At 49.1% G+C, this 142,188-nt stretch overlaps 6 protein-coding genes and 1 long non-coding RNA gene across 9 annotated transcripts in view; 4 read left to right on the forward strand and 3 right to left on the reverse strand.

Annotated features, from left to right (window-relative positions):
* The first annotated feature begins 14,332 nt into the window (after positions 1–14,332).
* On the forward strand, positions 14,333–16,873 carry LOC109435389 (uncharacterized). The gene is made up of 2 exons (XM_074318759.2): positions 14,333–14,585; positions 15,679–16,873. The coding sequence occupies exon 2, from the start codon at positions 15,698–15,700 to the stop codon at positions 16,538–16,540; it is 843 nt and encodes a 280-aa protein (XP_074174860.2). The 5' UTR covers positions 14,333–14,585; positions 15,679–15,697; the 3' UTR covers positions 16,541–16,873.
* A 26,986-nt stretch (positions 16,874–43,859) lies between these two features.
* On the reverse strand, positions 43,860–79,237 carry LOC109435381 (uncharacterized). 3 transcript variants are annotated; one of them, XR_016021785.1, is made up of 10 exons: positions 78,249–79,237; positions 77,674–77,731; positions 70,936–71,147; positions 69,953–70,110; positions 60,220–68,824; positions 59,281–59,415; positions 58,719–58,776; positions 52,899–53,477; positions 46,689–47,532; positions 43,860–45,735 (listed from the first exon to the last, which is right to left on the reverse strand). It is a non-coding gene; the product is annotated as an uncharacterized LOC109435381 (long non-coding RNA). The 3 variants fall into 3 exon arrangements; XR_016021783.1 differs by lacking the exons at positions 69,953–70,110; positions 70,936–71,147 and adding an exon at positions 71,464–71,549; XR_016021784.1 differs by lacking the exons at positions 69,953–70,110; positions 70,936–71,147 and adding an exon at positions 71,464–71,549 and having other exon boundaries at positions 79,156–79,232.
* Positions 52,436–53,018, forward strand: PRR9 (proline rich 9). The gene has a single exon (XM_019713234.3). It carries the CDS (start codon positions 52,456–52,458, stop codon positions 52,780–52,782), a length of 327 nt encoding a protein of 108 aa, XP_019568793.3. The 5' UTR covers positions 52,436–52,455; the 3' UTR covers positions 52,783–53,018.
* Positions 79,238–87,475: 8,238 nt separating the features above from the next.
* LORICRIN (loricrin cornified envelope precursor protein) lies at positions 87,476–89,123 on the forward strand. The gene has a single exon (XM_088799617.1). The coding sequence runs from the start codon at positions 87,562–87,564 to the stop codon at positions 88,885–88,887; it is 1,326 nt and encodes a 441-aa protein (XP_088655743.1). The 5' UTR covers positions 87,476–87,561; the 3' UTR covers positions 88,888–89,123.
* Positions 89,124–107,360: 18,237 nt separating this feature from the next.
* Positions 107,361–116,169, reverse strand: PGLYRP3 (peptidoglycan recognition protein 3). The gene is made up of 8 exons (XM_019713209.3): positions 116,112–116,169; positions 115,693–115,800; positions 114,666–114,867; positions 113,548–113,666; positions 112,457–112,609; positions 111,041–111,239; positions 108,678–108,796; positions 107,361–108,021 (listed from the first exon to the last, which is right to left on the reverse strand). Exons 1-8 carry the CDS (start codon positions 116,167–116,169, stop codon positions 107,843–107,845), a joined length of 1,137 nt encoding a protein of 378 aa, XP_019568768.3. The 3' UTR covers positions 107,361–107,842.
* An 8,352-nt stretch (positions 116,170–124,521) lies between these two features.
* LOC141568499 (peptidoglycan recognition protein 4-like) lies at positions 124,522–134,695 on the reverse strand. Its single transcript, XM_088799618.1, has 8 exons — positions 134,644–134,695; positions 133,910–134,008; positions 133,050–133,251; positions 131,532–131,650; positions 130,136–130,288; positions 128,702–128,900; positions 125,781–125,899; positions 124,522–124,706 (listed from the first exon to the last, which is right to left on the reverse strand). Exons 1-8 carry the CDS (start codon positions 134,693–134,695, stop codon positions 124,528–124,530), a joined length of 1,122 nt encoding a protein of 373 aa, XP_088655744.1. The 3' UTR covers positions 124,522–124,527.
* Positions 134,696–140,979: 6,284 nt separating this feature from the next.
* The window catches only part of S100A9 (S100 calcium binding protein A9), a 2,732-nt gene continuing 1,523 nt past the window's right edge, over positions 140,980–142,188 (forward strand). Inside the window, exons 1-2 of the mRNA XM_019713206.3 lie at positions 140,980–141,136; positions 141,520–141,685. Coding sequence (XP_019568765.2) covers positions 141,545–141,685 — 141 coding nt within the window. The 5' untranslated portion in view covers positions 140,980–141,136; positions 141,520–141,544. The remainder of the gene's footprint in view (positions 141,137–141,519; positions 141,686–142,188) is intronic.

A 142,188-nucleotide genomic window follows, 5' to 3' on the forward strand; every position in this document is an offset into this window, starting at 1 on the left:
ATCAAAGCCACCTGGAGCCTGTTACTTGGGGCAGCCTCAGCCAGAGCAGGGCTTTCTTCCCTCCCGCCCGAGTGAGTCAGGCCTGTACGTACACGGTATCTGCTTCAAGCCTTCCCTGACTGAGCCCTGGCCCCCAAATAGCCCTTATTCTTTTTAGTTTATTCTACTGTTATTATTATTATTATTATGAAATAGGGCTTCTACATATTCCAACATAAGTATCTGTTCTTCACTCATCCTCCCATCCTGATGTCCCAACACACAGAAGCCAAACACTTAAACACTCACACTCAGATACAAACACACACACATTCACAAACACATACATACCCACACTCACCACAGAGCTACACACAGAGTGCAACACACACACGCACACGGTACCTCTCAGAGAAGAACATAAAAGCAGATGCTTCAAAGAAGAAAAAAGTTCAGGCAGGTTTCAGAAGAAAGAGGGGTTAATACAGATGAGACGAAAAGTCAGTGTAAAGATCACTGAGATATAAACTGTTAGGCTGAAAGGAGACTCAAAGAGCACCTCCCAAAAGGGGAGGGTAATTCATTAAGGTCCCCTGGAAGTCACGTTTCTGAATCACACCCAGAGCCCACTTTTCAGTTTCCCACCCTCTGGCTCTGTCCAATGAAGCCCCATCTTCTTGTGTTTGCTGGTGACCAGTGGGTTTGAAAGGCTCTGTTGAGCGGGGCTGGGATACCAGGGAGCTATCGCTAGAGGCTGAATGACCAACGGAATTTTCAGAAGGGCTGCAGTGGTCATTGGGGAATGAACCCCATTTGTTGACAAGGTGGATGGTCCGTAACATCAAGCAGGTGGGAGGCAGGCAACAGGTAGCACCTGTATGATACACAAGCACTTGAACAAGTTTGGGAGGAACTCCAGAGCCATCTGGAGACTGTAAGATAAAAATTGTCCCGCAAAGTGTGCAGGTTGATGAGTAATTATCAGACTGACAGGAGAGAATGATGTCACTTGGGTCTGTAAGCTTTGCACGAGTTGAAGTGATTTCCGATGGCTGCTCATTGGCATGATGGGAAATGTCAGTGACATCCACAGGAGCAGTCACTGGGGACCTTGAATCGTGATATGTGGCTGGAAGGAACCATCTTAAAGGGGAGCTGTGCAAAATGAGTCAAAATCCTTTAACATCCACATGCCCTCTGCATTCCACTGGGAAATGTGCATTCATAGGCACAAAGATTTATTTATCAGAATGATCACTTCAACATTATATATTATAAGAGATCCAAGATGGCGGCAGAATAGATAAACACTCTGCCTGCTTCCTTCCATGAACACATTACAATTACAACTAAATTATAGAACAATCATCCTGGAGAACCATCTGAAGTCTAGCTGAACAGAAGTTTTATAACTAAGGATATAAAAAAGAAGCCATATTGAGACTGGTAGGAGGGGTGGAGACGGGGAATGCGCCCCAAACCTCCCTGTGGGGGCTGAGAATCAGCAGGGATATCTCAGCCATGGAGGTTCCGGCCTAGAGGAGTGAGGGACCCCAGCCCCCCACATCAGGCTCCCCAGCCCGGAGCACTGGTGTCAGGAAGAGGAGCCCCCACAACATCTGGGTGTGAAAAACAGTGGGGATTCCGACCATCCAGGTGGGACAGAAGGCGGCAGGAAAACCAGCCGTCCTCTTAAGCACAGACTCATTCGCAGGCCCTCACGTTGAATTCCCACAGAAGGACGGTGACTTGGACGGCATGGGAGCCATACTGGGGACAGACTGAAGTGTGTGGCTTTGAGGCAAGGGCTGGAGGATAGTCGCCATTTATCCTCTGTGAGGTCTTCCTCCCCAGCCGCCAGCAGGTGGGCGCCATCTTTCCTGTGTTGAGCCCACCCCCATGTGGCCAAATCTGAATCTGATTGGCCTGGAGCTCCCCGGGGACCCCTCCGCACTCAATTACCCCAACACCGGAAGCACTGTCTCTGTTAGCAGCCAGCCCTGCCCACATTGTACTTTTTCTCGGAAAACTATGGGAGGCTGACAGGCTCTGTGGGTGGTAACTGGCCTCAGGTGTGTTCTGAGACTTTTGCTGAGTAGCTCCAGGCTCAGCACTGGCACCAAACCAGAATTTACATTAACCGGGTGACCACAGCTCCTCCCTCCCCTCAGCTCCTTTCCTCTCCAGTAAGTAGGCTTTTCACACAGGCAAGAGTAGAGGGTAGGACACTGCTGCTGTGTGAGGGATTCAGGGACAAACTACACACAGGCTGGTAAACTGCAGCTCTCACCTGTGCAGGTAAAGAAATGCACGTTTGGTTCTCTTCATATCTTGGTTTCCTGACCCTCACACTCCTCTGTCCTAGCAGAGCCCTGAGTCTCCATGTGCGCTGGAGAAAAAAACGAAGATAGTATCTGGTTTAGGTGAGAACTGCTCACTCAATAAGGGAGTTCCCACTGGGCTGCGGGCTGTTTCCTCCCATTTCTGACTCAGAAGAGTCTCTTTCCTGGGGCTCTATGCCAACCGCTTTCCTAGTCGGCTTCCTGCATCTCCCCACGTAATGTGCTTGCTTCTCCGCCATATTGCTCCCCCGCGCCCCCTCTGCCATCTGTCTTGTTTCTGCTGTATGTCCAACGCCCCCACATACACACCCCTGCCACCTCCACACCCCTGCAGAAGCAGTGCCTGCCCAATGGGAGGAGCTTATTGGATACCTGCTGAGATGTTGAGTGGTCTATTCACCAGGTGATGCTGGGAATTGGAGGGGAACATGCTAAGCCTCACTCTTTGAACACAAAATTATAATTTTTGCTTAAAAGTTTACATTTTACCATTAGCAATAAGTACTGTTTCGTTTTCTATAAATCACCACAAACCTAGTATCTGAAAACAACATATAGTATTTATTATTTCATAGTTTCCGTGGGTTTAGGAGTCTGAGGTGCCGACATTTAAATCTAAAAAGCCACATATGCTAGTGGTGACACTATCGAACAGCCTAGTTCCAGAACCCCCAAAAAGGGCGTTAGGTCAATCCCAAGCTTCTTACACTGTTCCACCACAGGGATTCTCTGACCTTGGCCTCGGCAATGATCTTCATCATTGAGTAATTGTGTTTCTTTTTCTGCAGCTCAAATAAAGCTCAAATAAAGCTTTATTGTTTCATGACGGGTCCTAGCCTGGATTCACCCAAAACAGAGCCTCATATGCAACTAATTCCTTCGAGAACATAATCCCTGGGAGGAGGAACACGAGCTTAAAGGAGGGAGTGAAACGAAGCAAAAGGAAACACCAATGTGTTACAAAGTAGGTAACCACCAACGGCCTTTCCCTGATAATTTTTTGATGTGCATTTTCCTGCTAATTAATGATGCCGAGCGTCTTTTCAGACACCCACTGGCCATTTGTACGTCTTCTTGGAAGAAATGTCTGTTGAAGCCCTTGGCTCCTTTTTTAATCAAGGTATTTTCTTTTCTGCTATTGAATTGCAGGAGTTTCTCATATATTTTGGAAACTAACCCCTTATAAAATATATGGCGTGCAAATATTTCCTCCCATTCTGTGGGTTGCCAATCAATCTGCTGATAATTTCCTGTGCCGTGCAGAGCTTTTTAGTTTGGTGTAATCTCACTCGACCACTTTTACTTTGTTGCCTGTGCTTTTGGTTTCATGTCCATGAAATCCTCGTCAAGCTCAATGTTACAGAGATTTTCCCCATGTTTTCTTCTATGAGTTTTACAGTTTCAGGTCTTACACTTAAATCTTTAACTCGTTTTGAGTTGGGTTTTGTGGATGGAGCATGGTAGGGGTCCAATATCCTCTCTCTCTCTCTCTCTCTCTCTCTCTCTCTCTCTCTCTCGTCTGTTTTTGCATGTGGATATCCACTTTTCCCAACATTTGTTGAAGAAACTACTCCCTCATTGTGTCCTTAGCACTCTTGCCAAAGATCAGGTGGCCATCTATGTATGTATGTATATATTCATAGGCTTTCTATTCGGTTCCATTGGTCTATATGTCTGTCTTTATGCCAATACCATACTGTTTTAATTATTATAGCTTTGTAATATAATTTGAAATCAGGATGTAATGCCTCCATATTTATTCTTCTTTCTCAAGGTTGTTTGGGCTAATCTGGCTCTTTTATGATTCTATGTGTCAATTATGTTAAAAACAAAAGGTAAGTATTGATAAGATTATGGAGAAATCGGAACCCTTGTACACTGTCGGTGAGAACGTAAAATGGTGCAGCAGCTGTGGAAAATGTATGGAGATTCCTCAAAAAAATTAAAACTAGAACTACCATGTGATCCAGCATTGCCACTTCTGGGTGTATATCCAAAAGAATTAAGATCAGCCTCTCTAAGAAATATCGGCACTCACTCCCGTGTTCCTGGCAGCATCATTCACAATCGCAAGACATGGAAACAACACAAGTGTCCATCAACAGGTGAATGGATACAGAAAATATGATTTTTACACACAGCAGAATTCTGTCTGATCTTAAAAAAAAGGAAACCCTGCTATTTGTGACAACATACATGAACCTGGAGAACATTATGCTAAGTGAAATCAGCGAGACACAGAAGGACAAATATTATATGATTCCAATTACATAAGATATCTAAAATAGTCAACTCACAGAAGCAGAGAATACAATAGTGGTTTTCTGTAAAGGGGTGGGAAAACAGGGTGTGGTTGGTTATTCCATGGCATAAAGTTTCAGTTCTACTAGATAAATAAGTATCAGAGCTCGGCTCTATATAACAATGCCTATAGTTACAAATGTGTAGTGCTCTTAAACTTTAAGAGGGTGGCTTTCATGATAAGTTCTCACCCCCCCACACACACACACACACACCAAGAAAAAGACACAAGGAAACATTGGGAGGTACTGGATTTCTTTGATTGTGGTGCTGGTATCAGGGTGTTTGCATATGTCCAAAGTCATCTAATTGTACTTATTAAATATGGAAAAAAAATGTGTCTCAAAGGGTTTTCCCTAGGGCAGCATTATCTCTCAGTTCATGTACTCCATTGGTGAAGTGTGACTGCCAAGCATTAATAATTCAAGCCTGCACTTCCACAAATGCCTTAAAAAATCACACAGACACGTCACACTGTAGCATCCTGGAACCTAGGGTCAAGAAAATACAGCACAAGGAAATATGTGGGAATAGTCATGACTGACAAAAGAGCAAGACCCAGAAAATCTGGAGAGTGTTTAAAGGTAGGCAATATCATCCACAATGGCCCGGGCCATTGATATGGGAAAAGTAGCGGCCTTCCGACACCAGGAAAGGGGGGCAGTGGGAAAGACGAGGCACCTCTGGACGTGGGACTCACCATCAGAAGCGATGGCATGCCTGCTCTGTACTGGGGATCAGTGCATGTACAATGGTGAAAAAAAAAAAAACAAGCTTCTCTGAAGGGCAGAAAGAGCCTCAACACCCAGCCACCGAGCATGTTTGTCCAAACAGAAAGGAACAGAGTTGGGTAAAGTGACAAGTTGTAGAGGCTGATGACAGAGAGGCTTTCATAAAAGTGAACAGTGTGTCAGCACAGGGCAGGAGAGAAAGCCCACCCGGGAAAGAAAGACAGGAAATAAGAAAGGAATTGCTTCTAGAATCACAGTCCCGAATCAAATAGGACACGAGACAGCCCCAGCTTCGTACAGAGGAGCAGGAAGCAGATTCCTCTGGAGATGAGAATCCCAGGTGGAAAAGCAGTGTCTGCTCAAAGCTCCCTGTGTCAGGGGCTCCTGAGAGACGGGTTTGGAGAGGAGAGCTAATGAGACTGGAGCACAGCGTGAGGGTGGCCCTGGCACCATGCCAGAGGGAGGTGGCTAGTCAGACACTAGCAGGGAGGGAAGAAAATGGGTGGGGAAGGAAGCAGAGAGAGAGGATGGCGAATCCTCACCCTCTTCTCAGCTCCTATCATGAGTCCATCCTAAGAAAGTGAATCATTTTCAAATAGTTGCTTTATTATTGTCAAACAATTCATAGACATGCCTCTAAATAATGCTGTTCTCTGTCTCTCTCCCCTCCCTCACCCCCCTCCCTCCCTCCCTCCCTCCCCTCCTTCCTTCCTTCTTTTCTCTCTCTCTCCCTTCCATGAACCTACACATCTATCGGGGAAAACAACTGCCCACTAACTGAGCCTCTGCCAGACAGATGTGAGAATGAAGTACAAGTAGGGCCCTGGGAAACTGATGGCAGGAGCCCATGGCAGTGACTGCACCTAAGGGCTCAGGTTCATGGGAGGTAACGCAGGGGTGAAGCAGTGGGAAGGGAGGAGCCATCCACATACCTGAGTTTTAAGGATGTTTAGATTTCCCCTGGGTCACGCCTGCTAAGGGACTGTGTGCTGAGGTCAACTCTGAGTGAGAGACCTCTGTTTTCTCTGTTTTCTCTGACCATGACCAGAGGATATGGCTGATATAGGAATTCAGGGAATCAAATATCTCTTGTTCTTGTGTCGCCCCCGGAAAAAAAAAGAGATGGATGAGAGGCAAGATCTTCAGGGCGGTGACATCGTGTTGAATGGATGCAACACTGTCCATCCCCAACCCGCCAGCTGTCCCTGGTCAGCATGGTGTGTGTCTGCTGGCTCTCGCCAGAGTGTGAACAATTCATTTCCAATGCAGGCATTCTGGCCCTTCCTGTCCCCTCCCAGGCCTGGATCCATTCAGAAATGGAACAGTATACGGTTCACTTATTGTCCTTATTGAATAGTCACTTCAGTGAGGAGCAGGTGACTCACTCCCTGTTTTCAGGGGCTTCCCAGAAGAACCAGTAGTGCCTATTGCTCATCTCCACGTCCACTGAGAAAACTGAAATGCTCACCAGAATTAAGAAGAGCTAAGGATTATGGTCCTGTTCAGGAAACATAGTTGTTCCTGGTGCCAGAAGCCCAGAAACTCCCTCCTGGTTTAATTCATCACCACCCAAGAATCCGGTTGCCCATAGCAGTTGGGTGGACAGTGGGAACCAGCCCAGGTGACTTCTTTGTCAATGTGTAAGTATCCAAAAATGTTAAGCCAGAGATTTTCGTGACAAAAGCCTGAACAAAGGTAGAGTAGCCTCCCTCAAAAAACCCACTTCCTTCAGGCAAGGCCCATGGTCTGTATAAAACGCCAGCTGGCCAGAGACACCCCACCAGACCCGAGAGGCCCGACAACGTGACCTTCTCTCTGTGCCAGGTGAGTCTTGCCACTTGCAATGTCTTGATAGTTGCCTAATTGGATTTTATTTGATTGGGGTCTGTGTCATGCTAAGGATCTATTTATTTTACACGCAATGGTAATGTGTGTTTAAGGTGACGTTACAGATCTTTTTGACTTCCCACTCAGATGACAGCTATGGAACTTGGGGTCAGAAAAGGGCAAAGGTTTCTGTAAGGATCGTCTGGTCAGTTACAGGATGAGGACGACAGCCCACGTCCAGGGTACTTTTAGGGACTTTTAACCCTCCCTCCAATCATTATTGAGAATTCGCAATCTTGATACGTTTTTCTTTACTCCATGGACCTACAATCCATCAGAGAACATGAAACATGGGTGTGATTTGCAAACATATTGCATCGAAAGTGATTAAGAAAGAGGGCAAGGCAGGTATTGCGCTATGGCAAACCGAGGAAGGTGATTTGGATTTGGCAGAGAATGCCTGGGACGAGAGCCATGACGGGTATGCCTGTGCAGACAAGCAGCAGTGGAATGAAAAGCCTTCCAGAAAGCATGCACGGAAAGGACAGTGTGGACAGAGGGCCCCTAGGTGGGATTCTGTGGGCTCAGGGCAGGGTGCCATGGAGTTTCCCTAGGAGAGCGACGTGGGGGACATGAGAGGGTGGACCCCAGAATTTTCATGCTATCATGTTTCCACATTATTCAAAACCTGGGGCCTCAATCAATCCTGGGAACCAGCTATTGTGTGGTGCTGCCGACACAGGTTTTCAGAATCACCAGGGAGAAAGGGAGCACAGCTCAGGGCTCCACCATGTGGAGCAGAAGAAAGCACCTCTGAGATTCTCTTCTTGAAATCACCCAAGTTCCCCGTGATCTCAAATTCAGGGCAACAGAGAGAAAGGGCAGAGAGGCTGTCACATCTGAAAGGGCATGAAATACCATAGCATGGCATTTATCATACCGTGTGTCTTCTTCCTTGTTTCACCAAACCACTGAGTCGGTTTTACTGTCTCTAGGCCTGTCCTCCTCTGAAGCATGAGTTCCTACCAGCAGAAGCAGCCCTTCGTCCCACCCCCCCAGCTTCAGCAGCAGCAGGTGAAACAACCCTCCCAGCCTCCTCCCCAGGAACCATGTGTCCCCCAAACCAAGGAGGTGTCCCACACCAAGGTGCCACAACCTGGCCACATCACGGTGCCACAACCTGGCCACACCAAGGTGCCACAACCTGGCCACACCACGGTGCCACAACCTGGCCACACCACAGTGCCACAACCTGGCCACACCAAGGTTCCGGAGCCATACCACCCCAAGCAGCCCGAACCAAGCAAGCCTACGTTTCCCGAGCAGGGTCACACCAAAGTCCCTGAGCCGGTCCTCCCTAAATTCCCTGAGCCTGGCCAGTCGAAGATTCCTGAGCCATCTCCTTCAGTGGTCATCCCAGGCCCAGCCCAGCAGAAGACCAAACAGAAGTAAAGTGGGCCACAGCCACACGCCTGAGGAGCCGACCCCGAGCACTGAATGCCTCCGCTTCTGCTTCTGTGTCCTAATTGCCTAAAGTCCTTGTATCTGCATGTTCTCACTCTGTCTTTCCTATTTGCATCTAAAACTATGTGCTATGAAGCTCTTCCTTACACAAACTTTGGAGGGCCCCCGAGCCTCTAAATTACACAGGGGTCTTAGGGGTTTTAGTCTAAATTAGTCTAAATCACTGCTCAGGGTTCATCCGAAGAGGGAATCAGGATGGGAAGAAATGCATGTTTCCTGCTCTGCCTCCATTAAATCACCTTTGAGTCCACTCCCGGCTGCGTGTGTCATTGGGTGACTCAGCCCCATTCGCTGCTCTCCCATCACGAGTGGGACCTGTAATCAGAGGGACTTGGGGTGACATCACCTGTCCCGACTGGTCCTGCATCCTTCCGTACGTGTGACATCCCTATTGTGTCACAGAACTTTGGTCAGAGCCTGTCACCTGGGCGCCACACCTGCAGCAGGGCTGCCCTCCGGCCCTAGACTCAGTCATGCTCAGTTCCAGGGTGCCTGCCCCATGCCCCCTCTGATGCTGAGGACCTTGTCCCCAAGACAGCTGCTTAGTCCCCAAAACATCCCCCCTACAGGCTTGAACCTGACTGTTCTGGTTTTCACCACTCAACCCACCCCAACAGATTTATCCAGCGCCTCGAAGCTGGAGGCAAGTTTTAGGCAGGGACGCGGTATATGTGGTCCAGGCGAGGTGTAACCATCCACGGTATTGGGACAGTGTCATTCAGCCATAGAATGTCAGGCATGACAGGAGAGCGTCTAGTACAGCCATTCCATTCTTCAAGTAAAGAAACCGATACCCCAAACGTCCATTGCAGGAACCCAGGAATGATGTTTTTGCATCCCACCCAGAGCCCAGTTTGCCAGCCCCCCAGCCCTCACTCTCTTCTGCAGCCCGGTCTTGTTGATTTCAGCAGCGACCAGCAGGGTTGGAGGCCTGGGTTGAGTGGGTTGGAAAAGTAGAGCTGTCTCCAAGGGCACAGAACACACCATACAATTTCAGAAGGGCTACCCATAGTCATCGGGGAGCAAACCCCATTTTTGATAGGATGCATCCTTGTCGGGAGGAGAGCCCATGTGCCTCTCCTCCCCACACCCCCCATCCCAATTCTTGATGGTGATACCCCAACACTCCACTCAGAGCAGGACTCAAATCCTGCCCGCTGATCGACAGCTGACGTCATGTAACGGCTCAGCTCCTCTTCCCTCAGCAAACTAGAAAACACAAAGATGGGTCCTTCCCAACCCTGCTACAGCCCAATTTGCAACCGTGGAGCCGGGACTGGATCCCTTCAGTAAACTTCCATAGGGGGACAGGAGAAGCAAAGGAGTTGGCCCATATCTGACCCCCAGGAATTCCAACTTTTCTCAGAGCAGACGTGAAGAAATCCTTTGATATGACATCCCCCCCCCCCCCGCTCTGGGAGGCATTCTTAGCCTGTGAGGGTCCTTCCTTCATATTAGCCTCCAACGTGGGTTTTCTCGTATGCCCTCCTCTGGCTCAGTGCTCTTGCTACCTCAATCTTGTTGTAAGACCCCGAAACACAGGTTTTTGTAGTCTGGGCCCACGGTTCTCAGGCAAGACAACTCCATCGAAAATTTTGCAGGCTTCTGGTTTTTTCCCATCAGCCCCCTTGGCAGCAACTCTACTCAAAGCTCTTTTCCTGCCCTCATTATTCTCAACCACGTGCATTTCCCTGTGTGCTTGCTCCCCTTTTTCTTTTTTTTCCATGCACTGCTACTGCCCTAATGCTCTCTGGGACGCGGGTAGGAAGACTCCACCTGTAATCTCATCGGTGCTGCAAAAATTTGTCTTAAGACCTTTGTTGTTTTGCGCTTAACTCTGTGCTGAGATTTAGAAGGAGTCGGCGTTTTCTACCAATTTTCGATACCCTTAAGAATTCCTGTTTCTTCTATCTGCAAATTGGCCCATTTCTTTCACGAAGTCATTCATATTTTGCCGACAGGACTCAGTAGCAGCCAATATTCACCAAATTTCCGCATCTGTCTAGTCACTTTATATATATATATAACTATAAGCTTATTGGGCAAACAGTCTGCCTTTCAAGTACCAGGCGGCAATTTTACTGCCTGGATGTTTTAACGCAGTGCGGCCTTTAAGGAAGTGCCAGGGCAAGGGGGACAGAAGGAATTCCCGTCCAGTAACACGGGGAGCCCTCCACTCTGAACACATATAAAGCCAATATTCCCGATACATCAACCAAGAAAAATCCCCAGTGTGGGGGTCCAGAGGGGCCAGGTAGGGGCACAGTTGTCCCATTGGCTGAGACACCAAAGGAAGGGGATGTGGTGAGTCCTGGGCCAGTATTTAAGGCAGGAAACCACAGAGGGCTTTCATTGGACCCCATGTAACCAGCAAGATAAGACAGGTGCCATTGAGCTGGTAGTAAACAGTATTTAAGGGGGTTTTCCCCAATATTCAGTTACTCGCACACCAGCACCCCCGTTTTACCACAACTTCATGTGCTTGTACTTAATATTTGCTTCATATTATTTTATAACAAAGGATTTCCTTTCAAAAATCACAAGTATGTATTTACCAACTTAGAGTCACTCAGTGGTATTCTCACGACACGTGACAAAGCAAAGCCTGCTAGGAGAGCATTTCCTGGGTAAGTACACTTCCTGCCCTCAAAAGGCTTTCCGCTGTGACTTTCATCCCCTTTTACAGGTAACTCTTCCGCTGTAGAGTGGAAATTCTCAGACACAAGAAAGCCCAAGAACGTGAGAGACATTTGGGCTCCTGAATAAAAACATTCCTTCGCGCATCTTACTCTGAGCGAATGGCCGAGGATGAACTCATTCCCCTCTGGGCCTTGCCTCTCCTCCACTTCCTCTTTCCCCCCACAGAGACCCTGGAACATGGCAGGCAGGCTCTGACCTTGGAGTATTTGCATCGGAATCTCCTGACCCAGGACACTTTCCACAGCCATCCTAACATCTAGCCTTTCACCTGCTTCAAGGTGAACAAAGCATCACCTTCTCAGAGAGGACCCACCAGCCCCACCTCCTTGGGGCTCCCAAGCGCAGACACAGCTATTGCTTTTTCCACAGCATTTGCATAATTAGAGTCATCCTGTTTCTTTATCCTTTATTTCCACCGTCCCTATAGCGTATGAACTCCCCAGGGTCAGAGATTTTTGTTATTGTTCACTGACGCACCCCAACTGTCTAGAAGCCCGCCTGACTTGTTGCAGGCACTCAGGAATCAGTTGAAAGCATGACCTGGAATTCCTCCGACCTATAACGTTGGTGAATCCTCAAGATGTTCCCTTGTCACCAGCAATTTGTTGAAACTGCAAGATTAGACAAAGCCTCCAGCGCGGAGCACGCATTCTAGGGTGAGGTTTGGGGCTTGTCATCACCACATACTCCCTGACTTACCCTTCCAAGTGCCTTGGATTTCACTTGAGAAGTAACTGAATGCACTTGGTCTTGGGAAGCTCCACTGCCCTCCGGTGAGGCGGCAATCTCCCCCCGGGCTTGGCCTGAGTTCTTGAGATTCATGTCTGCTTGGGAGCAATCAGATGGTGCTTCGCATCTGAATAAAAAGAAGGTCTGATGCTTGTGGGCTTTTTCTCATGTGCTGAGAAGATGCAGAACTCTTTGTCTGGAGATGAAGGCCGATGTATTTATCCACAGCCTCCTGCCACCCCCTTCACCACCGCCACTGGGCCAGTCCGGCTCCATGTGCGTTAACTCTCCCCCACTCTTGGATTGCACACACAGGGTGCATTGCTCCGTGGGTGCTCTGCACCGTAGTGCCAAAGGGGCCTGGGTCAGGAAAGAAGAGGAGGCACTTACACGAAGCCTGCCCAAACCTACGTGGAAAGAGCCCCGCGACAGTGTGTGCATCAGAGGCAGAGCAGAGGGGATGTGTAAGGACGCCCAAAAGCTACGTAATGCCGTTCACCAATACAACCAAGAAGGGCCAGGCTTTGGTATAAGAAAACCAGCAGCCCCCTGTCATCCTGACAAGGATATCGGTATGAAAATCAGAGGCAGGTGGGAATATGCCAGTGGCAATCACAAGCCATATGGCTTCCAGAAAATTCATTGGCTAACCCAGAAATTCAGCTTTCCTGTATAGGAGGAAAAAGGCTGAATACCCAACTATTCACTGCCCGTTGGACAAAACAGCAGAAGGAGAAAGGAGAAATTGAGATGGTAGAAAGGGAAAAGCGTTGGCTGGGGGAAAGGAGACACAAGTCAGGAAGACACATCAGGTCTAAGCCGAGAGAGTGGGTCCAGGGCAGACATGAGAGGCAGGGCCCAGCCGCAGAGCCGAGGATCAGGTCAGCCAGGTCCACGGCTGTGCCACGGAGGACCAAGGGGCAGAAGGCTGGCTGCCCTGGGTCCGAGAAGCCCACCAGACCAACAGCAAGGGATGCCTGGAATTCCCTTTGCAGGGTCCTTAGAGATGGCGTCTGGGTGAGAAGAGCTGAACTGATAAAACAAGCCGTGAACTCAGGCATGGTGGTGACCGTGGCCAGCCCAAAGGGAAGCAGCAACGTCAACTCTAGGGAAGGAAACAGATGGGTGGGGGGTAGCAGAAACAGCTATCTATTGGTGAGCCCTTACGAGGCCGCCTCTTCTGAGATCATGCCATTCGCCTTGTCACAGGGAATGCTTCTCTTATCAGAAATGTCCTAGTTGTTCTCAAAGCCACCTCTGTGTCTCATCCCAAATAATTCCATCCATTCTGTAATTGTCCAAACACAATGCAGAGTGGGGGGGTGATGAGTATAATAATCGTTAGGGGGGGCCGTGGGAGGAGGTCCTGGTGGTGGCTGGCTGGCCCTGGGCTCGAATTCAGGGGAGGTGACACCGCTGTGGAGCCAGCAGCTACGCCACAAGCTGTAGGTGAGCGAAGTTCAAGAGGGAGGGACCACATAACACTTGGATTTGAAGAATGACTTGAATTTTCCAAAGAGCCCAGCTTGTGACAGATTATGTGTGAAAGGCAGGTCTGGATTGGTGATCCCAGTTTCATTTCATCTGGAGCGGAGTGAACTCTGCTATCAAGGGTCAAGGACCCCCAGGTCCCAGGTCCCTGTGCTGCCCCCAGGAAGGGATTTCCCAAGAGAGGCAGGGTCTTCAGGGTCCACAACAAGTGGACAGGTGGCAGGGCTAGTGCCCTGGGCTGCTGCACCGGACAGTCTCCCCGGTTTTCACAGACAGGCGTTCCCATCACTGAAAGTGGTTCCCATTCTCTGTCTTCCATTGACTCTGAGTGAGACCTTTCTTGGAGTGAAGGCTTTTTGGGGCCAAAAGGATCACTTGAGGCCTTTCCTCTCCCAGGACTGGTACCCGGAGTGATGGAGAAGCAAATGAGTACTTGTTTCCTTCTGGGGAAATCATGTCACCATACCCTGGCCTCCCAGAAGAACCAGAAACACCTTGTTCATTTCCACAGCCACTTCCTATACCACGCATTTCAACAGGCCTAGTTCATGCTAAAGCTCAGGGTCCCCCAGGAACCAGGGGTGTTTCTGGTTCCAGCAGCCCTAAGACTTCTTTCTTCTCTCCTGCCAGCCCACCCCACCCCACCCCACCTTCACCATAAACACTACACTTGGATGCAAAGGACGCTCCGTGGGGAGAAAGCCCAGGTGACATCATTGTGAGACAGCAAGTGCCTAAAAAATGTCAAGTGGGTGGTTTCATCACTAAAACTGACCCAACAGGTTGATGAGGGGCCTGGGGTGAATCACCCCAGCAGGCAAAGAATGAAGACACGGAAGCCCAAAAAGTCCCATTACCACGAAATAGGTCTCACTCACACTGTATAAAAAGCCAGCTGGCTGGGGACACCACACCAGATCCGAGTGACTGACCACACAGCCTGCTCTTCTCCGCGCACCAGGTAAGTGTCTTTCCATGGATACTTTATCGTTTGCTCAAGGTATTTGATTTTTACTGGCATTTCCTTGGTGTTCTTGCTATGTTTCCCTCGTTATTGAAGTTCAGTCATCAGAGTTCTAGCCTCTAGAGATATCTTTGCTCTAAGGAGAATCATTATTTGGGCTTGAAAGGACTTAAGATGTTATGAGTTCTGCCCCAGCAGTTCTCACTGTGCCAGCGGGGAGAGGCGTGGCTTGTGTAAGACCCGCAGTTAGCAGCATGTACGTAGAGGGACACTGTACTTCTTTCATTATTCATAATCTTAATACAGAGAATTTCAGTCTGTCAACAAATTGCTGTGTGATAATTTGTTGTGTTGGCATTTTGCTAAAAGATAATTTAGACAATGGGGAATTTATTCCATGAAACTATGATGTTTCAGGAAAATTAGACACGGGCATGAAGAGGAAAAATACAATGTAGAAAGTCACCTGCCTAAGGCGACAAGGACAAGAAAAGAACTGTGGCAGTTTGGGGACATGGCTGATTTCTGGAAGGTTTCTTCTAGAAATTCCTCCCCAAAGCATCATATGAGGCGATATGTGATGGTGCTGGTTGGGTAGTTATTATACTTGAACAAATAGCAATGAGGAAAACATCTGAGGCAGAGGAGGGTGTGTGCGAGACTAGGGGGGATCCTGTGGGGGTTTAGAGAAGCCAGTAGTTATCTCATAGGTGATAAGCCATCCTATTATCAGAAATGTGTGGGTGGGTTGGAGTCACTGGGATTTTTTTCAAATAATATCACATTTCCACGTGATCTACTATTGTGCTCTCACATTCCTGCCAGGAGCCTGCGGTTGTGTTGTGTTGTGTTGCTTAGTTGGGTTTTCAGATGTGCCAGGAAAAAGGAGAACACTGGGGAGGCCCTGAGCAGGTGGGGCAGAACAAATTGCCCTTCCGTTCCTCCTCTCCCAAGGCTCAGAAATCATCCAGGTGTTCTTAGAGGTAAAGAGAAAGAGGAGAACATGTGCTTCTTAGGAGACCTGAAAGTGGCATTGAACCTGGCTTCCTCCCTAGTTAATCTTGGTTTAAACCATCTGCTCCATCTCTAGTTCCAGCCTCCTCTGAAGCATGAGTTCCCATCAGCAGAAGCAGCCCTGTGTCCTACCCCCCCAGCTTCAGCAGCAGCAGGTGAAACAGCCCTGCCAGCCTCCTCCCCAGGAACCATGTGTCCCCCAAACCAAGGAGCCGTGCCACACCAAGGTGCCAGAGCCATGTCAGACCAAGTTTCCCGAGCCATGTCACACCAAGGTTCCTGAGCCGTGTCACACCAAGGTGCCAGAGCCATGCCAGACCAAGTTTCCTGAGCCGTGTCCCACCAAGGTTCCTGAGCCATGTCACACCAAGATTCCAGAGCCATGTCAGACCAAGGTTCCTGAGCCGTGTCACACCAAGGTTCCAGAGCCGTGTCACACCAAGGTGCCAGAGCCGTGTCACACCAAGGTTCCGGAGCCGTGTCCCACCAAGATTCCAGAGCCATGTCACACCAAGGTTCCGGAGCCGTGTCCCACCAAGATTCCAGAGCCATGTCACACCAAGGTTCCTGAGCCGTGTCAGACCAAGTTTCCTGAGCCATGTCACACCAAGGTTCCGGAGCCGTGTCAGACCAAGTTTCCTGAGCCATGTCACACCAAGATTCCTGAGCCGTGTCAGACCAAGTTTCCTGAGCCATGTCACACCAAGATTCCAGAGCCATGTCACACCAAGGTTCCAGAGCCGTGTCAGACCAAGTTTCCTGAGCCATGTCACACCAAGATTCCAGAGCCGTGTCACACCAAGGTTCCGGAGCCGTGTCACACCAAGGTTCCGGAGCCGTGTCACACCAAGGTTCCGGAGCCCAGCCACTCCAAGGTCCCTGAGCCGTGTCCCTCAACAGTCATCCCAGCGCCAGTTCAGCAGACCAAGCAGAAGTAATGGTGTCCACAGCGAAACCCTGGAGGAGCCGACCACTGGATGCTGAACCCCCTCTCCCACGCTGCCTGAGTCCCATTTGCCTTGCAATTAGCATGCTGTCACCCTGACTCACAATCCTTCCTCATTTGCACCCTGAAAACATGAGCTATGAAGCTTTCCTTCCCAAACATTCCGGGCCTCTGAGTCTCAGAATTAAGCTGAGGGTCTTGGTACCTTCGAACCTCAGATTTCAGCTCCTCGGGATTCATCTGATGTGAGACTTAAGGTGAAAACAAGTGAATCAGCTGTGTGCTATTCCCAATAAATTCACTTTCAGTTCCACCCCTGTGTGTTGTGGTCCAACTCAATGTCTCCACTCCTTTCCCTGGGGAGGTAGGACCTGTTGGCAGACAGGTTGGGGAGGAAGGGCTTCATTTCAGAGATGGCAGGTCCTGCTTTGTCCCCACTGAGTTTCCTGGGCTGGCCACGGGAAGCTGTACAATGCTACCAAGTGGCTGCTGCTTGGGCATCCAGGGCTGGCCCACGGCTGCCCTCTTGCAACTCAGTGAGTCACGCTGGAGTCTAGTTAGTGCCTGTCCCTGCTGACTCGGACGGACTCGACCCCTCAGTGTCCTGACCCTAACCCTGCCTCCCGGACCGCTGACTTAGCCTCTTCCAGTTCATTTCAAGGGCTGTTGTTCCACATACGTGAATCTGCTCCTCCTCACTCATTGCTTTCTGGTTGCCGTGACTCAGCTTCTCAGACATACCTGAAGACTCACAGCCTCCACTTTGCTGTCTCAGGAAATCCTCTTGCGTTCACTGAGTGCCCAGTCTGCCAGAAAGAGGACAAGGGGACTCCCAGTGCTTGTCTTGGGGGACTTACAGTCACCTACAGGGATGAACCTCACTTTCCACCCCACCCCTCCTACGAACAAACATACACACCCACACGTGCTGGACCAGGACTCTCCCAGACTAACCCAAAAGTATGCTGCTTCTTTATGCTACGTGGTACTAAAAGGGACATATTTAACTTAGATTGTAAAATGAAATAATGAAAACACCATGAGCATTTGGTATAACTCAAGCAATTGTGATACTTTGGATCATAATTTTTACCTGACTGCAGTCTTTAAAATTATGAAGTCTATTTGAAAAATGTTTACCCTAAAAGTTTTATCATCCTAAATGCTTTCATCGGTATCCAAGTAAACAGCGCCCCCTAGCGCCAAAATCAACTAATCAAACCAACAAAGAGAACCAAACGTGTCCTAACCATGATGTGTATTAGTCAGCATAGGCTAGCGGCTATAACAAAACCCCTAAACAACCACGCCACCCCACCCAGAGTCCTTTACGTCTAGCTTTATGAGTGGAGGATGTAGGAAGAGGAAGATCCTGAACTTACATTATGTTTAGATATAATATGATTTGATATGAAGAATTTGTTGCTATTAAAAACAATGCTATATCAGGATGCAAAATTAATATTCAGAAATCAGTTGCATTTTTATACACCAATAATGAACTACCAGAAAGAGAAATTTTTAAAAGTCCCATTTACAATTATATCCAATAAAATAAAATAAAATAAAATACTTCGGAATAAATTTAACCAAGGAAGTAAAAGACCTGTTCTCAGAAAATTATAAGACATGGAAGAGAGAAATTAAAGAAGATACAAATAAATGGCAGGATGTACTGTGCTCATGGATAGGAAGAATTAACATTGTTAAATGTCCAAACTACCCAAAGGAATCTATAGATTCAATGCAATCCCTATCAAAATACCAATGACATTTTTCACAGAACTAGAGCAAATAATCCTAAAATTTATTAGGAATAGATGTGGCAATCCTGAGAAACAAAAAGCTAGAGGTATCACGCTACCTGATGTCAAATTATACTACAAGTCTATAGCAATCAAAACAGCATAGACTGGCATAAAAATAGACACATCGATCAATGGAACAGATTAAAAAGTCCAGAAATAAATCCATGCTTATATGGCCATTTAATCTATGACAAAGGAAGCAAGAATCTACATTGGGGTAAAGACAGTCCATTTCAGAAACAGTGCTGGGAAAACTGGACAGACACGCGCAAAACAATGAAACTGGACCACCTTCTTATGCCGTATATGAGAATAAACTCAAAATGGATTAAAGACTTAAATGTAAGTCCCAAAACCATAAAACTTGTAGAAGAAAATATAGGAAGCAAACTCTTAGACATTATCCTTAGTAATATTTTTACTGATATATCCCCTCGGGCAAGGGAAACAAAAGAAAATATAAACACATGGGACTACATCAAACTAAAAAGTGTTTTCACAGCAAAGGAAACCATTGACAAAACAAAAAGACATCCTACTGAAAGGGAGAAGATATTTGCCAATAATATATCTGATAAGGGGTTAATATCCAAAATTTATAAAATGCTCATACAACTCAACACCAAAAAAAACAAACAATTTAATTAAAAATGGGCAGGGGAAATGAAAAGATATTTTTCCAAAGAGGACATACAGATGGTCAATAGACATGCAAAGATGCTCAACTTCACTAATCATCAGAGAAATGCAAATAAAAACCACAATGAGATATCACCTCATACCTGTCAGAATGACCATCATCAATAAATCAACAAACAACAAGTGTCAGCAAGGATGTGGAGAAAAGGGAACCCTTGTGCACTGTGGGTGGGATTGCAAATTGGTGCAGCTGCTATGGAAAATAGGATGGAGGTTCCTCAGAAAATTAAAAATGCAACTACTTTATGACCCAGGACTTCCATTCCTGGGTATTTATCCAAAGAAATCCAAAACACTAATTCAAAAAAATATATATGCACACCTATGTTTACTGCAGCACTATTCACAATAGCCAAGATATGGAAACAACCGATATACAATGGAGTATTACTCTGCATTAAAAAGAACGAAAGCTTACCATTTGCAACACCATGGATGGACTTAGAAGATATTATGCTAAGCGAAATAAGTCAGACTGAGAAAGACAAATACCATATGATCTCACTTTTATGTGGAATCTAAAGAACAGAATAAATGAGCAAACAAAACAGAAATAGACTCATAGATACAGAGAAAAAACTGATGGTTCCTAGATGGGAAGGGAGCTGGGGAATGAGGGAGAAGGTGAAGGGATTAGAAAGTACAAATTTATTGTCACAAAATAGTCACAGGGATGTGAAATACAGCATGGGGAATATAATCAATGATGTAAAGATTATGCAGGGTGTCAGATGGGTACTGGACTTATGGGGGGGGTCACTTCATAGATTATATCAATGCCTAATCACTGCACTGTACACCTGAAACTAATATAAAATAATATTGAATGTACAGCACAGGGAATGTAGTCAATAGTCAATGGTATTGTAATAGCTAAGTGCAATGTCAGAGGGGTAGTAGACTTGGGGGGTTATCACTTTGTGAGGGGTGTAAATGTCTAATCCTTACGTTGTTTTGCACACCTGAAACTAATAAAAATAAAGCAAAATAATAAATACATAAAATAAAAACGATGCTATATTTATCAGTGTGTGTGTGCATGCGTGTGCTATGGTGGATACCTAGGACCACAAGAAAGAAGGTACTTAAAGGACATATCCCTCTTTTTGCAGCTTACTTGACTAAGCGGCTGAGCCCTGAGAAAACAAGCTGCAAAGCAAGAGTTACTTTGTAAATCTACATAAACATATAAACCCCAAATATTTTCAAAGCTGAGGTCAGAACACTCAAGAAAGTAACTTCAGAAGTGAAGAAAATTGCTAGGTCCATGGTCCTCGGTGGGTTGTAGGAGTAAGAGCAGATGATACACATGGAGACGGGGCAGCACTTTGCCGTGTAGGGACCCTTATTACTTCCCTTTCCTCTGTACTCCCCATGTTTTAGGAATGACTACAAGTTAATGCAGAATAATCCACCAGTCCCCAAAAGCTATTGATATGCAATATCACATAAAAATAGAGTGAATTAGGAAAGAAAAGCACAGAATATGAAAGTGTAATAAAAAATAAAGTTTCAGAATCTTCTTGTTTCCTATACTAGTTATGTCTGAGCCACTTTCCCGCTGGAGAAACATGGTGGTAGTAGTGATTAGTGGTGGTGATGTGGTGGTGGTGATATTGGTGATGTGGCGGTGATGGTGGTGATGATGGTGGTGGTGGTGGTGGTGATGGTGGTAGTGATAGTGGTGATGTGGCGGTGATGGTGGTGGTGGCGGTGGTGGCGGTGATGATGGTGGTGATGGTGGTGATGATGGTGATGGTGGTGGTAGTGATAGTGGTGGTGATGATGGTGATGGTGGTGGTGATGGTGATGGTGGTGATGATGGTGATGATGGTGATGGTAGTGGTGGTGGTAGTGATGGTGATGGTGGTGGTGATGGTGGTGGTAGTGATAGTGGTGGTGATGGTGGTGATGATAAAGATGATGATGGAGACAATGATGACCAAGTGCTAATTAAGGGTCAGGCATTGTGTCAACTAAATTACCAGATTCATTCAATTTTATGCCTGAGGCAAGTTTATAAGGTAAATATCATTTTTCTCACTTTGCAGTAGAGAAAATGAAATCCTCAGGAGCTCCATAATTTGTTCCTCGAATTTTTTAAAATAACATAATTTTTTTAAATGACATATATATGAAATGATAGAGAAGTAATCTTTGGTATGACCCAAACTTCAGGTAACACTGATTATGAGATCCTGAGCCTTATGATCAAAGGATACAAACAAACCAAAATGATATGATATCTCTAAGAAGCAGGTTTCAAACAAAAGAAAATATTTATCCCATCACAAGCAAAAGTGTACTTTATTCAGGAAATGGAAGAAAAGCTACATTTGCCCAGGTGGTCAAAACCCCTGCCCAGATGACAGACACAGAAGCCATCGATAGAACCCTCTGCTGCCACCCGGAAGAGAGCTGCTACCCCTCCTTCCGACACTCTGGGATGCTGACACAGCTGAGGACTGCCCTGTCAGCTTCCTCCTGGACAGTAGCAGTGTAACAGCCTCAGGAAGGAAACCTTTGCTGTCAGCAATCATCACGGGCATATGAGAGGCTGAAGGGTGGAGAAGCTTCTTCTGTATCGAGGACGGGCTTTGAAGAGAAGATGAAGGAGGTGCTGGGGAACAAGGTGAGCCAATTATTCTTCCCTGATCCTGACGATAAGCTGTTAGTTGCTGTTGGGCAGACACTCCTGCTGGCACGAAGGAGGTGGCTGCACAGGGCATTTCACCTGGCACAGCTGAGGTTGGCATGGCTCAACGCACATGGGTGGTGGGCAAGGCTCAAGGCACGTTGGGGGTGGACATGGCTCAGCGCACACGGGTGGTGGGCATAGCTCAACGCACATGGGTGGTGGGCAAGGCTCAAGGCACGTTGGGGGTGGACATGGCTCAGCGCACACGGGTGGTGGGCATAGCTCAACGCACATGGGTGGTGGGCAAGGCTCAGGGCACATAGGGAGGCACACGGGAGGAGGCTGGCAGGGCTGCTTGCACTGCTGCTGTTGATAAGACATCTTTCTCAAGTCTTAGAATCTGAAAGAAATTATATGACAGTGTTCACAGGAAGGGACTCCTAGAGAGAGAGAACCCAAAGCTTAGGTAATACCATGAAACATTATCCCCCAATCTCCAGGAATGTGCTTTCATCTCTGAAGGCCCTTCTTCAGACTTTCTGGCTTCTCCCAAACTCTTTCGCCATTGCGTCATCAGCACTGCAAAAACCCTCTCTTTTCTCTTCCCATTTTTCCAAAGAAAATATCTGTTTGGAAGAACCAAGTCATGTGTTTTGGGCAACCTCACGAGCAATTCCTATTGTCATTATCTCTTGTGAGGTCCCGACAGGCTGACTTCGGTACAGAGCAAAAATACAAGGGCCTCACACCTTCCGAGTCATAGCTGTTGAAGTCACAGCAGAAGGGGAAAGACACCAAAAATATAGAAAACAAAATAATACCTACATCTTTCCTTCCTATCAAAGCGTTCCTACTAATTTCTTTTTCCTCATAGGATGTCAAAATAACTACAAAAAAAAAAAGTGAAAACAGTATCTCATTGTGCCCCACTTCTAAGGTTCTATCAATGAAGTAGCCTCAAACCCCCGATCGTGACATTGGACCCACCAAACTTGCTGTCTCCAATCACATTCAACATTTGAGAGCACCAAGAAACAACTGAACTCAACAAATCAGACTCACCAGCTTCTCCAACGTAGATCGGGACTGAGTACCCAGGAGAATGGTAATCGTAGAGCAGAGGGCCTCTTTATAGGGCTCGCTGCTCCACCCAGGAAGTGGAGTTCCTAAAACTGACCTGGCCCAGTAAATTTCCAACCCAAATGCAATTCCATCCATAACTGGCTTGACAGGAATTCTGAAAATAGACGGAATCCTGCTCCGGGGACTCGGTACGGGGTTATGTGCTCATGACTCATGGAGGCCCTGCTTTAGCTCTCAGTCAGTGACATATGGTCCTGAGAGAACTTGGGGGATTCTCAAACTGGTGGTCGAAGGCTCTCTTTCTTCATTGCAGAAGATGACCCTTTCCTATCTTCCACCTTCCCCGAGTCGTAAAACTGCCTGCCCTGTTCCCTTTCAACTGGTTGCCATTTTGTTGTACATGCTGGGCGGAAAAGAGCCTGGCTCCCGGTGACATCTTTCTCCTTACCCAAGTCCTCCTTATGATGCCTTTCCTTAGGATCTGAGAAGACTAAGTCCCCTCTTACTCTTCTAAAAAGGAGATCATCTCACTAGCCTTCCCGTAATGATACTTAGGAACACGCAGTAAAAAGGTGACCTCCAGAGTCCTATTTTCGCTGCATTGGTCCTTCAAATAGAGGACATAAAGCTGATTCCTGTGACCTTTATAAATCTGTACCACCTCGGCCCCATGGAATCCACTAGGACCACACATCAGCTATTGTAATTCAGATGTCCTAGCAGCTCAGTCCCTAGACCTACAACAGAGAGCAAGCTTTTTGCTCATAACTCCCCAATGTGACACATGACCTACATAATGTCTCCCAACTGACCTCTTTCCACTTGTTCAACTTTTGAAGAGAACTCAGAGAGTTGTGAAAATTTCTGGCTTCCTAGCCCTCTGAAATCATTGGAAGACCAAATCTCATAAGTAATATCACTCACATAACCCATTTTATATGGATTTTATATTCATTAATTATTTAACACATTTTGTTTGATAGTGTTATTGGAAAATTCAAGACAAAGTTCAAATCACATTATTAATAATTCAGTCATTGAAGTTAATTTTCCATTCATTTATAATTTCTTAATCATTAATAATTTCATTATAACTTTTACTCAATTTTAGAATTTTTTCATAATAATCACAGTGGAGTATATATCAAATAAACCTATTTCCATCTCTACTTTCCTCATACAGTTTTTCAGTGTGCTTGAAGAAGGTGTGTATGTTAATTTATGTGTCAACTTGACAGGCCATGGGGTACCCAGATATTTGGTCAAACATTGTTCTTGGTGTTTCTATGAGGATGCTTTATGAGCCAATTGTTATAATCTCTCTCTCTCTCTCTCTCTCTCTCTCTCTCTCTCTCTCTCTCCCTCCCTCCCTCCCTCCTTCCCTCCCCCGCCGTCTCTCCTGCCTCTTCTCCTATATCCTATATATTCTCGGTCTTTTCTCTGGAGAACCCTGGCTAATAAAGAAAGAGAGACCTAAGAAAATTCAGAGGCGGTCTAGTCCAAGTTCTCTTTGACAAGCCATGTGACCACAAGCAGGTCATTTCCCCTTCCTGGGTTTGAGTCTTTCTGCAGTAACCGGGAAGAATAATACCTGCCTCTGGGAGTGGGTGCTGAGGGCATGTGCCATCTCTTGAGCCTGTTCAAGCCTAAAATCCTCTCTTTCTTGCTTCCCTTAGAACCACAGACTTGACCTCTGTTCCCTGACTCAGGGAAGTTTCTTCTCCTTCCCATTGTTAGAGGTGCTTCTGTCTCAGGACAGATTCCAGAGTGGAATCCAGTGTCTTCAGCACTTTTCCTCCTTGCTTCCCTCAAGGATGTTCACTGGAGCCCTTTTATTTTAAAAAACGTATTCTGAATCACCACTGTAAAGAAATGGAGACAAGGGAACAAAAATCACAAGCATTCATTCAAAATCTCCTGACAGCTGTGTGGTCCCTCTGATTTCCTATAACAGAACAAATGGAGTTCTGCCTTCTTTACAGGTTAATGGGGATACAGACAGACACACCAGCCACTGGGGTACGTGTCCTGGTGCCCACCCAGAGGTGGCAGTCGACTCTCCTGAGAAACGTGCCCTCTGCTGTTACCCTTCCATCGGTTCCACCTGGAGCTCTCCTGGATCCTGGCCCTCACTTCCGCCTCCAAGCCTGCAGGTGCTCTCAGGGCCAAACTCGAGGTACCAGCTAATGTCTTTTTAGGGGCTCACACTCTCAGTCGTGATGCCTCCTGTGCCACAAATGAGAGGTGGCCCATGAGGGGACCTTAAAGTAGTATATGGAAAGTCTTTTGAAAATGTTTCACCTGCCTATAAGGGCCAAGTTCTAGAACATTCACCAGTTTCTAACAGTATCTCTGAAAGCAAGAATACTGCTTCTGATACAGGAGGTGACCTCGGTGGGGAATGGAATAACTCAACTGTCAGCTGTATGTTCATGTAAATTCTGCATTATAAAAAGATAAAATTTGAATATTTCATCTGCCATTTTATGGACATGATTGCCTATGGCCAATGAAATTAGAAAATCAAAAACTTGGCATAAAGTGATTGTAAATATAAAAATATTAAGAATATTATATGATAGGTATAATGTGTAATTATGACAAATATAGTGGGCATTATGAGAGCAACTAAAGTTTGGGAAACAATGTCCGAATATGTTCTCCAATTCTGGAGAGAGGTATGATTTCTGCCCTTTCAGAGACAGATCTCAAAAGTTCTTCCAGTTTCTCTGTTCAGTCCTGGATCTCAACTATCCTCTTTTCTTTTCTATCCCGAGTCATTGAATCATTTCTTTGTGGGCCATGGCTAGTGAAGGGAGCACATCTCGTTTAGGAATGAACTTACAACACTGGCCTTACATTACTGTAGAATGTGGGGACACATTTGTTAATGGGATCAGTATGTCTCCATCTCATCTGTCCCCACATGCCCCGAGATGGCTGGTAGGTGCCTGCCATTCCTTTACCGGGAATTAAATCCTTTTCATTTCATAAATAAATACCAGTTTTTTAATTGCTTAATACCAAAACTAAATAAAGGTACCACTTAAGACACACACCAGCACACATCATCGAGAGTAGGTCTGAGGAAGAGAATAAAGGTCAGAACACTGAAAGTCTGAAATCCGGGGGGGAATTAGGCTAATCATATGTATTTTTTTTCTTTCTCCCACTCTCCTTACAAACAGGTTTTAGGTCTTTAACAGACAGTAATTTATTTATTTTTATTTTTTATTTTTTTATTAGTTTCAGGTGTACAAAACAATGTCACAGACATTTATCATTTATACCCCTCACACAGTGATAACCCCCTCCCCCACCTACTACCCCTCTGACATCGCACACGGCCATTACATCGCCGCTGTCTCTGTTCCTAACAGACAGTAATTTTTTAATGTTTCCCTGTTTATTCTCTATCTTCTCCTTGAGCCCTCGGGACACCTCAACCTGCTACAGACCCCTCACTCCCCCATGTGTACCTCTTATCTGTCCAGGTTGGCATATACCAGTCACTCAAAACATGACGCCAAAGCATTTTGGGATCAGTCCTTTCATATCTCTTTACAATCTAGGGGCAGTCAGTAGGGTGAACTAACTGTTGCATATTAAAAATGCTAAGAGCTTCGCTGTCTTGCCCAATAATCAGAAAGACTTCCAGAAATGTGGTTTCATCACTGCAAAAGGAGGGAGAAGAGAATGAGGAGGAACTAGAAACTCCGGAAACAGTCGCCGGGTACGCACTGGAAGATCAGGATTATGGAATTAACCAAGCATTACATCCCCTCAGAAAACAGAGCAGGTTCCCAGAACTGTGATTGCGCCTGTCGGTAATGCAGGGCTTTGGGCCAAGGCTCACCATCGACCATGAGCATCCATCACTTCAGCGCCTTAAGGCCAGGTGTCTACAAACAGTGTCATCAGCTCATGGTTCATATAGACTGTGTCAGAGGCCCAAGGGAAGGGACGGGACTCAACTGGTCACTCACTCACTACTCACCCTAGCCTTGCATCACATATAAACATAGATCCTTAGAGAAATCTCTGATTTCTGCCGTTTAAAATGGGAGAATTTCCTGCCTAAATGAGAATGCAGTGCCAGATAATCCAGTGTGGGTCACACCTTAAGACGCTCTGAGGACACCCTTCCCGAAAGGTGTGCGGATCATGATGGTGAGGACCCTCAATTCTTGGTAGCCCTTGTGTCCCCAAAACGTCAGGCAAGAGTCGCTTTATAGGTGCAGTGGTGAACTTGAATGCTCAGTTCTTCAAGTTCAGCCACATGAAGATCCGACAAAGATGAAGACCGGCATCTAACAATCAAAGTGCCTCCAACTTTGAACAGTTGAGACCTGAGACACGGAACACAGATACTTCTCTCTGTCACACACACACACACACACACACACACACACACACACACACACACACCACGACACCTTATCTACCTACTTATCTATCATCTATCCATATCTCTAAAAAGTTTGCCTTTATGATCTTTAAAATTCAACCCCACCCTACTATCTCCATTTCCTAACCATTTCTATACAAAAATGACACGAAAGAACAAAATTTTTTTATTTTGTCCAACTCTTGATGCAACATTTTATATTTCACTTTGTTACTATATGTTCTACACATCGAACAAAATAATCCTTGCAAATCAAGATTCTACAATAAAATAGGGAAGAAATAAGCATAAGGAAACAGGAATTATGATTATATGTTCCTGATATTCTTAGAGAAATGGAAACTGCAAGTCACCTTGAATTTTTGTCTTCTGCTTTTATTTCTGAATGTAAGACTCACTCTTCATCATCCTTCCAGATTCTTGCTGAAATGGATGTATTATAGTACATCCATATGGTGGAATTCTTTTTTTTCTTAAAAAAATTTTTTATTAAAATATAGCTAACACAATACTATATCAGTTTCAGGTGTACACCATAGTTATTCAACATTTATACACCTAAAGAAGTGACCACCATGAGTCCAGCAACCGTCTGACACTGTACAACATTATTACAATATTATTAACTATATTCCCTATGTTACACATTACAGCCCCTGACTTACTTGTTTTATAATTGGAAATTTGAACCTCTTACTCCCCTTTACCTTCTTCCTCCCTTTTTAAAAAAAATTTTTTCACTTACAGTTGATGTTCAATATTAGTGTCAGGTGTACAGGATAGTAGTTAGACATTTATATAATTTAAGACGTGATCCCCCTATTAGTCTAATACCCACCTGACACCATACATAGTTATTACAATATTATTGACTATATTCCCTGTGCTGTACTTTACATCCCTGTGACTGTTTTATAACTACCATTTGTACTTCTTAATCCCTTCACCTTTTTCACCCTGCCCCTCAATCCCATATGGTGGAATTCTTAAGATCATTTTGTGATGTTTTGGAAGTTGATTTACTCTTATCAAAATTATCAACTTAGAATTTTAAAAAGCATGTGAGTATGTAAAGCATGATGAAAGTTTGATTGATATATATTGAAGAAAAGACAGGGAATCCAGATAACAATTTATTAAGCATGACTACCCTTGGCTGGTATCATTATAGATAATTATCTACTCTCTTGTTTTTCTTTTCAAAAGATTCTCCAAAGAATATCTGTTCCTGAGTAAAGAATCTTATAATGTCACTTTGAACACACGACAAAAGACAAGTCTGTCTGTGGCTCAATTAGGGAGAGAATACTCTTCCTCCTGTGCAGACCTGAGGTCCTGCGCCACCATGTCTGGTGAAGCACCAAAGTTGGGGCCGGAAGTGGATAGATGGTATTTTATTGTTATTCTCTTCACATTTGGTCACATCCCTGTTACAATCCCTTTCGAAGAAAAATCCCAATGATAATCCACCCTCCTTCTAGCATGGATATACACATATAGAAACCGCAGGCCCCCAAGAGAACAGTTCGACCAAAACTAGGTTCAACCAAAACCAGAAAGACTTCCAGAAATGTGGTTTCATCACTGCAAAAGGAGGGAGAAGAGAATGAGGAGGAACTAGAAACTCCAGAAACAGTCGCCGGGTACGCACTGGAAGATCAGGATTATGGAATTAACCAAGCATTACATCCCCTCAGAAAACAGAGCAGGTTCCCAGAACTGTGATTGCGCCTGCCGGTAACGCAGGGCTTTGGGCCAAGGCTCACCATCGACCATGAGCATCCATCACTTCAGCACCTTAAGGCCAGGTGTCTACAAACAGTGTCATCAGCTCATGGTTCATATAGACTGTGTCAGAGGCCCAAGGGAAGGGACGGGACTCAACTGGTCACTCACTCACTACTCACCCTAGCCTTGCATCACATATAAACACAGATCCTTAAAGAAATCTCTGATTTCTGCCATTTAAAATTTGAGAATTTCCTGCTTAAGTGAGAATGATACCCATAAAATAGGGTATCATGCGCAGGTTTAAAAAAAAAAAATGAAGGGCCAGCCAAGTGGCTCAGCTGGGTGGAGCGCCGTGCTCCTAACACCGAGGTCGCTGGTTCCATTCCCACATGGGCCAGTGAGCTGCGCCCTCTACAGCTAAGATTGTGAACAACAGCTCTCCCTGGAGCTGGCAGCCCACCCACTGCCTCAGCCAGGGGGAGCACAAGGCTCATGATACCAGCTTGGGCCAGGGAGCTGTGTCCTACACAACTAGACTGAGAAACAACCGCTTAAACCTGAGTGGGGGAAGGGGAGGCAGAAGAAAAAGGGGGGGGGGGGATGAGGAATGGGTTTATCCAGGGATCAGGTGGTTAGAAATTTTAAAGTTGGTCAGACTGTATGGTAAACCAGCAAAAAGTAGATGGTAGTAAGAGAGGTAATGAGGATTATAGAACATAGCAATATAATAATAATAATAAGTATACATTATAATACGTAATGTAATAGTAACATAAATAATAATAGTACTTACCTCTAAACTGGTATGAGAAATAAGTTTAAAAATAAAATGCATGTAAAGGATTTAGCACAGTCTATAGAAAGTACTCAAATAATGAACTAATATATTGTCAGGCAAAGAAATTGAGACAAAACATCAAGTTCAAGTTGGGCTTGATGGTTAAGAAAGTTATTTGCCTCATTTTTTAACATCTTTTGTATCATCTCTGTTTTAACACCAAAAGATTTTAGGAGAAAGCAAATAAAAACACCTGACTTGAATGAGTCGTAAAGAAATAATAAAATGCGCTAATACTGACACTTATCATGTGCTGAAAATCAGAGTGAAACTCTAAGCAGAAATGTAGAACATAGTATAGAAGTAAGACAATTTAGTTGTTCTCGTCTTTGGGTTCACTTAGACTTTCCTCTGAATACTATTAAATGCAAAAAAAAAATCCAAATACAATAAAATCCATTATGTTGATTTTGTTGGTTTGAAAAAAAAAAAGCATTTATAAATATTTATTATTCCGTATGAAAAAAAAAGTGTAATTTCTAATTTAGTTTACTATTACTATGATTAGCTGTTTAGCACAATTTTAAACTCTTTAAATATCACATTCCTCCTAGAGGTAGTTTGCCAGAATGTCAGCCTACGTCCTTATAAGGAGATAAGTAGCCATGAGCACTAACCTTCCAGAACCAAACAGTCTTTGCAAATTCTAGTTTTATACATGCAGACCTCGTTTCATTGCACTTCACTTTATTGAGCTTCGCAGATGTTGCATTTTTTACAAATTGAAAACTTGCAGCAACCCCGAATCAAGCAAGTCTACAGGCACCACAGCTCAGGTGACAGCATTTTTTGCAATAAAGTACTTTTAATTAAGGTATATACATCAGTTTTTTAGCCATAATGCTATTGCACACTTTTAGACTGCAGTATAGTGCAAACATAACTATTACATGCACTGGAAAACCAAAAAATTCATGTGACTCACTTTATCGCAATATTTGCTACATTGTATGGTCTGGAACCAAAACCACAATATATCCGAGGTATAACTATCTCCCTTAAATGTGGTATCAGAATATTTAAGGGAGTGATTTCCAAAGCTAACAAAACTATGAACTTATCCTGTATGGTGTGTGTTAGTAAGATTAGCAACACCAGGTAAGAAATGGAATGAATCAGACACTTCTCTTCATAAGAATCTTTCCAAGATACAGGAAGTATGAGCTTTTGCATGAGCCTTTGGGTCCCTCCACAAAAAGTTGTAAAAGAAAACAAAGAAACCTGGGTAAAAATTGTGAAATATTCTGGGAAGAAAAAGTTCTTTGGATTTTAGCATGGGGGAGGAGGCAACTGTTGCTTGGGCAGAGAGAGCTGACAAAATGGTGAGAGGGTAAGTTAGAGGAAAACTAAATGAAATATAAAAATTTCTCAAAAATCTAATTTATCGACACTGACTCGGATCTTACAGAGCTAAATACAATTTTTCCTTGTAGTCTGGTAATAGCATTCCTAGAAATTGACCCAACTGGTTTCAAAATATGTCCACACACCAAAAAAAGCCAACATACAAATGTTTTTAGCAGCTTCAGTCATAATTTTCATGCCTGGAAACAATCAAGATGCCCTTCCATAGCTGATTGGGTAAATAAATTGTAGTATATCACCTGTACAATGGAATAGTATTCAGTCGTAAAAAGAAATGAGCTTTCGAGACATGAAAGACACTGTTGAATGTTAAATGCAGATTGCTAAGTAACAGAAGTCAGCCTGAAGGGCCACATACGATATGAGTCCATTCACACGACTTCTGGAAGAGCCAAAACTACCCATCCAAGAAGCTCAACAAATCCAAGTAGGATAAGTCCAAAGAAACCCACACTGAGCCACATTATAATCAAACTGTCAAAAGCAAAATACAAGTAGACTCTCGCATACAAAAGATCCTCAATGATATTTTCAGCCAATTTCTCATCAGAAACTTTGGAGGCAGGAAATCCAAGATGGGGTATTAGGTAAACCCCACACCGGCCTCAGCCCAGGAACACCTCAAAATTACAACTAAATTATAGAACAATCCACCTGAAGAACCATCTGAAGTCTAGCTGAACAGAAGTGTTATAACTAAAAATATAAAGCAGCAGCCACATCAAGACTGATGGGGGGGGGGTGGAGACGCAAAACGGGCTGGCCCCAAACCTCAGTATGGCAGTTGAAAATTGGGAGGGATATCTCTACCACAGAGGTTCCCCCTAGAAGAACGAGGGAACCCAGCCTCACACCAAGCTCCCCAGCCCAGGGTACTGGTGTCAGGAAGAAGAGCCGACCCACAACATCTGGCTGTGAAAAAACATGGGGATTCCGACCATCCAGGTGGGACAGAAGGCGGCGGGAAGCCCAGCCGTCCTCTTAAACAGCCCCGCACAGACTCACTCACTCGCAGGTACTCACCTTGGGCGCCAGCAGAGGGACGGTGACTCGGGGAATGTTGGAGACATACGGGGGTGGGGGCAGACTGAGGTGTATGGCTTTGAGGTGAGAGCAGTTGCCATTTATCCTCTGTGAGGCCCTTCTCCCATGCAGCCAGCAGGTGGGCGCCATCTTTCCTGTGTTGCACCCGCCCCCACAGGCCACATCTGAATCTGATTGGTGTGGTGAGCTCTGCTGAAACCTGCCCCATCCAACTCCCCCAACTCCAGAGGCATCTTCTCAGAGAGCAGCCAGCCCACCCACATTGCACTCTTTCTTGGAAAACTATTGGAGTCTGCGGGCCAGGCCCCAGGAAGGAGGCAACTGGCTTCAGGTGTGCTCTGAAACTTTTGCTGAGTGGCTCTAGGCACAGCCCTGGTACCAAACCAAAATCTACATTAACCTGGTGACCACAGCTCTTTCCACTCTAGTGATTCGATGAGCCCCTGCCTCACCCAACTTGTGAACCACATAACGCTTCATCAGTGGCTCAAACTTAAGGGAGCTGGCAGGTGGCAGCAGGCCTCAGGGTGTCCTGGATTTTTGCAGAGCTACCCCAGGCCCGGTACTGGTGGCAGACGTCCTCAGTTCGCACTGTGGCCTCTCCCACGCACCTCCAGGTCAAGCACAAGCAGCAAACAACCACAGATTGCTTTGTAGCTCCTACCAGGTAGTCCCCAACCTGTCATAGGGAGAGGGTGACCTGGGCCTGCACCAGAGCCCCTCTCGAGTTCTAGCCAGTGTAAGTAGGTAAAATGAGTTAAAGTTCTCTAACTTTGTTACCTTTTAAGAACTTCTTGACTATTTTTAGTCATTTATCTTCCCATATTCAATTATAGAATAACCTTGTCAAATACCACCAACAAAAAATGTGTTGAAATTTATATATACATTCAATAGAACACAATTTTAAAATTAAACTTTTAAATAAGCTTATGAAATTCTACAGAATACAGAATTGTACACCTGAAATCTATGTAATTTTACTAACAATTGTCACCCCAATAAATTTTTAAAAAATAATAAAAAAAAATATTTTTAATTACAAAATTAAAAAAAAAGAAAAGAAATTCTACAGAAAATGACAGTTCTGAGATTCATATGCATTGAATCTATAGGTTAATTTGGGTACAGATAAATGGGAAAACATTCATGTTCACAGATTGGAAGACTTAATATTGTTAAAATTTTTATCTCTTTGCTAAAACTTATGGTGTAGAACATGCTAAATTACTTGGGGATTTAGACTCCGTTTGGCCACCCTTTGTTCTGCCCACCCTATTGAGCCTTTCTTTGTACCATAAGAAATTCTGAGCTCCCAGAGGGTTAGAAGTGGTGCCCATGACACTGAGATCCGGAAACAAGCTCCAAGCATGAAAGAGCCTCCTAGAACCAATAAGGAGGGTCAAACTGGAGATTACGACAACCTGGGAAGTTCACGTTATATTGCTAAGAAATACAGGGTATAAGATCCTTTTTTGTCTCTGAGGCCTGAAGAAGGGGAGAGTGCAATATTACTTCATGGCTGCTAGTTGGGGGCAGGACGATGTGACAAGATGGAGGAGGGTTGGGTCAAGTTCCAGAGCTTTCCTAGAAGAGGAAAGAATCCCCTGTGCAGGATAATTCTTTTCCACGTAAGCTCCCAGTTGGCAAACGTAGGGTGCGCTGATCAAATGTCTGCCAGACTGCACTGTCCCTTCACTCTGCACACTCACATCTGTCTCCCATTGGACTGTGAGTTGTTCTAGGGTCTGGTCTGGGTCTTAGTCATTACTGCATCCTTCCCCACTCACAGACCTGGCCCCTCGTCGGGTCAGGGTAAATGATATTAACTTGATATTTGACTGCTAACTTCAATGCTAGCGGTGGTGTGTGTGGTATAGATACTGACTTCCTTTACTCTGTAGAAGGTGTGGTGAGGAGACACGAGGATGGAATAGGACGTGTGTTAAGACTCAGCCTGACGTCCCTACAAAAAACTACATCTGGGCATTCCATCCCAGGGATTTCTTTCCTCTGGTCTCCTCACCTCCACCCAAACTCCACAAAAGGACCAGGTACATGAGTAAAATGCTCCTAATTCCTCTAGGCCCCTGCCCCACCCATTACGCACATACTAAATCTTAGAAATATTATTCACCCCAAAGCTACCAGACTAGAATTTTGCATGCAAAGAGGGAGTATGACAAGTGTTGAGAACTGGATGAGACATCGGGACACCAGAAATGGTGGGGAAACCCCTTTGGTTTCCTCCTGCACAGGCTGAGCCCAGGATAAAAGGACCCTGCACTCTGGGCTTCTTCGCACACTTGAATCACTGAGGCCTGGAACAGCCTGGAACAGCCTGGAACAGCCTGGAGAGCCAGGTGAGTGGGAGGCTCTGCTCTGTGGGACAGGACGCCCTCCAAGGGGCCACCGATGGGTTCCCGCTGGAGGGAATGAAAAGATTGTGTAACGTTATGGGCCGGGGTGGGATACAGAAAAAGGAATCAGCAATAGGAAGAGATAAATAAGCAAAACAGACCAGAAAATAAAGACCAGGTGGGAGAGGGAGAGAGCAGGGAGATGTGAGGTAGAGTGCAACACAGGAAGGCAGGGTGTCCTCCAAGTCAGGGGCTGGGAAACTCAGGTCCACGGGCCAAATAAGGCCCACTGTCTGTTTTTGTAAATAATGTGTTTTGGGCACACAGTCTTGCCCCTTGGTCTACCCAGCATCCATGCCGACTTGTACGTAGTAATGGCAGATTGAATAGTGGTGACAGCGTCCGTTTAACAGGTTTAGCCTCACGTGTTTACTACCTGGCCCTTTTCAGAAAAGGTTTACCAACTACTGTTCTAACAGAAGGTAATTTGAGATCAATGTGATTAAAGGTACAGATGAAAACGCTCCAGGTCAGCCAAACAGATGTTGGTAAAGCTGTGGCCAGAACTTAGCTTTCATAACCCCCAAGCTTTGTTCTCTCTTATGCTGCACCTTGAATATTCCTCGTGTGTCAGGGTCAAGCTTCCAATCCCAGGCGGTGAGCCATCCAGCGAGGACTGGAGCGGGATGCCTGGCAGGGGTTTCCGACTCACTTGGACTCTGCCCCAGTTCTAATTCTCCCAGACAGTCAATGTGAAGGGGCGTTAATATCCTTGAAGATGCAGCGATCAGCTTGAAAGTAGTTAGGAATGAGACAGAAGGACTAGAGACGTTGCTGACAAGGGCAGAGTAAGGGGAAGGCGTGCCTCCGCAGTGAAGAGGGGTACATTCCCAGAGAAACGAAGTATTCATGGTATCTGGAAGAAATCTCCCAACCAAACGCCCTGCATCCACGGGTCGTACAAAATTCAGCAGATGTTCTGTTGTCTCCCAACCCTCTTTCCGTCAAGCTGACTATTCTAAAGATATTTCACCTTTTCTCTTCTGGCACTTTCATGACACTTTCCAGATCTGTTCTCTCTCACTCTCCCTGCGGGGGGGGGGGGACGGGGACGGGGGGGGGGGGGGGGGGGGGGAGGGGGGGAGTACGCTCCGTTAAAAGGACAGGGCACCGTCCAGGCAGCAGCTCTCCGGGTGGGGCACACACAGCCACACTGGGCAGCTGTGGGGCAGCCCCCATGAAAACCATCTTTGTCAGCCACTGTGGTCCCTGGAGGCTTCTGTGGCGTGGGTGGTCTTGGGAGGCAGTAAAATAAACGGTCACAGCATTGATATTAAAGAAAGAAGTAATAAGAGGCAGGGCTTCTCGGTTGCGCTAATTTTGGAAATAATCTCCACTGATGTCTCATTCTAAAGTGCTTTTCTTCTTTCTTTCAGTTTATCTTTAATCTAAGGAAAATGTCCTACCAGCAGCAGCAACAATGCAAAGTCCCCTGCCAGCCCCCTCCCCAGGTGCCTGTGCCCTGCCCTCCCCAGGTGCCTGTGCCCTGCCCTCCCCAGGTGCCTGTGCCCTGCCCTCCCCAGGTGCCTGTGCCATGTCCCCCACCCCCCAGCCAGCAGAAGTGTCCTCCTGTTAAGTGCCCCCCGTGCCAGCAGAAACACCTTCCTAAGCAGAAGTGACACCTCTGAAGCCCCCCTCCCCGACCTGCTCGTGAAGATGCTGTGCCCCCCTTGTCCACCCCCACCGCCTCACTTCCAGCAACAAGGAACACAAACCACCTAGAAGATGCTACCTCCCTTCAGACTCAAGAAGAAAGATGCCATCATCGCTCCTGGCTTTTCCTTCTCGAATCAACGACTCCTCCCCGCTCCTCTCCCAGGAGACCACACGATTTCGTCCGAAGTGCCATGTTCTTAACACCCTCACTCCAGGCCAGACCTGTTCTTGGGGTCAGAACCAGGCGGCGTTTTTTCCCCAGCTGCGGTCCCCTGTACCACGCTGCCCCCTGCTGGTGATATGAGATCACTACAAGGACGCAGTTTTCCACGCTGGGCAATTGGCCTTTCTGGGATTCGACAACGTTACAAAGGTTTCCAGGAGCAAACATGGTTGAAAATTTTAAACAAGAACACTGTTTAAATCAATCAAAAAAGTTCCAGAGTTCTTCACAGCACAACGGCACACTCTTTAGTGATGGCAATGAGGTCTTGTCTGTCTTCCTCCCTAATAATTTCCACAACCCCTAACAAAGCTCATCCCTCCCTCTGGATCGTGAATCCAATAAAAGTATTCCATGCTCTGTGATGCCCCTGCTTCCCTGTTTGTCAATAAACAAATATTTATCCCTGCTTGTCGTGTCTCTGCTCTCTTGCTGGGGCTGGGAGAAAGCCACAGAGGGACAATCAGGGTCTGAGAAGGGAAGCAAAGACTCAACGGGAAGCCCTTGGAAGGACCCTGGAGGGGATCAGTCACCCACTCTCAGGACCCCAAAGGCGCAGCTGTCTCCCAAGCCCACCTCTACACCCAGCATCCATCCTTTCAAACTGAGAAGGACTCACCATGGAGGAGGGTGGAGAATGAATTTTATCTATTGATATTTCTTATATTAAAAATTAAAACTAGGGGTGGCCAGGTGGCTCAGTTGGTTAGAGCGGGAGCTCTGAACAACAGGGTTGCCGGTTCAATTCCCACATGGGATGGTGGGCTGTGCCATCTGCAACTGGGATTGGGGACAGCGACTGGACTTGGAGCTGAGCTGCGCCCTCCACAGCTGGATTGAAGGACAACTTGGAGCTGATGGGCCCTGGAGAAGCACACTGTTCCCCAATATTCCCCAATAAAATTGAAGAGAAAAAAAAAAGTCTTCCATTAAAAAAAAAATTTTAAAACACATTATACACAAGTAACAGCACACCAGCTGTCAGGATAATGATGTCACCATATGCCAGGTTGTTAGAGCAGTCTCCGGTGATAACAGCCGTTAGAAACTCTCCTGTCACCCCGACCGGCTTTAACCAACCCCCTAGCGCCACAATAGCAATGGCGCGAACCCTCTCAAACCCAGAAGCCCGATGCTATATAACCAAACGCCCGACCCCGGTGAGTGCTCAGTCTTTGGGAACAATCCCACTGAGCCCCACGGCAAAATAAAGCTGTGTTCGCCCTGATCTCTGCGTGCCACTTGAGTTTCTCGGTCCTTGCTGTTTTCTGCAACAAGGTAGTTTCTATGTCGTTTCTACAATGTATTCATGACCACACGAGAGTGAAGAACTCAAACAATATATTCATATCACTATAAAAACAGTGTTTACTCACAGACCCCACTGAATGCATCTTGGGAACGCCCATGATCCCCACATTTTGAGAACCACTGGATGAGTGGGTCGCTGCGGGGCAGGCCTCCAGGGTCCCTGGGCCTGAGACGACACAATAACACAGACGCGGAAGGACTAAGGACGTCCACCTTGGGTTTCAGCCTCCGTTTGCTGATGAAGCCAACAATTGTAATGCTTTGGCACAACGGCCAGATCTCCATCCAAATAAATATGAGAGTCCAGTGGGAATTGGAGTTTGGACCTGTGCTTACCCAGGGACCCAGTCAGTAGTACTGAAACCAACCCTGGGGTCATTCCCCCAGTTTCCAAATGACTCGTTGGAATAGAGAATCCCAACAACTGGAAGTCAGTAAACTAGCTCCCTCGTGTTAGGTAAGGGCTACTAAGGCAGAAAAAGACAACCAAGTCCCTAGAGCTCAACCTCCCACCCACATGGCAGATGGTGAAGACGCTCTCCTTCCTGACCCCACGTGGCAAAGAGACAGCAAGCCAACCTCCAGGGAAATACACCTCCTGGTTACCGAAATAAGGTCGTGCATATAAATCAAAGGGACCAGAGAGCTTCTTATTGTCCAAGCACGACCCTAACGGCCTGGGAGTCCTGCTTCTTCAACAAGAATTACACGGAGAGAGAGAAAAAGACAGAAAAAAAAGGAAGACTTGACCTGAAAAAACAGAGAGGGGGATCCAAGTGAAGTTACAACTGCTGACACGTGGAATCCCCTGGTCTGGTGGAACGTAGGGACCCAGGGGCCTGCGGGCCCACAGAGAGGAACCACTGAATGGTCTCAGCAAACGTTTAAATTACTATTGTTTGCCAATAACATTTACTCATATATTAGCTCCCCTTGTTCCCAACTGAAATCATTCATTAACAAGTAGTATTGAAATATCTACTCTTCCTGTGACCACCACCAGGAACTTTGGCTGGAAGGCAGGGGAGAAATGACGCAAAGAAGCTGGACTTCAGGGCCAAAATCAGAAAATGAGAGAGAGAGAGAGAGAGAGAGAGAGAGAGAGAGAGAGAGAGAGAGAGAGAACTGAGAGGTCCAGCAAGCCAAGGGATGACAAAGCCAGCAACACCCTGACAAAAATAATAACTCCTGTGTAAGTGAACATTTATTGGGGGCTCTTCATATGTAGAATTTCGTTTAATATTCACAACAACCCACAAGCAGAGAGAGGCAGGCAGGATGATGGATGAGACAGTAGGCTTTGCATTTACACATGTACCTGGCATGTTATACGTGCTTAATATAAGTTCCGTATTAACATAGGTGTTATTACCATAGGTACTATTATCATCACAGTTCACAGATGAGGGAACCGAGACTTGACAGGTTAAGTAAATTACTAGGGCATCACTTGGTAAGGAAAGGCTGAAGGCAGGATTTGAACCCAGGGATCTCACTCCAGGCCCCTCATTCTTAACCTGGGAGCTTTGAAACCCACTCACCTCCCCTTCCAGCCTCTCTCCCTTATGAGACGTAGCCGCCCGAAAAGCCTGTTCCGTGTTTCTTTGCGGTAGCACCGTGCTGCCAGCCAACTGCCAACAAAACCCGAAGTCAAAGGTGAGGCCGATAGCTGCAACACTAAATGTAACACTGCCAGGAGCCTGGACCTTTACAGGAGGCTTTTAGAGACTGAAAACATGATGGACAAGCGTCCTGGTGACAGTCCAATGGATGATACAGTCCTTCCATTGAGTGGGAATTTCTTGAGCAAGAAATGGGAGAGGGAAGAAAAGAGAGAAAGGAAGGTGACCACAGCCAGACAACAGCCCGTAGGAAGCACTGTACCTTCTGACATCACTGTCACAAATGACTGCCTCCGCCATATCCCGATTACTGAGCTTTGGCCCACAGCTGCACAGCAGGTAGAGCTGGGTCCCCTGAGGTGGGTGTGGGAACTGCTTCTCAACAGATTTGAAATGACAGAGCTCAAAATTATGGAGGAAAGAACATGAGTAGAGAGGAGGGGGCTGCACCATGACAATGGGTCTCATACAAATTAACCCTTAGGGCAGGGGGCTAAATTCTGACCCATCCTCCCCATTCATTTGGGTCTCAATTGCATACAATGTTCTTTATCCAGTGTGAATACCAAATAAACCCCATACTAGGATTCCCCACCCTCCCCAAAACCTCTCCTCTCCTCTCCCCCATCCTCTCTCTGGACCTGCTCACCCTCATCTACTCAGTAAACACATGTGGGGCCATGTAGCTGCCTACCCGTCTGTCTCCTTGTACCTGCCCCCAAAGAAAGGAGAGTCCTTTCAGAGACTTTGTTAACCTTTGTATTTGCACCTCTTGTCTCCCTGTTTGGCCCCAAAAAGACAGCTGGTCAGCCAATGGCGAGTAAGATTCCCCACGTGGGGGACAACTCAAGCCAGGCGCAGTCGAGTGGGGACCAACAGGAGAACCCACGGGGTTCACAGAGGTGGGCACAGCCCCCCACCTTCCCCAGGCTAAGGAGAGCCTCTGCCTCTGTGGCTGCTGTTCCTTCCCAAAACCTGCAAGGGAAGTGATTCAATGGTGTGCTCTCCATCTATTCATATGCATATAGGTTTTGTCCCTTGGGGAAATTGAGACTTATGGTCCAGCTGCCGCAGGCAAGGGTGATTGGCTTGAATCAGTTTCCTATTGTGGTGTATGGAATTCACAGATCCTGAGATTGAGAAGCTTTATCTCCTTGGCTTCCCCACCTAACTAATAAAAGCTAATGCGTTGGCCAGATTAGGTGCCCAGCCCAGACCCAGAGGCTGCCGGTCCCTTGGCCCCATTTAACTCTATTCATGGCTACTGTCTTTTCTTAACCCTGTGCTGCCCTCGCTCCCCACAACCCTCGTGGTGCTGGACACGACACACGTTAGACTGAAATGAACACAAGGTCTCAGGTCTGCCCAGGTACAAGGGTCATAACCACTCACAATGCTGCCCGGCAACCACACGCGACATCCTCAGACTCAAACCCGCCTGCTAACACAAGCCTGTTGTTTCCTCAGCTCCATAAGCACCGAAACACCTAGGAGTCACCTGCCTTCATTTTCTACTTAATTTCCGTTAACCAGCTCCCATCAGTTTGCCTCTCTGATAATGTCCCGCTCATCGACACCCTCTCGCTACCACGACCACTGCCTTCCGTCAGCCTCGGAGATTTTTATAATTTCTTTGAAACAGGCTTGTTCAACTTTCTACCGCTCCATCCCCCAAGCTCCCTCACACGTCGCTGTCAGAAATACCTTTCAACATCTGAAATATGATCATATCACAATTTGAACCAAAAGTCACTCCTGGCTTTTCAGAGAATGGATGCCCAGATGAACTTCCTGGAGCTGAGTTCAGTGCATTATTTGTCTGAGCCCCACTTGCCTTTCCACACGAATCTCCTATGACCACCCCAAACACACCCCTATTCCAGCCACAAGGACCCACTGGCCAGGACTCTGGAAAGGCAAGGAAGAAACTTTCTCAGAGCAAACCTTTCCACTCTAAGACAGGGTCTGGGGTTAACCCAGTAAATCAGGACCAGTCAGGTGCATCCAACTCGATTTCTTTACAATAGGCAGCATTTACCTTGGGTATCAAGGGGTGGCCATTCCCTGCATTTAAAAAAAATCGCAGTCCAACAGTGAATTAATTATAGGCAGAGACGTTGAGAATTAAATAATCCTTGGACTTGGGCCAGGGAGTGTGGGGCGGTAGAAAGAGGTTTCATATTAAAAAAATAGGGAGGAGAGGAGAGTCAAAATGGCTGTGCTCAATCCAAGGCCACTGCCCTAGAAGAGGGGGAAAAGGGGCAAGTTCAGAGGAGTTAGAATTGGGAAGCCTGGGGGAGGAAAGAGAGACCCCTTTGGTGCTCCTAGCAACGAGACCTCCTAGCCTTCGAGTTCAGTAGTCTTTACCATAGCCTGTTTCACAAGCACGAATTTTGAGAGTCCCAGGGAGGGGATGAGATGGCAAAGGGGGTGACTGATCACAGCCCATTCTCCTGTTCAAAGGCTTGAGTTGAGCTGGGAGCTCTGGAGTCACATAACAATCACTACTTCATGATGCAGTGATGAGGTCACAAGTGGGGCTCCCCTTTCTCCCCACCCCTGGCTTTCTCAGAGCCAGGCAGAGGAACCAGAGGGAAAATCCACCTTCCCAAGCACAGCCATCCCAGCCACTTCACTCGACTACTTGTCAAGTTCACTACCAACACAAAGGGGTGAGTTGCATTTACAACTGGAAATGCCCCCCGTGTTTACCTCTCCTTTCCTGGGAGTAACCTACAGCACTCCCGGCGCTGAGCAGGGTTCGATGCTGGCTCGGTTCAGGTGAAGGTTTCCTCTGATTTTCCGTAGCAAGAACTGAGCTACACCTCACCTGAACGAGAGATTCTTAACAATGTTGGAGTTCAACTTAACGATCTGTCTCTCCAGAGAGCCATTCTGATTGTAAGACTAAACTAGATAAATTTTTATTTTTATATTATTAAAAGAAATCAAAGTATGCCAATTAGATCCAACTTGCAAGAGATGGAAAATCCCTGTCTGTATCTAAGAACGCCAATGGTCCGCAGAGGAAGACCTAGCTCAGGGCAAAACTCAGCAGAGGGAAAAAGGAAGTCCTGCTTAGGAATCACATTCTGTGGCTCGCACATATTTTCAGAGAAATTAGAATTTCCCAGTTCATCTCCTCTCTTACCCTAGTCAGTGGGGGAAGAGTTCCTCGAGTGGCCCACGGAAGCCCAGCCATAGCAGCAATTCAACCGTTTTCCCATCTCCAGTCCTCAAGTGAAGAAAGCAATTCTCAAGGTTTTGAAGGCTTAGGCTGGACACACAACTGAAAGAAGTGTCCTGGGTCCCTAAGCTCAGCAATATGCCTTCTCAACCCATCTCCAGAGCGATGGGGCAGTGGCCTCAGGGAAGATCTTTCTTGTGCCATGGATGCCTTTAGCAGTTTGAATCAAACTCATGGACTCTTCGGGAGAATGTTTTTAAGTGAATTAAATAAAATACATGAAGTTAGAGAAGACACCAATGATATTGAGAAATACATAGTTAAAGAGGGTTCTTATGGTTGGTGGGGTGGTTCCAGGTTCTTGGGTTAAGAACGCCTGCTAGGGGCTATGGAATGGAGACAAGAGGAAGTGAAAAGAATGGAGAGATCAAGAAATGTCACCAATCCACTACGAAAACAAGAGGATGGCCCTTAAATGAGAATTTGGTCTAAAGCCTGAACACATCCTGGGAAAGGATTTATTTATTTTTTCTGACAGTATTATTTTATGTTACTTTCAAGTGTACACTGTACTGGTTAGACATTTATATAACTTACAAAGTGATCCCCCAATTAGAATAGTACCCACATGCACCCTACACGGTCACAACACTATCACTGATATAGTCTCTGTGCTGTACTTTTCATCCCCATGACTGTTTTGAAGGGAGCAGGAAAGGTTTTCTTAGGAACAAGGACGGGCAGGAGGTATGAGTGGGAAGGCCACACTGGTCCTCTCCCACTTTGCAGGGTGGTCTCCTCTACACAACCTGTCGCATATTTTTTTGCAGGGCCCAGAAAATCAAGAAAGAATGTCGAGTGATGATAAAAATAAACCTAGTGAACCCAAGCCTGAGCCTAAGAGCTGTGACCCCGGCTGTGAACAAAAGTGTGAGACCAAATGCCAGCCCAGCTGTTTAAAGAAGCTGCTGCAAAGGTGCTCTGAAAAGTGCCCACGGGAAAAGTGCCCAGCGCCACCGAAGTGCCCCCCGTGCCCCCCGCCGGGCCCCCGGCCATGCACTCCGTGCCCTCCGTGCCCGACGCTGTGCCCATGCCCGGCTCCCAAGCACTGTGCCAAGCCCTGTCCTCCTAAATGCCCACCGCCCTGCCCACCCCCCTGCCCACCCCCAGAGTGAGGCACCAAGGATGCCAGCCTGCCCCCACCTCTGTCACCTCTGCCATGTTCACAACCTGGGGCTGAGAGCTAAAGCCAGAAACTGACAAGTAAATGTGTCCCTCTGCTGTGCAAGGCTTTCTTCTCTGGCATTTTATTTTGGGGGTTTTGTTTTGTTTTGTTGGGGGCAGTCTTTGGTTTATCTGTGTTGGTTTCCAGCACTAAACCACCAACAAACAATCCCTGGGGAATGAGGCTAGAACCTGGCCCTCCACAACCAACAACCTTTGAAGATGGTGTCCTCCTGGCCCTGCCTGCTGCATAGACGGAAGTGGCATCTTCTGGGGGTGCGCCCAGGGAACACCTCCCCATTGGAACACAGCCTGGGAAAGCCATAAATACAGCTGTTACAGGGGCTAACCCCAGGGACACAAATGGGCATGAGGGCGGAAGAAGAGGGGGCATTAAAGGAGGTCCAGACAGGCTCAGGAAAAGCAGCCTGCCCTTTGCGTTCAGTCCCATGGCTCAGTGCTTGGGCCGAGCGCTCTGAAAACAGGCTTCGTGGGTTCAAACTCCAGGTCCACTCCCTAACAACTTTGTGAACTTCAGCAAGTTGCTTAACTTCTCTGAGCCGTGGTGTCCTTCTCTCTGTAAAAGAAACGATGACGCTAAGAGCGCCAGTGTTACGGGGTTGTCGTGAGGCTTAAAGAGTTAAATGCCAGGTGCCTGGTTTGCTGGGACGTTCTGAATGCATGGTGAGGGGAGCACGTTGTACCTGCCCAGGTGTGACACATCACACCTGAACTTAATAGCTCTTCCTCGTCAGGCTGTAAGTGTCCCGAGCAGCAGTGAGCATCTTATACCTGTAAGCACGGATAGATGCTCTTTCAAGAAATAATAAAGGAGTTGTGGATTACACTGACATCAGTTGGCTGGCTTTGACACTGAACTACAGTTATGTCACGTCACCGTGGAGAGAGTTCCAATGAAGTGTAAGTGGATCTCTATTTTTGCAGCCTTCTTTGAATCTACAACATTTCAAAAGAAAAATGTAAGTACAAACAAAATAAAAAAGGATACATCTGGGAGGCTCTCAAGTTGGAATGAACAGGAAAAGCACTCTCGGGAAATATGTTAGCGGGGATTATTTACAAGCAGTTCAAGAAGCATATGTCAAACTAACTTAATTCACAAAAGGGAACTTAACAGTTCATCTGGCCAAACAGGGTATTAGGATGGGGAGGGGGTCGTAGAATTAAAGAGAGAACTGCAGGAACCAGACGTGCAGGCCTCGGAGCATGGGCCCGGTGCAGTGGTCTCGGCCAGTCCCCACTCCTCCTCAGGGTGGGTCTCCTCCTCTCCTGGGCCCCCTCCATGTGGTAAGGTCCTCGGCCAGGTACAGACCTAGCTTGCTGATGGCTTGGACGTCAGCTGATTGCTAGAAGGGCACGAGCCCAGTCCTGTGACCAGGTGGATAAGAGAGTTTTGTCACACAGATAAAGCTGACACATCAGGACAGCCCACAACATTCAGGTGAACACAGGTTGAGGATTATCTGCTGTCGCAATGTGTAACGAGAGGCCAACTCTGGAGTGGCTCCCTGTGGGATCGTGGCACATGGACAGCTTTCCATTCATCTGAGTCTGGAAGATGGTTCAGGACAACAAAGGGTCCAGTGACAACAGAGAGTCCAAAACATGCCCAAGAAAAGACACCTGGGAACCCCACCAGACCAGGTCATCGCAGGAGCAGACGCTGAGGACACAACAGCTGACACGGCCTTTAAAAGGGTGCAAACCCCCCTCAATTTCCAGATGTGAAAACTATTAATTACTTTCTCAGACACGAGGAGAACTTTGGGGTCTCAGGGTCTCCTGCAAGCCTGGCACCCACACTCTAGGGCCATCACAGGGGTGCCTCCTGGACACTGAGAACTCCTGGAAACCTAGTTTAGGGCCTGTGGTCAGCTGTTGATAACAGGCGGAAAACTCTCCCGACTCACTAGAAATCAAAAAGAAGGCAGGGAGGGAAGACAAAAATAGAACAGTAATGTGACATCCTCTTTCACTTATTTAATGATCTCTTTTAAATAATAAATCTCAGTGCTAAAGAGTGTGAGGCGGTGGGTGGGGGGCAGTTAGCCCGTGATGCTCGTAACACTAGGGCTGCCGGTTCGATACCCTACATGGGCCACTGTGAGCTGCGCCCTCCGCAACTAGACTGAAACAACTGCTTAACTTGGAGCTGATGGGTCTTGGAAAAACACACTTAAAATAAATAAAAGTTTAAAAGAAAGAAAATATTCAAAAAAAATACAAAAAGTGTGCTAGGGGTAGTGAGAGTATAAACAGACAAAAAATCCTTTTAGAAAAGAATTGGAGGAATATGGAAAAATGTCTCAAAAGCACAGAGTGACTCAACCCTTTGGCCCAATTGTTCCACGTCTTAGCATCTGTGCAAAGAAGAATAATTCCAAAATGGAAAACAAAAGCTGATTATCACTGTGTGACTTAGAAACAATTTAAATATCTAACAGGGATTTGATTAAATCAATTTGGGCCTCTTACTTGATGGAACATTACCCAATTGTTAAAATGTATTAAAGGGGGGAGAAAGCAGGGTCCCAGTGGACTGGATAGCTTAAAGAAACTATGTTTAATCAAAAAAAAACTTTTTAATAATACAATAGTAATAATAGAAGGAAATCTGTGAGCATTGTAGTTATTTTAGAACAATGGACTTATGGGTAACCAGTGGGATGTGTTTATTTTTCACTAGTCTCTGGATTTTCATTAATAGGCTTTTACTGTGTAATGGGAAAAAAATGATATAATCATCACTACATATGAGACCCCCAAAGTCCTTTCATTTGCTCAATGAACAAAAAAGAAAAAAGGAGAAGAAGGAAGAATGCCTCCCTACACCTGAACCCACACCGTGGACAAGATGCCCACCTTGGGTGCCTTCCTTGGAGGTGTAGCATGTCACTCAGCCCCGGCCTCCGAGTGGCTCCAGGGCAGTGTCTGTCAGGGGCTGGACCCTCCCAGGTGACTCTGAGAACTCGGGCACAGACTGGGTGGAGGCCAGCTCTGAGAAGATGAAGACATCCATGTACCAATTTATTTTCTTTTCTCCCAGGTAAATGAAACCAAAGATAGGTATCTCGTAATGGCTACTTTCCCAGGAATTGCCCGGATCAAAGGCAATTCCAGGCCGATGGCTGGAACGTGATTAGCGCTACCTCCCTGCAGAATGACGTAATTACTCCCAGCCCACGGCAGTCACCAGACCCGACCCCCCTCCCCCACACCACCCCGTGGTAGAGGGTTGTACAAATAAATAAGCAGCACCAGGAGAATCTGCAGCGCCAGGCTTGATGGCTCAGAGATAACGTGATGGGGCAGGACCAAGCTCTGTCCTTTCATGGAAACGCAGTTCTGAGGGTCCATTACGATGGCGACCGAGGAGACTCTACCACAGACCCCTCAGCACTGTGCTTTCTCAAGAATCGAGCAGTGTACAGCCACCATGCAAAAGGACTCCTAAGCCCTCTCAAACTGGGCCAGCTGCGGTGACCAGCTGTGAGGTGGGCAAGTGCTATGCAAGGTCCACACAGAACCACAGAAATGTCTTGCTTGGAAGCTCTGAAGCTGGAAGGAACCCACTGTGCAAGTCATTTTCATGCATCCCCCACCTACATGTGTGAATGGCACCTGGGCAGATGGCAGGAAGTGACCAGTGACCCATCCTGCTTCCACATGGCAAATACTCCAGCCGGGACACGAACACAGGCACATCCTGGGAGACGATGACAAGTCATAACTGCTTCTGTGCCACAGCTATTGATGCTCAGCAGATAAACAGGTCGATAATACAGTCAGTCAATCGCCAAACACACACGGAGAGATGAGATACACGTTGATCACAAAATGCATACGGGTGTTTGCAGCTGCCCCTGTCTTGCAGCTGCGTGAAACCTCAGTGGCCTGGCCCCCAGAGCTCTGAGCTTTCTCCCAGGCTCGAGGGAAAAGCCCTTGTTATCATCTCTCTCCTGCATCACTCAGAGCCTCCAAACTGGCTCCTGAGGCTCCAAGCTCATCTTCCTCCCTTCCCCCTACCCCACCCCCGCCCCCCGGGGTAAGCCAGCCAGGGGGACGAATTAAAACTCAAACCTACACATCATCCTCTTGCTTAAAACCCTACACATCATCCTCTTTGCCTAGAAAACAGCTCACATGTCTTTCCCTGTCATGCAAAACTCTTCAGGATCTGGCCCCTAGCTCCTTCTCAAGCTTTATCTTGCCGCTTCCCTTCTGGAACCTTGCAGCCCGGCCACAGGTGACTGCTGGCATTTCCTGGCACACAGCACAGAGCTTCCAGCCTTCGTGACTTTACACTTGTTTCTTCTCCATCATCCCTCCTCCTTCCATTGCATCCTCCTCTGCATGACTCACGGGGGCAGGTCCGCATCCCTGAAATCAACTCAGGAGTCCCCTGCTCCAAGAAGCTCCCCCCACCTTCCACCCACAGGCTGGTTAGCTTTTCCCTGCCCTTCTCTCCTGTCAGGCTTCCCACACCATATTCTGGTCATCTGTTTCCATGGGGCTGTAGGCTGTCTGACAATAGAGACTGGCCACACACACTGTGGACATTCAATAATAAGAAGTGAGTGAATGTCAGCTGCTTTGGAGGCACTTTTGCAAACAGGAGGGGATGGCCCTGGGCTGAGCCCCTGGCCGCTGTGCTCCTTACCTCACCACACAATGGGCGTTCCCAGAGTTCAGAGCGGGGACGAGGAGGACAGGCTGAATATGGGGGCCTGGGACTGAGAGAAAGGCATCCCTAGCCTTGGTGACTTCCCCCAAAGGCCACAAGATCAGATCCTGCCCGCCCTCCCCGCTGGCCTCCCCCAGGCACTGAGGCCTGCCTCAAAGCAGATTTCTGGAAGGCAGCAGGCTGAAGGGAGAGGGCTTGTCACCATGCAGACACGGAGAGCGCTACACTCCCAGCTGTGTAGTCCGGGCAAGTTGTTGGTCTTCCGTGGGAGAAGAATGAGAAGAAAAGTCTCAGCAAGGTTTGGAGAGGAGTGACTGAGCAAGAGGACAGGTACAAAGCTCCTGACGTGGGAAACTCCCCTTAGAAAGCCAAAGTGCAAAGTGCTCGAGAACCTAGGTCGTCACTGGGGTTGTCACCTGTCACCAACTGCAGCAAAAGTGCCTTGCCACCTGCTGTGGGATGGACAAAGAGCGAATTATAGGAAAGGTGGAGAAATATCTTTAAAGGCAAATGGATTTAAGGGCCATCCCCTCCACCCCCCTCCACCCCGTTACCAAGCTGGGCCCCGGGAGCCCACGAATCACAGCAGGAGACAGAAGGGACTTTTGCATCACTGAATATGAGAGCCAGATGTGGCATTTAATAGACCTTAGTGTCACATGAGGAAAGAAGTCACAGTGAGATGGTGGTTGCAAAAGTCTAGGATTTCTAACCCCAATTTAGGCCAAGATGAGCCAGGACCCAGACACAAAAGGGAAAGGGACTGAAGACCGACATCAAACCTAAACAATGTGGGAACATCATTTCCCCCCGTTTCCTGTGTCTGTGGTCTTTCACCTGGGGCCATGAGCCCCTGAAGGAGAAGGCGGGTACCTACGCCTATTTCCTCATCAGCCCAAAACTGCGAAGACCCACTGACCAGTCGTAAGAACCACGTGGCTGCCTCCTTGGAGTTTATCAAGAAGCTCCTAAAGGGTTCTCCACAGGCCACTGCCTAATCCAGACACCAGCTCACCACCACTTGACCTTGAACAAGACCCTTTACCACTTTTGCACCTCCTTTGATTCATCTAAAAAGATGCAGTCAAAAAAGAATTCCGTGCCTCCTGTTGAGAGCACGTGCTGGGCTAAAACCCGGAGGTAGAGTCAGGTGGCCTCTCGGTCGCCTCTGGGTCCTGTGGCCCGTGATCCACAGCTGCTCCCACAACCTCTGATTCAGACACTGTGTGGGTGACACTGGAGGAAGGGAAGTGAGAGGAGGGGTGGACTCTCCCCAGGAACCCACGAGCTCAGTAAGCTCTCCAGAGGTCCCTGTTCCCCAGGAACGGGGGTGACAGCCACATCCTGTGCCATTTAGCTTTATGGGAGCTGCCGCCCTTTAATATGCAGACGGGGCCAGCCAAATGAATCAGAGGAGTCTGGGAACTTTTATGATTAAACAAAGGAGATCGTTATTTCATGGGAATGGGAAAAAAGGCCACATCCTGTACACACCTGACTCTCTTCTGCTGACCCTGTATAATTACACCCTGGCTCCCGATAATGACAGCTGCAGAAATCTGAAAATCTTAACTCTCAGGTGACAGTAAATCAGATTAGCCCCAGTCTCATTGGAGGGCTGGGGATGGTTAGAGAAACTACTTAGTCACTTTATCGTAAGATGTAGGGTGAGACAATCTCCCCAGAGCTGTCAGAGCCCCAGCCCCAGATGCTGGGCCACTAAGGTTGATTTTCGAGGACTCAGACCCTAATATTCCCACTTTGCACCTAGGAAAACTTAGGTCACCTCAGGTCATTCAGCCATCTGGTTGGGCCACTGCCACACACAGAAGACAGAGGATGGGACTTCCTGTGGGGTGAATTATAACCTAGTCAAGAAGGAAGGGCCCCCCTACACATGCATCTACACACTTACAGTCACAGAGACACCCCGGTCGATTACCACTGCAGGTAGAGTGTCACAGGATGTCAAAGCTCGAATGGACCCCCCCACCCCCATTCCTAGTGTAACTTCTCTATTTGTAAGATGATCAAAGTAAGGCCAGAGGGGGTCAGGGACTTGTCGGAGCTCACGCATCTTGTTTGGGACAGAGCCAGGTCTCCTGGGGCTCAGTGAGGGACACTGTCTCCTGCAGAAACATCTAATCAAACACTGAGTACTGTGGGGACAGAGTAAAAGAGACGCAACCAGGAGCACAGGGGGCATTGGGAAGGCTTCATGAAGGAGGTGGTGAGTCCTCAACAGATTCGGATTATGATACTAACGTTGTGTTAAGTAGCCTGCTGGCCCTAAGTGTCTTCCCCTAGCCTCTCCCCCACCCCTTTCTCTATCTATGGCACAGCCCCTACCCTCTTGGAACCTACAACCCAGGAGAGTGATAAGCTCTTGTACATAAATAACTGGAATTCCTAATAACAATACAAATGCCATACAAATAGCACACACAACAGATACTATGGGAGTTCAGAAAGGGGTGAAGCCATTTCCGGTTTCGAGTAATCTGGAAAGGCTCGTAAAAGGTTGTAGACTTGAGGAGAACCTTGATGAATGCTTAGGATTCCGACGGGCACAGAGAGGGCGGGCACACAAGACAGAAGTGACAGCCCAAACCGAGACTTAGAATAGAAAAAAGTGGGTGTGTTTTGCTTTGAAACTTTTCCTTTCATCCCACTGGCTTTGACTGACCTGAGTTCTAAGAAAAGGTTTTCCAGAAAGCAAGGAGACAACCTTGTTCCATCTTGTTTTCTTGGCCACTAGAGAAAACTCGGTAACTTCTAGAAGTCTCAGAAATCAAGGTTGAGAAGATGAAGATGACCTGCCTTCTCCCTCCTCTCTCTTCTCCTCTACCTTACTTCACAACCCAAGAGTAACAAATCACTGCAATTTTCTTTAAAACTTCTGTGCAGGAAAATCACTCTCTCCAGGAAGCCAAAGGTCCTTTGTTTGCTCGGAACGCAATCCATCGTTCTTGGGTCTGGAAGTGTGACTTCCCAGGCTCAATAAAGAAGTGTCCAGTGGACATGTCTGAAAGAAGCCGTCCGTGGCCTTGACCCAAACAGAACCCAGGCCTTAGGTCTAAAGCCTTCCCACGGATGGAGATAAGAGGAGCAAGGGGTCTCTTATCTCTCACCACATCCTGAACCACTCTGGGCAGACAAGGAACCCAACCCTAGTAGAACAGGCTGAGATAACGTTTTATGAACATTCTTTTGCTGCTGCTTCTAATGAGAGGTCTGCGAGGAACCCCTCCCTCTGAGGTCTGCTGAGGACCCAAAGGCCACAGTGGAAGCTGATTAGCTGGCATCCCAAGCAGTGATTCAAACTGTGGGCAGTTTCAGACAAAGCTCGTTATGGTGACTCCACAATTAGGGCCTCAGCCCACGTGGCCAGTCACTCCTGTGGGAGGCTGGACTAAGCGCTGCATAAAAGTGCGTACCTGGCCGGGCTCCGCAATCCCCATCCTCTGCTGAGTCTCATTGAGCGTCAGGTAAGTGGGGACAGCTGTGCCCTCTCTCTCCCTAGCTGCTCTGTCTCTGAGCTACGCCTCCCTTCCTGCACGGCACTGTGCTTTCTGCTGGTTTTTGGAGTGGTTTGCCATTTCTTGGGCCTCTCAAACCAGCCTGGGTATTCTGTCTAGTCTCTTGCACCTGATTTTCAATAACATGAGCCACATAGGAGGCAAAGAACCGTGGTGGGACTGGGGCGTGGGGCTCTGGATGTCCAGACAAAAGCTATGAGGATATTCCCACCTTATAGGCAGATGGGCATCAGAGGGGGCTGAACTGGGGGTCGAAAAGGGAAAGGGGTAAAAAGCAGCAGAGAAATGAGTTCGTAGGGTGTTACCTCCACATCCCACCTCCCCAACCCTAAGCCCCCGCCTGGTACTGTTAATGCAGATAACTTCAAATCTTGTGTTTGTTTCAGGCTCTGCAAATCGCCCTAGAATGTCATTCAACGAACACCAGAGCAAGCAGTCATGCTTGCCTCCTCCGTGTCTTCAAAAGACCCAAGAGCAGTGCCAGGCAAAGGCTGAAGAGGTGTGCCTGCCCCCCTGCCAGGACCCCTGCCAAGAGAAGTGCCCCGGGCAAGCTCAGGAGGTGTGTCTTCCTCAGTGCCAGGAGTTAAAGCTAGACAACTGCCCACAGAAAGGCGAAGACCCATGCCCACTCCAGTGTGCGGAGCCATGCCAGGAGCTATCTCAGACAAAGTGTGCGGAGGTTTGCCCACAGAAAGTCCAGGAGAAGTGCTCCCTGCCTGGCAAAGGAAAGTAGCGGCTCGTAATGCCATCTGGGGTCAAGAAGATGGCCGCAGATGACAACCCAACCCCAGCCCATGCTATGGTGATCTTCTCCCGTGGGCACCTACCTCTGGGTGCACGGGTTCTTACCTGCTGGCTTCCTCAGTATTCCAGGACTCGGGCTGTGTCTCTGAAGACAGTTCTCTCTGTATTTCATCAAGCGCTGTGGGTGAGCATTGTTCTCGGCGGTCTGGTAGGAGGTCTCAATGGTGGGAACACAGCGCTGGCCAGGGGAGACCACAGAAGCCTGGTTCAGCTCCATCGGGGCAAAAATGCACACACCCCGGGTGTGTAAGAGCCAAGGACGCCTCCCTTCATCTCCAAGTGCCAGCCTCCCACTGGGGCCTCACAACACACTGAATTTTGATGGACTGCGTACTGCTCACCACCACGTTGGGTGTGCAAAAAATAAAAAATTGGCTGATTTTATCTCTGCCTTCTAAAAAAAAGAACAGTAAATAATTGGACATGGGGATGTCAGTTGTGCTGTAAAAAAATGAAACAAAAAAAGGCAAGACAAGATGGGATGTTTGGGGCGTGGTGAACCTTGGTTCTCCACAGCTGGTCTGCTTAGGATCCCTTATTTCCGCCATGTACGTTCTCTAGAGATACGATGTGTGTCTGCGCGGTGCGGGCCGGTCTGCCCTCCAGCTTCTTTGCTTCTTCTCCCTGGTGAAGGTGAAATACAGAATAAAGCTGATCCTAAGAATGACACCTGACTTAACGTGTGCTCTTTCCGCCCCCGCTCCAACTCCCTGCTGGCCTTGTGATAATTGTGCTCTCCCTTTTTTTTCTCTCTCTCTTTTGGAGAATCTGGAGTAGGAATGAAAAACAGACCTCACAGCAATGCTGAAGGGGCCTCCTCGAGGGGCACCTGGGCCACCCCTCCGTCACCCACAACATATCCTAGGCTCACCTATGCGTACACTTGACACCCGAGAAAACCCATCAGGGCCTGCGACCCGCCCACACTTAAAACCCCAGGCCCGGGCTTCTTTCCACCGCAGCATCTTTCCTCTTTGATCCCTGCTTTCTGGGGGAAAGGGCTAAAATGGGGAGGAGAGTAGTTGTGTGGAAGAAGGGGTCCCCAGTCAACCTGTGACACCCACAAGCATAGCATCCCTGTCAGAAGGCAGAACCACGCGTGCGTCTGAGATGAACACAGACTCAAGGACCAAAATTGTCTGTCTGGCCATCTGGCCAGATTTCAGGCAAGCCAGGTGGCCAGGGTCACCTCCGGACACCCTGCACCCCCTCCAGCTGTGGAGGAAACATAAGCCTCTTGGCTTGCGTGAAAGGAGCCGCAAGACGTACAGGATAGAACGAACCACAGCTTCCTCAGCTGTGCCCTGCGGTCTGACCGGGCCCAAAGGTTATGTCAAGACCCAGACTCCTGAGGGGTCTCCTCCCATGCATCCCCTTCCTACTCAGCGTGGAGGGGCGCCCCAGTGAGGGCTGTTAGGCTGAACTGAGGGCCCTCCAGAGCTGGGATCGCCCCAGGCTCTCAGTCTTCGAGATGCTCTAAGGCCAGACAGAAAACTAGGGAATGTCTTGGGAAAAGAGGTCGGGCACCAATATGGAGCCCTCCGCCCCCACTGAGTCTGCAGATGGCAAGTGCCAGGCCCTGGGCTCCTCGCACTGTGTGACAGGATCCTGACCACAGCCTCAGGGGGCTCATAGGTTGCCCCTTCATGAAGGACCTGGTCTGGCCTCACAAAGCCAGGAATTGGCGAAGTCAAGACTCTAGCTGGAGGCCTGCTGGACGCCAGCACAGGGCTCTTACTTGCATCAAGCACCTGGGCACACAGAAAAGGCTTCTGGAAGCTGTCTCCTCCTCATGCATTCAGTCACCCACCGAGCAAGGGCCAGGACTGTGCCAGGCGCTGGAGAGATGCCAGTGACCCAGGCAGGCAGTGCCCCTGCAGAGCTGGAGAGCTTCTTTGCACAGGTTTCCAAAACCTCCTGGATGCCACAAGTCCCTGAACATCCCCAGCGGCCTGAATCCCAGTTCTCTTGCCTCCCTGCCTGGTTGGAACAAGTTTCCTTTTCCATTTGCCAACTGTGGCGTCAGCCAGCTGCTCCCAGGGCCCCAGCCTGAGGTCCCTGAGAGCCATCCTCGCAGTGCGGCTTCTGACAGGGCTGAGGGAGGCCCAGGGACGTGTCTCCAGCCTGGCTCAGGCCCAAGAAATGTCTTTGTTCTCCGGCACAAAAGGTGTGCACAGATTGGCATCCAAAATCAGGTGCTGAGAGAAAGCACGGGGCTGAGCAGTCGGGGGAGTCCCGCCATATCAGAGAAAAGACAACCCGCTGATTACAGGGGAGACCTCTGCAGACAGCAAGGAGACAAACCTGCAGATTGCAGATAGGGGAACAGACATTAAGGAGCCAGCAGGCCTTCATCAAGCTGTCATGGGAACCACCACACCTTCCCCGCGGCTCTGCCCAGGCTGCTACCGCTGGGCCCAGGGCCCTAATGACACAGACCTGGGCCATGGGGACAGCTATGACCAAGCACATGGCAGACAGACTCCCTCAGCTGTTGGTACCTGTGCTGAAACCTTTCAGAAACAGGGGGAAGGGAATCACCAAAAAGTCCCAGAAGTTAGACCTTCTAGTTGACAAATGTTGAAGAAAAAACAAACAGTTCAAATACACCTCTGGACCAAACACCCATAGCCACGTAAGCGAAACTTGAAACTATCCTGATTTCCCCAAAATGTTGGCTCTCACCATAAGCCAACTTGAGCTTTCCTCGGTTCAGTGTGACCTCATAGCTTCCCGGCCAATCAGCTGCCAACGAGGAAGGGCATGCCGTCTTCTCCAGCCAATCATAACACTCCTCACTGATCTTTGTACACCCAGCTCTCACCCTCACGGTCTGAGCTGCTGCCCATCTGGGCTGCAAATCCTCCAGTTTCCAGAACGATGCCTTTGTATGCACAATCAACTTTTAAATTTTCTCTAACTTGATTTGACTTCGATTTTTGACGCAGGTAAGTCAGTATGTGACAACAGTGGACCTATGGACTCCATGTGGCAAGAGGAAAAGATGCACACGGACAGGACTTCAAAGGAGGGCGCTGTGGATTCACCCATCCATTCAGTAGACAAGAACCTGCTCCGCCCAGAGGAAATGACTCTGGCCTCTAGAACATTCCTGGGAGGCCCGTTGGGGGCCCAGGCTCCAGGGGACCAGCGGAGTGTGGACCATAGCTTGAGGCTAAAGGAAAGGAGGACAGGTAAGTGACAGAAGTGGACCCTCAAATTTAAGCGCTTTCTTCATATGCTTTTTGGGCCCAAACACTTCAGCTCTGAGTGGCACCTTACAGTAACTTCTCGTGCCTCCCAAACCCGACCTTCCCAGTCAGGGACTAGCACATGTCTCCCTTTGTTGCTTGCATTTTTACCTTCTGGACCTCCTTTCTCTCCTGGACCTGAGTGATCTGTCTCTTCCCTGTGCACCTGACAACCCCTCGCAGCCTCCTTTCCACCTGAACCTGCCTCTCTCCAGCCAGGATTCTCCTCCTGCTTGTGTCTGCCAACCCATGGGTTTCAAGCTCACCTCCTCCAGGAAGCCCGTTTCTTAAGTTTACAGGGAGACACTTGGGCTCCCTGTAAAAGTTCGGCTTGGGCTCCATGCATCTGCACTGGTCCCCCGGGGTCAGTGCCCCTTGCAGCTGCCTTCTGTGTGAATGGCCTGTGTCACAGTCAGCATGAGACCCCCGATGGTGGCACTTAGCCATGCTATGTTCTTTGCTTGCCTTCACAAGGCCACCCCCCGAGCCTTCGACACTCAGTGTCGACCCACCAGCAGGCCTCATGTGGCAGAGACAAAGGAGGCTTCTTTCATCGATGGGGAGACCCACCATTCCGGTTTGCCTGGAACTGAGAGGGTTCCCAGGACGCAGGACTATTTGTGTTAACAGTAGGATCGTCTCAGGCAAACCAAGACAAAGTGGTCACCCTAATTGGGCACCTGCATGTAGAGACATGATGCTCGGTGCCGTGGAAGCACAGAGGGCCAGCAGGTGAGACTCTCACGCTGGAGGAATGTCCAGCCCAAAGTGGGAATAGGCAGAAATTTCTGGAGAACTGTGAGCCCACAAGGCTTAGAGCCCACTGCCTGCCCCCGTTCATAGCCCCACTGTGTGTGTGTGTGTGTGTGTGTGTGTGTGTGTGTGTGTGTGTGGCGTGGAGGCCACTGGATCAATAGGCCAGTGGCCAGGCTCGCCCTGCATAAGCAAGACCTGGCAGGTCATGTCCCCGAGAAGCGGCATGGTGGGAGGTACCTCCACGTCCTCCCACTCCGTCCCCACTGCCGTCATTAGCCCCAGGACACTTTGGCCAGTGGGCAGCAGGTCTGGACTCGCCCACTCCTGCTCTTCCTTCTCTCCCACAGACACTTGCCTCCCACCTGGAGATGGCTGCGAGAAGAGGCTGGCGGGCTGGCAGGGTCATTTGACCTCACGCTCCCCAGCTCCCTTACTCCCCAGCCAGCCTCAAAACCAACCTGCCCTCCTTTAAAAGCCCTGGGAACCCTTCATCCTCTTCCCAACAGCACCACCTACTGGCCATAGAGGCAAAGGGCTTTGGGTGGGCCACACCCAGCCTGGCCTGAGTCAGAGGCAGGTGCACTTACTGGAGACCAGCCCATGATGGGTGCTGGCCCAGAGGTGTAGCATCTGAGAGAGAGGGAGGAAGGCCCAATGTGCAAAACAAAGTTAAATAACATGGGTGGGGGTGGAGGGGGGGCAAACATGCATGGTGGGTCAGGACACCAATTCAGGAATCAGAAGCCGGGACTCCAATCCAGACTCCACCATGTCTATTCTTCCCTTTAAAAAACGTACTGAGAGCCTTGTAGGGGCCGAGCCCTGTTCCAAGCACTGGAGATACAATGGTGAACCAGATATACAGAGTGCCTGCCTCCCAGAGCTTACACGAACGCGGCAGACACACAAACGCAGCTAAGCAAATGCATAAATGAGAACACGGAGTACATGAAACAGGGTGATGGCAGAGTGTCTGGCGAGGAGGGGAGCTCAATGAGCTCGGGGTACAGGAAGGCAGATTTCTGCTCATGTCGGGAATAAAATGCCCAGCAATGAAATGGTCTGCTCATGGAGTAGTGAGCTCACCATCACTGAAAGTATGCGAGAGGAGGCCAAATGACTAGCCAAGAAGGTTATAGGAAATTTGGACTAGATTTTTTTTTTTAATCTTTTAAATTGTCCCAACTCCGGCACTTGAATTATTTACAGCTTGCTATGAATGTAGTGGAAAGAGCCTTTGCCAACCAGTCACAGAAAAGACATCTGCCCCAGAGGCCCAGGACTAGAAACACATCCCATCAGGGCAGAAAACTGGGCGTTGGATACAGAACAAGCTTCTCCTCCAACCCAGGGCAGACCTGGCAAAGACGAGACGTGGGAGTCCGCCTCTCCCCTCTGGGCTCGCTCCCCACTTCCTTCCTGCTGCCACAGCATCAGAAGACGGGGTTTCCTCCCCTAAGCGGTCCAAGAAAAAAGTAGTCCAAGCTGTTAGGAAAAGTACCCTCGTCTCTCCAAGTCTTGAAACTCCTTATGTTTTACTCCCTGATAATAAAAACTATTTGCTCATGACCAGTAGGCACATGGAAAAGATAGTTCACCTCCTTGATTATCAGAGAAACGCCAAACCTCAGTGCACACCACACACCCACTGGAATGGCTAACATTGAAAAGACAGACTACACAGCGTCCGTGAGGTTGCAGGAGTACAAACTGGGGCCACCCCTTTGGAAACCTCTCCAGAGACATATGAAATTGCCATTTATGGAGGTCAAAGACTGTTGAATATTGACAATGTCACAGGTTTCAACACAAAACATGTATTTCATTTATATAATGTACGAAAGCTGGCCAAGCAAACCTGGGCTGTAGAGGTCAGGATGGCGGTTACAGGTAAGTTGGAGGCAGGATGCGAGTAACTGAAAGGGAACAGAAGGGAGTTTGTATGTCACTGGTAATGTCCTATTTCTTGATCTGCTTGCTGCTTACCTTGGTGTGTTCAGCTTGTGAAAATGTGTTGAGCTATGCACAGCACAGGTATGTATACTTTTCTGAATGTATACTTTACTAAAAAGTCTAAAGTTTTATTTGAGCTCGTCGCATAATACATACACATTATGTAGACACAATAGGTAGGCACTATCAACCTGACATCATATAAGGTAGAAAATAAATACAAGGGCATCCGGTTGCACAGTGGTTAGAGTGCACTGCTCATAACACCAAGGTCGCCGGTTCGATTCCCATATGGACCAGTGAGCTGAGCCCGCCACAACTAGATTGAAAACAACGACTTGACGTGGAGCTGATGGGTCCTGGAAAAGCACCCTGTTCCCCAATATTCCCCAGTTAAACAAAAGAAAATACAAAATGTAAACAATTGTAAAGATTAGTAATAATTATAGAAAAAAGTTTGAACTTACTTTCCTGATCCCAGTGGATTGTCTTAAGCACCCATCGGACAAGCAGCTCCCTCCTACAGATGTTTTATAATGGAGTCCAGGGTTCCTCAGTGGCTGCAGGACCTTGGGCAAATCTCCCAGCCTCGGTTTCTGCACCTGTAAAACGGAAATGATGGTCTCCTACCCACACGTCTCCAGGACGGCAATCCTCAGGAGCAAGGGAGATATTTGTGAAATCTCTTTGTAACTGGTGAAATGTCATTGCGATTATTACTGTGACTTTGTGGCTTGTAATAAGAAATATACTATATGTGGTCTTCATCATTTTTGGCACAGAGCTCTTTAAACCCTTAGAATTCCCTAAGTGATGAAAGCCATGAGAAAAGCCATTTTGTTGTGGTAATGATGTACTTTTGGACCACACCTAAGGATGGGGCAGGTTGCCGGGGCAACCAATCACATGATCAGAAGGTTGGAACTTTCAGTCCCACCCTGACCTCCTGGGAAAGGAAAGAGCTAAAGGCTGACTCAGTGGCCCATGGCCAGTGATTTCATCGGGATGCCTATGTAATGAGGCCTTCATAAAAACCCATAGGACAAGCTTGGGAGAGCTTCCAGGTTTATGAGCACTTGAAGATTTGGGGAGAGCGGCATGCTAGGAGAGGGCCTGGCAGCTCCATGCCCTTTCCTCCCACACCTTGCCTTATGCATCTCTCCCATCTGGCTGCTCCTGAGTTATATTCTTTCATAATAAACCAGTACATTTAGTAAGTAAAATGTTTCTCTGAGTTCTGTGGGCCGCTCTAGCAAATTCATCGAAACCGAAGGAATGGGTTGTGGGAACGTCTGATTTATAGCCAGCCAGTCAAAGGGACAGGTGACAACCTGAACTCAAGACTGCCATCTGAAATATGTGTATTTTGGGGAGGTAAGGTAGGGGGGGAATCTTGTGGGACTGACCCCTTAACCTGTGCCATCTGATGCTATCTCTGGGTGGAAGCGTCAGAACTGAGTTGCGGTGTGAGGGCGCCCTGCGGGTGTCCGAGGATTGCCTGTGAGCATGAGAGAACCCCCACACACACATTGGAATTGGGTCCCAGAATCATCCTTTAATTACCATTAGCATGGAGTTACTATTAACATAGAGTTCCATGCTAATGAAGGGGGCCAACCCTACGACAAATAGCTTGGAATTTTGTTAGAAGCAGCTGAAGGTGTCAGGGAGAGCATTCCCCACCACGAGGACTACAGAAGCACCTGCCAGGAATGCTGCAGTCATTCCTGCACCCGGGAAGAGTGCAGGTCATAATAATCAACAATAATAACAATAATGGCAACTAGTACGGGGCAGATATTTTCCAAGCACGTCCTGAACAGTAACTATTATAATCCTTAGAGCAACCAGAAGTAGGTTGTCCTGTTATCACTGTTTTATAGACAAGAAACGGAGGCTCAAAGAAGATAAACAACTTACTCAGGCTCTCACAGATGATAGAGGCGTCTGGCTCCAGATTTTGTAGTGTATTTAAAACAGATGATTTCCATATTACCTTCCAACACTGGTGCTGACATTCATGATTGTTTTCCATGCAGTAAAGCTCAGTCTGATATCAACTAAACCTCCTTCACGAATCTATCATTCGACAAATATTTTTGAACACCCATGACAGGCCAGGCTCTATCCCGGGTACTGGGTGTGCCAGGCCCCTGACAATAAGGTTACCTTAGCGTGGGGACATCAGGCCAAGGGGCTATGCACACACGTGTGTGTGTGTGTTTATAGGAAAAAAGACATACCTCCCTGACCCTGTATCCCAGCAGGACCTCAGAAAACATGTGTATGATGTTAGGGTCTTATTCCAAGTGAAATGAGAGGACCCTGAAGGATTTTAAGCAGAGAAGAGATGTGATTTGATTCAAGGCTTTAAAAGGTGACTCCATCTGCAAAGTGGATGAAGGATGGATGATACACCCAGCAGGAAAGGACATGTTACTGTAGTTGTGGGTAAAGATGACAGATGGCCATGCGGACACAGAGAGAAGATGGTCTGAGAAGTGCTTTGCAGGAAACATGAACAGGATCAACAGGTGGATTCAATGTGTGGTGTGAAGGAGAGGGAAAATGGCATTAACGCCCCCAAGTCTCTGGCTTGGGGGGTGGGGGGTGGTGGAGCACTAACAGAGAGGTGAAGACCACAGCACATTTGGATATGGAAGCTGGAGCTCAGAAATATAAACATGAGAGTAATCAACACATAAAAGGAATTTAAGACGTGGCAGTGGCAGACAGAGATCACCCAAGGAGAGAAGTGGCCCTCGGGGCAGGATCAGTGCAGGATCCCGAGGCTGGATGGTGGAGGGGGAGCCAGCTCGGCCAGCCAGTAAGCGCATCCAGGGAAGAAAGATGGGGGGTCTGGAGAGACGGAAGAGAGGAGTCAAGAAAGCAAGGAGAACCACTGAGTCTAACCCCATCAACATCTCAAGAAACATGGAGGTTGCTGGTCCCTTGACAGAGTTGTCTGCGTGGTGGCACAGGATAGAGTGGGGGGGTAGGGGGCTGAGGGACAGAAGGACAGGAGGGGAACCTGAGACTGGAGGACTTAACAAATAGGTCTGGCCGCAAGGTGCTGTTGGCATGGCAGTGCCCCCACTGGGCTGGGAGCCCCCAGAGAGCAGGGCCTGTCCTCTCCCCTCCACCCCAAGGTCTGCATGAGACCTGGCACACAGTGGCTTTAAATACGGGGTCTCTGGATTCAACTGGACTGGTTTGCTGTTCAAAGAAACTCCCAGACCAGAGCCACCCGGGGTCCGAAGCGGCCTCAATGAAAGACATCTGGCGGCAGGTGTCTGGAGAGGGCAGGCTAGAGGGCAGGAGCACTGCTGAGCAGCCGCTTCCCAAACCAGGGGAGAAGCCACCACGAAACTCCCATTTATAGGGCTTCCAAGGGCGGAGCTGGAACTCGCATGAACGCTGTGCCCCAGTTACCAGGCAGCCCCGCCTGAGCCTTCAACACCCGACGCTGGATCAGGGCCCAGTGACAACCGAGCATCAGGCCCACCGGCTTCCGCATGGGGCTGCACGTGGAGCTCACCCAGCCCAAACCCACCCTCCACCACCACTCACTCTGTCCTCCTGGAACAGGGGGCCCCCTTCTCCTCACCCTCCAGAGCCTCACACGTGTATGAGGTTTGCACACTGCACCCCCTCTCACCATGTGCCACACACACACAGCTGGCCCTCCCCCGAGGTGCAGACGGCCCTGGGTGCTGGGACCATGCCTGGCCCCTTGCCCGTTGCCTACTGCCTGAGCCTGACCCACAGGTGGTGCTGGCCACGGAGGCAGAGGGAGTGACAGCTCTGCCCTCTGGTTAGGCACTGCCACCATTTCTGTCACAGGGTCCTTGGTCTAAAGCCTGAGGGGCCACACATTTCATCTGATTGGAGGACTCATCCTGTGTGATGACCCAGCCCTGACCATCACGGAACCCCGGTTTGAAGATGGGGCCTCCAGAGCAAGTGGAGAGACACAGTCCTGGCCCAAAATGCCCCCCCCCCCCCGCCAATTTGAGAGGCAAGGACAAACCCCGGGCCTCAGAAGACCCCACACCTAGCGTTCCTGCAAAGTTTGAGAGTACCCACCTCACACCCCCTTATCCTCAGCCTTTCCACACTGGTCATGAAGAAGGTATGTTATCAAAACTCCACATGCAAAACAAACAAATGAAAGACACCTGACAATCTCCTTATTCACATGTAAAGAGCCCTGTCCAAAACAGGAAGTGTTTTTCCATCCACGTATTGAATACTCCACTGATGTCCAACGCAGCCTGGGGTTCAGAGGTCGATTCTGACCCTCCCAGTTCTTGTATCATCGCAGCTTAATATACCTGCCACCAACACCATCACCCACACTTGCCGCGACCCAGTTTTAAACGCAAGAATGTTGGTGTCAGCAGTGGGGCAGGGGTCACGCACTGGGGACAGTGCCAGACTTCCAAGAATGTGGGCCTGTGCCCTGTTCACAGGCTCCCGGTAAAGCTCTCATCGGGGCCACCACGTTCCAGTTCCCCACCCCCGCCCCAGCTCTCCAGACCCCAGGTGACACTCTTAAGGCCACATCCTCTTGAGTGATGACACCACTCAGTGAGGCTGACTCATGGAAAACGTTGCCCCACATGCATTTGAAAAAAGAGGACAGTTGTGCAAGGTGTTTTTTTGGCAGGCGGTGAGGAGGGGCCGGACGTGAGGCAGGGAGGAGGAGGGCCCGCTGATAATTGTCGTTGCTGCCACTAAAATATCCAGGTGACAAATCCACCCTGATGCCCATTAGCCCCCGAGACTGCCAAAGCCAAAAGAGGGTGGGAGTCAGCGACTGTTCCAGCCGTGGCCTCAGACCGTGTAAAAGGGTCACTCAGGTTCAGCTTCCCATGAAAGCAAATCTTCAGTCCCACCCACCTGCCCTGTGGGCTCCAGTGTTGAGGTCGGTACAGGAACCGGGAACGTGGAGCCCATTCGGCCCCCTTGTCTGTGAAAGGATGGGATTGTACTAGATGCTCATTTAGGTCCCTTCTACCTCTGACATCCACTGGCTCTAAGCAGGAGTCGGGAGGGACCCTGGAGGGGGACATCACTCATACACCTATGAAACAACAGGGGACCGGCCAGAGCTCCCAGGTATGAGGTCCCAAGAGAGGAAGGTCCGGCCACGAGCTCCACACTGCCGCCTGGTGGCAAACTCTGGGTATAAAGAATGCTTGGCAGCTGAATATGAACGCAGATTACTGATGAAACTGGCATGCCATGTCCATTGGTCTGTTCATTCATTCTATACACATCTAATGGATGCCTGCTGGGCCTGCCATTGAACTTGGCCCTAGCAATTCAGAAAAGAAGACGACAAAGTCGCTGCCCTAAGGGGCTCATCGTCCACTAAGAGAGGCAAACACAGAAACAGAAAAAAACTTGCAATATAATCAAAGAAATATGACGTTAGAAAAACATCTAGCGTGAAAAGGTGGCAACAGGAGGGAGTGGGCAACTCTGCCCCGGTGGGTAAGGAAGTGAATTCACAAAAGAAAACTGGATGTGGGACCCTAGCTTCAGCTTGACCTCCAATTCGTGGTACGTACGACTTATGTGGAAATCACGAGTTCTTGGTGTCCTGGTGAAGAAGAAGAAACAGAATAGGGCGGGGGCTCGGCTCCACTTAACCACCATACCTGGCACCACCCAGCTCAGCTGCTTTTGGAAGATAAGCAATTTTCCAACCTCAAAACTTCCCCAAGGCCATCGACCCCCACCATTCCCATGTGCACACAAGCCAGAATTGACCGCGGTGGACCTTCCTAGCGGCCGTACTGAGTAGCACCGCCTTCTTGGGCCTACCAGGCATGTGCCAGGACCTCGCGTCGCCGTAAGCAGGAAGAAAGGAGAGGGCACCCCAGCTGACGTGGAGCCCTCCCTCACTCTGCCCTACATAATGCCCCAGCAGCTCCCTAGGGGCAGCTAGCTGGAGCCCATCTCCCTTCTGCACTGTCTCCCTCGAGCTTGAGCGTAAAACTGTCTGAGCGTCTGGCCTATCACACAGAGAGCCTAGGAACCCAAAGGTAACAAAGGTACTGAAATATGCGCCCACAAAGCTTTTGTCCGACTCATCCAGTCCTGAACATCAAAGAATCTGTACCGTGACTCCAAGCCCAAGCACAAATATAAAAAAACACAAATGTAACTCAGTCTCTACTGGTGAAAACCAACCGTGAGCTCAGGCACCAAAAAAGTGTAAGGGAAGTGGTGAGTCCTTAATGACGGGCAACAAGTTCAAATCTCAATGTAAGTGCAACATTTCAGGTGGAGGATGTATCCAGGTGTGCAAATCGCGGTGTTTTCGCACCCCCTTCATTATTACACTAACAATGCAGTCACACTCACCGGGGTGATGAATTCATGCCTTCAGGCCATGCGGAATTGGAAGATGGGTGATGCCGCTCCATACTGTGACACGATGCAGGGAAGGCCTCCAGGGACCAAGGGAGAAGGTCCTAGAATTTAGTTACTACCAGAGACTATGGATCAACGATTAAATGATCAGCACTGAAAACACTCATCTTTGGCAAGTTTTCTCCAAAATCCCATTGACTCAGTAATTCCATGAAGCGAACTTCTACCGTGTCCTGGAAGTGACTGGCAAGGGGGATGGGGATGGGAGATGATTTTGCAGCCAATTCAAAACAGAGGAGTCCGACCACAGCACTCCCTCCCCTCCGCTCTCACCACCTGCTTTACTCTGACCTGCTTGAGAGCTTTAGGTCCGACTAGTTCAGAAAGGCAAAGGAGGGAGGAGGAAGATGAAAAAGTGGAAGAACAGAAACATTTTTAAAAATTACGAGATGGAGGAGACAGAGATGGAATCAAAACTCATGTTCATTTTTATATAATTTTGGTGGTTTCTTTGTTGTTGTTGTTGTTTGTTTGTTTTTTAAGATTTTATTGGGGAAGGGGAACAGGACTTCACTGGGGAACAGTGTGTACTTCTAGGACTTTTTTTTTTTCCCAAGTCAAGTTGTTGTCCTTTCAGTCTTAGTTGTGGAGGGCGCAGCTCAGTTCCAGGTCCAGTTGCCATTTTCTAGCTGCAGGGGGCACAGCCCACCATCCCTTGCGGGAGTTGAACTGGCAACCTAGTGGTTGAGAGCCCACTGGCCCATGTGGGAATCGAACCGGCAGCCTTCGGAGTTAGGAGCATGGAGCTCTAACTGCCTGAGCCACCGGGCTGGCCCTAATTTTGGTTTTTTGAGAAATAAATATTTTAGTATTCAAAAAGCGAGTTCCTAAAATTGAAAACAAATAAATGTAATTATAATATCAAATTGGTAACAAACACACCAAGAAAACAATTATTTCAAATGCTTTAGAAGCATTTGAAATATTTTAACAGGCCTCATGGGATATGTTCTCAAGACAAAAGAAATCTCAAATTTAATTCAAGACTTTAAAGCAAGTTATTGTACTGATAGTTTTATTTTGAATCTAACATATATTGCAAAATAAAGCAAATAAGTGACGTGTTAATGTTGGTAGCGACTAAGTTCTTCATGTAAGAGAAAAGCAACGTGAAGTATAAAAATTTTAAAAAGTTAAAGTAAAAAAAAAAAAATAACAGAGGGGTCCTGAGAGAAGCCAGTCACATGATGACCAGGGGACCCTTGCTAAGGTAGTTCTGTAATCAAACCTTTTGTTTTTAAGACAAAATAATTCTGCTTACACTGTGGAACGGAAGACCAGGGGCTCAGTCAAGGGCCTCCGTGAGGGTTAGGGCTGTGCCCAAGCTGTACCTGCAGGTGGCCCCAAAAGCTTGGCTCTGTAAAGTGGCAGGCAGCCTTCCATGTGGGTTCAAGCCCTGGACTGACATCTCTATTTTTGTAGTAGGTTATCAAGCCTGCTCCCTGCTCATCTGCTTTCCAAATCCTATGCAAATACACTCACCAGTACTTCAGGCTCTGAGCTCGTACCTTCTAACTTCAGGGGTCCAGAATTCAGGAGAAGACTCAACCAAGAAACTAATAGTGATAGTCCTTGGCCCTGCAAAGGACGTCGGAGGGAGTTGCTATGTAACCATACCTCTCCCCAAGGTTCTCTCTGGGGACGAGATAGACAAGCAGAAGTCAAACATGCAAAATGTGTTAACCTGGCTGCTCAAAAAATGACCTTGTTTGGACCAAAACTCCACGCGCTGACCTGGGATTTCATACAAGTCTTAACCAAAAGTCTTAAAAACATGAGAAACTAGTTTTGTATGTTACCACACCCTTGATGGAGACTGGACGCTCCGTGTCACCCACTGTAAGGTCCCAACGATAGACGTTTCTTTTGGAAAAAAGTCTCCCTTATGGATGACGACAGCTCTGTAACTTACTCTGATATCCTTTGGACTCTAGCTACCATGACCTAAAGAAACGATGTCTGTTCTAATCTGTTTTCACAGCTTGTGAAAATAAAGATGAAAAAACATCAGGCCAAGCCAAATTGAGGAACGTTCTAAAAATACCTGAGCAGCGCTCCTCAAAACGGTCGGGATCATCATAAACAAGGAATTCTGAGAAACTGTTCGAGAAGCCGACAGAGACATGGCAGCTAATGTGGGATTCTGAGTGGGACGCTGGGACAGAAAAAGGCCATCAGGAGAAAACAAATTAAATCCAAATGAAGTATGGACTTTGGTTAATAATAACATAGGTCAATATCGGTTTATTAGTGGTGACAAATGTACTACAATAATGTAAGATGTGAACAGTAGGAAAAACTGGGTGCTAGAGCCACAGGAACGCTGTTCTAGCTTTGCAACTTTTCTGTAAGTCTTAGACTATGCTAAAATTAAAAGTTTACTTTTAAAAAGCTTGATTAAATAAGAAATAACTTCCATGTTTTTAAGTAGGCAAGTGCAAGAGCAGTAAAAAATACCAGTTCTCCCCAAATTTATAAAATTAATGCAATTCTAATCAAAATCAGTATTCTTCTTAGAAGTCACAAAGTTAGTCCAGAGTTTATTTATAGAAATAATCAGATGATAACAGCCAAGAAAATATTTCCCCCCAAAATTAGTGAAAGTGGACTTCTATCAACAGATATTAAAGGATTTTATAAAGCTACAAAAAACAATTGAAATGCAAGCATAGAAAAAGACAAAGAGATGAATGGAACCGAGGAGACAGCCAGAAATAAATCCTTTAGTCTATCATAAGTCATTGATAAAAAATTAAACCGAAAAGTGGGGAAATTAACTATTAAAATTCCAAATTAATTTCATTTGAATTCAAAAGGTAAAAGTAAAAAAATTATAAAACACTAACAACTGGAAAAATATGGGCAGAGTAGGCTTTTCAGTGTATTGCACAGGCAAGAACAACAAGGAAAAACACAATTTCTACGTCCACAAAAAGAGGCAAAATCAAATAGCACAAGACCTTAGTATATTCCAGAAATCCATCTGAAAAAGGTTGTGGTTTTTGTGCCTGCCCAAAACAGGAGAAAAAAATCATGAACAGGAATTTCACTAATGAATAAATAAACACCAATAAAGTCATCCAAAAAAACGCTTATTACTAGTAATCAAAGCAGTAAAATGGAAGCAACAGGTTTGCCTATCAAACCGGCAAACAATGAAATAATGAGGAATGATAATACCCAGTGTTGACAAAAGTGTGTGGAAACAAATGCTCTCACACAATGCCCGTGGGAGTTTAAATTGGGACACTCCTGCAGGAGGACAAGTTGGCAACAATAACGAAATATTAATAATAACAATAATAGCCAAGTTTGTGCTCATTGTGGGCCAGGACATGAGCTAAGGGTTTATCCTGTGTTAAGCCACACAGGTCACTTAGCAACTCGGTACAGGAGGCACTGTTATTACACACACTCATCAGGGAGGAAACCATGGTCCTCTGACCTCTTCCAAAGCCATTCGCCTGGCAGGTGGCAGAGTGTCAGTCCGCAGTCCTGGCTCCAGAGCCTTCCTTGTCTGTACGCAGGACGTGATGTGACCTGGGGATCCTGCTTCTGGGAATTTACCTAAGAAAACAATTGGCAATGTTTAAGGACTTGGGTGTCCGATGCTGTTTATGGCAACAATTGTATAAAAGCAAGGAAACGCAATAATGTCATTATCAACAGTAGAGAAATGATTAAATAAATTGAGGTATATTCATACAATGGGATAGTATTCAGTCATTAAAACGTGGGAGAGAAAAATGATCTTATTATTAAATGAAACTTTAAAAGAATAAATATGGAATTGCATGTTCTAAACACCAGTGTAATTTAGCCCTAAGATTATTTTTCTGTTATTATTGATGTTTTCTGTATTGTACAAACGTCCTACGTAAGCACGCATCGCTTTTGTAATGGGTTACATCCTTTGCTTGTTGTTTTAAAATGATAAAGAAAAACTGTTCCTTTGGATTCCTAGATCTGATCTGTCTTGCTTTCCTTGGTTCTGATGTTCAAAGGGTTCCTTGTAACACCGGTACTCTTTGCTACGGGGTTGAGGATGGTATATTCATAAACAGGCAAAAAAACATAATACAATAAAGCATTAGAGGGACCAGACAGCTCGGTGAGTTCCAGCTTAGGTCTTGAAGCCCCCAGCTTTCTCCATGGGCTGCTGCTTCTCAGACCTTCAAGCACAAGTCCAGGCAAACAGGGACCCAAGACCAAGAGGATGGGAGCAGTCTCCAGCCTCACACCTGGCCTTCCTCTGCTAAGCATCTTCCTAGCCCTGGGGTGGGCGCTGTGGAAGGAACTGGAATGTGGGGAGTGGAGGGGGGGAGGGAAAAGGGCCACCCCACAGCTGTGACAAGTGGGCAACCAATATAGTGCTCTGTCTGACCCCTAGGACCTCGAAGGCCAAGACCTCCAGTCACCTGGATCAAGCCACCCAGCCACCTGTGGGAGGGCAGTCACAAGTGCCAGGTCTTCTGAGCTTTCTGGTCCACACGGGCCAAGGTTATCCCATGTTCGCAGTGGGCTGAGCACTTCTCCCTGCCGGGGTGGCCCATGATACATGCGGCACGTTCTGGTCTATCAAACACATTCATGCCCATTATCTTGGTAGATCCTAGGAGCAGCCTGCCAGGTGCCTCTGTCACTAGGTCCTTGTGACCATGGTCTCTGCTGGGTCCCCAGCATCCAGAATAGCACCTGTCTATTTGCAATTGAACGGCAATGGATGTGGCATCAAATGGACATTCATGGCACCGTGCATCACATATTGTGATCTGTCGAATGGAGATATCAGGATGATTGTGGAGATAAAATCAGGTCCTGGTTGTAAAGGGCTCATCGAGGCAGCTGACACACTGTATGAGGTAAATGAAGGTATGTGAGGAACCGAAGAAAATGTGGAAGGCATCCCCCTTTCCTAAACTCAGAGGCATGGCTGCCTGCAGCATTCCTGAGACCCAGGAGCCTTGCAGGGTAGGGTGAGGCTGTCCCCCATTTCACCATAGCCCCCTCCACCCAGTGATTCGCACAGCTGAGCAGTGAAGAAATCCCTCTTTTCTTGTCATCGAAACCTTGCAGAAGGCAGTACCTGAGGGGCCCAGGTTGCCCAACCTCCCTTCTGCATGTCATCGGCGGGCTCAGGCACATCCTGCGAGCAGTTTTTCCAGAAGAAGTGACGGATTTGTGCCCATCTAGCCTTTCCCTTGGATGAAAGCCACCTGCCCTTCATCTCCCTGCAAACCCTGGAGGTTCACCCCGCTGCCTCTGCCTTGGGGACAGGGCGCTGCCTGGAGACACGTGGGCTCTCTGGGCCTCCCCATGTCCCTCCTCCTCAGCAGGACTCCTTAACCTGGCTTTCCACCCCCTCCATGAGGTGACGTGCCTCGCGCCTCCACCCAGGCATGCACCCTGCAACGGCCTGCACGAGCCCTGCTGTGATACACACACACCTTCACAGGGGCTCTTCCCTCTGCCTCGAATTCCTCCCCGCTCTCTTGGTCCCTCTGACATATTCTGAAGGACGCTAGGTCTAGGAGCCCCCACGACACTTCGTATTTCTCTCTAGAGTGTGTCCTCGTGGATGACCCTGTCGTGCCATCATGCATGTACTTGTCCACACTCCATCTGTAATGTGAGCGAGCTCCTGGGAGGCGGGGGCTGTGCCTGCTTCATCTTGGTACCTGCAGCTTCTGTCCCGGAGTAAATGTTCAATGAGTGCCATTTCCTTATGGCTCCAGCACAATTTTCTGGGTCAGAAGGAAATGCCTTTCCAGTCCACCTCCAATACTCCAGCATCTCAAGCTAAGACCTCTTCTCCTCAGGTGCCAGGTACAGACACCCCCATCAGTCTCTTTGGTGGGCAGCCAGCGTAGCTTCACTCCTCCATCAGGGTCTGCTCAATCACAAACGGGAATTCATATGCATTCACATTTACACTTAAGTATGTTTGCATTTATCTTATCTGTCAACCCGAGGCTTGAAACCACAGTTTCATTGTCACTTTATGGAGAGACACAAAATGAATGCCCCGGAGAGGAGCTCCATCGCAATCTGGGAACGGTGTTAATAATTCTCTGGGCCTAACAATCACCCATCAGCCCTAGAATAGTGCTAGCATTTATTGGCTGTTTTACACCTGCTGGTTAGAACACTAAGAGGACACATGAAGTAACTGACTCGGCATTCACACCTGTGTAAAAAAAATCTACCTCTTAGAGTTGTGCGCCCCTCAGTAATTACATGGCTTCTTTTTGTCTCCATTTCCTCCTGAGTAAAACGGGGACAGTTGAGGTACCTATAACATAACGATTAAACGAGTTGTTATATATTGATGTTTAGCAAGCCTCCCAAAATGTGACCTGCCCCCCATCCCCAAAGTGAGTCTGAACCTGAGGTTATTTATTAGTCCTGGCCACTGGGTTCTACTACCTCAGAGCTGCTATGTAGCTCAAACTGCCCACGGGACTGGAACTAAAACCAACAGGTGGAAGGAAGAGGAGACAGAGATTTACTCATTATAACTATGTTTTCCTAATACAGCATTTAAAGTGACAGGATGCAGCCATTTTACTTCTTCTCTGCCTCTGAGAAACTACCATTCAGGTGCAGAAGGAGGCATAGGTAAAAATATGTGCGAAAGGCTTGTTTGCAACAGTGACAGTCGGAACAAGCGACATGCTCGTCAATTTAGGAATGGCTAACTAGACTGTGGTAGATCCAACCTATAAATTACTAAGGAATAATGACAGCAATAATATAATATGACTGTCCACAGAGTACTGAGTCACTGTTCTAAGCGCTTACATGAGTCAATTCCTTTAATCCTCACCAGAGCCCTATGGATGTAGGTAGACTATACTCCCACTAAACAGAGGAGGAAACTGAGGCTAATGTGTAATAATTTAGATCACGCAAATAACAAGTGACGAAGCTGTGACCTGAATCCAGGCAGTGGCTCCAGAGTCCATCCTCTTCACCATTCCACTAATTTATTGTTGAGTTAAAAACAAAAACAAAAAGCAAGGGGCAGAAAGACACATAAAGCATGCTATTTGTGTAAAATATACACACAATACAACACTATATTGTTTCCAAATATGTACGTAAAGGCAAGAAAGTGATCTATTAAAAAATCATACCAAATTACAACACTGGTTGCCTGCGCAAAGGCAACAAAGATATAGGAACAAGGATCAGGAATGGTGACCAGAAAGGATTTCACCCTGATCTGAAGTGTCTAAAATTTGTAAGAGAATGTATTCCTGTATTATAGAAGGATTAGAAACTTACAAAATAAAAATAGCCAGAAGGAACTAGCTACTTCAGGATTAAATGAGTTTCCGAGTACGAAAAGCATTATGTAGCTTACATGCCACTGTCAAGGGAGTGTAGAGAGGGGACCCCAGCATCAGCGAACGACTGGACCAGAAGACCACCTACGTACTGGACCACCCAGCGGGTTGTCACCTCGGCAAACAAATGCAGCTTGCTCCAAATTACTCAACTTTTATCATCAAACATCTCACCCCTCTTTCCTCCCCCAGCTCTATGAAAACATCGTTTACACTTTGCCCAAATGTCGTTATAACTCCTTGTCACTTCCATCCATTCTTCTAACTCTAACTTCTGTACCCACAGTAAGTAACTGGAACTGTTCTGCCAGTCTTTTCATCATGGGAAGACGACTATGCATCAACTCCTAAATCTTGTCTTCTCCATGGCACTTCTCTAGTCGTGGCCACGGTGGTGGGGAGAGTGAGAATCATGGCGGTGACGGTGGTGGTGGTAATAATGGTGGAGACGGTCAGTGATGGTGGTGGAGGTGATGCTGGTGATGATGCTGGGAGTGTTGAAGACGGTGGATGCGATGGCGGAGCTGGCAGCGGGGCTGGCGGCGGCGGTGGCAGTGGGGTGGGAATGATGGAGGTGGCGGCAATGGGAAGAATTAGTGCAGGTAGCCGTGGTAGTACTTGTAATTGTGGTGGTGATGGTGGTAGGAGTGACGGTGATGGAGGCGATGAAGCTGGTGGAGACGGGAGTAGCGATGGTGACGATGAGCACAGGTGGCAGTGGTGGTCAGGATGGGTAATGATGACGCCGTGGTAGCAGATGGTAACATACAGTGTCGGCATTTGATGAGTGTAGAAATTAATGGCAACACAGACATGGTGGCAATGGCGTTGGGGATGAAGAAAACAGAGGTGCTGAAGTCAAACTAGGCACAAAGCAGAAAACTCCAGGGCTACCTGGCTACTGAGACTAAAGCCCCTCCCCCCTTTTTGCTGCTGCCATTTGACAGGACAAGGGTGGGTGAGGAGACAGTGCCTAGAAGGACACCTGGAGAAAAGGGTACGTGGACTAGAACGAGAGCAGCCAATAGGATGGTACTTCCCAGGTTGGGTGGTCTACAGGGCCTTACTTGCTCCTTCCCAGCCACCACAGTTTGTTCTAGAGCTCAGCCTTCCGTGTCTCCTCCACTTTGGGTTTGTCCACGATGGCAATTTCCTTTCATGCATTTGAGAGGAAGAAGAGGGTAGAGAGCAAAGGAAGTCCGCCAAGGCAGGCTCTCTTAGCCCACCCTGGACAAGCCTTGACCACACCTGTCGGACCTGGCCCTACTAGTTCCCATCTCCCCTGTGGAGAGGTCACCTAGCAGGAGTGTGAGGCCACATTCCAGCGGGGGCAGAAGGGCCCACTGGCCACACCTGGCCCAACACCCCCACAGACACTGAGCCCTGCTGACAGACACTCACCCTGTTCTGCCACAGATAGCGAGGTGAGCAATTAGGCTCAGGAATCAGAAAACAATTTATTTTAAAGAAAAACAAATTGCTGCGCCTGTAATCGCCTGTCCAAACAGCGTAAACACAACAGCCGAGGCATCTCTGGAACTCAGTGGCATTTCTCACACTCGTTCCAGCAAAGACAACAAATAATTTGGACTTGAACCAGGCTAATTCCATGTCCATCAGCCAAGAGTTTGGCTGCAGCATCTCCTGTCTCATATTTGAGTCACTGGGGGATTAGGCACAGTGAGCAGCAATTAACATCACCCTGCTGTCACCTCTTCCTGGTGACTTCCCCAGGTTTCCAAGACCAGGTGCTATGCTGAAGCAAGGCTCGGGGTGTAGTGTGGCACCCCTATGTCCTGTATGTAGCCAAGTCTTAAGCTTGGTGGTGACAATGGTGGTAGGCGCCACTAAGGGCTTCCCGGCAGAGGTGACCGACTCACCAGGGCAGGCTCATCCTCCAGTGAAATAACATCCTCCTAGGGCCACAAGTGGGTACAGTCCCCCTGGTTATGCTGTGCCCCTCAGTTTTGTTGGACCCACACTTAGCGGGCACCACTACATGACAAGCCCTGGACCAACTACTGGAATGATTGGTACATTTCTGTTCTACCCTCAAGGAGTTCTTAGTCCAGCAAGGGAGACAGACATTAACCCATGATGGAAACACACCATGAAAATGACTTTTTCCTTAATAGTGTATGTAGCGGCTCAGAAAGGGAGCACACAACGTCATGTTGGAAGACGCTTCCTGGGATAGCGAATCACTGTCTTGGCTGGGAACCTCCTTTCCATTCAACCCTAAACAAGGTTGACGTGGGGTCCAAAAGCCTGGGCTTCCCCTGCTGAAGGGAGGCACAACAGTCTCCCCCATTCTATCACGGAAGCTTAATAAACCAGCTTCTTGGGGTCCTTAGTTTTCTGGGTTCCTTGGAGATCTCGGTCTGGAAGATCACCAAGGCAGACGGACCAAACCAACAAAGTGGTGTGTGGACCCAGAGTCATCTTGGACTGAACTCTCCACATGGTCCCTCAACCCAATGCCAGTGGTCCAATGGGAGAGCATCCTGCAGACAGGGGACCAATCAGGCACCAGCATCTCTGTGCAAGGCTGTCAGAGACGGGAATCACCAGTCCTTCCCTCATGGAGTTCACCGTCCTTCCAAAGCCAGAAGGAACTTGGGAGGCCAGCCATCCCAGCCGTGTCTCGTGCAGACTAGGAAGCTGAGACCAGATAGTGTGGAATGCTGCCCGGCGTGTTCATGAAGGCCAGTCAGTCCCTGTCCCGCTGTGCTAGAATGTTCCACCAGGGCAGGGAATTGTGTGTGTGTATATGTGTGTGTGTGTGTTGTCTCTGTCAAGAGCAATGTGTGACAACTAGACCGCTCTCCGAAAGCACCTGCGGATGCTGACCCTGGTGCAGCATTCTGTCCCACAGGACAGCAGAGTTCAAAAAGCATGGGCTTTGGTGTCAGACAGACCCACCTGTAATCTGGGCTCAGTTACTTCTGAGCATGTGATACTGGACGCGTTCTGCATGGTCCTCAAACCCCACTTTTGTCACCTGTGAAATGTGATACTAGAACCACAGGTGGTGAGGTTTAAATGAAATCCCACGTGGAGAGCCTTTAAAACAGTATTTGGCACAACAAATGGTAGTTGCTACCATTGTACTAATAGCATTAAGTCCTGAATGGATGGCTCAGGACAATATGACGAGGACAAAAGGGACAGGCTAGCCAGACCCCTAATCCACTGAGATCTGCCCCTGGGAGACGCCTCCGGTCACTCCCCCCTTGCCCACCCCCCTCAGTGACACCTGACATTCCACCATCATCACTTGGCCCTTCTGACTATAATTCCAGCCCTTACAAGCCGTGTGCCCCTGGTGGTGACCCACATTAAACTACTATCAGATGTCTACACTCTAGGATTGTACAATCTTTCCTTGAGTCCAACCAACATTTACTCCAACACCTACTATTGTTCAATAGCTTTCCCAAGTAACAAAATTGTATAATCCTCACAACATCCACAAAACGCAGGCACATCAAACCCAATTTACACACAAAGACATAGGCTCAGAAAAGTTCAGTGACAGGACATGTGGTCCCACACCTAGCGAGTGATGTGACCAGGCTTCCACCCCAGGTCTCCTGATACTGATTCAGTCACCAGAATCTCACCACAACCCAGAAACCGTTTTCATACTGAGTTGGAGGCAGAATAGAAGAGTCTGGGGGCACGACGGTAGGCCTAGGGGTCAGAGGACTGCCCACCTCACACGCCTGCCTCCAAAGACACATCCTCGGGTTCAGAAAGGACAGACAAGGATGTGCTCTCACACTGTTGAACCTCCCCCTGCCCTTAACTGAACATGGCAGGACTTCTACACCACAGTCTGCATTTCCCCGCGGACGTCTGGAACCTTCCAAAGGGAAGCAGCAGGGCCCACGCTGTCATCCAGGGTTTGGGAAATCTCAATGATTCACATACTTCCTTCAGTTTTTCCCATATCCACGTACCACCTGTGTTATTATTTAGTACTTTTCTCTAGATCAACTCACTATTTTCACTTTGCCGAATTTATTTTAACAGCTGTATTACTTTCTTTTACCTCATCCTAGGCAATAATATCCATGAATACCATAAACCTGAAGTGCTTGTTCTAACACACATTAGGGCATAGCTACAAGCATTTCTAGAAAACAGATCCAATTTTATAAAAACATCTCCTTTGTATTCTATTCGTGGCATGAAGAGGTGATCAAAATAAAATCTATTCCGATAATCTACACAAATTAGCAAATCAATGAAAATATTAAACCCATAAAGATCTTTATGAAGGTCAAAAGTACCATTTTAATCGTATTTTATTCTTTCCCTTTGCAAATTATCACCCAGTTATACATTTACCTCAGCAAAATAAACGTTTTCTACCTCTGTCCACAGTCTACAAACATGAACAAGTTATTTTCTTCCTAAAAGGGAGGGGTGAGCGGGGGCGTGAGTGGGGAAGGGGGGTTACCTCTTCTACTTTCCATTCTCAAACGCTCAAAGGAGTGGTTTCTAGTCCAGATTCCATTTCCTAGTCTTTTCCCCCAATTAGAAATGTTTACTCCATGGTCTAGGGTTGGAATTTGGTTCTCTCATCTAATTGTGAGGTTGGTATTATTTTATACCATTTTAACACATTGCGTACGGATCACGAGAATCTTCGTTTTTTCCGTGTCCCACTGCACAAAGGAAGCTGCTTTCTGCAGTATCACACCAGGAAGGATTACTAACATCATAGGTGAGTAAATCCTAAAAAATTCCATAGAAAAATAATAAATGACATAGAAGCATTTACGCTTTAAAGAGAAGAGTGCATTTTAGAGTAGTTTCTTTTAAAAACCTGCCAGAACAGAGGGGTATGAGGGATTTAAACACCGCTGTACGCAACGTGTTAAGGTAAGGTCAAGTGACTTGCTCCAAATTCCAAGACAAGTAAGAAAAGAACTCAGGATTCAAAGACCTCGCTTAGCACAAACGTCAATATTTTCCTAAGGGGGGGAGAAGCAGCACACAGCTAGTAAAATAAGGAGGGTTTGTGATTCACCAGTGGCGAGCACACAGCACGCTACGTACCTTTTCTGGAAGCTACACACGATCCCCCTGGGATTATGAGGAGTAAACCGTCTTAATCCTGGAGAGCAATTAAATATTATGAATAATTTAATCACGTATTATTAACATCACAATCATCTTTATAATGAAATCGCACCAACAATTCAGAAACCTATACTGACATCCACTTAAAAACTTCAAAAACTATGTAATCTCAATTGTCTCCCCCTTTCGGTCCAAATAGGTCTTATCATTTCTTGGGAGTTGCCAGAATTGGATCAGAAAACCCCAAGTTGGGGAGAGAGGAAAAGTCCCCATTTCTGACTGGACTCAAACCGGCCATTACGAATTCTGAAACAAATCTGTCCTTCTTACCTTCTTTTTCTTTCTCCCTCCCTCCGTTCTCTACCTAATTCTTTTTTTTTTTCTTTTCTTTTCTTTCAATAAACATTAATTCAGTGCCTGGTGTGTCCACAGGCTCTAGGTTTACTAAGAGCTGCAAAGCCACCCCTGCCCTCCAGGACCAAACCATCTTGTTAGGGAGGTGAAGAAAACAGGACAGAGACGTAATGTCCTCCCCACCCAGGCTAAGTCACCTAATTTCCAGGCTGCTGACAATGCTGGAAGTGGGCAACCAGGAGTCGTGCGTTCATCCGTCCATCCACCCTTCTCCCAGCTTGCACTGCGGGTTGGGCAGGCATCGCGCCAGATGCTTGAAACCCAAGACAACGAACAAGGTGTCCCCTCCAAAGAGACCTCAATCTAGTGGGAGACAGGACCACTGTGCCACAAGACAAGGTGCTCTCTGTCAGACGGGGGTGCTGGGGAAGGCTTCTTGGAGGGATGATGCTGCATAGAGTATTGAAAGGTAAATAGGAATGAGATGAGTGAAGGAAATAGGACAGTCACCGAAGCAGGGAACGGACAGGAAAAAATACGAAGGGCACTGAACGCAGCCTGGCTCAGCAGGAGCGAGGCGCATCTGGAGCAAAACGCTTCTATGGGGGAATAGTCAGAGGTGGGCAGAAACTGCACCACAAAAGACCCTTCGGACTAAGAAACCTGGGCCTCACCCTGATGTGAGGACACTGGGGACTTTCAGTAGAAGAACAATGTAATCAGGGCCAATCCACCGCCATGGTCGTGGAGAATGGCGTGGGTCAGCTCCACAATGCAGCTGTGGACACCACCGAGGGGTGGCTGACAAGCGGGGGTCAGAGAGCAACCCCGGAATCCGGGAGGAACGCCCACAATTCTGTTCGCCTTCCCAGGAAATAGGGAACAGGTTGTGTGAGAGTCGGTGTGAGGAGAGATGAAAGTCTGTGGAGGTCAGGGCTTCTGAGGAGAGGCGACAGACACACACATACCCATGTGTACACACGACCCATAGATATACACCTATGTACACGCACACATACATACACGTGATGGCAAAATAATGAGGGCCAAAGTCCAAATCTGGAGAAACACTTTTTAGTTTTCCAATCCGAGCTCTGAACCCACCTCTTCCGAGCAGGTGTTTCCAGGTGCTTCTTTTCTCTGCATCGCCTCGTCCCCTGGGCACTTGGCTAGTATTGCATTCAGGCGTCCAAAGGGACCTCTTTTCCAAATGCCCACTGAGCTGCCGACTCCTCCTCTGCCCCGTCCCCACACCTTCTCACACACACTGAAAGGGGTTGCGTCCGACCACACGGTCCCAAGAAAATCCTGGCCGGGCAGCCTGTGAAGAGAAGGTGGCATTTAAGGAGACAAGAGGAAAACAACATTTGGGGGGAAACGATCATTCTGTGGAGTTACACAGTCCAGGGAAACTGAGTCACTGGTTATGCATGAGGAGAATCGGGAGATGAGAAGGAAAGGGTGGGGGTCCTCACACAACAAACCTTCCTCTTCACCCACTGTGCAGCCACACTGCACATATAAAGAAGACACAGTCCCTGCCGGCAGTCCACCAGAGACAACCGAGACCCCATGCAATTCAATAACGAGTTCTCCAGGGTCCAGAGGTCCCAGCACAGCCGGGAGGTTTAAGTGCTGACAGCAGGAGTGGGCAATGGCACACAGCCGTTCAGACGCATGGTTTGTCCGTAAAGGGACATGGGGATGGATATGTGCACAGTAACAACTCACATGGCAAATCAGTGCCCCAAACTGAGTTACGTACAAGAGAAGTATCGGTAAAAAAAAGGAAAAAAGAAAAAAGAACGATGCAAAAAATCGTCACCAAAACTTGAACACCAGTTGTATTTGGATACTGGAATGACAGGTGACTTATTTTTCTTTGGTTTGTAGTGAGCGTACTTCATTTTCTTTGCATGTTTCCAGCAGAATGGCTTACTAGAGGGTACGGAGGCCAGTTCCCCCCACAGGGGACTCACTGCCACCGAGCACTCAGGAGCCGTATTAACCCTTCTCGGGGACCCAGTGACATGTCTTAATTGCAGAAAAGCTAAAGCAATGCCGTCTGCCCACATGTCTTTCTTAATCCCGTGCAATTATATCCACCCTGGGTAATGACACTCTGCAAAGGTTACTCATGACACAGACCAACTTTCCTCACCCAGCCCTCCTGCTTGCTGTACCCCTCCCTCCTCCTCCAGAGTCAGCTCTCAGGGGGAAAAGTTCCCCAAATTCCCGATTTGAACCCATGGCTGGCACCCAGGGAAGTATGAGTGTCTGTGTTCTCTCGTGTCATCCCACCGAGTTTCTTCCCTGTCACTGCCTTGGACCCACCTCCTAGCTCCGTCCTCTCTGTCCAGAGAGGGCCATGGGAAGGAGGGGCGTCAAGGAAACCGACATGGAAGTCAGATGGGCTTTACAGGTGGAGGACCTGAGGGCAAAAGGACAGTGGCTTCGTGATTGGCCAGGTTTAGGGCACAGGCCCCACAAGACCTGAAGACCCCAGAAGAGGGGAGATTCTGATGGCCACCCTCCAGAGCATACCAGAGACTAGCAAACCTCGCTGTTACTCTGGGGCTGCTTCAGGCCCATGCAGAAAGCTGACCACTAGACCATAGGAGGTCAGGGTCACTGGACAGCCATGATCCAAGGCATATTCTGAAAAATAAGAAGCCGGAGACAATGGGGAAATCAGGCACCTTGGATGAAAGGTGGGGGGTTCCGGGCCAATTTATTTAAGCTCCTTTCCATGGAAAACTGAGTCAGATTACATGTGCCCCAGGATATGAGACCAAATTCTCACCATCTCTTTGGCTAATGAACAAACACTGACCAAATACTCACTCTGAGGCCCAGCCCTGAGTTGGATGGGACTGTGCAGATTTGGGGGCATCTGATCTTGTCGGGATGGTGCTCCTAGCCAGAGGGGAAAGCCCTGGGAACCTGCCCCAGATGTGGACAGTGGTTCCACAGGCCGCCACCTTGGGAGTCTCTGAGCACATGGATGGACCCAAATGAAGAAGGCAATGGAGACCCACCAACCAAATCCTGATTACTTCCGCCTCTGCAGTGGGAAGGTTTGCTCCAAGTCATCCACCTAATTTCCGTAAGTTGTGCTACTGAAATAAGGAGTATAGTTTGAAGAATGAGCGAAAACTAAAGGCTGCCCGGCAAGTGAGAGGAACCAGGTTTCCTGGTGACGACAGAGCCTGGGTCCAGATTCTGGTTCTCAGTAGTAAACGCTATTAACAATCTGTGGTTAGACAGAAGTCATACCCACGGCCCACGGCAGCCCCAGGGGATTCCTGAAAGTAGCACTCAAGTATCCAAACTGGATTTGAAACCAAAACGGAAAGAGCACTTACCCTCCTTTCAGGGAGCCCAGGAGAGAGGCACACTGGTGCCAGTCACCTAAAGTTAGCACACGTCTGGAAAGCTCGGTTAACGCTTTGGCTAAAGAGACTAAAAGGCTATCAGTTGAAAATGCTTGTGCTTTTTCCTGTGTCACGTTGATTTTCAGATTCCATTTGCCTTGGGATCCAGTTAACACAACAGAGGTTATGCACCCATGAATTTCAGTGGATGGGCTGGTCCAGGAGCCAAGATTCTTGGACCACCAACCACCACCAGGCACAAAAGTCCTAGAGGCCTCAGGAGGCACTGCCTCTCTGGGGCAGGACTGGAGCCCACAAGCGCTGCTCACTGCTTCTCCCGGCTCCCAAAGTTTGCATGTGAGCTCAGTAGATGGGCCCTGGGCCCTCAGGCCCCTTGGCAGCTGCCTACCCGTGAAAGGGCCTGGGGAAATCAGCAATGTACTTCCAGGCCCAGCAGCTTCCTTGAGCATGTCCGCTCAGCAATATATACTTTTACTGTCATTTTAATGACTCCCTGGTCTCACTGCCAATACCTAGAGCCATTCTTGTCAGGAGAAAGCAGAAAGTCACACCCTGAATCTACGTGAAGGTGTCCTGAGCTGGGGGGCCGGAGAGCCGGGTTAGGGTTGGCCCTGCTGTGTGGCCTTGGGAAGTGGTTTAGCCTCTCTGGGCCTTGGGGTCGTCATCTATCTCTGCAGATGTTGGAGTTGATTAGATGCATCCTTCCAGCACCTGCAGTCTACCAGCGCACACAACTGTCCCTGCGGAGCTGGGGCGCCCATGAGAGCAATCTCTGTTCCCCGTCTCCCAGAGGGTGTGCACCTGAGCCTGATGGGGCATCAGCCCTTCATTCTGCCGACACTGATCCAGAAAGAAGAGCAACATAGGGCGTGGAAAGAGCACAAGACTTAGCATCAAAAGCAGAGTCTGAATGCTGGCTTGGCCTCTGAACGGCTATGGGAATTTGAGCCATTCCATTACCCTCTCTGAGCTGCTTCCACGTGTGACAAATGAGGGTAACACATCACTGAGCACACAGGACTCTTGTGAGGAACAAACAAGACACGTATGTGACAGCAGCCTATAAACCAGTCTGTCCCCATGGGAAGCATTTGGGCCGGGCAGGCGTGGCCCCCAGGAGCACAGCTGACCCTGCGTGCATCTATCAGCCATGCGGGAACCCTTCAATCACTCAGCGTGGTCCTCCTCCATGCAAGGGAGAACCCGAAGTGGGTGGCCTCAAGAGTCAACAGGTCCTGATGAAGTCCCAGAGGGCTCTAACCTCTGCAAATCTTAGAGTACAGAAGAAAGTACTAACGGACCACCCTCTCAAGGGCAGTTATAACTTAAAATAGGAGACAACGGGCCGGCCCGGTGGCTCAGGCGGTTGGAGCTCAGTGCTACGAACTCCGAAGGCTGCCGGTTCGATTCCCACCTGGGCCAGTGGGCTCTCAACCACAAGGTTGCCAGTTCGACTCCTCAACTCTGCAAGGGATGGTGCAACTAACAACGGCAACTGGACCTGGAGCTGAGCTGCGCCCTCCACAGCTAAGACTGAAAGGACAACTTGAAGCTGAACGGCACCCTCCACAACTAAGATTGAAAGGACAACAACGTGACTTGGAAAAAAGTCCTGGAAGTACACACTGTTCTCCAATAAAGTCCTGTTCCCCTTCCCCAATAAAATCTTCAATAAATAAATAAATAAATAAATAAAAACAGGAGACCAGGCTAATGGATGTGTTATTAGCAGGCTGTCACTAGTGCCATGTTTCCTAAGGCCATGGAAAGGGAAAGCAGCCAGGGAGATGGAAGCAGTGGGTGGGATGAACCTTGGGAAGCTTCCTGGAGGATTTCCAGGAGCTGGGAGCCACTGCAGCTGGCCTTCTCCCAGGCACCTAGCTCCTCTCCCCACTCAGCAACCAGAGTCACCACTTCTTCAGCTGCTGACCAGGAGGGCTGTAGAGAGGAGAGAAATGGCAGCCCCAGGAGATGCCGGGACTCTAAGAGAAAACTGTTCCCATTCAACCCAAACAACGCTAAGGGCTTCCAAGCTCTGTGCCTGCCCTGCCAGCGCTCCCAACCCCTGCCCTGTGTCTTCATCCTTTACAAACCACACGGCCTTAGTCCCCTCAAGTGTGAAGACTATCAGCAGTCATGAGAAGTCACGTGTGTAGTTTTAGATACTCAAAGATTGTGATGAGCAGGCTTCTATTAGACTGGGGGTTCCCCAAGCTCAGAAGCTGTAATCTCCCCTCACACTGAGAATTGATCATGGATCTCAAGAACTGCCTTCAATTCCACCGGGAGGTATGGAGCACCTATGAATGAACGCCTCGCATCTCACTGGACACCAACACGTGCTCTATGGGCCGTCCCCTCAAAGGAGTCAAATCCAGGCAGGAGCCATGTCCTAAATCTGTCCGGCCGCAGAACTCAGGCATACCAGCAAGCACACAGTTAGGCTGAAATGTCTAAAGGCTATAAATCTTAAAAGTCTGCCATGTCAAGTCTTACAATACTCCAAATACCTAAGTGTAATAATTCTACAGACTTTCACCATTTCCTGATATAGTAAAACGAGGCCATCAATTACTGTCCACACAGATATCCCACAGGGACTACTTCTGGTCTAGAGGGATAAATGGGGAACCAGGCTCCTCCAGCCACGCCTCAGGTGAGGCTCACGGGCTGAGAGCCACAGGATCTAGCACTGCTCTCAGTACCATGTTGCATCAGCCTCTCTACGTGCAGACAAGGTACATGACTAGTTAGGTTTTCCTTATTAAACGCTATATAGGGTGGCAGAGGCAGACATGGAGTCCCCCCACCGCTGCCACCACCACCACCACCAATTTTACTAAGGAGATCCAACTTTCAAAGGCGCCTGCCTCTTCCTTAGTGTTTGGCACAGTGCCCAGTACACTGGTGTTGGCTGGATTCGTGAAGAAAGCATCAGGACCTTCATTCAATCTGATAGAAAGGAAATAACGCATCCTTCTTAGAACATAAACCCTCCAAACTAACACGGGCAATCTGAAGATGATTAGCTCTCTGAGGTCACCTGCAATCGAGTTAACCAAACTTCGCAGTTTCATCGACAAGTCTCCCCCAAAAAAATGTAGTAACCGTCACATAACAGCCCAATCTTCATTTTGACAAGTAAGGACATGAAAAAAACAACTATAACCTCTTGTTTCCATCCACTTGTAATGGAAGTGGTTATTTTAACACCAAAAAAAAAGGGAGGAAGAATGAAAGATTTTTCTTCTCAAGATCACACTGCTGACGTCCTTTTCCTTACATTTCCCTAAAAACTAAAGAACACACAGAACGGGCGGACACGGCCCACACAGGCTCCCCTTCTCCAACACGGCCCAACTAACTAAACCTTTCTTTTTATAACCATGGCAATCACCTCATTGGAGGCTGTTTCCGTCCAAAATCTCCATGGTGTCTCAGCTTCAAACTGAGAATCCTGCCTTTTCTCTCTTGGCTACGCTCTAAGGAGGGGAGCACGTGTGTTCACCTGGGTTCATGCTGTGCAAAACGAAATCAGTGCCACAAATTTCTGAAGGCCACATAATCTAATCAAGGTCACGTGAGTCATTAAAACTCCACCATAATTAACTTATTATTGGAGCTGTCATTACAACACACACAAAATGTGGGATCCTAAACAATAGCGATTGAGTTCGTGACGAAAGAAGGGGAGCGTGAGGTCTGCTGATCCAGGAGAAGGGTGACGTTCCTGATTTAGGGTCAACAGGGAAGTTAAGTTGCGAGTTATCTTCGTAGGAAGAGCTTGCCTCAAGCCTTCCATGGACTCCTTCCTGACCTTGCTGTCCAAGGGCAGGCCAAGTTAGAGGTCGGAATGTGTTATTATGGGAGAAAACAATAAAAAGAACAGCTTTACCTTCTACACTATAATAAACCTATTCCCTCTTCGCAGGCCTATGAAACAGGCATTACCATTCCTTGTTTGATAGACAAGGTAACTGAGCATCAGAAAGCTTGTTCATTCAACAGCCAACAAATACTGAGTCTTCTTGGTGTAGGCACTGGGGAAGGTGTTGTGACCCTGCCCAAGGTGACACAGCTGGCAAGTAGCAAAGGGAGCACCCAAACCCAGTCACCTAACTGCAGGCCCATTCCATTCCATGGCTGCCTGTCAGGCTGAGGTGAGTGTTGCCGCACAAGACCCAGACCCAAAGGCCATGGTGACAAGGACCACATAGTCAATCTCTAGGTTGCTTCTCTGCAAAGAAAGCCAGTATTGAGGATCAATTTTCTGACACCTGCTGTCTCCAGGAACCAATCAAAGCAGCCACCAGTGTCGCATTAGTTACAGCAGCATCTATGGGTACAGCCCAGACTGGGTGCCAGGGGCTCACACACTCTCTAGAGCTAGTGGGCAAGACCGAAACATCCCAGCAAAGCACGCGTGAAACCCTGGAGGAGAAAATTGGCGCAAAGGAGGGGCGGGTTCTCTCTAAAGTTACGAGGGTTTCCTAGCAATGGGATCAGAAGCCAAACAGTGCGATTTGAAAGGGCCACACTCCCTGGACCAAAAACTGAGCTCTCCAGTGTGACTCTCAGGCCACCTCGAGTCTGGAACCTATTCCTCAAGCATAGCCCTCTGCTTATGGCATGTGCCCCGTGCCAGAGATTTTGGAAACAATGCCCGTCATCCACTCTGGTTGGCCACCCCCCTTTGCCAGCCTGCCACACAGTTGCATCAGAGAAGAAGCCAGTCACACATGCGGATGTCCATCTCGAGAATGCCAAAATCTCCATGAATGCTTGCAATCACAGGAAGGTGGGGCGCCAGCATGGATCATGTAACTGCGGCTAAACACAAGAGGCTGGTCTGGATCAATGGATGAGTCACATTGCTAACTATAAATCCTCAGGAGCTCCGGTGCTCTTCACACAGCCAGCATCTCCTCTCCTCACTCACCCTTCCTTCAGGTAAGTGTGGGTTCCACTGGCCCTCGTCTTCCCAGCTGGTCCAACCCAGGCCCACACAGCCTAGGTGGAGCAGGGGACGGAAAGGCCAGGTCTCTCTCTGCTTTGGAAGCTACTGGACCTCTGCCTTCCCAACGACACTCATGATTAGAGGGGATTCAAGAAAAGAAAGGCGGGCTGAGCTACTGTGCAGGTGGTCTCTGGTGTTCTGGCCAGAATGTAAACTCCACAAAGCAAGATTATCTCCTGTCTCCCTGGCAGCCCCCTACAGGGGCAGGCCTGGCGCTGGGCACAGAGGGGCACTCCAGACAGGCTGTCCCAGGTGGCCTGTGAATGAGCTGGAAGGACCTCATGAGCCTGTAAAGAAAGGCTGAGCTTTCTCTCAGAGCAGGGAGAATGAGTTAAGACAATGCTGCAGATGGAGATTTCAGAAGCCACGGGAACCCAACACCTGTCTTACAGAGATGTTGTGAGAAAACAATGACTTGTGAGATGCGGGGACACAACTTCCTGTTCGTCATGGTCCCCTCATCCAAGCTTAGGCTTAAGCAAATGGCATAGGCAATAATCGCTGATGGTGTCTGGTGAGAGATGGTGGTCCACGGGAGTCCAGGCAAGACCACAGGGGAGCCTGCCTTTTCTGATAACTGGCCAGGGATCATGGCTTAGCTCAGGGGGATAGACCAAGAGTTTGAATTAAGAGCTTTTGCAGAACAGAACTGGATGCAACGGTCCTCTGACGTCCTGACAAACCGTCTGTTGGGCGAGCATGGGTAAAATCCCCCACCCTAGGTGGAGGCTTGTGCTAATTTCCTATTTGCACTCAGACAATCCGTGTTGGGACTGGAAGAGACCTGAGAGGTGAAGCGCCCCAACCTCTCATATGAGAACGTGGGTCGCTTACTGCAAACTCAGCCAGCAGAGGCCAGAGGCAGGCTGGGAGACACAGAAATGGGCCCTACTAGCTGCGCTATGTAAATCTTGGTGAAGACTTTCTGTGACAGGACGCAACTCTAAAAGCAGCAGTGCTAGGAGGCCCCGCGCTGAGCTCTCCCGGACCTGAGCAGGGACCGCATGGAGCCTGGCCAGGCAGCGCGGCTCGGACAGTGGGCTGTTGCCATGGCTGCAGCTGCCTCCTCCCCCGCGTCCTCTAGCCGACAGTCCACTGATGCTCTCTACCCTCCTTCCAGGCTTCTCCTCACAAAGGATGTCTTATCAGAAAAAGCAACCCACTCCCCAGCCCCCAGTGGTCTGTAAGACCTCCGGCGGCGGCGGCGGCGGCGGCGGCGGCGGCTGCGGCGGGGGCTCTTCTGGCGGCGGCGGCGGCGGCGGCGGCGGCTGCGGAGGAGGTTCCGGTGGGATCGTCAAGTCCATCGGCGGCGGCTCCTCCGGCGGCGGCGGGGGCGGCTGCGGCGGCTACTCCGGTGGCGGCGGCGGCTACTCCGGTGGCGGCGGCTGCGGAGGAGGTTCCGGTGGGATCGTCAAGTCCATCGGCGGCGGCTCCTCCGGCGGCGGCGGGGGCGGCTGCGGCGGCTACTCCGGTGGCGGCGGCGGCTACTCCGGTGGCGGCGGCTGCGGAGGAGGTTCCGGCGGGATCGTCAAGTCCATCGGCGGCGGCTCCTCCGGCGGCGGCGGCGGCGGCTGCGGCGGCTACTCCGGTGGCGGCGGCGGCGGCGGCTGCGGAGGAGGTTCCGGCGGGATCGTCAAGTCCATCGGCGGCGGCTCCTCCGGCGGCGGCTGCGGCGGCTCCTCCGGTGGCGGCGGCGGCGGCTGCGGAGGAGGTTCCGGTGGGATCGTCAAGTCCATCGGCGGCGGCTCCTCCGGCGGCGGCGGCGGCGGCTGCGGCGGCTACTCCGGTGGCGGCGGCGGCGGCGGCTGCGGAGGAGGTTCCGGTGGGATCGTCAAGTCCATTGGCGGCGGCTCCTCCGGCGGCTGCGGGGGCGGCTCCTCCGGCGGCTGCGGGGGCGGCTCCGGCGGCGGCGGCGGCGGCGGCTCCAGCCAGCAGGTCTCGTGCCAGAGCTACGGAGGCGGGTCTAGCGGCGGCTGCGGGGGCGGCTACTCCGGCGGCGGCGGCGGCGGCGGCCAGCAGGTCACGTGCCAGAGCTACGGAGGCGGGTCTAGCGGCGGCGGCGGCGGCTGCGGCGGGGGCTCTTCCGGCGGCGGCGGCGGCGGCGGCTCCTCCTGCCAGCAGGTCACGTGCCAGAGCTACGGAGGCGGGTCTAGCGGCGGCGGCGGCGGCGGCTGCGGCGGGGGCTCTTCCGGCGGCGGCGGCGGCTGCGGCGGGGGCTCTTCCGGCGGCGGCGGCGGCTCCTGCGTGCAGACCACCCAGAGCGCGTGCGCGCCCCAGCAGAGCTACTGCGTGGAGTCGTCTGGCGGTGGCGGCGGCGGCGGCTGCGGCGGCGGCTCCTCCGGGGGCGGCGGTGGAAGTGGCGCGTGCGTGCCGGAGTGCCACCAGACCCAGCAGAAGCAGGCGCCCAGCTGGCCATGCAAATAAGGCTGGCGGGACTCCGCGGAGGCGCAGGAGCTGGAGGCGGTCTCGGTGGGCGCGGACAGGCTTAGCGCTCTCTTGACCTTGCGCTGAGGTTCCCAGACCTTTCATGTCTTCATCCGCTGGTGGGAGCCGTTAAGCTTTCAGGCTGTTACTTGTCCTGCGTTTTCCCTCCGGGATTTCTGTACAGCGACCCTCCAACCCCAGTACCTCCTCAGCCAATAAATTTGCAATTCTGAGAATTTTTGAGTGTCCAGGAGTATTCGTAGCTTCCAAGTTCATTCATTCTGTTCCTCTGTTCGTTACCCACACATACATTCATTCATTAAACAAATATATTTATTTCCCTGGGTGGAGGGGAGGGGGAGTCACCAGAGGCAGGAGGAATTCCGTGTTTCCCCTGAAAATAAGACCGGGTCTTATACTAATTTTTGCTCCAAAAGACGCCTTAGGGCGTATTTTCAGGAGGTGTCTTATTTTTTCATTTACAATAATACGTTTATTCAAAAACAGTCATGTCAGCTTTTGGAACATCATAACATACGAAATGGGTCCTTCTGGCTGACGATCTTAACTGGGGCTTATTTCGGGGTAGGGCTTATTTTCGGGGAAACACGGTAGCTGGCAAGAGTAACCCAAGATGTGAACTGTTACAGTTTTAGCGCTTCAGATTGCAAGGTGATCCCAAAACCCAAAGATCTTGGGAAGAGACTCTGCTAAACAGCCCCTCCGTTCCCCAGTAGCCACGCTGGGTCTCCTCCTTGAGTTAAATGCTTTTTTTTAAGACAGGGCTGCCTTGGGAGATTCTCTAACACAGCATAAGTGCATGAGATGTTAAACACCAATACCAGAGTTATCGTGGGGAGACAGGAAGCTTTCCACTTAAGGAAGAAGCTACAGCTGCTCTGTTTCATTACATGGTACAGAACATCAGCCTGCTCAGGAACTTTCTAGGTCTTGTTTCATATCATGATTCTACCAACCCTAAGTAAATGCCTTTGTATTGATTTACTCAAAGCAAAATGCCTGCTCCATCAACAAAACCAAGGCGTTCCCCCTACCCAATCACTGCTGGAGAGAAAGACAAATCACCTGTCCCCAACTCTTCACCACCACCTTCCTCATTTTACAACAGTAACTTCCGGAGATGAAAACGGGTAGTAGCTTTAATGCTCCAATAGTCCAACCACTGCATTAATTTTGTTTTTTTAAATGAAAGGAACACTTTTAATTTTGTACCAGATGTAGTAAATGTATTTCTCCCTATTGCTCCTGCTAAGTATAACAAAAATATCTGGACATAATGTATAAAAAAACAGAAGAGTCAGACAGGTGGAAAGAAAAAGGCAGAACAGGGAGAGTCTTCAGAAAACTGACACAGTGGTAAGTTCCCTGGGTTTTCTTTTTGCCTCTGTATATCCTGGATTGGGTACTAGAAAGTCTGCAACCAAAAAATGCAAACAGATGCAGACAGAAAAATAGCCCCAAGAAAATCTGCTTTCTTTATCCAAGGATCAGGAAAGAGAAGACCTGTAAGGCAGAAACCTTTAGACAACGTCCACGCTACTTTAATTTTTTTTAGTGATTATCTTACTTGTTTTATTAATCTTTTTTTATTGGGGAATATTGAGGAACAGTGTATTTTTCCAGGACCCATCAGCTCCAAGTCAAGTTGTTGTTTTTTTTCAATCTAGTTGTGGAGGGTGCAACTCAGCTCCAAGTCAAGCTGTTGTTCTTCACTTTAGTTGTGGAGGGCACAGCTCACTGGCCCATGTGGGAATCGAACTGGTGACCTGGGTGTTATGAGCACTGCACTCTAACCAACTGAGCCAACCGGTCACGCCAACATCCACCCTACTTTAGCCAAACATCTTAGAAAAAAAAATGAATGGAAATATTGGGATTCCCAAAGAGATAACACCTCATGCACACACACCTCACTGTTGCAGTATTATCAAAAGCCTGCTATGGCTAAAGATTTAAAACAGTCTCCTAACATAATACCAAAAATGTCCAGCACACAATCGAAAATCATTCATCATACCGAGAACCAGGAAAATCTCAACTTGAATGAGAAAAGACACAGTCAATATATATACTAACATTGAAATGATACAGATTTGGGGATTATCTGACAGTGATTTAAAGAAGACATTACAAAAATGTTTTAACAAGAAATTATAAATGCACTTAAATGAAAAAAAATAAGCCTGGGCAAAGAAATAAAAGATATAAAGAAGAGTCAAGTAGAAATTTCAGAACTAAAAATATAATACCCAATTGTAGGATTAAGTTATAGAATTGAAACATAAAACACTGGATAGGTCAATAACACAACGGAGATGACAAAGAATCAGTGAACTCAAAAATAGGTCACCAGAAATTATCCAATCTCAACAACAGAAAGAAAATAGACTGAAAAACAAAACAAAAAAACACTCTTAGATGAAAGAAAACTAAGAAAATGTGTTATTGGTAGACCTGTCTTAAAGAATGGCTAATGGAAGTTCTTCAAACAAAAAGAAAATGATAAAAGAAGGCAACAAGACACATCAGAATTAATAGTATAAAGTGTAAAATTTTGGATAAATATAGAACAGTATCTTGGCGTTTTTTTTAAATTATGTTTGACAGTTGAAGCAACAACCATAACATTAATTAGTTCTCAACATACGTGGAGGAAATATTTCAGACAATGATATGATAAATAGGGAGAGTAATGGTAAGGTTTACATTTCACTCAAACAGGTAAAATTTCAATGCCAATAGACTACGATAAGTTATGTGTATATAATGCAGTATCTACAGCAACCACTAAAAAAAACTATACAGAGAGATACACTCAAAAACATTACAGATAAGTGAAAATGAAAGTAAATTTTTTATTGTAGAATAGCATACATTTATTCAAGTACACAAAATATAAGTGACAGTTCAATTAATTTTTACATCAAATGCATCCCAATAACTAAACCTCAGAAGCCTTTCTTATCTCCTTTCCAGTTATTAGCTCCCCGAAAGGTACCATTGTTCTGACTTTGATTAGTGTAGATTAAATTTCCTTATTTTTGAAGGTTATATAATCTTAAGTATTTTTTATATCTGGCTTTTTTTTTTCTCAATATTATGTTTGCGAAATTCATTCATGTGTTTGCGCTGAGCAGTAGCTTTTTATTTTTCATTATCATATAGTTTACCAGTATATGAATATATCAACATTTGTCTTTTCTAATGTTAATTGATGTGTGTTGTTTCCAGTTTTTTGCTATCACAAGATCTGTTTATGTTCGGTTTTGTTGGATACTTTCAGTTTTTCAAAGTACTGCATCAGATTTTGGTTATTTAAATTTTATTTATTTATGTATTTATGTATTTATTTATGTATTTATTTATTTATTTATTTTTGCTGACAAGGGAGCACTGTTAGTTTCAGACAGTGTTTAACTCAGCTCCTGGCTGCAGACTGATATTATCATCAGCCCACCCTTTCCATTAGAGCTTCTCTCCTGTCTGCCTTTATCCCTTGCTTTCCTCATTCTCCTCAGTCACTTCTCATCGCATACTTGCTTTACCTATCATTTCTATGATTTCTCTCTTCCTCTTCTCTTGGTCTAGAACTGTTGTTCTGTTTTGTTTTGTTTTTAATTAAAGTTTATTGGGGTGACAATGGCTAGTAAAGTTACATAGGTTTCAGGTGTACAATTCTGTAATACATCACCTATATATCACATTGTGTGTTTGCATCGGAATTCTTGATGGTGATGCTTTGCATCTCAGCAACACTTGGTTTTGCGTCTTTTTTGTTATAGCCTGGAGACTCTCCAAGTCGATGATCTATAATTCGCTTTTCACAAATCAAATCTTAATATATTGGATTTTCATTATCACTTATTACAAACTATTTTAATATCTTTTGTGATGTTTTTTTTCCCTTTAATCCATGACCTATTAGGAATCTATGGCCTAATTTCTAAATATTTGGGCATTTTCCAGATAGCATAATGTTATTAATTTCTAGAAATTTAATTTCATTGGGGTTGGAGAACATATTCTGTATGATTTCAATCCTTAAAATTTTAGAGATGTTTTGTGGCCAGTATGTGATCTATCTTAAAGAAAGTTTCATGTGCATTTAAAATTCTTTGAGAAGAATTTATAGTTCTTGGGTGTTTAAGTCAAGTTGATTATCGGTTAATGGTATTGTTCAATTTTTCTGAAACTTTACTGATTTTTGCCTGCTAGTTCTATAAATTACTGAGAGACAGGTGTTAAAATCACCAACTGTGGTTGTTCTTCAGTACATATACATTTAGAATTGTTCTATCTTCCAGATTAAACATTATGAAATGTTTTCCTCTATCATAATTTTTGTCTTGAAGTCCACTCTTTATCTGATAGTAATAGAGTCATTCCAGTTTTCTTATGCTTACTCTTTGTGTGGTAGATCTTTTCTCATATTATCACTTTGAAGCTCTCTGCATCTTTATATTTAAAATGCATCCTTGCAAACATCATATAGTAGGGTCATGTTTTTTAATCCGGTCTGAGAATCTCTGCTTATGATTGTTCCCCTGAATGTCATGTGTCCATTTTATTTGACTGTTAAATCTTTTGGGTTTTTTTTTATTATTATTATAAATTCTACCTACAAGAAAATGTAATACGAAGTTATTACAGTTTTATGAATAATAGGAAAATGGTGACCTACCCTTTTCTGGGAGGCAGAAGGCCCCCTGGCCCTGCAACCCTGTCCCCTATCTCCACGAAGACTCAGCCGCCTCTAGCCTCAACCTATCCGAGGCTCTGTAAAATGGGGATAGTCAAGCCCACCTCACACGGCCGCTGTGGAGCTCACAGTTATAAATATCCGTCTGGCTGGAGGGAGGTCACTCTTGTTTTAGGATCTCAACCTACTTGAGAGACCCTGAATGCCATCGGCATCCCACTAGTGCTGAGCACGGGCGGACTCGCGCGCCCCCTGCTGGTTGGCAGCGGCACCGCACCTTATCCATGTTACTTGATGTCTCTGCCACCTGAAGGTTTGAGGTTTCCTTCCCTCTCTAATAAGCGTTTGTCTCATTCAGCCTCAGTGCTGTACAGGGAGCCTTGTGGGTGATCCGTATTTTCTGACAAGGGCTCACTGGGCTCCGTCATAGTTTCCACAAAAGAGGGGCGGAGTGTCCCTGTATGACGTATGGACATTAGAGGAAAGTGCACTGGCTTTCAGGTCAGGCCCGCTTGAGTTTGCTGACCCCACCCTGCGCCCTTACCAGCTGGGCCACCTGGGATTCCTAATTGACATCTATTGGGAGCCACTTGGGTGTCATCTTTCTGAAGCCACTTGATCTTTTAAGAAAATATCAAAATATTAAGAGAAATAAAATGTGTTGGCCAAGACCAGCAAATAATTGCATACCGCTAAAAAATATTGTCACTCCATCACTGTGGAAAACAGACAAATTTCCCACATCAACCACCTTATAGGTACAGATGAAGAAACTGAGCTTCAGAGAGATTAGTTACTCTACCCAAAGGCACCAAGTTTGTTTTTATTTATATTGCCATTGCTGTTTATTTTAACTGTGATCATCGCATTAAACTCAATTTTAACCTAAGGGCCTCCCTTGACCTTTATCCGTGGTGAAATTCATCTCTCACTTTCCTGCTGACTCACACAAACTATTAAGCAACTACCATATTCAAGAACCCGGATAGACCCTAAAGACACAAAGATGAACGGCACACAGGTCCTAGACCTTCCGGAGCTAAAGTTCTAGCAGACAGACAAGCAGATAAAGTACCAATACCATTAATCCATTAACCAGGCCACCAATGTTTATTGGTCCCTAAGGAGTTGGGGGTGCATGCATCTCAAAATAAGACAGAACGTCCGCTTCCTCAAAGATCACAACCTCACTGATACGATAGAGAAATAAACCAAAATCCCAACGCAGCTTGAAAAGCAAGAGATTCCAGAGTCTCAAATTAGGGATCTCGATTTTGGAAAATTGAGGATATCAGCAGAAAATATGATGTTTGTGCTAGGTCTTTGAGAATCATTAATTAGGTTACCGAGCATAGGAGCAGAAGGAACAGCCAAGGAAATGAAACAACACCTTCAAAGGCAGAACTGAGAATGAGTCCGGTGTGTTCAGGGAACAGGTGTGTTGGGAGTCAGGAAAAAACCAGGGGACGAGGAAGGGAGTAGATGCACTCTAGGAGATCTGAGCACACAGCATGAAGGGCCTGGTTGCCAAGATAAGAAGTTTCGGTTTTATTCCATGGGTAGCAAGAAACCAGCAAGGGCCTGACAGATCAGACATGTTTTTTGAGTGTTTGATTGATTGTTTTCTTTTGTTTTAAGAAAGATTACACCATCGGCAAGATGAAAAATGACTTGTTGATAGTATGACTAGGAAAGAATTTGGGCGAGGCATGGTGGGAGTATTAACTCAGGCCACGGCATGGAAGAGGCAGGAAGAAACTAGAGTCAGGAGACATGTTTGAGCTCAGAACCGTACGACTTGCCACTAATAGCTTGTAAATAATAATTAATGCTTATTGAGGCCTGTTCTGCCCTTGGTTGGTATTAAGAATTTCATCTTCACTGCTTCATTCAGTCCTCACGATAACCTTATGAGTTATGTATTTGTAAATTGCAATTTTGCACATCTGGAAACAGAGGCTTGGATTTGGCCCCAGTTCTGTCCAGCTCCAAAGTAACAATACTGCCACTCACATAGGCTGTGCATGAAGAAGAAGAAAGAGAGACACAGAGTTTTCCAGCTTGGAAAAGGCTTTGGGGAAAAAGAGGTGCATTCACAGGGGACACATGTGCATTCACAGGGGGAACTGGGGTGGCCACTGCACAGCCCACTCCATATTCGGATCCGGGGCTCAGAGAAGGATCTTGGCTGGACCCGGAAACAGTGGGTCCGGCGCTTAGTGGGAAGTTAAAACTCTGCCAGTGGATGGTGTAATCTGTGAAAGAGTAGAGAACACAAAACAAAAGAGACAAGGAAAGAGCTCTGGGAGATTCTTACATTCCAAGTAGGTGGAGGAGAATCTGGAGGTGGGTGATAAGAGGAAGCCAAAGAGGTGAGAGGAAAACCAGGAGTGCCGTGTTCCCTTGCCTTCCAGTGGTTCCTGCCGGCTTGGCTTTTCTCTGCCAAGGCAAGCTTGGTGTAATCTGCAAACCTGGATTTCAGAATGTAGCTCCCACTACCAACCCAACAAACAAAAAACATCTGACCCGTCCGCCCCTTGGTGATTCTCTGTTACCCTCAAGATAAAATTTCAATGAAAACATTGAAATTACACCAGTTTAGGGTAGATCTCTCAGAAATGCCACGTTTTATACTTGAGTAAGAACTTTTCTTTCTGTATGTAAGGCAGACCCCTGCAAATGACAAGAGTCTCCCCCAGTGCCACATTGAGGCATTAGTGTAGGAAGCGGTCAAAATGTGTTTCAAAGTCCAAACAGGTCACGCCGGCCTGTTCACCCCTTCAGAATGCTCTGAGAAATGAGACAGGCTAGGTTTCCCTCACAGAAACCATTTTGCTCTCCCCAAGCCTTGCCAATCACCAATCTCACGTCTCAGTCCTGGAATGGTCTACATCAGTTATGTCCGATAGAAATATGTGAGCCACAAATGAGAGCCACAGAGATACAGACGTATACAGATTGGGAAAGAAGAAATAAAACTGTCTGTATTCAAAAATGGCAAGATTGTCTATGTAGAAAACCCCAAAGAAGAGACAAAAAAAAAAAAACCCTCTTGGAGTTTGTTTTTTTTTTTTTTAACAAACATAGCAAAGGCGTAGAATACAAGGTTAATATGCAAAAGTCTATTGCTTTCCTACATACCAGCAATGAACAATTGGAAATCTGAAATTTAAAATAATACAATTTACAATAGGACCAAAAACGATAAAATATTTAGGTATAAATCGAACTATGTATGTATAGGATGTATGTGCAGAAAACTACAAAACCCTGATACCATAAATAGAAGGTGATCTACACAAATGGAGAGAGATTCTGTGTTCACCAACTGGAAGACTCGATGTTATTAAGATGTCAGATCTTTCCAACTTGATCTATAGATGCAATGCCAGTTAAAATTCCAACAAGCTATTTGCAAATATTGCCAAACTGATTCTAAAGTTTGTACAGAAAGGCAAAAGACCTAGAATAGCCAACACAATATTGTAGGAGAAGAACGAAGTTGAAAGACTTATACTGCTGACTTGTTAAGACTTCTTCAAATCTGCAGTAATCAAGATTGTGTGGTATTGGCAAAAGAACAGACACATAGATCAATGGAACAAAATAGAGAGCCCAGAAATAGAGCCACACAGATATAATCAACTTACCTTTAACAAAGGAATAAAGGCAATTCAATGGAGAAAACATAGTCTTTTTAAGAAATTGTGCTGGACCCATCAGACAGTCCTGTAGGAAAAAAAATGAAGCTAGACACAGACCTTACACCTTTCACACAAATAATTCAAAGTGGATCATACACTTGAATGTAAAATGCAAAACTATACAACTTCTAGATGAAAGCATAAGAGAAAATCTATTTGACCTTGTGTTTGGCAATGAGCTTTTAGATGTAACACCAAAAGCACAATTTGTGAAAGAAAAATTGATAAGTTGGACTTCATTAAAATGAAAAGCTCTGCTCTGTGAATGACAATGATAAGAAAATAAAAAGACAAGCCACAGACTGGGAGAAAATATTTGCAAAACACATATCTAATAAAGGACCTGTATTGAAAATATACAAAGAACACTTAAAGCTCAGCGATGAGAAAACAAACAATCCAATTTAAAAATGCGCCAAATTGGGTTGGCCCGGTGTCTCAGGCGGTTATAGCTCCATGCTCCTAACGCCGAAGGCTGCCGGTTCGATTCCCACATGGGCCAGTGGGCTCTCAACCACAAGGTTGTCAGTTCAATTCCTCAAGTCCCACAAGGGATGGTGGGCAGCGCCCCCTGCAACTAAGATTGAACACAGCACCTTGAGCTGAGCTGCTGCTGAGCTCCCGGATGGCTCAGTTGGTTGGAGTGTGTCCTCTCAACCACAAGGTTGCCAGTTCAACTCCCGCAAGGGTTGGTGGGCTGCGCCCCTTGCAACTAGTAACGGCAACTGGACCTGGAGCTGAGCTGCGCCCTCCACAACTAAGACTGAAAGGACAAGTTGAAGCTGAACGGCACCCTCCACAACTAAGATTGAAAGGACAACAACTTGACTTGGAAAAAAGGCCTGGAAGTACACACTGTTCCCCAATAAAGTCCTGTTCCCCTTCCCCAATAAAATCTTTTTTTAAAAAAAAAGGTGGCCAAATTTCTGAACAGAAATCTCACTGAAAAAGATATACAGGTGGAAAATAGTATATGAAAAGATACTAAACTTCATTGTCATTGAAGAATTGCAAACTAAACCAATAATGAGACACTACTACACACCTGTCAGAATGCCTAGAATCCCAAGTCTGAGCTGGTCCAAGGGTGTGGAGCAGCAGGAACTTTCCATCATCGCTGAATGTGTTGGGAACACAAAATGGTACACGTCTTTTCGAAGATAATTTGGCAGTTTCTTACAAAGTTAAATATAGTCGTACCATATTATCGAGAAATCATGTTTCTAGGAATCTATTCAACTGATTTGAAAACTTACGTCCACACAAAAGCTTGCATGCAAATATTTATACCACCGTTATTGATAATTGCCCCAAACTGGAAGCAACCAAGACATCCTTTCAAACTGTGGTCCATCCAGACAATGGAATATTATTCAGCAATTAAAAAGAAAGGATTTATCAAGCCAGGAAGAGACATGGGGGAGCTTTAAATGCATATTGATAAGGGAAAGAAACCCATCTGAAAGGGCTCCACACTGTCTGCGTCCACTTACACACATTCTGAAAAAGACAATAGAGGGAGAGTAAAAACATCAGTGGTTACCAGGTCTTCAGGGTTTGGGGAGCGGGTTGAATAGAAGGACTGCAGAGGATTTTTTCAGGGAAAGGAAACTATTCTGTACGATACTGCAAATGTGAAATATGACACTACGTTTGTCAAAACCCACTGAACTGCACAACACCAACAATGATCCGAAATGTGTGCAGTTCTTAAAAAGTCATGTAGGAGGTAGGAAGACTTCCAAGACAGCAAGCAGAATGTATTTTTTTTTCTATATCTAACTGTATTACAAATGCGCGAAAAGACCTCACTGAAGGGTCGGGCAATGATGCTGGAGCGCAGGGAGAGAGGAGAAATAGTGAGAGACGCGGTCGGAGGTAAAACGCGGAGCCAGATTGTGTAGGAACTTTTAGGCCACAGTAAGGACTTTGGCTCTTACTCTGGGGGACACGGGAAGCCATCAGGGGGTTTTGAGTAGAGGAGAGACATGATCTGATTTGGATTTTAACAGGATCTCTCGACTTCTGTGTTGAGAAGAAACTCAAGGGCTGGGGGACAGCAGAATCAGGGAGAGCAATTAGGAGGCCATCACGGTTCTTCAAGCGGTAGATGGTTGACCCAGAGCGGCAGCAAGGGAGCTGAGAAGCGGCTGAATTCTGAGTATATTTTGAAGGTAGAGCCAGTTGGATGAGGGGGATGAGAGAAAGAAAGGAGTCAGTGACGGTCCCAAGGATTTTGATCTGAACAGCTAGAAGCATGGCATTGCATTTACTGAGCTGGAGGAGACTGCGGTGGGAGCAGTTTTAGAGGGAAGGCCAGGAGCTCGGCTTTGGAAATGAACGTTCTCCATGGCTACTAGACATCCAAGTGGAGAAAGCACATAGACTTTGATCCTAGTGTTAAAGAAAGACGTTTGGGCTATAAATATAAATTTGGGAGGTAAAAGCAATGAGTTTTGTTTTAAGGGGGAGAGGTCCCAAAAGGGAGTGACCAGGAGGACATCAAGAGAAGGAATAGAAAGTTGCACCTTACAGAAAAGGGACTCATCACCTGCGGAAGCTAATGTGAAGGCAGCTCTGGGAATGTGGTCGCAGGAACATCTGTGAGGCCACAGGAAGCTGAGAGAGGTCCTGCTGATGGCCCTCAGTTCTCCGCTGAAGGCAGGAGGGCCAGCACAGAAACCTGGGAAAGGAAGGGAAACGTGGAAATATTTGTGAGGACAGCTGAACAAGACCAAGTGGAGACTTGTCCTCAGGCAGCGCTGCAGACTCATCGGGGAAGCAGACCATGGCTCCTCTCGGACCTCAGGACAGGCTGCCTGGCCACTGGATCCTGCCACGCCAAGACCAGTTTTGTGGCCAGAAGTATCAGGATGCCAATCTGTGACACACCCCTCAGCAAGTGCCCCAGCGTGTTTGCATGTCCAGCCATTCCCCCTTCTTTCCTGTACCTGCACCACCTGGGCACCCCACCTCCTCACCCAGCAAAGCTTCCCCAGTCCCCAGCCCTGGCCAGGGAGCCAGTTCACCTACACCACCTGCTGGCCAAGCCAGGGCAGGACTCCACTTCCCTTTAGCTGTCTTCCCCTCCAACAGCTGCAGGAGTCAGAACCCACACTTGGACCCAAAACATGTCAGACCTGGAAAAGTCCTGGTCACCTATTTCTACCCCACCGATACAGAGAAGATACCGAGGACATGCATTCATTCCACAAATATTTATTTGGCCACTATTATGTGCTAATAGGCCTGACTCCATCTCAGGAGCTAGGGACACTGGGGAGGTCCTTGCCCTCATAAAGCTAACAGTCTAGTGAGAAAGACAGATATAAAATAAATAACCACAGAATTAAAGATTCAGGTCCAAATCGTGCAATGTTAGAAAGGCGCAAGGTTCTGAATGCGGATATGGCTGGTGGGACGCAAGGGGGAAAAGGGTTTTTCTGAAGATACGACATTTAGACTGGGAACTGAAGGGTGACTACAAATTGCCCAGGCAAAGAAATGAAGGGGAACGGGCATAACATTCCAGACAGAAAAGGCCCTAAGGCCCACAGCCCATGACCAGCAGGGGTCTCACCTCACGGGTCCCCTCCCTCGCCTCATTCCCACCCACCTCCAGATGAAAACATCACTAAGAAAAGACCATATGGGTCACCTTTAGTTCACACCGTGTGAGAACATGTGGGTATTTTATACTTCCATTTACTTGTAATGTTGCCGGTTCTTTCTCTCATTTATCTGCAAATACCAACCCAGAGAATTCCACTATTACCTAAATTTGACAGAATAACAAACCAAGAAGTTTGAACAAGAATCCTCGGTTTCATTGGAACTAGAATGTAAACCAAGCTTCTCTGTGATTTTAAGCAACAACACACCTTTAACTTCCTCAGACACCAGAAGTCTACAGATCACACTCTATCCACCCTCCACAAGCCACACATCAATCGGACAAGTCCTGTGCTTGCCGTATTGGGCTTACTATCGAAATTCAATGCTACTCCCTACGTGCCTGGTTCAGTAACAGGCCGGTGTGTCCAAAGTTAACTCGAAAGGTTCAGGGGCCATATCCAGGTCTTGGCCACGCTGTCAGAGATGCACGCTTGAGATGTAAATCTCATCACACACATGTAAAAAGACTAACAGAGCGACGGTAATGAGGAATGGAGTTAAGGGAGAAACCTGCGTTTTAGTGAAAAACCAGAATAGAAATTCCAGATTTGGGAGTCGGAAGACTATGGGTGATAAATGAGATAATGACTGTGAGCATTCAGCGATAAAAATGGACTCATTGATAATAATGAACAGTGGCGTTAGTACACCACACACGTGCACGTGCACACACAAACGCACGCCTGTGTTTCACACATTCTTCTCTCCCTCTGGCAGTCACAGAATTACAGGATTTGAATGATAGATCGTTCCTGTTGGCGTTAGTGGTTGGCGCAGCACACAGCAGAGACTCCTGGGTAATGGGCTACCGTCATCCTAAAGTTAAATCCTGGAAACACTACACAAGACAATGATGGTGAAGGGAAATAAGTGCTCCATCTGGGTTCGTGAGCACGTCTCCCCAGTTGTTCTTCTGTGGAATGAGGATCTCAGTGCCCTCCTCATGGATTCTTGGGAGGCTCAAGTGGGGCAGTGTACGTAGGAGTGCCTGGGGTTTGTTGCCCAATATTCGTGGATGCTTGGGAGATGACAACGAAGGATTTGAATAAAAATGCTGAAGATGAAACAGGGAGCGATGGCTCATAGAGGATGACAAAATCAAAATTCTAAAAGATGTCAACAGACTTTAAACTATGGGGAAACCCTACTCATATGACATGAAATCAAGACAAACCAGAGTCCTGCACGTAAGTTGAAAAACGGGCCTGGTGAGGGCCTAATGTGGGGAGAGACGGGTTAATAGCAGTTGTGATGGAAAGACCCACTGGGCCAGTGGGGCTGATGGTGTGACCCAAAAGGTAAAGCAATCTTGGAGCTCATTGCTATTATTATTATTATTATTACGGCATGAATTCAGAACTACCATTTCCATGGGCTTCTTACATGTATCACCTTGTGCCCTAAAGAATATCATTGGATAAAAGGGAGTAATTACTCTAGTGAACTCTGAGTGCGGGGGGCCCTGGGCATTTGGTCCATTTCCAGGAATGTGAGCAATCTAGAGGACAGCCTGATGTGCAGAGAAAGGGACAGACGCTCGACTCAGCCCTGGCTCTGGGACCTTAGGGAGGTGACTTAACCCCTCCAAGCAGAGCCTCAGTTTCCTCAGCTACCAAATAGGAATGACCACTCCAGCGTCATTCAGACGCAGAGCTGTCTCGAGGATTCAGTGATATCACAAATATCGTGTGCCGCTCACGTTGTCTGCACAGAGAAAAGACCAGCACATGTTACTAGGCCCTCAGCCCTCACAATTATCTACCTATAGTGTCTACACTGCGCTCTGCTGTCACCTGGTTTGACCCCAGATCGCTTTCCTTCTGATCCCAGCCTGGGCCACGTCCCTTCCTCTCACCCCAGCCTTCCCATAGGATGAGCCACGGGAGCTCAGCGAGGACGGGCCAGACACACCTACGGCACTTGGACAAGTCAATAGACCATCACAGCACCTGTCCCCAGACCTTGCGATCACACCGACTATGCACCAGGAGCAGACACAGACCGGAGCCCACTCTCATGGCGTTTATAATGTAGTGGGAAAGTCAGACAACAAAACATGGACGTACACAGAGAGAACAAAACACATAAATAAAGAATTACAAATGAACAGAGCGCCCAAGAAGGACTGAACAGGAAGACGTAATCTGGGGGTCTCAAGAGCCAGACTGAGAAGGGACACGTGAGCTGAGCCTTGCAGGATGAGTAAGAAGTCCCCAGCCCCGTTCCACGCAGGCAACATCAATCTTGGGTACCACAGGGCTCTCGGCCGCCCTGACAGGGAACCCCCAGCTCCCTACCATGGGGAGGCACTTCTTACTCTGGCCCACTGCCAATGTCCCCCAGCGGTCCCTGCCACACCCCCAGGAGCTCCCGGCCCCTCCCACCACTCCTCCCAGCTAATACGCCTTCCCTCTGTCTGAACCAGCTCTTCTCATTGAGGCCCTGTCAGCCCTGCCCAGCAGAACCTGCTGGGCCAGAAGCATACCTATCCCACTTCTGTGGGGCTGTGAACTTCTGGAAAACTGTGCCTTCCCCAGAGCCACCCCACCCTTGACCTTCTGCCCCCGCTCCCTCTCCCTGGCACTCCTGGCAGCCCTGGGACAGACAGGGCTTGGTTGGGGGGCAGAGTGGAGCTGACGGGTGGGGGTCCGAAGTGCTAAAGCCCAGGCCCCCTTTCCCACTCTTCCTTCCTCACTGTTATATTCTAGACGCTGATGAGAGCAGAAGAGAAAGGCAGGGACAGGGGCAGACAGACACAGACACCAGAGACAGGCAGAGAGACACTGAGAAACTCTGAGGGGGAGAGAGGGAGAACGAAAAAGAGAGACAGGCAAAGAGGCGCAAGGGAGAGAGACACAGAGGCATCAGGGAAAAAGACTGAAGGGTGGGAAGAAAGAAGCCAGGGAGACAGAGGAAAAGCCAGGGAGCACAGGGAGAGGGCCTCGGGCCTCGGCAGGAGACGGTCCCTGATAGGCCACCTGGGAGGGAGCAGCCACGGGGCTCCAATGGTGACAGGGGAAGGCAGGTGCTGGAGAGTGTGACCCCCTGATCCCACACTGATGGGAGGCCACTGGGGGGCAGGAGCAATGGGTGGCCTGGATGTAGGATGGACTTAACCTGTGAGAAATCTGACCTTCTACCCTAGTGGGCGGGTTTCAGGCTGCATGAAGACACTGGGATTTTCCACTCTGTGACAAATGTCCCAAGACCAGCCGAGGGAAGAGCTGCTGCTTCTGCTCACGCCACCCTGCCCGTGTGGCTCTTACCCCTCCATTCCACAGGCACATAGGTGACCCCCAGGTCGCTAGGCCCTGCGCTGGGCCCTGGAGACACAGAGACCAGGCAGGTGCAGGTGCAGCCTCGAAATCCAGGTCAGGAGGACCAAGGCGGGGGTGGGGGCAGGGGTGAGCCACCAGCAGGCCAAGTCAGGCACCCAGGGGAGGGGTGTCACGTCTGGTCTGGAGAAGCAGGCAGCCTTCTGGAAGAACTAACCTTGTGAACAAAACCTGGTGGAGTTGGAGAGGTCAGGAGGGGCGTGGGGACGGTGTGGGCAAAGCCCCCAAGGTGGGCAGGCCAGGAGGCGAGCTTGGAAATTGCCCACTTGGGCTCCTTCTGTGGAAAAGGGTGGGTAGGAGGGAGATCGTGGGAAACCCCAAGCGCTGCTGGGATGGTTTCCTTACTGTGTCGGAAAGGAGGCGTCATAAAAGGATGGTGACCAGAGGGGCGGTAAGAACGTGCCCGGCCCAGAATCGGAGTGTTCCTTCCTTTATTTAACTCACAGATGAACGTGAACAGGTGATCTGTGCCCGTTGGCTTCAGTTTTCTGTAAAATTGGGGGCTGAAGCAGATTACTATTCTATTCTGGAACCAAAGAAAAGTTCCCTTGGCACCTTTTGTTTTTTCCAGCTCACAAGTGTGAAAGACAGCTGACAAGATGAGCTCCGGAGACACCCCACACACACCAACAGTGCAGCGGACATGCAGAGGACGTGCCCCTCCTTCCCCTCTGCTGCTTGGTGACCTTCTGACGCGGCTCCTCCCTCCTCCTCAGGGCTGGGGCTCAGCCAGCTCTCACGAGCCTGCACCAAACTGCCCTCGGGCCGCTGAGGCTGGCACCCACGAAGGTACATCCTTCCTGACAGTCACACAGGACGCTTAGCGACAATCGCAGCCCCAAGACTGACGATGCCTCTGCTGACGATGCCTCCGCTGACTTTAAGGGAACTGTCTGCTGTGCCAACCGTGAGTGCTGAGGCCCTGACACATTGAAATCACGTAATCCTCCCAACAAGCCTGTGAGGGGGGTGTTAGCATGAACCCGCTTTCATGATTAAGGGGGAGCTGGGCAGGACGCAGAAGAGGCAGCTGCCTGGAACGGGTCGCCCCAGGACTCATAGGGGGCGGGGCGGGGAAGCATTTGCCAGCTGAGTGCTCTAACTTTGACTGTGTATTTAAGACTGGTAGAAGTACAGCATTTTGAGAAAACAATCATCCAGACCATGCGATACTGTGGACGTGAGGACCCCTTGATGAAGGCTGATGGAGTTGGGGGTGTCGACAACACCACGTCCACAGTCCACAGCCTCCTGGGGTGGGGGCTGGGGAGGCCCTGAGACCCTGAGGCCTGGGACGGGGTTTGAATCACAGGCAGGAGACTCCCTGCTGCAAACCATTACAAGGAGGCCAGAAGTCTGAAGGGCCACCATCCCCCGCCTCTCACGTCCACCCTGAGGCTACTTCCTGTGTGAGGGGCTGAGGGGCTGTGGGACTCACCCTCAATGTTGTAAGAGACGGAGAAACACGCAGCAGCTGCCGAAGGTCCCTCTAGGAAGTCCATGCCCAGCCGCCACCCCCACCCCAACAGGGAGGACAGGTTGGCTGGAGTCTGATAGAACCCCTCTCCCATCCCAGGGGGTTCTCTTCCTGGAGCAACTTCCCCTCCCCCCCAGTAAATCAGGGAGGGGCACTGAGTTCCCCTGGGCCTACTTGAGCCTGCAGACAAACCATTCTTTCCCTGATTTACAAGCCAGGTCGCCTGAGGACAAATGACAAATGGACAGAGTGAATCCAGAGAGGTCTGAAGGACAGTCTTTGAAAAGCATAAAGGGCTGTAAAAACGTGAGGCTGTTAAAACCTGCCTTGTTATAAGCGCTGTTCAAACACTCTGAAAGCGAAGATATGTAACCACAGAAGCAGCACAAAATGGTCCTACCCTCTTTAATGAGCTAATAAGTTGCTCTTCTGAGACAACAGACGAAAACCACGTGCCATGTAGCCCAGGCCTGTGCAGGAGAAAACTTTAACCTCCAGATTCACCCAGAATCAAAGCCTCTCCCCCCACTCCCACCCTCCAACCCCCCCATCACCCACCACTTCCCACCCCCCCACACACATACGGAATCAAAGGGACATAAGCAGAACTTGGACGCTGGAACCCTTCCAGAAGCAGAGGGTCCACCGTCCAGTAAGATCCGGTGTTGACAACCCTTTACCATAAACGGCCAAGCTCCAAGTTCCTCCACTTAAAACTCGCCCCACCAGCTCTTCCGCACACCTGCTCCCTGTAGCCCCTTAAAGTCCTGCCCCGAACCCTGGATCAGGGAGTTCCAGCTTTGGAGCACTGGCCACCCGTTCTCCTGGGAGGCGCCCTTCATAATAAAATAGCCAATCCTTCTCCACTGCAATTCTCAGTGGTTAGAGTTCGGCTCTGCTGGCACCGGGTCGTCGAACACTCTGTTCTGTAACAGACCAAATACCAAATACCAAAGCTACGGGGGCAGGGGAGTCCGTGTTTCTGGCCCTTCTATTTATCCCTCCCCCTTCTTCCTCCTCCCTTTGTTTCCAGATCAGAAAAAAACAAGAGCAGTTCCTGTGCTTCTCCTGACCAGCAGTACTTGCGTCCTCTGTCTGAAAAGAGGGGCTTCCCTCTGGGCAGGAGCCGATGCCAGGAGGGCTGCAGGGTCCACAACTCTGGGTCAGCCTGACACCCAGGGGCCGGGCCAGGCAAGGGCAGCAGCGGGCACCGGGCGCCACGCGTGGACTCAGCCTGAGCCTGGACGAGTGCGTCGTCCCTGCCATCTTGGAGCTCTGGGAAGATGGGCACCCAGGACCCTGGAGACACAGCACCCGTTACAGACAAGTAACCACAGCCAGCTCTGAGCCTCAGACAGAGGAAACGGGAGCAGAGAGGATGCTGGTGGGAAGGGTTCCCCAAAGATGGGGTGATGAGCAAAATGGAAAAGGGGAGCAGGAACTTGTATCCACTCATTCGTTTATTCACGCATTTCTTCCACAAATATCTGCAGTACCTACTAGATTCCAGACACTGCTGAGAAACTGAGGACACAGAGACGGAAAAAAATGCACTGGTCAGAGAGAATAGACACGTCTAGAAACAATTAAGCCCCGAGTAAGGGCTGCACTGAAGTATGGGTGAGTCAGTGTGTGAGTAGAGAGGAGGGGCTGGGGCACTGACCCAGGTCGCGTGTGACGCTCAGGGCTGCTGGGCAGACAGCAGGACAGATGCATCAGGCAGGGGGACGCATACAAAGGGAGCGAGAAGTCAAACAGGGCCCAGCCGTCATGTCACCAGGCTGAGGAGCTGGGAGCCCAGGGCACAGGAAGATGACGAGAGGGGAAGTGGGCCCAGACTCAGAGGGCTGGATGCACAGCCATGGGGATTGGGGGTCGCTGGACGATGCCAGCAGAAGAGGGTCATACCAACCTGAGACAGGAGGGACGGATGGGGCTGGCAGGGAGGGACATGAGGTGTTGAACCATTGTGCAGGGTGAGGACAGGGGGACCCAATAACCCGTGGGGGGAGTGGAGGGACAGTCTCAGGGAGCAGGGGCTCCCTCACTGTCTGAAATGAGGCCACGTGCTGATGATGTCGTACAAAGCCTTCCCAGGAGACAGGATATTGCTAACGTCACTGTGCCCCACCAGAAGGTAGTTGGGAGTCAGGTACCCCTTGTCCACCGCACACTGGATCAGGGCTTGGGCCGCCTCCAGCGCCGCGGCGTTGGGGGGCTTTTCTGCAAAACACATTTACCCCATCAATCATCAGGGTCTCCAGGTTACTTGCTTAGGGCTGAGACAAGAGCCCAGGTTCCAGTCTCCCTCTGCCCCCTCCCCCGCCCACCACCACAGTCAATACACATAAACTGTGACAGCCAGGCACAAAGAGAAAACGCGGGCATTGCGTTCCTTGGTTCCTCCATGCAAAGCTTCTTGCGGAAAGTTCAAACTGCTCTGGAAGAGAGGCTGCAGCCCTGCACACACTTCTCAGAAGGCATCACTAGGTAGCCACGGCCCCACTGGACCAGCCATGGCCACGGCTTTGCATAACAGTGAGGCACCCCAGCAATGTTGCCATGGTTACCAAGGAAAAAGGATGCACTTGCTGACTGAGCCATAAAAGCACCAACGTTTGCAAAAGATTATGTTCTGTCTTGCTGCATGCTTGCCTTGGCTATGGCTATGAGGAGAGATGGGCATTGGACAGCTCGGGGACAACGCTCTGCCAGGGAGGGACTCCTGGTGACCTGCATCCTGTATGGAGAGTCCTTCAAAGCTGAAATGTTCCACTGCCACTGCCAGGCACCACAAGGTGGCCTCTTCCCCCATCCTCCCTAGACATTCCACACCGTACTTCATCACCCAGAACCTCTGCCCCATGCGCACTCCTTACCTACAAAGTTGCCCATGAACGCAATTCCTAGGCCGATATCGTTGTATCCGTAAGTGTGAGAGCCTTGGTGATGCCAGCCAACGCCTTCATACACACCGCCGTCCTGGCCCACCAGGAAGCTAGGATTGGGCAAAGGGAAATGGAGGAAGTCACTCTGGGAAGAAGGACTGGCTTCATTCACGCCTGGACTCCTTCATTCACTCTTTCGTCTATTTATCGGATGTTGACTGAACGGCTCTTACGGGGCAATGTACACAGAGACAAAAAAAGAAAAACAACCACAGTCCCTGAACCCGAGAAGTGAGGTCACGCAGTGACAGGCAACCATAGTCCCAACTTCAAACCCCTGCCACGGGGCCTTTCTCCCCGTAATGCCACAGAACCTGACCCCTCCACTAGCACAGTGGAAACGTATTTTTCTTCTGGGTCACGCTGACGCTGTGTAGGAAGGTGGTGCTCCTGGGAACTCCGGTCGAACCCCTTCTTTCTTCTCACTCACCATGTTCTTCCCAATCATCCGGTCTCGTAGCTTCAATTACCATCTATAAAGACCACATGCCCCAACAGACTCAGCTGCTTCTGCACTTTCCTCAGCCAGAAATTGGGCACCATCCTGAATGCCTCCCTCTTCCTCCCAGGCCCATCCAATCATGAGTCACGGCTGGTCAATCGGCTTGTCAATCATATCTCCTACTTTAAATACCTCCTCTTCCCTCTATGCCGACGGCCACTACACTGCTCCAGGTCCCCGCCATATTTGTCAGGATTACTGCAATGGCTTCCTGCTCAGTGTTTCGCCTCCTTCCAATCCATTCTTAAAATAGCACCCAGAGTGGTTTTGCTAAAACACGAATCCTGTCATAGGGCATGACCTTCCAGTTGCCCTTCAAATAGAGTCAATCTGTCAGGACCCACTCCGAGGCCTCTCGTGATGTGACTCCTGTCGGCCTCTCCAGCCTTACCTCTCACCCTTCCCCTCTTGAAATCTAGTTTTATGTATGAGTTAAAGTTCTTCACATCCTCAGAGATATGTGCTCTGTCTGCATCCAGGCCCTTACTTGGAACATCCCCCATCCTTGTTTGCCTGACTAACCCCCACTTGTTACCCGTGTCCCAGCTTGGATGCCCCCCACTCTGGGAGCCCTACCCTGACACACTCACTCCCCCAAGGCCTTATCCTGTGTCCATCCTCTTCCTCGTCCGTCACAGCCTAATTCTGACCGGTCCTTACTGGTTTGCTATCTTCCCTCTCTCCTCCCCAGAGGAAAGAACCACTTCTGTCTTGCCAAGCACCGGGCACATAGCAGATACCCAACAAACACAGGTAAAAAAGTTAGAAAACAGTGAGTGAGAGGACGCTTTGTCTTGATGGCAGCCCACATCCGGATTAGAGATGACGCACCCCGAGGCTGGAGGGCGAGGGGGACAGCATAAGAGGTTTCAAAGTCAAGAAACAGGGATCGAGTGCCTGAAGACTGAATGAGAAGGGAAAACTAACATTCCCTCCGCTTGTGGCATTTTGCGTTTGGGATTTCCAAATTTACCGTCCAAGGCCGTGGAAAGTCCCACAAAGGACAGCAACAGTTTCCGCTGTCCGCAAAGCTTGCTTTTTAGTGGGAGTTGAGAGGAGAAAGCAGCCAAAACAGGACACATGCGAAAGCATGTCCACCCGAGACTTGGTGAAGTTTGTCATGATGAAGTCACAGACAAAGGGTTGCCATTTGTCATACTCTAACTCTAAATCCCTTCTATGAAATGCCAAGTAGCTTTGGCTATTCCATCAGCTTCGTGTGTTTCCTTATTATGGACGTGGCGTTAAAGGCACCGAACAAGAACATTCTGATGTCACTCTGTATCTTCAAATAGAACAGAGATTGTTGTCCCTGCTGTAGAGATGAGGGGAGAGGCCCAGAGACATGAAAAGCTCCTGTGCGTGTAAAACGGAGTAAACAATACCAGAGGTACTGAGGATTCTAACATCAGAGAGAGCAAGTTTGGGGCTGGGAGACCAAGGCAGGGGGTGAGCAGGGCCTGTGTCTCTGAGTGGTTGTTGGAAGGGATTACACAAAAGAGGCACAACCCTTCGACGGCCTTCTGGAAGGCGCTCACAGTCTTGCTGTATCACTGCTGCTTCTAACGTCTACTTTCCAAAGCTACTTCTCGGTCCCTCGTGGAGAAGAGGGATAACTAACTCTTAGCTATGTCGGAATGATAGTCCAGCGTCTCATACAAATAATACGTGATTCTGTATGTAAAGCGCCTGGGACACAGGAAGGGCTCCGTAAATATCGGTTCCGTCCCCCAGCCTTTCTTCCTACAGCCCTAAAGAAAAGGAGGGTTGCGTCCCCACCAACCCCACTTACTGATATCCAATGTCACAGAAGTCCATTTTGTCCATGTGGTAGGACTGTGTGTCCCGGACGCGAATCAGACAGTCCATGGATTCGTTGCAGGTGGCCCCAGCAGTGTGGATGATGATGACATATTTGGCCGGGAGGTTCATTTTAGGGCAGTACGTCTCTCTGGCTTCCCAAGCCGACCGCGTAACGATGACGGGGCAAGCTGTGGCGAAGAGAAAAGCCAAGGACATGGGGGCTCACCTGTGCCCACACAGGGACCATCTCACCACTGTGGGCTGGGTTATTGCTCAGTCTCCCCGAACCACTCATACCGACGGGCACACCAGCGCACGCACTCGGCTGTGGGGTTCTGGGAAAGGCCAGGTAAGGATGGCCCAGGTCCAGTGGCTGCAGCCAATGGACGGGAGCAAAAATCTATAAGTTTTGTTGATCGTACAGAGTCCTGGCCATTTCCTTCAAAAGACAAAGTGTACCTACCTTGCTTGAATGTGCCTTGTAAATATAACACATGCAGGTGTGTGGACGTATGGAGCAGGGCCAATATGCAGAAATCAGCTGACTCGCTCAACTACTAATCGCATGTATATGGAAGTAATTTGAAATCTAATAAGGACTCTACAAGTGTGAAAGGTTATCATTATTGAAGATAACACCTGTCCGAAAGCGAGAAACACTAGTTAGAGACTGACAATTTTCCAAAAACGTTGATAAAAGATACCCGTGATCCCAAGAAAAAGTCCGCCCCAGCTGAGAGTGCTAAACTACTGAACGCGCTTACTTGTTGTACTGGTTTTAGGTGGCTGCTTGATTTTTATTATCATAGCACATTATTTTTCTTATCCAACTTCTTTGAATATTCACTCTGACGTCAATGTAATCGGGGAACTCAAGTTTTTTGCAGCCCTGTGGTCATGTTGCAGGTTTATGGGTTTTTGCACTTAGGGGGTGTGTGTGTGTGTGTGTGTGTGTGTGTGTGTGTGTTCACATAGTAGACATGAATATACATACATGTTTATCCCGCCCCACTTTTCTCCATAGCCTTCCTGTCAGCTGACATCGTATGTATTTTACATGCTGATTTCTGATTTCCTCATGTTATGTCTTTCTTCACTGAAATGTGAAGTGTTGTCTGTTTTGTTCACAGCTGTATCTTCAGTACCTGGAAGAGTGTCTAGTATTCGGTCACTATTGATGAAGTGAAAAATGTGTGTACATACGTATTTATGTCAAGAATGGCTCCATGGCTATATTATTCCAGTGGGGAGGAGAGGAGACCAGGAAGACACCGTCTCAGAATGTTCTGGACCTCAGCATAAGGTGTTCTTGGTCCAACAAGCCAATGAACGCCCATAGGAAAAAGCCTTCCCTGACGGTTGAGTGCTCACTGGGAGGAGGGTGAGACGGGATTGAGAACCTTACCTTTCCTGGGCATCACTGGCTGCTGAGGGGTCAGGCAGACCTCTTCTTTCAAGAGAAGTGGCTGAATATACCTGGGTGACAGGTGACCCTTCCGGATGGCATAGAAGATCAGGTCCTCTGCAGCTAATAAGGCAGCAGGGCTGGGAGCATTGCCTGAGAGAGGGTGACACAGAACACAGAGCTGTCAGCAAGAAATTCCCACCTGGTCTAGACCTGGAGGGAGGATACGGTGACCACCTGAGTCTGCAGAACTGATGGATGAGAAGAGAGGAAGCTGGACCCGTGGCCAGGACAGGGGACGTAAGAGACCAGGAACTACTTGGACAGAGCTCCTGGAGGCAAAGCAGTTGACCTTTTCCAAGTGCCAAAATAAGACTTTTATCCGCTCCATCTGTAAGGGGAAGAGCTGGGAGGCAGTAAAAGCTGCATGTGAAGGGAGGCCTCCCTCACCCAGTCAGGTACGCCCTAGCGTGGAGAAAAGGGTGACACTATTTACTCAGGAGCTCTCGCAATCAGACATGCGGCAAGCACCCTTTATATCCATGAACTCATAATTTTCATGGAAAACCTCTGAGATAAATGCTATTCGTCGCCCCAGTTGTCAGAGGGGGATCCTGGCAGGTGCCAGTCATTTGTTAGTTCTCCACTCCATCCTGCCCTCTGCTCTCCTGTCTTAGAAGGGGCTAAAACCCTGCAAACGACACTTCCCAGGCTGCATTGCCTGATGACTTCTGGTTGGGTTCTCCCCATGGGACGCGCTGGAGGAAGAGCGTAACCATGCTTTTCCACCTCTGCCCCCTGCACCTCAGTCACCCAACCTCAGACTCCACAGGCCACGGCAAACTCGTGAACTCACGCAGAGTCAGTGGTGGCTTCAGCAATCTCACAGGAGTGCAGACCAGAGAAGAGGAAGGGGACAAAAAGAAAGCCATGGCACAGAATCCAAGCGAGAAAAGAAGTTCAAGAGGTGGGCGATGGTCAGCGAGGACAAGTACGATGTCGGCTGACAAGACAAGGGGGTGGACACAGGGGACCACAGGAAGGCAGTGGAGACAACTCACTGGCAGAGGGGCAGAGGGCATGCCCATTACCTTCCTTGGCGCCGAAGAAGGCGAGGCCCAGGGAGACGTTGTTGTAGCCCGGGGTGTGCGTGCCTTGTGTGTCCCAGCCAACACCTTCATACACCCTGCCGTCGTCCCCAACCAGGAAGCTGCCAGGCAAGGAAACATGGATTGGAGGGCAAATCTCTGTAACAGGAAACCTGTCACCCATCCTCAGAAGGGACAAAGGTTCTAGAGGCTCATAAATAAATACTATGCTCAGTGACCTAACGGGGGTTGGAGTAACCCATTTTAGACTGACTTCCCAGAGACGTACTGTAAATGTTGTTGTCACTTAGCTCACGCGTGTTTCCCAGAACTCACTTTAAAAGTACTCAAGGTGGAATTTGAACGTGTGACCCTCGAGGACCTGAGCACGTCAGTGCATCATTTTCTAAGGGCATGAGAATTCATTCATCCAGTTTTTATCATGGGACCAAGCCCTTGAACACCTAAAACAATCAACTGAGATTCAGGAATTCCTTCATACTGACTTTTGCTTCAGTTTAGCCTTAGGAATTCCCGTAAGCTCTTCTTTAGCACAGAAATTTGTTTAGAATGCTCCTTTTCTCTGTTTATTTTGAAAACCAATGTATCTATTCTCTTGTTCTACCTCCGCCTTTCTTTCTGCCTCTATATAATTGTCCGTGTGCACAAGTGGAACAGGTGCTGGACTAGCAGGCAGTCTGGGGACAGTTCTGGGTGCACATTGCTTAGCCTTCGAGCAAATTCTCTAACTTCCCCAGATCACAGTGTTCTCACCCATGCAACAGGGCGATAGTATTTCTCCTACCCGGTCCTTGAGTGACTTGGGCAATATTTGTGAAGACCTTTGTAAACTGCAATGGCCCGTGAGCTGCAAGGGGACAGCTGTGGCCAGCACATGACCTCCGTTGCTCCTTTCCAGGAGGTCCCAGCCTCCAAGACCACATCTGAATAAATGGCCCACAGCATCCCCCCAATGACCCTGGAGGATTTCGGATTTTGTTTGTTTGTTTGAAGATTTTTTTTTAAGTTGCCATGCATTTCAAAAGCAATGGACATGGGAAAAACAGAGAAGGGGAGGCGGGAGGCCCCTCCTGAGGGGGAACTTGGATGTGCGCTCTCACTTGTAGGCCACGTCGCACCAGCCTTTGGTGTAGACAGAATGGGCCTGAAGGTCCCGCAGCTTCTGCCTGCAGTCGTTCTGCTCCTGGCACTCCGTCCCCACGAGCTGCTCCGTGAGGACATAGGGCACAGGCAGGGTCAGCCGGCCGCTGCAGGTCAGTGACCTGGACCCCCACTCCTTGCGGGAGACAATGGTGGGCGCACCTGCAGGGAGACCGAAGGTCGGCATGCGGCAGCTGCCCAGGCAGCCCTAGTCCTCCCCCTCCAGGGCCCCTTCTGCCCCACCCACCGTGGTGTGACAGGCCCTGGGGAAGGTCTTCACCCACAGCCTCCCCTTTGCATCTCCAATAGTCCATTTAGGCTAAAAAAAATCCCATCAGACTCTGCGTTCAGCCTGGACGTCCAACCACCTTGTTCTCCAAACACTGGCTCCTTGTACTTCCCACCTCTCTGTGGTGGTTTCACGCTCCCGCCTTTAGAAAGCAGCCCCGGTGACTCCCAGCCCAACCGCGGGGCCTCAGCTGCCTTCTCTGAGGATGCACGGTCCTCATTGGCATTTGCCCCAATCTCTGACCATGTCCGCTGTCCAGCCCAGCCCTCAGAGTGGCGACTCTCTGAGGACCGTTCTGCAACTCTTCTCAAACTATGGTTCCCCGAGTCCAGAGCCCAAGGAGGTTCCATGAGCGTCAGGTACGAGTCTCTCTCTTTCAGATGAAAACTCCCTGTGGGCAGGGCTATGAGAGCCCCACAAGGACCCCAGGTCCCTTGAGGCTGCCTTTCTGTCCCCATCTTGGGGCCCCCGGGAGCTCTCTGAGGGACAGGGTATCTCCACCCTCCTACTGAGAGCTGGGGACTGGGGCCTTGTCTTTTCTCCCCGTGTCTTCTCTCCTTCCTGGACCCCACCTCTGCCTGAGGACTCAGGACAATCCGTGGCAATCGTTGGCAGACACCCATCTTGTGATTGCCGCCCACCCACCGACCCTCCCAGCCACACCTAAGAAGCCCCCGCCAAACCCCAACCCGCCTCACCACTGCGCCCCTTGTGGAGGAGCTGTGAGACGCCAGCAAACAAGTCCACAAGATGCTCTGACACTTTTCTCGCTTGACGTTCACTCCAGGAGAACCGTTTGGAATCCCCTGCAAAGGAACGTCGTACTTGGTTTCGGTCTCTGGAGAACACCCCGACCAGCTCAGAGGCACAGGCTCCATGTCCCCACCCCCCGCTCCACAGCCTCTCAGCTCCCCAAGTGCCCTGACCTCCTCTAGGAAGCAAGGCAGAGGAGAACCACACATGTCTCTGGCCTCACCCTGCCACTGCCTCTCACGTCTGCCCCAGTGAGGCCCTCAGGCTGCCACTTTCCCCAACCCTCCCTCCATGCCAGGTGCACTGCAGGCTCTCTGCCCCTCTCTGACGGAGCAGCTCTGCCTTTCCCGGGTCACCTGCTTACCTAGGAACAGATCAGAGTGTCCCCTGCCAAAGTGGTCCTCATCATCTTGAGCTGACATCTACTCTACACAATATTAGGCACCTATTGATCCAGACGAGGTTCTCGAAACATAGAAATTTGCAGGCTGTTGAGGCTGCGCCCACAAACTAGGTTTTATAGATAGGATGAATTGAGGATTCATCATCACAAGCATGCCTCATCCCCCTCCATCTGTCCAGTCCCTGAGGCCACGTGAGCCATAACCCCTAGAACCAGCAATGTCACCAACATCACCTCCCGCAGGCCAGCTCTGTACGTTACCAAGCATTTTCAAGGGCGCTCTCAGATTTGTGGATTAAAACAACTTTATAAGATAAGCAAAACAAAGCAAACTAACTACTCCCTCTATACAGATGAGAAACTAAGACTCAGAGACGTTCAGTTGCTTGTCTAAGATGATACAGGTTTTCATCCGTGGCCGTGGACTCCAACCCAGGCCGTCTGGCCCCAGAGCCACGTCCATAACCACTACACTCTGTGGCCTCCCCAGATGACCTTGGGCAAGTCATTGTCAGATGACCTTGAGCAAGTCATTGTCAGATGACCTTGAGCAGTAAAACCAGGCTGGGGCTGATGCCTAAAGCACTTCTGACCCAATGGAAGGAAACTTACCCCCGGTCCCGAGACCCAGAGCTGAGAAGACAAGAACCCATGGCAACAGCATCACGTGGTCCCAGGACGTCAATAGAAAGCGCGGAGTAAAGTCCTGGGAGAGAGGCTGACAGTTAGTCCAACCAGCTCACTCTTCAAACGGGGCACCCGCCCCACTGCATGGCACCCTGTCTGCCTCCCCCCAAACTGTGGGCCTCCTGAGAGCCAGCACCTGGCCAGGTTTCTCAGGGTCTCCAGCACACGGCCTGACCCTCAGCAGGCGCTCAGTAGAGGAGAGGGCACCAACGCCTCTGTTTAGCCACCACCCTCTTCCCCTGGGAGCTCCTTCCAGCACAGATCATAGCAGTTCCTAAGATCCTTGAGCAGATGCTATGAGTCAACCCTGTGTAGATATTTTCACATCTAGTGCCGTCATTTTATATTTAACCCTTTAAAAATTCTTATAAGATATTCTTAACCCCGCTTTTAGAAGTGAACCCACGGAGGCTCAGAAGAAGTGAAGAGGTGAGGCTGGGCTGCGTCCCCAGCACTATTTGAGAGTCAGAGATGTGTTAAGTCATCTAATTTGGTCTCTACAAAAAAAAACCCAAAAAACCCGACAGATGCTCAATTAACTTTTTCTTGAGTGAGAATAATAATAACAGCAACAATTACCACATACTCATCACGTCCTACATTGCACATGTTTTCTAAGGACTCCCCAGATTGTCCATCAAATTTCCTCACAGTGCCCTATGAGACCCACGTTTATCATCAGGAAATGGGGCCTCAGAGAGTCTAAGTCACTTGCCCAAAGTTACCCAACCAGTAGGAGCAGAGCTGGATCACGGCCAGGTCTGCCTGACTCCGCAAGCTCTGCCTGGAGCTTTCTGATGGCAGAGGGTCTCAGCGTGTGCCCAGGACCTCCGTGGTCCTTTCCAGCTGCACAAGTCTTTTCTGCTCTCAGGCAGAGAATAATTCTTACTTGGACTCAATCAAAATAAAATCTCAGCTCCTGGAGATGTCAACCAAAAGATCAACTCTTCTCCCAGTTATCTTACTGAGAACCTACAGAAGGAGGTTTGAAAGAAAATGGCGTAGACCATTGCTCTCCAGAGTTTTTATATTATCACCGGTAATCCCAGATGGAACATGTTTCGAACCACAGTTTAAGACGTGAGCATGTAGGTACTTCCTGGATCGGGACAAGCAATCTCCTGGTAAATAACACCCAGGATTCCATTCATTCGAGAAAACTGCACTGAAGACAAAATGAGCCCATCACAGATGAGCACAGGCACCTAATAAGCACATGGGACAGTGTCCAGCCTCCCTCATGGGGCGAATGAGAGGCGGGGATTAATGTGCCCAAGACAGAAGCCCTGTAGGCTGGCCTCCCGCAAAGCTACCAGGAAACCAGCGATCAATTCTGGTCAACAGGAGGTTTGCATCCTGCTCGCTTGACCACGGTGCTTCTCCAACTACGAATGCTGATGTGACAAATGCTGTCCTGAGGTGTCACATCACACAGCTGAAATCGCAAGGCTTGAGCCCAGCCCCTGATCATACCAGAGGTTTCTCCCACCCTCACTCCCACCTCCAGTTGCAAACACTGAACTGGCAGGCTAGGCTGGAGCCACGGTTCGGCCCCTCGGCTCACATTGCGATGCATTCCGTTTACTTAAAACAAAGACGAAATACCAGAAAAGGAGACAACCAAGACGTAATAGATAGGGGACTAAGGGCTAGACAGAAAGGGAAAAACTAGGATAGAGGTAAACCCAGGACCCACAGCCCTGGCAAGAGAGACCAGTAGTGGTACAACCAAACTCATGTACAAGAATTTAGAATAGAGACAATTTTCTCATTTGTAGGGAGAATTCCCTACGAATAAGAGGGGAGATTGGGGGAACATTCTCCACTATGTTAACATTTTAACCTGATGGAGTCCAGATCCTTCGATGGGAGAGGGCTTCCCAGGAAGAAACACACACACTCACACTCAGAAATACCTGGGGTCCTGGGCAGCTCTGGGTACAGGCAGCTCCCCTTTCACACTTGGCCCTGGCCTGTCCTCCAGCCGCTGCTTCCTGGGCCTTCACTCTCCCTGCACTGGAGGCCACTCCCTCCCGGGAATGGAGCCTCAGGCTCTGGCTTCCAGGAGAGAAGAGGAAAGCTGGGCCCCTAACCAAGGTGGAGAGGAGAAGGGGAGCAGAGCTTCCAGGCTGGGTCCACAGCAGCACGAGGAGCCCAGGTGAGACTGGACTCAGGCTGAGCGCTAGGACCCGCCCTGTGAGTAAGCCCAGGTGCCTCCTCCCTGGGAAAGGACACAATTGCCCAAGCTCCCTGAGCGGCTGCCTCGTCCCAGCTCCCGGGAAGCCCGGCCAACCTGGGGGTACCCCTGGGACCTGGGAGTGTGTCCCACATGTGGGGACTTCCTGCCCTGGAGACAGATGTGCTCTGGGGTGTGGAGGCTGGGAGTAAACAACCCCCCCCTTCCATGGGGTCACCAGCAGGGGCAGGGTGGGGTCAGAGATATAGAAAGGCACATGCCAGCAGCTTGCAATGTGTCATCACTAGAAGTGATTCTGACCCTGTGGCCCACTGACCCATTCATCCCCCACCCCACCCCCACCTTACCATCCAACTGTCTGAACCTAACGCCTTAAGAAGCATTTTACAAACCAAGACTCTCCCACTCTTCACCCGCTTCTGACAGTGGCTTTCATCTTTAGCTGTCTCCCAGAATCCTGAACCTTCTCTGAGGAGCTCTGTACAGAAGACAGACTTTCCTGCTCCCAAGGGAACATACCTGAGTCACAGCCCTTGAAATGGGAGAGCTCAGACCAGAAGTGCTGGAAACCACACTGCCCACTGCAGAGGCTGCTTGAATAGGCACTGTGCGGCCCACACTGCTCGCCCACATGGTATTTTTGTGAGAGTTAGAAAAGGTGCTCCTTCCACAGGTAAAAATTATAGTTGATAGGTTATTTATTAACAAAAGCAATTAGAAGTAGTCACTTCCAGAAGCCACGTAAATCAAATTATTAAACATGATAATACTTTAAATTTTTTCTTTTAAGATTTTATTGGGGAAGGGGAACAGGACTTTATTGGGGAACAGTGTGTACTTCTAGGACTTTTTCTTTTTTTCCAAGTCAAGTTGTTGTCCTTTCAGTCTTAGTTGTGGAGGGCACAGCTCAGCTCCAGGTCCAGCTGCCGTTGCTAGCTGCAGGGGGCGCAGCCCACCATGCCTTGTGGGAGTCGAATCGGCAACCTTGTGGTTGAGAGGATGCGCTCCAACCAACTGAGCCATCCGGGAGGCAGCTCAGCTCAAGGTGCCATGTTCAATCTTAGTTGTAGGGGGCAGAGCCCACCATCCCTTGCGGGACTCGAGGAATTGAACTGACAACCTTGTGGTTGAGAGCCCACTGGCCCATGTGGGAATCAAACCAGCAGCCTTTGGAGTTAGGAGCATGGAGCTCTAACCGCCTGAGCCACCGGGCTGGCCCAGCACTTTAAATTTTTAACAACAATAATGAAGGACTCAGAGTCACTGGGGTAGAATAACTTGTCCTGCCGTTGCCTTACTTTCATGGAAACAAAACTCTTTATGCTAATTTTGACACAACTTGATCAAGTATTTCATTGTCTTAAAAAACTGATGACTATCTCATCTTGGTTGGGCCATTTTACATACATTTTCATTTTTGAGACGTGATGTTTTCAGAAAGATATCTGGCAGACACGTATTTCTGCTGCAAACATGCTTCCACTTCAGCAGGACTCACACTAGACTGAGAAAAGAAGTAAAAGTCTCCGCTCCATCATCCAAGGGTATCTAATCAATATCACTTTCCTTCCTGTGTTCATCAGTTAATTTCAATTGTAAAATGTCACCTAGTAGAAATTGTCCGTGTTCATAATAATTTTCCAAACTTTATATGAAATCTAAATACTAAAAAGGCCATAACCTTCTATCTGTATTGCAGAATTTTCTTTAAAAATGATACTGTCATATCCAGTTTTTGAAAAGTTTGAAATATCGGGTTGATGGGTTGATATGAGACTCACAATTGAAGTGAGTGCTTCCTTTTTTCTAATATTTTCTACATTGGAGAAATTACTGTCACAGTCAAGAGAGTCCTAATTTCTTAGCATCATTAATACATTTTCCACAAACATTTTTGCCTCTTCTTTCTTTAAATTGTCTGTTTTCAAGGCCATTATGAAAACCAAATTGTATTGCCTACAAAACTTTCCTCAGAATAATAATTGGACTAAATACATTATGCCAAGGTATTACTGAGCAAACGACTCTTAAGATGGTTGTTTTTAAATATATATCTTATGCTTGAGTTCTAGAATACAACTTTATTAAAGGCATTACTTTGACTGTTACATCATATATTAGATGATTGTTCTAAATTAATTTTTTATAATCTCTTCAATGTAATCCAATGTTTCATTGATGCTGCAAGGGAGCTATTAAGCTCTTGGACAATATAAAAACTATTAAGGGTATCAAGAGAAATTTCAGCTTCTTCATTTACTGCCAAGTTTAAAGGTTTCCGAGAGAAAGGACCACAGAATTCTTTAGAAAAAATTTTAGGATCTTTCGAGAACTTTTAAGGGTTCTCTATGTATCTGTCGCATTATTGTGCGACACCAAACCTTCCAGTCAAACCCATCTTGTTCACTCAGTTATTCTGCACACAATTATCTACTTCACAATTACCACGTGAAGCTCATTATCCAAGGATAAGTCAAACAAGAATTAATTCCCTTTCAAGGCGCTAATAATACTGTTAGGGACACAAGCTCAAACACCAATCAGTGTTAGGACAGTCCAGTGAAATGTGGACATCCATGTTCTCTGTCACAACAAATTAAAAGGAGCAACGGGGAGACCAGGAATGGGTTATTCAGTCCCGAAGCTATTTAATGGGTTATTAAACCATAGCCCTGTGGTTTTGTGTTTGGCCTCAGCAGGGAGTGCAATGGTGGCAGTGGAAGTGTGAGACGTGAAAGAGACTAGGAATTTCCGGGGTTCTCCAGTGGGAAAGTGGGGTAATCCACAGAGGTGAGAGCTCTGTGAGCAGGGGCAGCTGAGATGAAGCCAGGGGAACGCATTTGGAGTGGAGACAGTTGAAGGGACCGAGATAACAGATGTGTTCTCCGTGGGAAGCAGCCTGGAGGCCAGAGGAATGATCAAGTATTGGCCTGATCCAACCCGAAGGGAAGGACCGCAGTTTGAAGACACCTTTGGGCCATGGAGAGTGTGCCGAGACCTTCTCATGCACAAGAGACACGGTGGGGGGAGACAGGAAGACAGTGAATGCCTAGTGGAGGGAAGGAAGTTTGCGAGCAGTAGGGCCCGAAATATTATGGTTCCACGAAGTACCTTGCAAGGAGTCCAAGATCACGGCACCAGCATGGTCAGAGTCTGGTGAGAGCCCTTTTCCTGGCTGTAGACAGCTGCCGTCCACTGTGCCCTCACATGCTGTCTCTTCTCAGAAGAGCTCTAATCCCATTTTCTTTTAAATGGTGGCCACTCATATGTATTACAATTATATCTAGTCGTATGAAACCTCTACCTGATAGCACAGGTGACCATGTGTTTCCGGGTGGGAAGGACAGACAGGATGGCCCTGACGCCTGGCTCCCAGTGGGAGTGAGAACCACATCCTGCCATGGGTTGGGTCGGAGCTGAGCCAGACCAGGCAAGCGAGGATGGTCAGAAGGGCAGTGGGATTTCATTTGTCTGGGAGGACAGGACGATAGGGCACAGCGGGGCTGGGACAGGCGCAAGACAGCAGCATCCATCGGGCAGGACCTGGCTCTGGGGCCCTGAGAGGTCCTCATAGAGAGAGAGGAGCCTCGAGAACATGACAAGACCCCTTGGCCCTTGGCAAGAGGGGACAAAGCTGTCGGGTAGCGGGGAGGAAGGCGAGAGAGCAGACAACACATCCGCGCAGCTCCCCTCCCCTGAGGGTCAGGACTCAGCTAACAAACTATCTCTTGTCATGCACGGTCTTAGGTCAGCTAAGACGCTCAGCAGACGCACCCTGGACAAGACACCTGTCCGGGAGCCCCAGCTGAGGGGGCCCTTGAGCCCAGAGAATTCCGCGTCCTCAGCTGCCATGAGAACAAGGTCACACGCCCCACCCTCACGACCTCACCTGTGCCTGACTCTCCTTTTGTCTTACAATAACTTTACATGGCGTTGGACCTCAATTTGTTTTATGTTGCTTATTTGACATAAAATTAGTTTTCCTGAACTTTTCAAGGGGATGTATGGTTTTGGGTGGCATTTCTAATCCCGTCTCTCTAGAGTTCCCTGTTCGTCACTGTAGTCTGGCAAGTGTTCGAGGAAGGGTGGCGACTGCTACTGAGAGAACACGGAGCTGGACGCCCACCGCCATTCTTAGCTGACCCTTTTCTGTTCTTTTGTGTCTCGTATCCATGACCTGCATGACATTCTTCCCAGGGGTTCTCCCCTGGGGGACTCTTATCTAGAAGTTGGCTCATTTTGAGTCGTAGGACCCAGACTGCTCCAGGTCCCGCAGACGTTGCCACAGACAGACCATGTAAGGCCCTCCTAGCTTTAGCTGCTGAGCTGTCTACACTTGTAGCTACGTACAGCTTCACCATGTGAAGTCCTCAGATCCATCCGGCATCCTGCTGTCGCCCTCTGCTTCCTCCTACACAGATGCTGGAACCCTAGAGACCTATGGCTCTTGGTGGTTGGTCTCCATCTACTCGTTTGGGGAGTTTGTAAAGAGATTCTGTCCCCTAGTGGTGTGGCTGGATCTCCCAGGTAAAAGGGCCAGTTGGGGACTTGTCATTGGCCTCTGCTGTGGGCAGGCTGGACAGTCAATATTAGTGGTGGCTGGTTCGGTGAAGGGAACTACACTGTCGCTGGACCCAGGTGTTGCGTTCATCTCCGCCACATGGCCACTTTTCACATGAGACCCTTGAGCAAGTACCCAGGTGGTTAGAGAAATAGACTGACTGATGTCATGGGATCTAGCTGGTTATTATGGCTCCACTCTGCCACAAACGCCCTTGAAGGGCAGTCACCTGGGACACCAGGGGCCCGATCTTGCTCTCTCCCGTCCTTGGTCCTGGGGCCAAGTCTTTAGCCACTGCCCACAGGAGACATCTGATTATGCAGGCAAAGCAAGAAACAGACATAGTGCTTGAAGTTCTGCTCACTAGAGGGGAGTATTTGCACAGGAGGAAAGGGGGGGCACACTGTGTTCAGGGGAACAGTGTGTGTGATCCCTGGAGGTCAGGGAGCGCTCAGTGTGGTTGGCGGAGGATAACAGCTCTGCCGCCGTGTGCTCCAGCTCTACTTCCCCCTTATGCACATTTTCCCCTTTTATTCAGCCAGTCTGTTTTTCTCTTTCTCTCCTCCCCTGTTTTCCAGACCAAGACTAGAGAAAACAAAGGACACTTCTGTGTTTCCAATACAGGCAGGGAGAGCTGCAGAGCTCCACAGCAACGGGTCCTCACTCAGCCCAAGGCCCAGCAGGATGCCCAGGGCAGAGGAAGATGACGAGAGGGGAAGTGGGCCCAGACTCAGAGGGCTGGATGCCCAGTCATGGGGATCGGGGGTCGCTGGAGGATGCCAGCAGAAGAGGGTCATACCAACCTGGGACAGGAGGGACGGATGGGGCAGGGTGGGACATGAGGTGTTGAGCCATCGTGGACGGTGAGCACAGGGGGGCCCAGCAGCCCGTGGGGGAAGTGGGGGGGACAGTCTCAGGGAGCAGGGGCTCCCTCACTGTCTGAAATGAGGCCAGGTGCTGATGACGTCATACAAAGCCTTCCCAGGAGACAGGGTATTGCTAACGTCACTGTGCCCCACCAGAAGGTAGTTGGGAGTCAGGTACCCCTTGTCCACTGCACACTGGATCAGGGCTTGGGCTGCCTCCAGTGCCGCGGCGTTGGGGGGCTTTTCTGCAAAACACGGATGGGGCACCAGTTATAGGATTCCAGGGTAACCTGCCCAGGGCAGGACCCACTCCTGGATACCCCCAGCCCACACCTACCCCCAAGCTAATATATCCACTGTTGCCAGCCACCCTAGACAGACAGACAGACAACCAAGTCAAGACTTGAGATCCCTCAAGGCCAGAGTTCTTCCTGAATCCAAACAGCAGAGCCTGGGATAAAATATACAGTGACCTGGGATGTACGAAGCCTTTCTCCACTGCAAAAGTTTAGTCTGGCACTTTGCTCCTGGGGGCCATCGTAGCCCCCCCCAGGGGACATTTGGTGGTGTGGAGGGACATTTTGGGTTGTCACAACGAGGGGAAGGACGTTGCAGGCATCGAGCGGCAGAGGCCCGGGACACTGCTAAACGCCCTGCAATGCACAGGACCGTCTCCACAACAAACAATGATCTGATCTGAACGTCAGCAGAGCTGAGGCTGACACCTTGCTTTAGGTACAGGTGAGCTTCCTGCACCGTCTTCCCAGCCGCATCTCCAGGCACATTCCTCGGTCACCCCCTGCCCCGCCCAACGCTCACTTTAGTATCAGCCTGAACCAGCCCCAGTGACACGGCCTCCTCTTCCCAGAGGTTCTGCAGAAGGCTGCTGAGTCTAAACAAACTCTGGTCAAGAGCTCTGAGCAATGACAATTCTCAGCGTGCACTCCACGTGCAGAGACAAGGGCTCGCCCACCGTGGTTGTGACAAGTGAGGAAAGTGTCCCCACACTGTGGCCATGGTAGTAACCTAGAAAAAAGTAGGCACGAAGGCTTTGTCTCCTCCTTTTCCGCGTGTCTTGGATAGTGGAGGAGAGACATTTGACTGGGTGTGAAGGAGGTAGATTTAGGGTGTCTTTCTGTGTGGGGGAGTCACACTTCTTGTCACAGTCAACTTAGTAAAACATCCAAGTTGGAAGCTGGGTCAATCCAGCAAACGCAGCCACTAAAATGATGCGTGAGTCGGAGGCCCCTGTCTTCCCCACCAGACACTCTCCCTCAAACACCACGCGATGACCGCGACTGCTGAAAGCATCCACCTACCTGAGAAGGTACCCATGAAGGCCAGGCCCAGGGCAATGTCATTGTACCCCGGAGTGTGCGAACCTTGAACATTCCAGCCTACACCTTCATAAATGGCACCATCCTGGCCCACGAGGAAGCTAGAAGACCGCAAGGAGAGACAGAAGTCAGCACGAAAGAGACGCACTGTGGGATGGTTTCACTCATTCATTCATTCGTGCCTTAACTCATCACACATTGATTAACTAGTACATTCTAAGCACACCACTGCTGCCCCAAGTAGCCGTCTACGAAGCAAAGAGCTACCGCTTTCAATCCCTACAACCTGGCCTTCTCCACACCTCGTCCATCAAACCCCAAGGGGACCTGTGACCTCTTCGGACTCAGTACAAAGTACACTTCTCTGCCCTTGCCTTCCCTGCTCTCTGTGAACTTGACACTATGCACCCCTCCCGCCCTCTCAAGCATCCCCTCCCCGTCACTTCCATCGCACCACGCCCTCCCGGCCATCTTCCCCGGCTGTTCCTGGTCAGTCTCCTGTGCATCTCCTCTTGCTGTGCCCGTCCCTACACATGGGGGACCTCGGAGGGCCGCCCTCAGCCCTCTCCTCTTCTCCCTGGACACATCCTCCCAGGACCAACCCACCCACTTCCTCCGCTTCAGTTGCCATCCAGGAAAGTCCACATGTCCATACCTGGACCTACCTTCTCCCCCACCTGTTCCTCTTTCTGGGCTCCCCATCTTGGTGAAAGGCACCACCACCCCCCATTGGCTCCATCCACTCATTGACCAGCTCATCACCTGCATCTCCCCACCGCTCTCTCTGTGGACCACCGTATCCTCGGCATAGACCCCTAGCCTCCTCTGACCGCTTAGAGTCCCCACTCTCTCCATGACAGTCTGGTCACCAACCCCTCCTGCCTGGATGGCCGCACAGTCCTCAGACTGATCTCACCACCTCCAGCCCTGCCTTTTCCACTCCTTTTCTGAAGCACTGACGACAATGTTCTTTCCGATACAAATCTTATGTAGAACCCTGCTTTCGGCATCCTGGCACAGTGTCCCAACTCCCCAGCTTAAGTTATAAAACCCTTCATGGGATGGCCCGTTTGCTTCCCCGGGTTTACCTCTCACCACACCCCCTTTGGCATCTATTTTTATCATGATAAACTTCTCTGGGCTCCTCAAAGGTACCCTTCTCAGGCTGGCACCCAGGCCTTTACAGAGTTCCTGGCCCCCTCCCTCCTCTGACTAGCTCCCTCTCAGCCCTTAGGTCCCAGCTAACATATTACACCCTCAGGGCATGTAGCCTTCACCCTATATCCCCAGCAACCTAAACAAGAGTTAAAAACACTCCCTGAAACTAATTTTAAAAAATGGTAAAAAAAAAAAAAAAAAAAAAGAGTTAAGGACCCTCCTGTTCACAACCCTGTGTCCTCACTCATAGCATCTAAAGCACTTGATTAGGATTTATTTGTTTAGTTAGCTTCCTCCTTCACCAGAGTGTTAGCTCCATGGAGACAGGAACCTTCTCTGGGTACATCTCCTGGCATCCCCAGGGCACCGCCTGGGCCCACACACAGTGGGCAAAGCAACCTCGTTTCCATGAATTAATTTACAGCAAGTGGGTATTTACTCCTGACCACAGAGTGTCTGTCTCAAGATAAGCAAACAGCACAGTTGAAGGGAAAGGACCTTGCAGCCCCTCTCAGTTTCCAGTTTAGGATTTCCAGACGTACAGCCAATTTTCAGGAATCCGTTCTAATGAAAGCACACCGTGCTATGAGTAACCCTGCATAGCAGGACCTAGCTAAGCAGCGGGGGGGCCCTGATAGGTGATGGACGCTGGAGGAAACGTTCTCTCCTATCTTGAAAGGGGTGTTGCTAAAATGGGGAGGGAGAGAGAAGAGGCAGTCAGCCCAGGAGCATATAGCAAGGGATGGTGACTCCATCTAAGGCACGGCCGCTGCATACGGCTGTGTAGGTGGCACTCTGCACAGAGGTACCGGGCTAGCGGCCCAGAAGGACTAACTCCAGCTCCACTAGCTATGCCATGAACACCCTAGAGGAAAGGCTCCTTTGATTGATGTACAAATATGCCGTCTGGGCTAGTGGTGGCCGAGCCTGAGACAAAATTCTGTGTGACTGCTTCTGATGGGGTGTTAGGTGGCATCTAACCCCATCTGGGAGCTCTGAGAGCATCCTTCCAGAAGATTCGACTCTCCCATTTGGTTAGTGTGTTCTTGACTAAAGAATGGCAGATCTTGTCAAATATATGGTGATGGAAGGAGAACTGACTCTGGGTGGTGAACACACAATGGGATTTATAGATGATGTCATACAGAATTGTACACCTGAAATCTATGTAATTTTACTAACAATTGTCACTCCAATAAATTTAAAAAAAAAAAAAAAGAATGGCAGATCTTGGCATTAGAGAGATCAGATGACATTATCTGGGCTCTCCCCTGATTTCAGATAGGAAAGATATTCTCCCCAAGGAGGCGGACAGTTTCCAGATGCAAAGGAACAGCACAAGTCTAACACGAGGGAGACAGACTTCAGGTTACAGCCGAACCGAGGGGCAGCCCTGAGCTGTTGGGTCGTGGGAAGTGATCGCGTGAAAAGGACACAACCTTAGAGCATCCTTTCTACAGGTCTCACCACCTCGCACACATACGACTTCCTCTAACCCCTTTCCAGCAAAGGCTTTGCTCTATCCTGTCGATATATGACCTCTAACAAGGACACACATTTTGAGAACACGCTCAAGGGGCATGACAACCCCCTCAGCTAAGTCCTAACAAAGGCCCACCCAGCACCACGAGAGGGATCTGTGGTGGCACACGGGGCCCCTCTCCCGTGGTGGACACTCAGTAAGCCTTAGCTCCCGTTCCCCTTCCCTTGGGGGTGCCTGCCCATGTGTCCTCAGGTCCACTTACTTATACCCAATGTCACATGCTCTGAATCTGTCTATGAACAGAGACTGCATAGTTTGGACCTGCGGACGGCACTCATCAGACGTGTTACAGGTTCTCTTAGCGGTGTGAATGACGATGATATACTTAGCCGGGAGGGTCATCGAGGGGCAGTGGGTCTCCCTGGCCTCCCAAGCTGACCGAGGGACAATGGCGGGGCAAGCTGTGTGGGGCAGAAAAAGCATGCGTGTGAGGATCTGACACGCCTCCATGTCCCCATACCGCACCAGACGGCTGACGTAATTCTCCGGACCTCCCAACAACCCCCGACCCTGAGGGCGACCTGACCTGATCCTGGCTGTGGAAGCCAGGACCCCCCCCTCAGATATGGGGGGGTCTGCACAGAGAGATTGGACTCAAGAGACACGAACCAAAGAGCCACGGGTTCTAACCAGACAGTGGGGATGTTAACTGAGGGGTCGTGAACGCTTTAGTCCAAAGATAAATTGTCCTTATTTATCTGCATGATTGCCGTGTGTGTGTGTGTGTGTGTGTGTGTGTGTGTGTGTGTGTGTGTGTGTGTACATGTGTAACGGGCCCTTTCGGAGAAATGAACTGAATTTTCATTGGAAAGCACCTTTGAGAGTCACTTGTAATCCATAAAACTATCTGTCAATGGAAGCAATTCCTAATATTGACAAACGGCATTAACCCAAAAGCAAAGATCAGTTTTACTTAGAGCTTTCGTATAATAGAGCTAATTTTCCTTAAAACTTCATTAAGTCCAAGAAAAGGCTGAAAGCGCTGATTCACTATGCTGGTCCTGACATTGCCGCTTATTAAACCCCAAATGTACCTTTCCTCTTCCTTTTATCACCTGATAAATGTTAAACTCCTCCTGTGAAGTCAGTGTAAGTGGAGCCGGAATCACTCCAGGCCACAGCTGCCACCTTAGCTTTTGTATTCAGAACCATGTGCGTTTGCGCTTATGTGTTTGTGTCCAACGCCTGCCCGCTCCCAGATTCTTTCCCTCCACAGCACCTTTCATCATATAATATATAAAATGTTTTGCTGGTTTATTTGTGCATGGGCTCTCTCGCCCCTCTAGACTGAAGTTCACGAGGGCACTGCTTTGGCACGTTTTGTTCACTGGCCCAGCATCAGTGAGAAGCAGGTGCCCAGTAAATAATTGCTGAATGACTGAAGGAATGAATGGACATGTATCACCGTGGGGATAAAGCCGCAGCTCTGATAGTCTAGGAACCTGAGGGACAGAGACGTGACCTGGAGGGTCCCTCCCAAGGTTTGCCAGCCCTAAAGTTTCAGAGAGTTGGGTGACCAGTGGCCCTATCAGCAGGAATCCAGTGAGAGCCTGACTGAAAACGTCACTCCCGGTGGCATCTGGAAGTGACTGGGGGGGGAGTCCGGAGGAATGCCCAGTGAGGTTGAAGGTCTTACCTTTCTTGGGACTGGCCATCCGCAGAGGGGCCAGGCAGTTCTCGCCTTTCACAAGAAGTGGCTGAATGTACAGGGGTGACAGGTGGCCCTGTTGGACAGCATAGGCGATCAGGCCCTCCATGGCGGAGAGGGCCGCAGGGCTTGGGCTGTGGCCTACGAGAGAGTGACCGGTGGGAATCCTCAGTCTGGCCTGCGTCAGCGGACTGTGGGGCAAGACGACATATCCTACCAGCCCCTGGGTAGCGACATGTCCCAACAGCTGTTGGAGGGGAAGAAAGGGGATGGGCTCATGCCCCAGGTCCAAAGCCTGAAAGGCAAGGATCCACCAGGAGCTCTCAGTGGCCCAGGATGAAGACCTTTCCCAAAGACCCACCAAGACCTATGCATCCTCTCCTGGTGGCCATGGAAGAGCTGCAGACAAAGCCATGCTCAGGGTTTCTCACCGGAAGGGGCCCTTCTGCACATGTGCCAGCCCTTGACCTTCATGAATGGGTTTACTCCTCACCACAGACCCCAGAGGTGGACGCTGTTATTAACCCCACTGCTCAGAAAGAGGAACTTGAGACTCCAGAAAGCAATGCGCTCAAGACCCCCCCGCTAACCAGGTGACATCCAGGTGGCAGCAGGTGGTCACAGAGATAAACCACACCGAGGTGTCTGGCATGCTGGGAACCACCCCGGGTCTGGACAAGGGAGGAGAGGGCTTGTGTTTTGATTCCTCTCCTTACAGCCGTGTCACCTCGGGCCATTTATCTCTCTGAGGCTGCACTTTGTATCACAGTGATGCTGACACTTCCTGGACGGTCTCTAAGGGTCTTGGGAGGTGACAACGGGAAACTAGATATGCAATAACTTTGTTACCAGTCAAACGGACACAGATCCCATGAAATGGTCCTGTGGCATGTGTGTTAGGGGCAGGGGGGGGCGGTGCAACAACAAGACTAGGAGAAAGTGGAAGGCATTCAGGGACCAGAGGTCTCGAAGAGGTTTTTAAAATTGCATAGAAAACCTTGGAGTAAGGAGCTGGAAGGAGGAGGAGCCTGGCAGGGAATGGGACTGTTGCTACGGACGTGTCCGGGCTGGACAGGAAGACGTGACAGTCGTTGACACAGAAGGGAGAGCTGAGGCCCAGATGCTTCTGAGATAAGAGCAGGAGAATGAGGCTGTAGAGAGAAGGGGGGACAGCGCCCCCACCGTGAGGTGGCCAGAGGAAGAGAAGTCCACTGCAGAGGCTGAGAAGGGATCCAGGGCACGAGGAGGGCTGTCAGCACGCCCTGTTGTGTAAGTCAAGGGTGGGGCGAATCCCAGGAGACAGTGGGTCACAGGGAGAAGGCAGCAGAGCGAACGGAAAGAAGCAGGTGGGTCTTTGGAGAAGGACAGCTGGGGTGACCGTTACCTTCCTTGGCGCCGAAGAAGGCGAGGCCCAGGGAGACGTTGTTGTAGCCCCGGGTGTGCGTGCCTTGCACGTCCCAGCCAACACCTTCATACACCCTGCCGTCGTCCCCAACCAGGAAGCTGTGGAGCAGGGAGATACGGGCTCAGGGGCTGGCACTGTGGCACATGCCTGCGAGAGGAGGAACCACCTGCCTCCCCTCCAAAGGGACAATGGCTCGAGCCATGGTCACTAAAGGGAATCTGTGTGGACTCGTCCCAGACAGTGGCTAAGCTAAGTCATTTATACGTGTCCTGAGAATTCAGAAGGACCCACTCCCTTGTTGCGACGCCCCCGGGATTTCTCATACTCAGAAGGAGAAGAGGTCTGCCATTAGCACACACCCAAGCACACAACGTAAGAGTCTCTCTGCCTCCACATTCCTTTAACGTGGCTCCCTTCCTTCCTCCACAATGCATGCTTCCGGTAATCTCCACACCGGTTGTCCATGGGATTTCTCCCTGCCAGGGCAACTGTCTTACAGAGACTCTCCAGGAAGGGGCACCTCCGACCAGGATGTGGATGGAGGCAGTGTATTTGGGAAGAGATCCCAGAAGCCACAATGAGGGATCAAGAAGAATGGGACAGAAGGTAGAAACCCAACAAAATGTGGGAGCTGGGATGGGAACAGTCTCCACCTGGGGCTCAATCCCCTGCACCACCGCCACCACCAGCCCCACACGTGACCTTCCCAGGAACCGTGCACTTACACCTTGGAATTGTCCCTCAGAAGGGCTGGGGGCTGAGGAAGTTACCCACAACTCCTCCCCCCGCCAGGGGGATATTACTCCCCTTCACCTCACAGGATTTGGGTGAAAGCCCGGAGCAGGAAACAGAGAGACGCAGTGGGCACTTAAGGCAGGAAGCCATCACCATGCACAGAAATTAGAGACAGTCAGAGGTGGGCAAAGGGCATGTGGTTGTGGCCACCAATAGGGTCTGGTAGAGTGACCATCAGGGTGAGAGATGGACCATTGCCTCACCAAGATGGAAGCTCATACGTGTGGTGAAGTGGATACGCAGCGGACAAAGAGACAGTTCGGAGCCAGTGTGGGCGCCACAGTTGTCACACAGCTGTGTGACTTGGAAGAAATCAGCCTCCCTACCTTGGTCCCCTGGCCCATAGCATGGAGATAGTAACGCTTGCCCTACCAACCTCCCACGCTGTCGGGAAGCAAACGCACTCGGGCCCTGGAAATCACCCCTAACCTGCAGTGTGCTGGGTCAACCGGGTTCCCAGGGGGTTTGACAGTATAGTTAGTACTTAACCTTCCCGGCCTCCTTTCAGGAGATCTCAGCATCAAGGACCTCACAGAAAATCCCAAAGGACCTGGAGTTTTTGTAGGCTTTTAAAAATATTTTATTCATGATAAACCCAACGTAATCTCAACCCAGAAAGTCAGGAAATCAGATGAGAAGGGGGGGTGCCTAAAGAGCAGCTCCGACCTCGTGCCTCCCCGTGTCCCCAGCCCAGCCACTTACTTGTAGGCCACGTCACACCAGCTGTTGTTGTGCACGTGCTGAGTCTGCAGTGCTTGCAGCCTCTGACCGCAGACAGTCCGGTTGTGACACTCCAGACCAGGGACGTGGTGTGTGACAAGGAAATGCACTGGCGTGGTCAGCCGAGTGCTGCAGCCCACAGCCTCTGCCCCCCACTCCTTGCGAGAGACCATGGTGGAGACATCTGTGGGGAGAACGCAGGAGGGGGCTGTCACTCAGCACACCTTGCCATTGTTGTCACATCAGCCCCGGGCGGTGGCATGTACCATCCTGGGCTGTGTCTGTCCCGTGCTGGTGAGGTGAGGAGTCTAGGAGGAGGCCTTCAGCAGCAGGCAGCCCCCCTTCCCCCTCCACACCCCCATCTCATCTCCACTCACCCCCAACACGGAGTCTGCACCTGCACAGAGAAGCCTGGATGCTTTGCTGACTCCCAGCTGTGCCCACCCTGCACACCCACCCTCCCTGCTCCAGAAGGTCTTCTCAGGAGCTTCTCACCACCCACTCTGGGGAACTCCCTGAGTCCCCTGTCCTGGGCACCCCCTGAGCGACTCCGTCTCCTCTGCCTGGGGGCTCCCTCCATGCAGAGCCTGGGTAGGGAGGGTGTGGTCTCCATCCTCAGGTGAGGGGCCTCTGAGTGCAGTGGCGACCTCTCCCCTTACTGGTTTCTGTCCCCTCCAGGCACCACCCACCCCCCAGGGCCATGGTGATCTGTGCAGGTGCTTTGCCGGTGCCACACTCTGCCCCACATGTCCCCTTCCCAGTCACAAGTGGCTGTTTCAGTCTCAGAGCCATCAGGTCACGTGACAAACCCCAGCGGTCCTTAAGCCTCCTTGCATACAGACCCATTCTGCTGTTTCCTGTGAGCAGGGAGACGTTGGTAAACAGGTACTGGAGCCTCTCCAACATGTGTTTGGCTTGTGCTTGATCCCAGGAGACCTCACCTGCAAAGGGACATTCCGTTTTGCCTGGGTCCTCGGAGAGCCCTGTGCCAGCCACCTCGGTGCACGGGCTCAGGCCAGGAATGGACGCCCCTCCATGGTCCCTCTGTCTCCCCCGGTCCCCGAGCCCCTCCAGGAACCCCTCTGTGCTGCCCAGAACCTGGTGTGCTTTCTCCGGCCAACTCCCCATCGTCCTGCGAGGTTAGTTCCATAGTGAGGGGCAGGGAGCGGGACGTCACCCTTTTCCCAAGGAACTCTCTTACGGACGAGCAGAAAGCCGGGTCAGAGGTGAGACTCTGGTCTATATAATAACAACACCAACAGAATCCCTGCTCCCGTTTCCCCAAGGCTGAGTCCTTCCTGCGCACTGTCTCCTTTCACCCTCACAATACATCGAGGAGATTTGTCTCAATTTTCAGGTGGAAAAATTAAGGTTTAAAGAGCCGAATAACTCATTTGAAATCATTGCCGGAGGCCGGGCAAGGATTTGAACCCAGGTCTACAGACGCCAAGCTCTGGGCTCTGAATGCAAAGCTACCCTTCTTCCTACACGAGAGTCAGCATTTAAAGAATTCCTGATAAGAGACTTGAGGACCAGCCCTCTCTGTTCCTCTCTGATCCAATGAAGGAAAACTCACCCCAGGCCCCGAGACCCAGCGCGGACAAGACCACAAGGCATGGCAGCAGCATCACGTGGTCCTGGACTGTGGACCGTGGAAGAGACAGATCTTGGAAGAGACGCAGACAGCAAATCAGACGCTGTTCACTCCTCAGGTACCCACCCCAATGCATGTCTGCCTCCTGCCAAACGCAGGCCTCCTGAGGGCCAGCACCTGGCCAGGCTTCCCAGGGTCCCACACTCAGGTCAGCTACTCATTGGATGGGTAAACACCCTCATCCTCTTACCCTAGGCAACTCCATTTCATTGAGGGCCTACTATGTGCAGGACGCTAGAACATGCCATCTCATTTAATCCTTACACCACAGCTGCAATGTAGGATTGCAGACTCCCATTCTCCTAGAAGAATCCAGGAACACTAGAACCAACATGAAACGCACATGCGTGGGTCACTGCGAAGACCTCCTTCCCAGTTGGGGGTAGAGTGGGGTGAGAGGGGTGTAGAAGTGGGGCGATCCCCAGTTCTAGGGCAGAAGAAATCTCCTCATCTTAACACTCCACCGGGTGAAATCCAGATCCTTCGATGGGAGAGGGCTTCCCAGGAAGAAACACACACACTCACACTCAGAAATACCTGGGGTCCTGGGCAGCTCTGGGTACAGGCAGCTCCCCTTTCACACTTGGCCCTGGCCTGTCCTCCAGCCGCTGCTTCCTGGGCCTTCACTCTCCCTGCGCTGGAGTCCACTCCCTCCCGGGAATGGCGCCTCAGGCTCTGGCTTCCAGGAGAGAAGAGGAAAGCTGGGCCCCTAACCAAGGTGGAGAGGAGAAGGGGAGCAGAGCTTCCAGGCTGGGTCCACAGCAGCACGAGGAGCCCAGGTGAGACTGGACTCGGGCTGAGCGCTAGGACCCGCCCTGTGAGTAAGCCCAGGTGCCTCCTCCCTGGGAAAGGACACAATTGCCCAAGGTCCCTGAGTGGCTGCCTCGTCCCAGCTCCCGGGAAGCCCGGCCAACCTGGGGGTACCTCTGGGACCTGGGAGTGTGTCCCACATGTGGGGACTTCCTGCCCTGGAGACAGATGTGCTCCGGGGTGTGGAGGCTGTGAATAAACACCCCCCCCCCCTTCCATGGGGTCACCAGCAGGGGCAGGGTGGGGTCAGAGAAATAGAAAGGTACGTTCCAGGAGACAGCTGTGATTCTGTCCCTGCAGTCTCCGTGTCCATCATCCCCCCCCTCCTGCCATACCCCCCCCTCAGTGTCAACTGTCACCCACCCAGGAAACCCCCCACAAGCCAGGTATCTCCAGCCCCTGGCCCACTTGCAGCACAAGGCCACGTGACGGTCATCGCCTCACCGGTTCCACACTCTGCAGTCTGGTCTCACTTTTTTCATGGAACCCCATTTTCACTTAAAGAACAGATAATAGCCAAGATGTGGATATTTATGCTAGGGTATACACCTGGCAGGCATTTTCTTGAAAATGAACAGAGTGAAACTTTCAAGTCAAGGAAAACAACCAATGGGATTTGTTAGCATAATAAATACGTATGGAGCGAGGTTTCAAGCACAAATTAGAATTTTGGAATATTGTGCCTGCCACCATGAGTATGACAATTTCCCAATACTTACAGACTTTTCTGATGAGATCAATGGTGATAGTAATACATGCCTTTATATATATATATGCATATATGTATATCTATTTATATATGATAATGAAATGTGTCAGCACTTGGAAGATGTGTATAGCTTAGTGAATCAATATTTTCCACGTGACCAATATATGAAGTTACAAAGTCATGACTGCATAAAAGACCAATTCAAATTTTGTGCTAGACCAATGACTTCTAATGTAACAGACTACAATGGATTTGTTGATATGGTTTCAGATTCTACATGGCAACTAACCTTTAAGAAACCTCCACTTGTTGAGTTTTGGTGAATTATCAAAGGAGAATATCCGCAATGATTTTTAAAGACTATAAATATACTCTTCCCTTTTCCATCTGCTTATCTGTGTGAGGCTGGACTTTATATCTTCAATCAAAACAACACATATAGCACATTAAGTGCAGAAGTGGACATGAGAATCCAGTGATCTTATTTTAAGCCATAGAGGTGTGCAAAAATTTTTTTCTATTATATCACTCTTCTCACTAGCTTTTTCAAATATAATTATTTTGTGTGTTCTTTTTAATGTGTTAATATGCAGTGGGTTTACTAACACTACTTTAGGTGAATGAGTACTTCAAATTTTTTAATGTCTAATATTGCAAATATTAATAGATATAACCCACATAAACAAAAGTTCTTTGGGACACTCGATACTCTTTCAAGTATAAAAGGGTCTTGAGAACAAAAAGGTTGAGAACCGGGTCCAACGAATGCCACAGGCTGTCCTAATGCAGGTGTGCCACAAGGGGGCAGCACGGACTCGGCCTTTCACCCACGGGAGTCGCCCCATTCCCTTTCCCCATCACGCCTCCCCTCTTCCTTTTCCTCCGTCTCTGGGTCCTCCCAGCTGCACAGCTTTTTAATCACAGGAAAGAACAATTTTCTAAGCATAGGTTCCGTCAAAACCCATTCAATCACATATTAATCTGCAAACGTTTATCAGCTGTCTCTCAGATGCAAAGCTTATCGTCCAGGGCTGAGTAAACACAAGAACCCCACCCCCCCCCCAAGGAATTAATCTCGTGAGGGAGACTGACCCAAAGGCCAGTAATTAGAATGCCAACCTGGTAATGTGTGTGAATGCCCTTTGTTTTCTATAAAGGGCTCTATACTCCAAAGGGGAGAGTCAGGGGAAACAAACAGCTGACCTAAAAGCCAGCTGAACCCACTACCTCACTTAATGGATAAGAAAATGGAGCCCTGGACGTGGAAATGACTTCCACAGCCCACCCAGCAGGCCTGGCAAAGCTAGGACTAGAACCCAGCTCTCAGCCCTCAATCCGCTCTAATTTTCAACCAGGGCCCCTCCCATAAGCTACAGGATGCAGAGCCTGGGGAAGGCCAGCGGGGGTGCCTGGTATTACACCCCCGACATAACACCCGGTGTACTATTGGCAACTTAGAAGGAGCAGGATTCTCCACGGACAACAGCAGGCGGCAGAGAAGGGGAAAGGCGCAGACCCACTCTCAGTCCGGGACAGGGGTGGGTGTGGGGGACGTGGGGATTGGGGGAGCACGACCATGGGATTAGAGCTGCAGGAGGTCTGCCTGCTCACCTGTGCTGATTTGTTTTTAACACAGCCCATGAAACCAGACCCTTTTCTCCCAATGGCCACCTCCAGAGTCACTGTTCAGAACCAGAAAAATTGCCCCAATTCATGCAGGAAGCTCCGAGTTTCCCCAAGGAGACGACCCCACTGCCCACCACCCCTATCCCAACCTCTGGCCTCAGTTGGCGGTGAGGAGGCTGGGTGGGGGTGGGGCTCCTATGGATGGGGCCAGTAATGGCCTGCCACGGTCAGGACCCGCACAGCTCAGCCCTGCCACCCCCCGCCCCCCAGTCCGGGCTAGTCTGGGACCATGGCGCTGCTGTGCCCCGGGACGAGAGAGAACCCACTACCAACATGGGATGCCATCTATTTCCAAGCCCCGTCCAGCCGCTCACTCCCGCCAACTGCTAATACTATTCACCCTACTCCCACCCTCATTTTACTTTCATGCGGAGTCGACACTATACAGCGACAGTCCATGGCTCTGCAGAAAGTCACAGGGCAACAGACCGGTGTTCATTTCACACTCACTCATGTCTTCGCGTATCTGTGTCCTCCGGCGTCTATTCATTCAACAAACGCTCATCCGACACCCCCTGACCCAGGCCCTGTCGGGAACTGCAGAAGCGAGTCACGCAGCGACGCGGAGGACGCGAAAACCCCGAGGCGCAGCACAGGTGACACACCGCCTGCCCGCAGTCAAACTTTGTCCCGCACACACCGTGCTTCCCTGTTAATGTCTTTATTTTCCTCTAAAATTAGGTGACAAATTTTAAAAGCAGACGTTCTCACATAAAAATTCGGATGTCCCGGACCTTCGGAGGTCCGGCAGCACCGGGTCCGCTTTCCCACGTGGCCACCCTGGCCTGCGGCCGAGGTCCATCTGTCCCATTCGCCACAGTCTCCACCGCTCCCTAGTGTCTCGACCGGGAGGCCCCGCGTCAGTAGCCACAGTCACCCGACAGGTGGTGCCCTTGTTGACATTCTCAGGCCCAGCCAGCCTCACCTGTTTCCTCTAAGTTCCTCGTCCGGGAAAGCTGCGTTTGAGATCTTCGTTTCACAGCGGAACGTGCTTCGGTAGAGGCAGCAGAGGGCGCTGTGGGCGCACATATGAGAGGCGCCCAGGCATCTTTCCCAATTGCCTGAAACAAGAGGTTTCCTAACAGCCCGAGGAGGGAGGGCGCGGCCCTGTGCGCTTCCTCCAGCAGATCAAACAATGGGGGGCCCGTTGGGGAATTCCCCTGAAGTTTCCATCCACGTATTCCTGCTCCCTACCTGCACTGTCCGTTTATTCATAGATGACGTGCTCATTCATTCAAGCAAGCATTCAGCCAGCATTCATTAAATACGTGCTGTGTGCTTGGCACTGTGCCAGGCGCTGTCCTTAGCTCCCCAGAGTTCAAATGTGACTAGGAATTCAGGATATAAGATTATGCCTTCCCCATGTATTGTGATTCACTCACCAACTTCCCCCAGCGTCTGGCACATAGTAGGTGCTCAACCAATACTTGTATGAATGAATGAGTGAAAAGATAATTGATAATACCTCTTATTTACTGAGCTCTTCCACCTTTACATGTACGGTCTCAATTCTCAAGGTAGGTCCTATAATTATCCTACTTTACTGATCAAGAAAGTGAGGCACGGAGAGGTTAAGAGGCCAGGTCACACAGCCAGTCTGAACTGAGCCACTATCCCATGTGCCATCTCAGCAGTGCAGACGGGGCGTGCTGAGGGCCAAGTTGTCGCACACACGGGCTGCCTCGGGCTTCCAGGGGGCAGAGCAGCCGTGGGGGCCGGGGCAGTGAGGGAAGGCTTCCTGAGGACCAGATGAAGGACTGGTTCAGGTGGAAGACAGAACCTTCCCTGGTGAAAGGGGAGAGGCCAGAGGAAGCAAGAGGTTAGGGAAGGTGCGTACAGTAGGTCCTCTGGACACGATTCCTGGGCAGAGGGGCAGGGGTGCCAGTAAGGACACAATCCTGCAGCAGATGTGAGGTCTCCCTGTGCCGAGGCCTGAATGGACATGAACGTGAGTAAGAACGCCCCCTGAGGACCTACAGGCCACGATCAGACAAAGGCAAAATATGTATATAAATTCACTCCAGAGAGGGAGTGTTGAGAGCCAGAAGTGGTGTGGGCATCGTTATCCGTTGTCCGAGGAGAGAGACTGTGCTCCACTGGAAGGAACAGAGCAGGCTCCCTGGACCAGGTAGCATTTGAATGAGGGGCGGGTAGGACTGCACCCTACAGTGGGGGAAGGGCATTCCTGGGGTGAGAGCACCAAAGACAAAGGCCTGGAGGTGGGCCCTGCAATGGGGGGGGCCCAGGGGTGGAGGGCAGGCAGGGTGGGGAGCTTTGTGCCTGTACAGAGCAGCTCAGCCTTCTCCCCTGGGTGATGGGAGGTTTGCAGCCAGGGAGGGACGGGTCTTGCCCAAGAGGCCACATCAAAACAGTTGTCTCGGGTTATGAGCTCCTTGAAGGCGTGGCTCCCACAGCAGGATTTAGAGGAGTAATGCTGACAGCCTCTACAGACACTTACGCCCTGAGGGTCTCTCACACAGGCTACAACAGGAAATTTAATCCAAATCACCCTTAATCAGGAACCAGGATGTCTGGGCCCAACTCCTGATATGTCACCAACCGGCTATGTGACTTTACTCAGGTCCCTCTGTGTGTGTCAGTTTCTTCATCTGCAATACAAGGGGGTTGACAACCCCGATGGCCCTTCTAACCCCAACTCAATCCACCCCCCCCATAAATCTAAGAACTCCACGTCAACCATTCACCCTCCCACAAGCACAAAGCCAGGCAGGCAGGGGAAGGCTCAGCCATCCTGGCGGGGCTACCCTCATGGGGGAAGGGTCAGAGTGGATCGGGCTCCTCGGGGGTCCTCTGCCCACCACCAGCCACTGGCTAGCATAGGTGGGAAGGTGCCACCTCAACAGGGCAGGGGGAGGGAGGGATGCCAGAGGAGAGGCAGCTTGTTGACTGGGTTTAGGGAGGGCAGGGGTGTGGGGTGTAGGGGAAGTGAACTAACCAACCAGCTTCCTCCTCAACCAGCTCCAGGCCCAGGACAAGGAATTTCACAAAAAAGCAAAAGGATCTGTGTGAACATTTCCTGTCACACCCCAGCCCCCTTCCTGGCAGTGACAGCCCAACTCGGGGTTACCACACTGCTCACCTGTGATGCAATCTGCCCACTAGAGGGCTGAGAGTCATGGCCAGAGGTGGCCTATAAATGCTGGGCACTAACAGCCCTGTCAAACCCCTCTGCGTGACTTCTCTGCTTTGGTGAGTGAGCTGCCAGCTTCCCTGGGCAGGAGCCTGCCTGCCTGCCTTCTCTTCCTCTACTCCCCGCCATCTTCCTTTCAAACCCTCCTCCTGGAAGCCCTCCTTGATTGACCCACTCGCTTTAAAGTTTCCTTCACATTTTCTAGGTCTTGTTCTGCAGGAGCTTCCTGTTCTCCAGCGCTCTGATTTGGGGCATTCTCCAGATATTCTAACGCCCATTTCTCACATGTGAGGGACAGGGTCACCTCCCAGTTCAGTTGCAGCCCATGGCTTCCTTTTTATGCTGTTTCCCCCTTCATCCCTGAGAGCAACCCGAAGGAGGTGTCAGGGAAGCTTCCGGCCTTTTCTCCTAAGCACTGACCCCTTGCATCTCCTCTGCTCAGACGGACCAGGAAGGTAGAAGACAGCATGTCGTCCCTGATGGAATGCAGCCTTGAGACCATCATCAACATCTTCCACCAGTATTCCACGCGCCTGGCGCACCCCGACAGGCTGAACCAGAGAGAGTTCAAACAGATGGTGAAAAAGGAGCTGCCCAACTTCCTCAAGGTAGGGCCTGGGCTAAGGAGGGAGGGTGAGGCGCAATGGTCAAGGAGAAAATTCTAGCCTTCAGCCCAGCCTCCGGAGGCAGCGGGCGCCCAGTCCCTGGAGGGGCTCCGAGTTAGGCAGCACCAGCAGAATCAAGAAAGACCAGGCCCTGTCCCAGGCAGGGGTGTGTGGCGGCAACCAGGGACCCAGTGTCCCGATGGGAGAGACAGACACACAGCAAAGACGGTGACCAGGGAAGAGCACAGATAAACCCATTGCCAGTATGTGCCTGAAAGAAAGTCAACGGGAGTGCGGTGTGGGGGTGGGGCTGGGCTGGGGAGGTGACTGCCTAGGTCGGTGGACAGGAAGGACCCCTCTGAGATGGTGACCTTTGAGCTGAGACGCGAATGTGGAGGAGGAAGCAGAAGCCGAGGAGACTAAGCCTCAGGCAGACGCTGGGGACAAGTCCTGAGGGGGCTCTTCCGACCCCGAGGGTCTCTAGTGGGAACCAAACAAACAGCCTG

This window comes from Rhinolophus sinicus, chromosome 7, assembly GCF_057876585.1.
Source record: "Rhinolophus sinicus isolate RSI-liver-muscle chromosome 7, RSI-T2T, whole genome shotgun sequence".
Taxonomy (NCBI): domain Eukaryota; kingdom Metazoa; phylum Chordata; class Mammalia; order Chiroptera; family Rhinolophidae; genus Rhinolophus; species Rhinolophus sinicus.

Coding starts and splice junctions, on each gene's coding strand:
- LOC109435389 (XM_074318759.2), top strand. CDS start 15,698: ATGAGTTCCCATCAGCAGAAGCAGCCCTGTGTCCTACCCCCCCAGCTT.
- PRR9 (XM_019713234.3), top strand. CDS start 52,456: ATGTCATTCAACGAACACCAGAGCAAGCAGTCATGCTTGCCTCCTCCG.
- LORICRIN (XM_088799617.1), top strand. CDS start 87,562: ATGCTCTCTACCCTCCTTCCAGGCTTCTCCTCACAAAGGATGTCTTAT.
- PGLYRP3 (XM_019713209.3), bottom strand. CDS start 116,169: ATGTCAGCTCAAGATGATGAGGACCACTTTGGCAGGGGACACTCTGAT. Junction 115,801..116,111: donor ACACTCTGATCTGTTCCTAG/GTAAGCAGGTGA, acceptor GTTCCTTTGCAG/GGGATTCCAAACGGTTCTCC. Junction 111,240..112,456: donor GCCAGTGATGCCCAGGAAAG/GTAAGGTTCTCA, acceptor TCTTCGCCACAG/CTTGCCCCGTCATCGTTACG.
- LOC141568499 (XM_088799618.1), bottom strand. CDS start 134,695: ATGCTGCTGCCATGCCTTGTGGTCTTGTCCGCGCTGGGTCTCGGGGCC. Junction 128,901..130,135: donor GATGGCCAGTCCCAAGAAAG/GTAAGACCTTCA, acceptor TGCCCCACACAG/CTTGCCCCGCCATTGTCCCT. Junction 124,707..125,780: donor CTTCATGGGTACCTTCTCAG/GTAGGTGGATGC, acceptor CGTGTTTTGCAG/AAAAGCCCCCCAACGCCGCG.